Raw genomic sequence first — 136,848 nt, forward strand, 5'->3', positions numbered from 1 at the left:
CAAGCCCTCGCTGGGCATGATCTCGTTCCTCCTCCGGGATCCCGCACCCTGGAACACCACCAAGAGGCTGGGGCCAGCGTGGGTGAAGCAGCAGGGTAAGGGCAGAGCTGGAAACAGCCCAGGCTGTTGCCACCCACTTGGGCAGGCAGATGAGCGTCTGCTCTGGCGGAGGACAGGGGCCCTCAGTCAACGTGCTACACATAAGAGGCTGGCCCACGACAAGCCAAGGGCTCCTCAGCACCACGACAAAATCTACTGTGCGCCAGGCCCCGCTGGGCACTAGAACCCCAACTGAATCCGTTCAGGTCCTGCTCTGGAGCCCATGTCCAGCGCAGCCGGCTGTGGTCCGGGCTTGACAAAGCACACGGGAGGTCCTCCAGGAGCACGGATTGGGGAGTGGCTGGAAGTGGCTGGAACCGCAGGGGTGGGCGACCTGAGCAGGTGTCTCCCACCGCAGGTGATCTTTGAGGGATGAGTCAGAAGGGAATTCCAAGCAGAGGGAGCGGCAGGTAAAGGCGAGGATCTGTGCAGGGAGAGCTGCCTGATGGGAGGCCAAAGCAGGGCATGGGGCTTAGCGGGAAAGGGCAGGGCTTGGAAGTCAGCAGACGTTTTCAAGCTAGGAAACGAGCTGTTTAGATAGATCCTTCCCTTTGGGCAGTGGAGCAGAGGGCTTGTGGCCAGAGGAGGGAACGCCAGGTAGGAGGCAGGGCCGGTCCGGGTTAAAGGCCTCGAGATGGTGACTGAAAGTGGGAGAATGGGAGCTGAAAGGTGTGTGTGTGTGTGTGTGTCTGTGTGTGTGCGCGCGCGCGCGCGTGTGTGTGTGTATGTGTGTGTGTGTGTGTGTGTGTCTGTGTGTGTGTGTGTGGACCGGGGCAGCCATGGCCTGCAGCCAGGGCGGGATGGGGACAGGCGGACCCTGAGGGGCCAAGGGGCTGCCCGCCACCCCCCACTGGCTGAGGAGAGCTCGTGGCGCCAGGGCTGACCCCCCTCCCGCCCTCCCCTTCGCTGCTCGCCAGCCACAGCGCCCAGTGCTGTTTCACGGGCTCCTTCTTCCCCCTAGAGGCTCATGGAAGCACAGCCACTTTGAGTGAGTGGGTTTGTGGCTTGAAGGTCTCCTTGGTCCCCAGAGTTGGGAGGTCAAGCCCTTGGTCCTCCTCGGGCAGGCATGTAAGCCCTTTTAGGAGCTGTGGGAAAAAAACAAAACAAAACCCCTAACCAAGACTCATGAAAGGCAGTGTTAGGGACCGTGCTGTCCTGCTTGGAAGGTGGGGAGAGGCTCTCTCACCAAAGTGCACCATCTACAGAGTCAGACCCACTGTGGTCCTCGTCTGGCTCCCCCCTCACGAGCTGTGACCTTGAGCAAGTGGTTTCATCTTGCTAAGCCTTAAGCTCCTCGTCAGTAAAACAGAAATAAGACCACCCATCTCAGAGGTGTTCAAACTGTGATAATGAGCCTGATCATATAATTTATTGTCAAAGTCAAGCTTGCTGTTTACCCGGGCAAGCCAGAAAATATGTATGGTCACCTGAGTAAAGATGGATAGAGAAGTGATTTAAGTACTGTTAAGCCCTGTGCCTATATGTGCAGAGTTATTGCTGTTAGTACAGATGCCAAGAAGAGGTGTTCAAACTCTGACTTGACCTGCCCTTATTTCCTGGGCAGCGGTCTACCCTCCAGCCAACATCAGAGAGACCCTGTCCTGTCCGTTTCCCTGATTGACTGTTTCACTCACCTCGGACCCTGCCAACCCAAGATGCTCACTCCAGAGAAGTGGGAGGATGTGGACCTGGAGCTCAGCTGAGGGCCGGCTCCCCAATTGGAGGGTATCTGCAGGGGCAGGGGCTGTCCCTAGCCGCGGGCTGGGGGTTGACCCAACACTTCCTCTGCACCAAGATCATGACTCTGGGCAAACTGTGTTTACCAGAACAGCAAAGGGCCTATTTATAGCCTCAGCTGCTCCTTCCTCTGGGTCATGGGTTGGGGGCAGGGTGGCTCCTCAGAGCACGGGTGGCAGTCGGGCCGAGGGAACCTGCTCTGCCCAGCTGCCACTGCCCAGACCCCTGGATCCCTCCCCATGGCAAGGGAGACCTTCCCCTTCACTTCCTCCACCCTGCGCTCTCTCCGCCTGCAGCGGGAGTGGCTGCAATGGGAGGACCGGCGGCGGGCTGCAGCCCAGCAGTGCCAGAGCCAAAGGTGCCCCCCAAGTTCCCGGGCCCAACTCACTAGGCCGCGCCGCTCCTGCCGGGACCCAGCTGTGCACAATGCCCTGTTCTCCGGTGACCTGCAACAGATCCAAGCCCTGTTCCAAGATGAAGACGCTGCCAACATGATTGTGGAGACAGTGAGCAACCAGCTGGCCTGGTCAGCTGAACAGGGTAGGGAGCACCCGGTGGGGGCAGAAGAGGAGGGAGAGGGAGGAGGGGAGGGTGGGGAGGGAGCCTGGGCCCCATCGCCCCCCTCCAGACCATAGACTAGACCATCCCTTCCCACTGCCGATTCTAGCTCCCTCCTAAACAGAGATGAGGCATACTTAGTGGTTTGTATGTCTTTTCAGAATTAAAGTTATAGTAACATGTTATATGACTTACACAGGAACACAGTTGTTGTCGAATGCAGTTGTTTCTCTGGATGTATATCCACACGTGACTATTTTTTCTTTCATAGAATGAAATTATACTCCAGATGCTATTTATAGCCTGTTTTTTTCATGTAACATCTTTCTATGTCAATAACCATAAGTCCACATAATTTTTTTGGCCATGTCGCACGGCTTGCGGGATCTTAGTTCCCCAACCAAGGACTGAACCTGGGCCCTTGGCACTGGATGCTCAGGGTCCTAACCACTGAACCGCCAGGGAATTCTCCACGTAATAATTTAAATAGGTGCATAAATTCTATTGTATGGGTGTGCCATGATTTATATAACTAGCCCCCAAATAGATTGGTTAGATTAGGCTTCTTTTTTGTTTTATTTATTTATTGTAAAAACTATTTATATATTTATTATTTATCTATTAAGCCTGCACCGGGTCTTAGTTTCAGCATACAGACTTCTTAGCTGAGGCATCCGAACTCTTAGTTGCGGCATGCATGCAGGATCTAGTTCCCCATCGAGGGATCGAACCTAGGCCCCCTGCATTGGGAGCGTGGAGTCTTACCCCCTGGACCACCAGGGAAATCCCTAGGTTTCTTTTTTTAAAAAAAAACTCTTTTAAATAACAGTATGACCAACATCTTTGTGTACTTGTTGGATGATCTTCCTTAGGATCTATTCTGACCAGAAGGTTTGTCCATGTAAACCAAATGATTGCCCTGTTCTTAGGCAGGAGAAAAGAAACCACCCCCGCAAAAAAAAAAAAAAGATTGACAGGAGATTGCCTCAAACCCCACCCATGGATATGGGGGTTCACAATCCTTGGAGAGCTTATGCTCTCACGGTCACCACCAGGCCAAATTCCTTCAACTGTTAGAGATGTGACCCCACCCAGGGCACCCTGGTCTCCTCTTCCAGCATGTCCACCATCTCCATCTCCCAAATGGAACTTGGCCTTAATTTCAATCCTAATAAAAAACAAAACATGCTTTACCCAAGATTTAGGAAACCCGGGGATTTACTTAGCTACCATGCAAACAACTGACAGCAGGATGTTAGCCATCTGTGTCCTTCGAACAAGACCTTGGCTATTTCTACAATTCGGATTCAACACCAGTCCCATGATCGACCCCTCTTCCCACTCTTCTTTTCTCTACCTCCCTCTCTTATCCCCCCTCTCCGCCCTTCCCCCCACTTCCATGCCACCCTCCCCACCCCAGGAGCATCCTAGGACTTCTTCAGCTCTGCTCTGGCCACTCCCTGAGTCAGTTCCAGGCCCTCCTGTGTGTAACTCCCTCCCCTCCCCAACACCAGAGCGCCCAAGTTAACAAAAAGAGCCAAGGGCTGCATCAGCAGCTCAAAGACCCGGAGGTTTCCCTAACAGGATTCACTCTCCTTAGCTGCCCTTGTGGTTTTAAAGAGCAATTAAGGGAATTCCCTGGCAGTCCAGTGGCTAGGACTCGGCGCTCTCACTGCCGGGGCCAGCGTTCGGTCCCTGGTCGAGGAGCTAAGATCCCACAAGCCTCTCAGTGTGGCCAAAAAAAAAGAGCAATTAAATGTTTTTCCTATGACTCACGTATTACGTTTTGTTATAGACTGACAAGCTGTTCTAAAAGGCTGTTCCAATTTACACTCTCAGTTGGGGGCTTGAGCAAGCCCCTCTCCACAGGTACAGACGAGCACAGGGTTTGTGCTCAGCCAGGCGTACAGAGGGCAGGGCAGCGTCCGTTGTACGTGACAGCCTGCCCTGCCTGCCAGCCTCATACCCACCCCCCTTAACGCTGCCTGCTCCCCCCAGGGTTCTGGGTGCTGACCCCCAAAGCCAAGCATACGGCACCGCTCACCATCGCTGCTGCCCGAGGCTACACCGACTGCGCCCGCTACCTGATCCGGCAGGGAGCTGAGCTGGACGCCCGGGTTGGGGGCCGGGCCGCCTTGCACGAGGCCTGTGCCCGGGCCCAGTCCGACTGTGTGCAGTTGCTGCTGACCTTCGGCGCCAAGGTCAATGTGTTGTCTGAGGAAGGCACGACCCCCTTGCACCTCTGCACAACCCCTGAGTCCTTACAGTAGGTGCCCAGGGGCTGAGATGGTTTGGGGAAGGGGTGTGTGTGTGTGTGTGTGTGTTTCCAGCTCACATGCCAGAAACACATGTCCTCACAACATCATGGGAGACAGGTCTCATTCTTTTTTTTTTTCTTTGAATTTTATTTTAGTTATTTTTTTATACAGCAGGTTCTTATTAGTTATCTATTTTATACATATTAGTGTACACATGTCAATCCCAATCTCCCAATTCATCCCACCACCCCCCCCCCAGCCACTTTCCCCCCTTGGTATCCATACGTTTGTTCTCTACATCTGTGTCTCTATTTCTGCCCTGCAGACCGGTTCATCTGTACCATTTTTCTAGGTTCCACATATATGCGTTAATATACGATATTTGTTCTTCTCTTTCTGACTTACTTCACTCTGTATGACAGTCTCTAGATCCATCCACGTCTCTACAAATGACCCAATTTCGTTCCTTTTTATGGCTGAGTAATATTCCATCGTATATATGTACCACATCTTTATCCATTCGTCTTTCAATGGGCATTTAGGTTGCTTCCATGACCTGGCTATTGTATATAGAGCTGCAGTGAATGTTGGGGTGCATGTGTCTTTCTTTTTTTTTTGCATGTGTCTTTTTGAATTATGGTTTTCTCAGGGTATATGCCGAGTAGTGGTATTGCTGGGTCACATGGTTATTCTATTTTTAGTTATTTAAGTAACCTCCATACTGTTTTCCATAGTGGCTGTATCAATTTACATTCCCACCAACAGTGCAAGAGGGTTCGCTTTTCTCCACACCCTCTCCAGCATTTGTAGATTTTCTGATGATGCCCATTCTAACTGGTGTGAGGTGATACCTCATTGTAGTTTTGATTTGCGTTTCTCTAATAATTAGTGATGTTGAGCAGCTTTTCATGTGCTTCTTGGCCATCTGTATATCTTCTTTGGAGAAATGTCTATTTAGGTCTTCTGCCCATTTTTGGATTGGGTTGTTTGTTTTTTTAATATTGAGCTGCATGAGCTGTTTATATATTTTGGAGATTAATCCTTTGTGCATTGATTTGTTTGCAAATATTTTCTCCCATTCTGAGGGTTGTCTTTTTGTCTTGTAGTTTCCTTTGCTTTGCAAAAGCTTTTAAGTTTCATTAGGTCCCATTTGTTTATTTTTGTTTTTATTTCCATTACTCTAGGAGGTGGATTAAAAAAGATCTTGCTGTGATTTATGTCAAAGAGTGTTCTTCCTATGTTTTCCTCAAAGAGTTTTATAGTGTCCGGTCTTACATTTAGGTCTCTAATCCATTTTGAGTTTATTTTTGTGTATGGTGTTAGGGAGTGTTCTAATTTCATTCTTTTACATGTAGCTGTCCAGTTTTCCCAGCGCCACTTATTGAAGAGACTGTCTTTTCTCCATTGTATACCCTTGCCTCCTTTGTCATAGATAAGTTGACCACAGGTACATGGGTTTATCTCTGGGCTTTCTATCCTGAGACAGGTCTCATTCTATGGTGATAAAACTGAGACTCAGAAAGGTTTCGTGACTTGTCCAAGGTCACATCAGCTAAGCACAGTAGGCAGAAGCCCTGTTGCTTTTTGGAAAAACCCTGTCCCAACTGCAGTCTCCTATTCCCTGGGAACCCTGTGCAGCCACATTCCTAGCTATTTTGAGGTAGGCATCAAGAAAGATCTAGCCCAGTGTTTCCCAATCTTAGTGTGAAGCACACGTCCTCTTCCCACCTTTTTAAGGTCAACAGTTTCTTGGCCACCCCCTACATGAAGGTATTTGCACTTTGACAAGTCAGGTCCACAGACAAGGCTGGCGGGGGCAAGGAATCAAGGGCTCCTGAAAGGCATTCCAGAGCCCACGTGCTGGGAACATCTGCCCGTGTAGATCTAGATCAGTGATGGACCCAGAAATGATCCAAAATTTCCAGTCCTTTCTTGAGGTCTTATGGGCATGTGGTGCACCTTCCAGCACACTTGATCCTTTTAAGTGAACTGAGAATGGTTTCACTTACTGGAACCCTACTGAGCGAGCTTCTTGGAGTTATTTAAATTTAGTATATAGAAACAGAAATTAGCCTATGATTAGAACTTACCAAGGTAATAAATTAAGTAGTTTGTGGCTGGCTGGCTGCTACTCAAAGCTTGGCCACTGAGCAAAGTGCCTACCGGACATGCGCACTGAAGGGAGCTGGAATGCTGGCCATTTTGGGGAAGGATATTTTTTCATCAGGGTTTCGATGGGGTTGATGGATCTGCTCCTGAGTTTCCAGTGGCTACTGTTCTGGCTTTTTTTTTTTTTTTTTTTTTTTTGCGGTACGTGGGCCTCTCACTGCTGTGGCCTCTCCCGTCGTGCAGCACAGGCTCCGGACGCGCAGGCCCAGCGGCCACGGCTCACAGGCCCAGCCTCTCCGTGGCACGTGGGATCTTCCCAGACCGGGGCACAAACCCGTGTCCCCTGCATCACCAGGCGGACTCTCAACCACTGCGCCACCAGGGAAGCCCTTCTGGCTTTTTAAATTACTGTTAGTTTAGTGCCATCATTAATTTAGTTTGCAGCGTGTTTGGTTTACCCCGAGGTGGTTAATGATGCATATTTGCCTCAACAGTGTTCTGACCTATGAAACACCTGTGAAACACATGCTCCCTAAAATCTGGTTTTTGTTGTTTGGTTTTGTTTGTTTTCTCCAGGGGAAAGTGAAGTAAGCGGGACCCAAGTGCTTTCCTTTGCTGGAGTGGGTGTGGCTGGCTGAGAAATGTGGTCTTCATGTTTGGAGACAGGAAGAAAATACTAATTACGACTGTTTTTTGTTTGTTTGTTTGTTTTTACTAATTAGGACTTCTATTTCTGTTTTCTTTGGGGGTCATACTCCTTAATTTTATTTGCTTCACAGTGTACACATTAGTGGGTTTTCAAAACTTTTTGTGCTATCAAAATGTTAGGAGACCACTGACAAGTGATTCAGAACAAGGCCTTGGGGTCCCTATCTGATGGGGGAGTCAGGTTCGACTCTGGGAGGACGGTCTGAGGCAGTGAGTATTAATTCCTCCGCAGTCACTAACTTGCTGTATGTCCTGGGCTGCACCACAACCTTTCTGGGCTGAAAACTGCAGTGCTCCCAGTGACTTGGATGGGCCTTCCAGCTCTGCTGTCTGTCATGGGGCTTCTGTGAGTCTGGCGGTGGGCGCCAGGCTCGCTTGAGCCAAGAGAGGTGGGAAGAAGGGGTCAGGGATGACAGCAGGCTGAGGGGTTTCCAGGCCAGGCCTGGTCCCTCAGGATTTGCCTCAGGGGCCTTGTACCCTGCCTCCAGGTGCGCCAAGCAGCTGCTGGAGGCGGGAGCAACCGTGAACTTGGCGGTGCAGGACAGCGAGGTGACGCCCCTGCACGTGGCGGCGGCACGAGGCCTGGAGCAGCACGTGGCTCTCTACCTGGAGCACGGCGCCGATGTGAACCTGCGCACCAGCCAGGGCGAGACGGCCCTGAACGCCGCGTGCGCGGGGGCCGAGGGCCCGGGCAGCAGTCGGAAGCACCAGGCCGCCGCGCGCCGGCTCCTGAAAGCCGGGGCAGATGCCCGGGCAGCAGGGCGCAAGCGCCACACGCCGCTGCACAACGCCTGTGCCAACGGCTGCGGGGGCCTGGCCGAGCTGCTGCTGCACCACGGGGCCTGCGCTGCAGTTCCCAACGGGGCGGGCCACACGCCCATGGACTGCGCGCTGCAGGCCGTGCAGGACGCCCCCAACTGGGAGCCCGAGATCCTCTTTGCTGCGCTGCTGGACTATGGGGCCCAGCCTGTGCGCCCTGAGGTGCGTAGGGAGGGCCTGTGAGAGAAGACTCCTGACGGGCGGGGGATGCCTGGAGCTGGAATTGCCCAGCCTCCACGAATAGAGGCTAAGAGACAGAGAGCCCGCTCTCTGGGCCAGAGATCTGTCCCCGTCTTGGGAAGGACCAGTGAGGGCTATGGGAGAGGGTGTCTAAGGGAGAAAAACAGCCCCCAGGAAACTGGCTGGGGCCAGGAGGTTGGAGCACACTTGAAGGTGGGGTAAACTGAGGCTAGAAAAGGATGAGGAGGGACTCAGATCTTGGCCTCTCAAATTTGGATGTGGGACTTCCCTGGGAGTCTAGTGGTTAAGCCACTGCGCTTCCACTGCAGGGGTCACGGATTCGATTCCTGGTCGGGGAACTAAGATCCCGCATGGCACGTGGGTGGGCAAAAAAAAAAAACAGATTTGGATGTGAGTGGGGCTTTGGCCCAGGCTGGTTGGTAGAGGCATGGTACCCCTGAGACCCTCTTTTGTTTTCTAGTCTGAGACTCTCTCTTTTTTTCTTTTTTTTTTTTTGTGGTAGGCGGGCCTCTTACTGTTGTGGCCTCTCCCGTTGCGGAGCACAGGCTCCGGATGCGCAGGCTCAGTGGCCATGGCTCACGGGCCCAGCCACTCCGCGGCATGTGGGATCTTCCCGGACCGGGGCACGAACCCGTGTCCCCTGCATGGGCAGGTGGACTCTCAACCGCTTGGGCCACCAGGGAAGCCCTGAGACTCTCTTTTGATTTCTAGATGCTGAGACACTGTGCCAACTTCCCTCGAGCCTTGGAAGTCCTGCTTAATGCCTACCCTTGTGTTCCATCCTGTGATACCTGGGTTGAGGCAGTGCTTCCAGAGCTGTGGCAGGTAAGTCCGCCCCATGAGCACAGCTCCTTCCTGGGCTGTGGGGGAGATAGAGAGGAAGGATGAGCCCCAGGCCTGTCCCTCCAGGGTGGGCTTCCTGGAGGCAGGAGCAAGAGGGACCCTGGGCTGGAGGAGGACGGGCAGAGTGAAACCTCTGGGTTCCAGGGTGCCCCTGCCCCCGGAAGCTCAGAACAACCTTTAATTGCACACAACTCTCTAGCCTCTCTCTTACCTGCATCAGTATAGACATTTATCAGGCATCTCTGACTGAGTGGGCACTGTGCCAGTATCTTTGGAGTCAGGGTGGGTGCAGACATGGCTGAGACCCTGCTCTGCAGTGTGGTCCCAGCTCCCATGACCCCTGCAGGGCCTTTGCTTCTGAATCTGAGTCCTTCAAGATGAGCCAAACGCCCAGGTGGGTGCAGGTTGCAAAATCCCAGGGCCCCACCACTAGGTCACCCCCAGATGGAAGGGCAAAGTCAGGGCGTTGGGCCATCTGACCCTGTTCCACTCCCAATCTAGGAGCACGAAGCCTTCTACAGCTCGGCCCTGTGCATGGTGAATCAGCCGAGGCGGCTGCAGCACCTGGCCCGGCTGGCCGTCCGTGCTCAGCTGGGTAGCCGCTGCCGACAGGCTGCCGCCCGCCTCCCCCTGCCCCCGCTCCTCAGGGACTACCTGCTGCTGCGTGTGGACGGGTGTATCCAGTGAGCCCCGTGCCCAGCTGCTCCCAGAGCTTGTCCTGCCCCCTCCATCAGTTGTCCCCCGCAACCCTGGAGGACCAGTCCCTGGCTTCTTATCCACACTCTGCATGTCCTCTGGGGCCAGCTCATCCCTCTACTGGCTTCTTGAGCCACCTGCTGACCTCCAGCTCGACCTGAACTTCAGCTCCTCTCTCCCATGGGAAGGTCTGCAGACTCCGCCTTTGCCCGCATCCTCCTCCTGTGCCTAAGTGGATGATGGCCCCTCCATCCAGGCAGGCCCCAAGCCAGGAGGAAGTGATCCTTGTTGTCCCCTCTCCCCTGCTACCCATGTACCTGTTCAGACTCCTAAAGAGTGACAGACTCTGCCTCTAGCTGCATTGCCAGTGCCCGTCCTGCTTTTGTCACTTCAAGGGAGGATTTCACTGACTAGTCTTGAAATCCACGCCCTGCAAGGATGTTGGAACGATCTTTGGGAATCAGAACTCTGATGATGCCCATCAGTGGCTCCATGCCACCTTCAGGCTAAAATAAAAACTTAACAAGGCAGACACACCTTCTAGCCCCTGCCTGCGCCAAGCTCTCTGGCATCCGGATCCTCCTCCTCCCTTCTGAGATGCCTGTAACTCAGCCTTAGCAAACTAGTTACCCATCGCTGGATATGACCTGCTCCCCTTTGCTTCCAGGCATCTGCATGTGCCGTTCCCTCTGCTTGGTCTACCCTTCCCACATTTTTTTGCCCTGGTTGAAGCTGATTTGATCCTCAAGACTTGGCCTAATAGCCCTCTCTCTGCAGAGCCTTCTCTGCACTGGCTGGTTGTTCCTCACCCCTCAGTGATGCACACTATCTTAAACTGTGGTCACCGCACTCATGGTCTTTGAGGGTCTGTGACAGGAGGACCAGCCACCAGCTTTCCCTTCTTTCCCTCTCACTTCCTCCTCTGGTCCCAGAGTCAAAAGTACCACCGTTCACCTTTAAGAGGAAGCTTTTTAGGCCAAGCCAGTTTTTATGAACGCAAATAAATGATTTGTGCACAGAACCAAAGTGTGACTCTTAGGTTGAAATGTGGCTGAGATACCTATCGCTCCATGTTTATTCCTCCTCTTTGTACTCTTTGGTGGTTCCCAGGTTTTCTGCACTGAGCAGTTGTCACTCTTGTGATAGGAGAAAGAGTATAAGAACAACACAGGAACTCTCCCAGACCCTGAGCTTGTAGTACCCCCTGGAGGAGATGGCTCCCAGCAGCCTGTTTTCCTGTCCCTTTGCTGAGGTGAGGGACCCTGGGCTCTCCACTGTAATTACCACTTGGAGTCACATGGTAGAGATGTATCAGCAGTCCTGGGTCGGCCTCCTGCAGTTGTTGCCCAGCCTCCCCTCCTCTGTGGAAAGTTGTCTCTGTGGGTATTTCCTTTCACCATGAAGACAGTCTTTTACCTCGTTATGCAGAGCAGCACCATCTCCTTTCTAGGTGAAATTTTTGCTTTAATTTCACAGATCCAAAAAGCCCGAGAGAAGAGAAGGAAATCCTCTCTAGTCCTGGGGCCAAGCCAGGAGCCTCACTCTCAGGGGAGGATGTCGAGCTGTCTCCCCCTTTACAGCAGGCAGACCCTAGCGAGCATGGCCTTTTCTGTTATATTTACAATGATAAATATCTGCTTAAAGAAAACCCAAAAGATGCATGTGATTATGTATCTGATTTTGGGATAAGAGAAGATTTTCCAGGATAAAAGCATAAAAGAAAAGACTCATCGGTGTGGATACAGAAAACATTTAAATTTGGTTATAAAAGCACCGAATCAAAAACACAAGTAAAAGGCAAAATGTTGAAAAAGTATCTGCCACTAAAAGATTTCACTTCTTTGATTTGTAAGGGCAGGCATGACATCTGTTTTATTCACCATTGCTGACTTGGTGCTGGTACAATGCCTTGCAGAGAGTGGACACTCAAATACCTGTCAAAGCAATGCATGGTCATGCTCAACCTCACCAGTAATTAGGGAAATGCAAATTAAAACAACAGTAAGATATAATTCTCCTACTAGATTGAGGGACATTTTGGTGGCTTGCAGGATCTTAGTTCCCTGACCAGGGATTGAACCCGGGCCACCGCAGTGAAAGCACCAAGTCCTAACCACTGGACTGCCAGGGAATTCCCGGGGGACATTTTAAAGAGTGATAATATGCAGTGCCTGTGAAGATATGGAGACATAAGTTCTTGCTCATCCTGTGGGTCATAAAGGAAATTGCCTCTTCAGTGGGCAATAGCAGTCCCCTTAAATTGCTCCCCAGTTACACAAAAGGCTGGCACACACAGGAATATTCATCCCCGCCTTGCTAGCAACAACTCAACATGTGGGAAATGTCAAACAAATTCACACTATGGAATACAATTCAGTCCTTACAAAGGGTAGTACCCACAGCAGGAGAAAACTGGGGAGGGATTCCAAGTGACCAGCATATGTACTGCCTTGGAAAGATGACCAAGACTGTTACCAAGGTTGGAATACAACATGTACAGCAAACAAAACCAAGCCCCATGATTAGAGATGAATAGAAAAAGGCCTGGAAGGCAGGTTCCCAAATATTCCCCTCTGGGGAGGGGAAAGGGACTGTGCCAGTGGGGGCTTTTTATGGTCTGCATTTAATTTTTTTACTAAGAGGTGTCCCCGTGGATCCTTGTGAAATTAAAAAAAAAAAAAAATTGAAGGGAAGAAAAGGCATGAGGCCTAAACTATTAATTTACAAGGTGGTTGATGGAACATGACAGATGTGCAAAAACTCACTAGTAATCCAATGAATGCAAATTAAAGGAACAAACACCTTTTTGCCTAGCAAATAGGCAAACATGAAACAAATAGCATCTAGCGGTTAGGGAAAGAGCACTTTTTGATTTTTTACAGGACGGATTTACTATAAACATTTAGTTAAGGCAACATCCAGGATTTACAGATACATTCACCACTCTATAGCCATCATAATTGCGCATAAAGGTATAAAAATACCCAAGTTCAATAGTTTAGGAAAAATAAACAGATAGGGAGCTAAGATCCCTTAAAATCCTCTGTTAATTTTAAATTATTATTATATGTAAGAGACCAGCTTTGGGCAGTGATATAGTCCCAGCTGCAGGCTTCTTTCTTCCCTCTCTTTTCCTCTCATAATTCCTCCACCCTCAAAAACCTAACCCTGAAGGCCCCTCTTTCAAAACACTTTTAACTCGACTGCATCCTGTCCTTTGCTGTACATACTCACAAAACGCATCCTTGTCAGACTCAACCTCCACTTTTTCCACCCCTTCATCCCAGCTGCTGAGCATTCCAAGGATATTCCAAGCATATCCGCATCCCCAGCCAATTCTTCCTTCTTCCCTTCTATCCATTTTCCTCACTGCCATGGCTATCTTAAGACTTCACCTCTGGTGAGCTAACTAAACTTAAAAGCTTTTGCACAGAAAAGGAAACCATTGACAAAACGAAAAGACAAGCTACTGAATGGGAGAAAATATTTGCAAATGATTATGACTGATAAGGAGTTAATATCCAAAATATATAAACAGCTCATACAACTCAACATCAAAAAAAAAGAAACAACCTGATTAAAAAATGGGCAGAAGACCTGAATAGACATTTTTCCAAAGAAGACATACAGACTGCCAACAGGCACATGAAAAGATGCTCAACATCATTAATAATCAGAGAAATGTGAATCAGAACTACAGTGAGGTATCATCTCACACCTGTCAGAATGGCCATCATCAAAAAGATCAAAATAATAAATGTTGCTGAGGGTGTGGAGAAAAGGGAACCCTTGTGCACTGTTGGTGGGAATGTAAATTGGTGCTGCAGCTGTGGGAAACAGTATGGAGGGTCCTCAAAATTAAATATAGAACTGCCATATGATCCAGCAATTACACTCCTGGGTATATATCCAAAGAAAAGGAAAACACTAATTCAAGAGGATACATGCACCCCAGTGTTCACAGCAACATTATTTACAATAGCCGAGATAGGGAAGCAACCTGTGTCCATCAATAGATGAATGGATAAAGAAAATGTGATATATATATATATATATATATATATATATATATATATATATATGGTATCAATTGTGTATATATATATTCAATCGTATATATACACAATTGAATATTCAATTGTGCAGATATATATATTCAATTGTACATGTATACAATTGAATACTATTCAGCTGTAAAAAAGAATGAAATTTTGTCATTTGCAATAACATGGATGGACTTGGAGGGTATTATGCTTAGTGAAATAAGTCAGACAGAAAAAGACAAATACTGTACGATATCATTTATATGTGGAATCTAAAAAATAAAACACACTAGTGAATATAGCAAAAAAGAAACAGACTCACAGATATAGAGAACAAACTAGTGGTCACCAGTGGGAAGGGGGGGAGGGGGGAGATAGGTGCAGGGGATTAAGAGGTACAAACTTCTGGGTATAAAATTAAAAAGCTACAAGGATATATTGTACAGCACAGGGATATAGCAAATATTTTATAGTAACTATAAATGGAATATAACCTTTAAAAATTGTGAAATGGGGCTTCCCTGCTGGCGCAGTTTTTAAGAATCCGCCTGCCAATGCAGGGGACATGGGTTCGAACCCTGGTCTGGGAAGATCCCACATGCTGTGGAGCAACTAAGCCCGTGCGCCACAGCTACTTAGCCTGTGCTCTAGAGCCCCTGTGAGCCACAACTACTGAGCCCACATGCCACAACTACCGAGCCTGCGTGCTGCAACTACTGAAGCCTGCACGCCTAGAGCTCGTGCTCCGCAACAAGAGTTGCGCAGAGTTGCTCCGCAACACTGCACTGAGAAGTCTGTGCACTGCAACAAAGTGTAGCCCCCGCTCACTGCAACTAGACAAAGCCCACGCAGCAATGAAGACCTAAAGCAGCCAAAAATTTAAAAAAATAATAAAATAAAAATTGTGAGTCACTATGTTGTACACCTGAAACATATAATAAATCAGCTATATCTCAATTAAAAAAAAAAAAGACTTCACCTCTGGCCAGAAGACAACTCTCTCAAATTCCCTATCTCTTCCCCCAACTTCTCTGAATGCATCTATCATTCATTTAATAAATTTTTATCAAGTACTCGCTGCATGCAGGCATTGGATAGACTTTGGGAATACTGGAATAAAAACAAACAAAACACAGTTCCTGCCTTCAAAGAATTTGGTAAGACAGAAAAATGAAAAATGACATGTAATATGGTAAATGTTATGGTAGAAGTCAATCCATGCAGCCTTGGGAACACAGAGTGTATGTTCCTAACCCCAGATGGATGGATCGGTACCTGGGGCAGGGGGCAAGCCAGATTTCCCACATCCTCTGCAGGGCAAGCCCAGCCCTCCCTGGCTCCAGAGGCCACTGCTCAGTCATTTTCCCTTCTCAGATTGCATTTATCTTCACTTCTCCCCTTCTCCTCTCCTCTTTCCTCTTGGCTTATAAACATCTTCAGGAGTCTCACATCTCTCAAGCTGCAGCCCCCCCCCCAAATATTCCCTGTTCCTCTCTAGCCTCTACCCTGTTTTGGGGGAAGAGAACAGTAAGGGGTGCTCTTCACGCTGCTGATGGGAATGAAAATAGGTACAACGTTCTAGAGGACAATGTGGCACCGTGTATCAAAAATCTTAAAAATGTGAACATCCTTTGACCCAGTAATTCCAGTTTCTGGAATTTACCCTAGGGGGAAAAAGAATCATGGATGTGTACAAATAACTGTCATAAAGATGTTTATTAAAATGCGGTTTAAGAACAAAGTACTGAAAACGATCTAAATGTCTATCCAAGTGAGATGATTAATTTAAAAAAGTATAGTGCAACGTGAAAGGTAATACTGTTGAGCAGCTATTTAAAACTGTGCTCTGATGCTACAAAAATATTCACCAACATGTGAAATGCTTTATGGTAATAGCTAAGTGAAAATAGTAAGGGACCAAATATTGACAATAAGATTATATTTTATATATATATATATAATACATAGAGAGGAGGAGAGAGAGAGAGGGAGGGAGGACTGGATAACTTTAGCTATACCACTAACTGCATAATTTGGACAATTATTTAGTCTCTCTGAGCCTCAGTTTCCAAATCTGTAAAGTGGATACAATATGAGGTACTTGGTAGGGCTCCATGAGATAATGTATGTGAGGTGCTTAGCACAGTACCTGGCATATAATAAACTCTCAAAAGCATTAACAGTGGTTCAACTCAGTGCTTTTTCATTCCCTCTAATATTTATTGAGAGCCCTTGAGCCTGCTGTTCTCTCTATTTGGAACTTCACTTGGTAAATCTGTACTCTTTCTTCAAAACTTTCTTTAACTGTACTATGATGCCCTGCCTTCTCCTGTGTTCATCACAATAAAAACACTAAACTTTAAATCCAAAACATACATTTATGCAGAAATTGAAACAGTACCTTTTATCTCACAAACATAATGTTGATCAAAAGAAGTCAGACAAAAGAATTGAAAGCAGGGACTCAAACAGATACTTGTGCATCAGTGCTCACAGCAACATTATTTATAATACCCCAAAGGTGGAAACAACACAAATGTCCACTGATAGATAAATGGATAAAGAAAATGTGGTATATACATACAATGGAATATTACTCAGCCTTAAAAAGGAATGAAATGATATGGTCTATAACGTGGATGATCCTTGAAAACATGCTAAGTGAAATAAACCAGACAAAAAAGGACAAATATTGTATGATCCCACTTACATGAGGTACCTAGAATAGGCAAATTCATAGAGACAGAAAGTAGAAATAAAGGGGGGAGGAGGGAAAGGAAATGGGATAAATAAAGGAAATGGATAGTGGTGATGGGTGCACAACATAGTGAATTAACGCCACTGAGTTAGCCACTTAAAAATGGTTAAAGTGGTAAATTTCATGTATATTTTACCACAATAAGAAAAGACTGAAAAAGAAAAAAAGAAGCTGGACACCAAAGAGTACATACTGTTTGATTCCACTTATACAAAATACAAAAACAGAAAACTATGGTGACAGAAATCATAGTAGTGACTACTCTTTGGAAGTTAGTGGCGAAGAGGACTGAAGGGCAGTTCTGGGGTCATTTTCTATTTCTTCCTTTATTTATTTTTGGCTGCGTTGGGTCTTTGTTGCTGTGCGTGGGCTTTCTCTAGTTGTGGCGAGCGGGGGCTACTCTTTGTTGTGGTGCGTGGGCTTCTCATTGCAGTGATTTCTCTTGTTGGGGAGCACGGGCTCTAGGCGCATGGGCTTCTGTAGTTGTGGCACGCGGGCTCAGGAGTTGTGGCACGTGGGCTCTAGAGCACAGGCTCAGTGGTTGTGGCGCACGGGCTTAGTTGCTCCGCGGCAAGAGGCATCTTCCTGGACCAGGGCTCGAATCCGTGTCGCCTGCATTGGCAGGCGAATTCTTAACCACTGTGCCACCAGGGAAGCCCCCATTTTCTATTTCTTGATGTGAGTCCTGTTTCCACCGATGTGTTCAGTTGGTGAAAACTAACGAGCTCTTCGCTTCTGAGTTTTCCCGTCAGCATTATTTACACTTCAATCAATAGTTCACTGGGAAACAACAGCAAAACCCCCAGAACGTCTTTAGAACAATTTTTAATTTCAAAAATCCGGATAAATTCTTGTAAGCTGAACCTTTTTTCCCTGTCTTTCTTGGGGGTCCTGCTTTCCCTGTGTCCTAAGCCTGCAATGAATCTGTGCCTTTTTTTTTTTTTTTTTTTTTTTTGCAGTACGCGGGCCTCTCACTGTTGTGGCCTCTCCCGTTGCGGAGCACAGGCTCCGGACGCGCAGGCTCAGCGGCCATGGCTCACGGGCCCAGCCGCATCCGTGGCACGTGGGATCTTCCCGGACCGGGCCACGAACCCGTGTCCCCTGCATCGGCAGGCGGACTCTCAACCACTGCGCCACCAGGGAAGCCCTGTGTTTTCTTTTGAATTGCTTTCTTGCCTTATTTACCAAGGTTCCACACCACCTGGGGCCGCATTCTCGGAGCACCGGCTGGTGACTAAATTGTCTCCTTGTCTGTCATCTCGACTAGCCCTGAGTTGAACTCTTTGAGATCAGAAAGACCAGTCCCGGCTGATTCCGCTAACCCGGAGCTCAGTGCGCGTTGCAGAGCAGTAATAAATCCAATCAGCCAGGAAGGCTGGGAGCAAGGCCGGAAGAAAAAGGCTGCGAAGAGGAAAGCGCCGCTCTGGTCTGCCCAGCGGTGCCAGCCCGCTCGGACATCCAGACGCGAAGTCACACCCCTTGCCCAAGCACCTCCCCTAACTCCCTCCTGGCCCCGCCCCTCACCCATGGGCTCCTTAGGCTCCGCCCACCAGGCGTGGCCCTGCCCCGGGAGGGCCAGGATCCCGCCAACAATAACTCCGCCCCTCCTTCCGCTGAGAAACCTGTCCCTTTTATTTAAAGAATACGTTTACGTCAGCCCGCTTTACGTAGCTTGTCTTCATCAGTGCAAGGCGCGGAGGTGGAACTTCCTGTCTCTGGTTCTAACAGCTTCCGGTTGAAGCCGGAAGAGACCGGACCCTGGACAGAATCAGGGCTAGCCAGCCCCTCCCCCGGCCCCTACAGAAAGGTGAGTCCACGGGCCGTCTTGGCGAAGTCAAAACATTTAGTCTGGCCGTTTCAGGTGAGGATCTCCTTCCTTATCCAGGCACAGTACCGGTCCAGATCCCCTTTAATTTCCCATGTTCCCCCGCGTACTCAAGCCCCGCCCCCAGTCTCCCGGCCCCGCCCCGAAGTGTGAGGGGTGTGGATGGTTTGTGAACCCCTCACCTGAGTCTACCCGTCGCGGGCTGGGAGAAGCGGGTTCGGCCACGGCGGCCGGAACTAGGCAGCCTTTCGGCTTGGGTGGACCCACGGACTCCTCTCCAGCGCCGCGGGAATAGGACCGCCCAAACGCGGAGCCTTCGCGTCAGAAAAGGCAGGATCGGGGACCCGTCCTCACCGCGCCGTCAGGGTCGCTCACAGGTTGAGGAGCGAGCAAAGGCCTCTGAGAAGGGAGACCTGGGGTCCTGCCCAGTCCCTCCCCCCGAAAGTTCCCTGTGCCTGTGCCAATCGTTTTTGCCTCTGTTCGCCGCAGTTTCCTTTTCTTTAAATCAGGGTTAATGACGTTAACCTTACCATTAGGGGTTTAGCTGTGGGAGTGATAAGTAACTGCTGCTGTTTGTTTACTGAACAGTTGCAATGTGCCAGGCACTGTGCTAAGTATTTTGCTTCGATGATTTCCCGTCATCTTCAAAACAACCTTATGAGGTAGGTACTATTTTTAACCCCATTTTACTGATGAGAAAGCTGAGTCTCTGAGAAAATTGTTTGAGGTTACTGAGCTAGTAAGAGGCAAAGGGGGTTATAGTTAGTTTTGGGTTTTTTTGTTTTTTGTTTTCCTGATTCCAGGGCCCATGTACTAAATAAGGATGTGAAAAGTATTCAAATGTTGATATGTTCCGCAGTATCCTTGGAGCAGCTACTGTGGGGTTATGCTGGGCACTACGGTGCATAGAGAAATACACGTGAACCTTATCTTCCAGGAGTCTAGTAGAGAGATGGACTGGTAGATAAGTATAATGAAGTTTTATAGGTGCTGTGAGAATAGTCTGGTAATGATAATCATCAGACTGGATTTGCCCAGGGACAGCTTTGCAAGCAGCAGATTCTCCAAGGGAAAGGGTAGGTACTCCAAGGAGCAAGCAGATATCCTTCCTACCTTTCTAAGAAACTGCCGAGGGAGAACACAGGACAAGAGGGGAGACGGCGATGTGGATTGTGAGAGCCATTTTGGAATCTTGTCCGAATCAGTTCCATGGAGGTAGTGGTTTTGCATTTGTGAGCCTACAGTGACCCAGGAGGGTGGTGCTTCTGGTGTCTGTTCTGCTTTGCTGCCAGAAGAATTCCGGAGGAGGCAGACACAATGTCCGCTGCATAGTGTCTGTTGATGGCCCCTACTGAGCTGTCCCTTTGGGGTGGTCTGACTTTGCTTTTGATGAATCAATTTTCTTTGGCTCTTGACATCTGGACCTAGATCCATGACCACGAAAGAGACTGAGTTCAAATGACACAATCTGGCAAGAGTGGCTGCCCTGTGCCTCCAAAGGGCCCCAAATAAAATATTCCGGGCTTTTTTGGTTTCTCTGAAGCCACCTTAGAGGCATCTCAGGGGGGACATAGTTGCTTTACCGATAGATAAAAATCCTAGAGAAACTCAGGGCTCACAGAAGCAAATGTTTTCCCCACCTGCCAAAAAAGCAACGAACAGTAGCAGCAGCGGCAGCAACAAAGCTGTAAGGTTTTCCTGCTGATCCATGCTTACGGGGGGGGGGGGGGCTGGAATGTGAGAGAGGAAGGGCGTGGAGCCTGAAAGCCAGCGTTTCAGGTTAGAGGCAAGGGCTAAGTCCTTAGCTGTACATCGGGGGTCCAGAGTTCGGAAGGTTTGTGTCTCTACAGGACACTGAACTCCATTTTCTTTCAGGGCTGGGCCGGTTAGAGCCTAAACAAACAGGACACCTGGTTGCCACCCCTCATGCCCTGCTGATGCTATCCCCCTTTGTTCCTGCAGTGTGGACCCAGTCAGCAGCCAGGCCATGGAGCTCTCTGATGTCACCCTTATTGAGGGTGTGGGTAATGAGGTGACTGTGGTGGCAGGTGTGGCGGTGCTGATTCTAGCCTTGGTCCTAGCTTGGCTCTCTACCTACGTAGCCGACAGCGGTAGCAGCCAGCTCCTGGGCACTATTGTGTCAGCTGGCGACACATCCGTCCTCCACCTGGGGCACGTGGACCATCTGGTGGCGGGCCAAGGCACCCCAGAGCCAACCGAACTCCCGCATCCATCAGAGGGTAATGATGAGAAGGCTGAAGAGGCTGGCGAAGGTGGGGGAGACTCCACAGGGGAACCCGGAGCTGGGGGTGGTATTGAGCCCAGCCTTGAGCATCTGCTTGACATCCAAGGCCTGCCCAAAAGACAAGCGGGCCCGGGGAGCAGCGGTCCAGAGGTGCCCCAGACATCTGAGGATAGCACCTGCCTCATCAGTGTGCGGCTCAAATTCCTCAATGACACCGAGGAGCTGGCTGTGGCCAGGCCAGAGGATACTGTGGGTGCTCTGAAGAGGTAAGTGGGTGGTTGCTTGTACCCCATGCCCCCAGCCCTAGGTCTTCTCGGAGGAGGCCGATACAGACGTGGGAGCAGCAGGGAAGCGTCAGGTGCGGCCCTTACAGGGCGGGTGGGGGAACACTTCCTTAGAAAGCCACCCTGCAGTTTCCCCCCCAGTGCCTTGCTTTGTCGGTCCAGGCCTTTCGGCCTCCTCATACCTTGCCCTCTTGTCTTTCCTTCTGTCTCTCTCATCCTTACAGTAAATACTTCCCTGGACAAGAAAGCCAGATGAAACTGATCTACCAGGGCCGCCTGCTCCAGGACCCAGGCCGCACACTGCGTTCCCTGAACATTACCGACAACTGTGTGATTCACTGTCACCACTCACCCCCTGGGTCAGCTGTTCCAGGCCCCTCGGCCTCCCTGGCCCCCTCTTCAGCCAGTGAGCCGCCCAGCCTCGGCGTCCGTGTGGGCAGCCTCGTGGTGCCTGTGTTTGTGGTGCTTTTGGGTGTGGTCTGGTACTTCCGTATCAATTACCGCCAGTTCTTCACAGCACCTGCCACCGTCTCCCTAGTGGGGGTCACTGTCTTCTTCAGCTTCCTAGTATTTGGGATGTATGGACGATAAGGACCATAGGGAGAAAATGAAAGGCGTGGTCTGCCTCCTTTATGGCCTCCCCCCTTTCCTGGCCAGAGCTGGGCCCAAGGGCCTGGGAGGGAAGGGTGGAAAGGATGTGGTGGGTCCCCCTCCAGAGGACCCAGGAGGCAGGCACGGGGCCTCCCCTTCACGTCCACGAGGGTACAGACATCCCCTCTGTGCAAGCACAACTCAGGTAGAAATGAGAATGTCATCTTCCTTCACTTTTAAGGTCCTGAAGTTCAGAGCTGAGCTGGTGTTCCAGCTCAGTGGGGAGCCTGGGCTCTGAGGACTCCCTCCCAGCTGTGGCCCTAGCTCTTTGCATTACCCTGCATGTCTGCTCCTCAGCCCCCAGGGCTGCCTGTCAGGGCAGCTCAGCATGGCCCCAGCATACGTCTATAGGGAGCCTGGAGTATCTTTCGGTTCCCTAGCGGAATATCCATCTTTTGAGACTGAAATCACGTGGGCAGGAGTGACGTTTGTGTCAGCCTTCCCTGTAGGCACCTGGCCACCTCTACCTTCTCCCTCCACCCCGTAGCAGGAATAGGGTGTTCTCTGTGTTCTGGATGGTTTCCAGTGTTCTTTTTTTCAAAGCACTTTGCTTATATTCTTTAAAAAAAAAAGAAATAGTCCCTTATAGAGCTCAGTCAGGAAGGGGATTGGGGCACAAAGCCAAGCCCCCAGCATTGGGAGAGGCCGGGCCACAGCTGCTGCTACCCTAGGCCTAAGGCTGTAAGCAAGAGGCAGCTCTGGCCCTCAGCCAGCGTCCTACTCTGCCCAGCTCCAAGGACGAGCTCTGGGTATGGAGCACTGGGCCCCAGGCCCTTGCCTCTGGGGCTCTTGGATGGAGGGCCAGTATCTGTGACTGAATAAAGTTCCATTTTGTGGCCGTGGCGTCTCCTGTGACATTAAGAGAATGCCGCAGCTCTGCCCCCAGCAACATGGGAATGAGGGTGGGTAGGCCGGGCTACCAACGGGAGATGCAGTTTATTTACACCAGCAGCCATGGGGGCAGGGGGATACACAGCGTTTACAAAGTTAGCTACCTGTACAGGATGGATTACATATGCAAAAATAAAAATCTCAAGACCACAGGACAGCGTGAGCCCCACCCCCCTCCCCCAATGACCCCAGCATGCGGTAATGCCAGGCGGGTGGCCCCTGGGCATGCGGGGGGGAGTGATGCATGGAAGGAAAAGCCACCGGCCATGGAAATTAGTACAGAACCCCCCCACACACACTCAGACACATGATAGAATACAGGGTGGACGACACCTAGCCGGGGTGGGAAGGATGGGAGTTGAAACCCACACAGCCTGCTGTTAGAGGGAAGGGAGTGGGGAGCTCCTAGCCCCTGTTCAACTACATGGTAGGGGGGGCACGCTCTCCCCGGAAGGAAAGGGGTTTGCTCCCTCAGGGTCTCTGCTGGACCAAGCCCATCTCTTACCCAGCCTGGGCAGGGGGCTCTGCCCTGAGGGCGGGCCAGGGAACAATGGGGAAGTGGATGTGGACGAACCAGTTCCCAAACTACTTCCCACTTCTCCCTCCTCCAACCAGAAGGGGGAAAGGGAGAGGCCAGAGGTGCAAGGGTGCGTTTCTTAGGGCCTGAGCTGCAGCTGCCTCTCAGGAGGAAGAGTGGCCGGCGGCCTTCCTCCCTTCACCTTCAACCTACTCCCAAGTCTTCGTTCGGGAGCAGGCTGGAGGCTGGCTGAGATCCTCCTTTCCCTCTGGCTTCCCTTGGAGGGAGAAGGCTGTGGAAGAGCGAGAACAGAGGAGCCCAGGCCCCAGGATTTATTCTAACTCCTGCCAAAATTTGGCTTTTTAAAAAATAATCAACAATTCTTGGGTTAAAAACCAGTTTGTAACCAGGCGTCAGCCACAATCAGAGCCACCCCAGGGGGAGATTGGGGTTCCAGACAGGGTACTACGGCCCTATCTCTTGTTCCCTTAACCCTCTAGGGTCCCTAACCCAAATCAGTCCAACCAGTCCTGGGTACTAGCTACCCAAATGTGGGATGGCTCCTCCTGGGAGGAGGACAGGGGACACGTCCTGCAAGTGCCAGAGAACATGGCTCAGGGTCAACTCCATCCCTGTGTCAGTCAGCTCGGCTCCCTGCCCAGACTGCAGTCCCCCAGCTCGGCTCCTGAGAGCGATGGTGCCCGCGTGGAGGTGGGACGATACATCTCTTCAGGATGTAGACCAGGCAGGTGGGCACACTGGCACCACAGTCCCACAGAGGGGCACTGTCTAGGCATGGCACCCCTTCCCCCTCCGCTGACAGCCCAGAGCACAGAGACCACCCTCTCTTCCTGCCCCACTCCTAGCAAGGGGCGAGAAGTAAAAGATCAGGATTTTCCTCAGAGCCCCAAACCACAAGTACAGAATAAATAACTTAAAAGCGGCTAAGGAAGGGGAAACAGGGCAGGCTTCGGAGGCAGGAGCATCGAGAGAGGAACTGGAGCTGGTCAAGGTGAAAGAGGGGGTGGCAAGCAGCAGTTGGGAACTTGGGCTGCCCTGGTAGGGCAGTGGGGCAGGGTAGGCAGGAGGAACATGGGGCCACCCCAGGAGGGTGAGGCTGGGCCCCTTCCTGGGGCAGGGAATGAGGTAAGAAAACATTTCAAATAAAGCAGCACCGTTCCCTCTCACCTTGGGGCCCCACTCCTCGCCAGCCCTGGGTCAGGGAGGAGAGGTAGGGGGGGAGTCATTTTGATACACAGCTCCCTCTTCCTACCCTCCCCCTGCCCTTGAAGCTGCAGAGGCTGGAGGCCCTTTCCTGGCACCCAACAACAAAAGGACAGCTCCTGCTGCCAAGGAGGCCCATGGGGACTGAGGGGAAAGGGCTGCCCCTGTGAGGGGCAGGGAAGGCGGCGGCAGTTCTGGACGCCTACCTCAGCAGACAGCTCGCTGTGCCTGCCTCCCCCTGGGATGGGGGCGTTTGATAGGCTTCTTCTGCACACACACAGGACACGCCCAGCCCTGCTCCTCAGCTGCAAGCACCGGACCCATTCACATTGCTGAGGGCAGCTGGGGGAGGCCCCCTCCAGGCTCAGCTTCCAACCCACCGCCTCCCGGGTAGCCACGATGCTCCTCGGCAGGGCTTAGTCCAGTTCCTGGGGTGGGGGGGGGCGGCAGTGCCCTGGCACAGTGCCCAGGTCAGGCCCCTGGCCTAGCTGGACATCCAGTAACTCACAGAATAAATAGGAAAACCACCTCCCCACCGAACTTATGTCCAAGGCATAATATGTCCAGGTCTGAGTCCTGCACACCGAGGGCTCGTGCTCCATCGCAGAAGACCCTGACACCCCCCAGGGGTGCATAATTGGATCCTCTGCCTGCCTGGCCCACCAAACTTCCCAAGCCCAAACCCCCAGCAGCCGTCCATTTGCCAGGCTATGCCACCTGGGTGGGGGTCGGGAGGGAGGGCTCTGCTCAGCCAAAGGCTATCCCTTGCACCCAAGTCAGTTGATGTCATCGTAGATGCTGGGCGTCGGGGGTGCCGGAGGCTTTGGCTTTTTCTTCTTGTTGGAGCCCAGGCCAGAGGCAGTCCCTACCAGGCTCAGATGGGATTTCTTTTTCTTGGTTTTCCGTGACTCGGAGCTGTTGGTACCTGAAGAGAAAGAGGCACGAGGGTTGAGGGGAGGGTCGTGGCAGGGGAACGCAACGTTCCCCGTTGAGGGTCGGCTTCGGGCAGAGAGCCCCCGGGGCCCAGCTGTATCACCTACCTAGACCCCATCCCTGATTCTCACTCGTCTTGGAGGAACCTGAATCAGAGGGTGAGAGATCAGAGGAGCCATCCCACTGAAGCCGGCTGATCAGGGCCTGGCTGTCAGTCATGTCAAAGCTGTCATTATCCAGGGAACTCTCGACCTCTGGAAGGACGCTGGAAAGGGAAGAGGTCAGAGAAGGGTTTCAAGGATACCAATCATCATCCTTATCCTCCACAACCCACCACCTTTCCTGGAGGGTCACTCACGCTGAGGGTCCAAGGAAATAAATCCGCACGGCTCGCCGCTGCTCATCCGTGTGCTGGGGGCAGCGCAGGGACCTGGTGGGGAGAGAATTATCAGACCCTGACAAGGCAGGAAGGGTCTGAGGAATGCAGGTGAAGCCCCTCCCCTCAGCAGAGGTGGGAGGGATGGACACAGGCAGGGAAGGGATGAACGGAGAGCCCCCAGATTGTGGCCTAAGGCCTGACCATTAGAAGAGGGGAGGGGAAGGGGGGGAGTCCCGCTGCTCAAGTCCAGGGGTACTCCCGACCCGTGCCCAGGGTGAGTGTGCAGGAGGGCCCCCTGGCCCTGCTCCTAGGTTCTGAGCTCACCTTGTGCACATCTTCTTGGTGTGTTCAGAAATCACCCCACATTGCTGGAAGAGGAATATAAGCTGAAAGGAGGGATGGAGGAAAGCCTACTCTAGACACTAGACATTCTCTTCCGTACAAACACTAGACTGTGAGCAGAAATGGCCCCAGGGTGTCCACAGCAGATGGCCCCAGACCACCAATGGCCAGGAAACCTAATTCCAGAGAGAGACCTAGGTGCCCTCACTGCTACGTCAGCAGCCTCTTTCAGGGCCTCAACCACTGCCCGTGGCTCAGCTCGCTCCCGAGGGCCTCCCCTTCCCTGGTCCCTCACCGTGGTGAGCAGGCTACGCAGCTCCTCCGGCCCCAGGGTCTCGTAGCTGATCCCAGTTGAGTTGTTATACTGGGCAAGAACCAGAGGTACAGGTTAGAGAAGGGGCAGCCAAAGGGAGGTTGGGGGGGTGGGGTGGGGGCAGAATCAGTCCCTCTCATCCCCTCCTAAGTGAGACGGCCTTAAGACTGCCCAGCGGTTTTCCAACAATCCCTTCCATCCCACCTGCACAGGGGTAAGGGGTTGGGACCTACAAAGAACATACGTATGCAAGACCTAAACGCCCCATCTAGTGCTTCTGGCTGCCAGCATTCTGATCCCCACTTGTCCAATCCCACCCAACTCACGACAAGGACAATGAGAGGGAACCTACAAGGGGCAGCCCCTACTCACCTTAAAAGGATCCGAATTGCTAAGTTCCCCTGAAGAAGAAAAAAGAAGGGGAAGGGTGTTTGATGCAGAGGTACAGACAGAGAACCCTGAAAATAACCAGAGAGGAAGTGGGGGTGATAGAAGGATCACAGGCCCTCCCTCGATACCCCGGCCCGCCCCCCGCGCCCCCCTCTGCCCTCCAGCAATGAGTCCCAGAAGACACAGCTAGAGTCACTCCCGTTGTTCCAGCCCCACTTACCATTTTTGTGTTTTAAAGACTTGGATCTTCGAGGGGAATTGGGGTTCTGGAATGGGAGATACCATAGCTTTGGGGAAAGGGTAACGATAAGGGGGAGCCGAGAACCCAGGGAAGGAAAAAAGATTTGACAAAGAAACATCCTCAAATTCCTACTCTTCCCCATCAGTAAGAGGCCCGTCTACCCATATTCCCTCCTCCCACCTTCCCCCAAGGCCTCTGCTGCCCTCCTGCCCACCAGACACCCTCATCCCAGAACCCAGAGAGGTACCCAACGACCTCAGACTTGAGTCAAGACACCCGAGGACTCCCTACCCAAAGGGGAGGGTATGTGTCCTTCGCCCAAATCTCCCTCATGCTTGTCCCGGCTCTCACCTTGTCTGATTTCCTCTTCTTGGCTGTGTAGGACAGAAGGATAAAAGGTAGGGTCACTTTAAGTTCCCAAGCTAAGGGCACCTAAAGGAAAGTACAAAGCTACACTCTCCCCCCTCATCCAGGATAACAACTCGTGACCGTTCCATACCCAACTCCTGCGTGCCCGCCTCACCCCAATGGCCCCCAAGTTCCCCAGATCCCCAAACACCTTTCTTCTCTGAGCCATAGGACCAGTCGTTGTCATTGATGTCATCGTTATCCTCTTGGTCACTCTCAGACTTGTTCATGTTGTTGCTATTGGCAATCCTGCCAAGGGTAGGGAAGAGGAAGGGTCAAGGCTGCCACCTCTCTGCCCCCGACTTCACAGGTATAGTGGAGCATCTGGGGCCAAGCATGACCCACCCTCTGTGCCCTACAAATGCCCCTGGGGGGCTACACCATGGGACGGGCTGCGAAAGATGAGCCGCTCTGGTTCTAGCAGGGGGAGAAGCCCTCACCGGCGGTTGGCGATTCGACTGCTGTTCCGACCCATTCCCAGGCACTTCTCCAGATGGGGAGCAAAACGGGAGGCGGCAATGCTGCGGCTGCAATTGGGGCAAACGCACTCCTTGCTCTTCCACTGGTTGAAAACCTGTCCAAAGATGTCCAACCCCGGCTGGTCCACGATCTCTGGGGACAGGAGAGGCGTGTCCATCAGGGCAGGCAGGGGGCCCTCACCTCTCGTTCCCACCCATGGCCCCATGGCCGCTTCAAAGCCCCTGCCTAAGCTCACAGGAGCTCCACGTTCTACATGTGGTGCGGCTGCCAGAGAAGGACCCTCCAAGCACTCCCAGGACAGGGCTAGACTGCTCTCCTTCAACCCTGAAGCTCACCAAAATCCTTCATGCTATCAGGGTCCGTGTCGTCCAGGAAGAAATAGCCACACTTGACAGCCCGGTGTACCTCAAAGCAGAATCCCAAACAAGAATCCTCGACCAGGTCCGCGTATATCTCCTGAGCGATGGCCTGGGCCCAGGGGAGAACATCCAGGGTCACAAGAGCCATAGTCCCATGGACTGAGAGCAACTCTCACCAACCAAATCTCCTGCCAATTCGCCCTGGTCAAAAACAATGCTTTCCTTGCCATTTTCCCCATCTTGACTTCGAGTTCCTTCTTCTTCTGGATCCTCGGGCCTTCTTAGCTGGCTATTCCCTTTAAGGAACAAGGCTGACTACCCAAATTCCTCTCTGGTACGGATGCCAGAGAAAGTGACGAAGAAACATCAAGGGAAAGAACTGGAGGCACACGTGGGGGAGCCCTCACCTCTAGTTTGCTGTTATCCAGGCCAGACAAAGACATTTCCTCCATTTTCATTTGTAAACTCTTGTGGAGACGGCGCTCTGACTGCTCATAGCACAGCGGGCGGCAACACGGCTGCACACATGGGGGTGGGGGTGTTGGTGTGAGTCCAAGGCACCTCTGATGACTGCCACCTCCCCTCCGCACCTCGCTGCCCAGAGCTCAGTGGTGGCATCAGGATCTACCTCTCCCTAAAGCCTAGGCTCACTAAGTCTGGATGGTCCTTCGGGGCCTGAAACCCAAGGGCGGCCTAGTCCTTTCCAAGCCTGAACTCGGGCCCTGGACTCTACTGCCAATCAGAGTCTGGGTCTACGGGAGGCGGCAGCTCCCCCCAGGTCCCCAAAACTCAAACCCCTCTTCGATACCCATGGTGCAATGCAGCAGGGGGAGGAGAAGGAACTCTAAGGCCTCAAAGCAAACCCACAGGGTGTGGCAAAGAACTGCACAGACTCCTGAATACACTCCCCTCCCTTCGCTAGGCTCTCCTCAGAGCCACCTCTGCTTTCAGCCAGGATGTCCACTTGGGGGGGTACTGCTACCAGAAGTAGGAATGGCCCTAGGACCCTACAACCTTCACCCCACTCTATCTTCCCTTGAAATGAGCCTGCCACTACAGAAGGGGAGCAGGGCCCACAGAAATCTAGAGCTAAAGGGTCATTGCTAGCCACCATGAGCAAGAGGAGGTACAGTCCGGTGGGATGGCAGGCCAAGAGTGGGCACTGCCCTTACCTGTTCTTCTTTTACATACCCACCCTCCCTCCCTCAGGACCAGCCCGGAAGTCTCTCCAAGAGCCCCAAAGTCCAGGAATCCCCACCAAAGGATTCAGAAACAGCGCCCACAGTCCGGGGCCCCTCTGAACGGTGGGTACGAGTTTAAGGAGCTGCCGGCCTAGAGTGGGGTGGGGACTGACAAATGAGCCGGGGGCACTGGGGAGGGTAGGAGGCCGGGCCTCGGCTCTTCCCCCGTCCCTGCGGCACTGCTGCTGCATCATACCAACTGGGGGGAGGAGAGCCGAGCCGCCGGAGGCCGGCGCCGGTCCGGGACAGACCGACCCCTAGAGAGTGGGCAGAGTGGGACGCGTCCCGGCCCCTCTTCTTCCCCGCCCGCCGACAGCCCCGGCCGGCCGGGGAGAGGAGTCCGGGAGGGTGTCTCTATTGTCCCGGGGGCTGGGGCCTGGCTCCCTAACAAAGGCCCCGCGCCCCCTCCCCGGCCGGCCCTGCCCCGCCCAGGGGGGACCCAGACAGGGGGAGAGCGGGGGGCCCCGGCCGGGCCGGGAAGCCGGGGGAAGCCGGGCGTTTCCGCGTCGGCCCGGGGGGAGGGGAAGGGGCGCTGACCCAGACCTGGGGGGAGGGGGCCCAAGCCCCGCCTCGGGCCCCGCCCCCCGCCCCCCGCAGGCCCCTCCCCCGTCCCCGTCTCCGTCCCGTACTCACCCCGCCCGGGGGGCCGCGCCGGGGCCCGGCGGCCTCTCAGGGCCGCGTCCTCCGGCGGCGGCGGCGGCGGCGGCTGCTCCGGAGCCCCATGTCCGTCGGTCCGTCCTCGCCTCTCCCCGGGGCCCAGGGCCCGGGGCCGGGGGGTCGGGCCGCCCCCCCGCCTCGCCGCCTCACCGGGCGGCCATGGCCCCTTCCCCTCCCTTCTCGTCCCGTCGCCGCCTCCTCCTCCTCACCTCACCCCGCCCGCGCGCAGTCCGCGCGCCGTCCGCGCGCCCCTCCCCCCGCCCCCCACTCCAGCCCGCCTCTCCCGGGCGGGGGGTGCGGCGCGAGCCCGGAGCGCGCGCGCGTGCCGCGACCGGAGGATGGATGGATGGAGCGAGCGAGAACGCGAGCGTGCGCGCGCGCGCCCCTCTCCCCCCTCCCTTCGCGCGGGCGCGAGGCCAAGCGCGAGCGCGCTCCAACCTCCTCCTCTTCCTCCTCCCGCCCCTCCTCAACACCCCGCCCCCGCCCTCCCTTCCTCTTCCTTCTTTCGCTTTCGCGCGCCCAGCGACTGCTCGCGCCTGCTAGAAGGGCCCGAGCGCGTGCATCTGCCCCGCGGCCGCAGCTCGGCAGCATTTGCTCCAGGGGGCGGGGACCGGGCGGGGAGGAGGGGCGCCACGCCGCCGTCCAAAGTACCGGCGGACGGGGACGGGGGCGGGGAGATGGGCGGGGCCTTCGGGAGCCACCTCGGCCAATTGCCGTCTCGCCTCGGCCCGGCCGGCCCAATAGGATGGCGGTGGGTGGAGCGGCGTTCAAGGTGAGGTGCGCGGTGCGCCGGGGGCGGAGACGTTGTGCCGTCCCGGCCGGCTCCGGGGCGGGGGCAGCGGGTGGCGTCGAAAGAGAGCGCCGGCTCCCAGCCGAGCCTGGGACGCCTTCCGGCCCAGGCTCCCCCGCCCTTCCCTCCGGGCTCCCGGCTCTTTTTCCCCCCAGCGCCCCCACCCCGGAGTTCACCCCGAAGCGTGCAGCCGCTTCTGTGAAGAGGCCAGAGTTGAAGTGGGACTCAGCAACTCAGGCCAGAAAACCTCAAGGGGGCTCGTCCGAGCCTCGGTTCCCCGTGTTCCTGGGCGGGTCCCAGCCCACTCCAGGCCTGAGGACCAACAGACGCCCGAGATGAGGGTCCTCCGCTGAGGGCGGAGGCCGAGCTGTGCCAGTCTGAGCGGAGCGCCCTCCCCGCCCTCATCCTAATTTAGATCCCACACCTGCTCGCCTTTCCTGCTTCCGGAACCCACGCTGGACCCCCCCCCCACACACACACATACACACACCTCTCTCCACAGCTTGCCAGTCAGTGGCCAGACCCTTACTCCGACCCAGTTCTGCTCCCCGGTGTGTGCCCATATCCGCGCGCTCTCACAGTTCCTCTTCTGGAGCAAAGGGCCTTTCCCAGCCGCAGTAGATGCTTAGACTGGCGCTTCCATCTCAGTTACTCTCTGTGTCTGGAGTCCTGGAACGGGTATATGACAGCCCTCTTCCTTCAGAAGATGAGATTAAATGAGGGAAGTCTTAAATCATGTACTTTGGGATCATCACTGATTCTTTAGTCTTCAGCAAGCATTTATAGAGGCAGTAGTCCCAAGTGGTTAAGACCAGGAATCATCTGAAGTTAAATCTGTGGACTTGACAAACGAACTTGAGCAAACGAGCTCTCTGTTGCCCCAGTTTACACTGTTGTCACCGGCTATAATGATAGTACCTATCTCCTTAGGGGATTGACAAGTCAGTGCCTGAGAAAGCTCAGTGTGTTTGATAAATCTTAGCCGTTACTCTTACGGTGCTCTGTAAGAATTCTTATGGTGCATCCGTGCTGGGATGCAAAAATAAAATAAGACGGTTATACTTCCTCAAGAAGTTCACAATTTGTGGGGTAAACAGACCTGGAGGAAAATAATTGCCAGTGTAATAAGAATAAGAGAGCTAGGGACTTCCCTGGCGGTCCAGTGGTTAAGGCTCTGCGCTTCCACTGCAGGGGCACGGGTTCCACCCGTGGTTGGAGCTAACCATAGGGGACAGAGGTGGCCAGGCGAAGGAATCAAATGATGTAAAAGGGTTGGTCAGGAAAGGCTGCTTTTAGTGGGAGAGGAGCCAGGTCAAGGCAGGCCAGGAAGGCACTAGATATCTCACACAGAAGCTTCAGAAGTGAAGTGCCCAGGGACTTCCCTGGTGGCACAGTGGTTAAGAATCCGCCTGCCAATACAGGGGACACAGGTTCGAGCCCTGGTCCGGGAAGATTTCACATGCTGCGGAGCAACTAAGCCCGCGAGCCACAACTACTGAAGCCCGCCCGCCTAGAGCCCGTGCTCCGCAACAAGAGAGAAGCCCGCGCACCACAATGAAGAGTAGCCCCCGCTCGCTGCAACTAGAGAAAGCCTGCGTGCAGCAACGAAGACCCAACGCATCCAAAAATAAATAAATAAACAAATTTATTTAAAAAAAAAAAAAAAGTGAAGTGCCCAGAAGTCTGGACACTGGCTGGAACATAGGAATGGATGGGGAAATAGCAGGAAGTAAGCAGGGCAGACCATGCAGGACTAAGGGTGTGCTGAGCAGTCTGCGGGCTTTAACCCTACAGGCTGTGAGGAGTCCACAAGGGGAAATGTTTGACTTGCATTTTAAGTAGATCACTCTGGAATGTGGAGTCTGGATAGCTTAGAAGTAGTAGGTTTTTGTTATAGCTTGAGATGTGTGGGGTAAAGGAGAGAGAGACCCTGAATACATCATTAACCAAGATGGGGAACTCTGAGGAGGAGATGTGAGGATACAGGACAATGACAAGTTCAGCTTGAGATATGCTGGAGTTACTGTGGAATCAGCTGGTGGAGACTCTCAGAAGGTGTTTGAACTTGAGTCTAGAGCAAATTAGTGAGGCCAGGACTTCAGGTGTCTCCACAGTGTGAATCAGGAATTCTCCACTCTGATGACCGTGATCTGTTTCTTAGTCTCGGAATATGTGCAATACGTCCTGCCCTAAGGAATTTACATATGCCCAGGAAGCCTCCCTATCTCCTCCCTGTTTACCTAAATCCTTCCTCACTTCTCCACCCCTGGCCACCCTCACAAGAAACTCCTTTAAAACTGGATTGTACTATTCATTTGGCACTTGGCCTGAGCAGTCTGTGGTGGTGACCTCTTTGGGCACGTGCCCGGTCTCCACAGTTAGCACCAGTCAATAAACACTAAGGACTACACTGGTCCAGGCTCTGGGCGAAGTGCAGTGAGCCAGAGAGACACACAGACCTTGTCCTAGTGGGGCTTACAGCCCAGCAAAGCCTGATGTGGAAGAAAGATTGAATGTGAAGGCATCCAGGCTGCCGAAGAAACAAATGCATAGAGATCTTTTAGTCAGGGGGTCAGGGGAGGCTCCCTGGAGGAAGTGGTCTTTTAAGTGGAGCCCTGAATTAACTAGGAAGAGAGGTGAAGAGGAGCATTCTAGGCAGAGGGAACGGTTATGTGTACAGGCAGATTGTGTAGAGGCCTGGGAAGAGAGTATGGTGTGTTTGAATCTTGGATGGCTTGTGTAGCTGGAGTTGGGCAGAGAGGCCAGCAAGGGCACCAGATCCCCCAGGGCATTGTGGGCCCTATTTATTCCCTCATTCAACAAATATTTCCTTTTTTTTTTTTTTTTCTTTTGGCTGCATTGCACAGCATGTGAGATCTTAGTTCCCTGACCAGAGATCGAACCTGCGTCCCCTGCAGTGCAAGCACAGAATCTTAACCACTGGACCGCCAGGGAAGTCCCTCAACAAATAATTCTTGACTGTAAAATGTATGCCAGGCACTTTTAGGTGCTGGGATTACTGTAATGAATGAACAGATACGTTGCCTTCTACTTGGAGAGATAGACAATGAACAAGTAAACAGATACAGAAACAAGGAGATGTAGAAGAAGGCCTCTCTAGAGAGGGTGGTCAGGGAAGGCCTGTGAGGTGACATTTGAGCTTAAGTCTGAAGGATGGGAAAAACAAGCTATCTGTAGTGTTGGGGGAATTGCATTTTGGGCAGAGAAAACAAGTGCAAAGGTCCTGTGGTAGGCATATTTGAGGAACAAAAGACAGATCCCTTGGCTCGATCCTTGTGAGTGATTAGGAAGAGTGGAGTGAGAGAAGGGAGAGGGGAAACAAGGGGTAGGCCTTTTAGGGTCATTGTAAGACAAGGAGTCGTAAGTGTAAGGTCATCAGGTTTGTTTTAAAAAGATAGTTTTGGTTGCTGTGTGCAGAATGGACTGTAGGGGGCAAGAGAGCAAGCAGGAAGGCCAGTTTTAGGTCTTTGCAGAAGTTGAGCAATGGTGATGGCCTGAAGAGGATGGGGATGGGGATGGAAGCAGGTAGGCAGATTTGAGAGAGATACAGGAAATGGAATGGACAGGTCTAGGTGAGCGAATTTCACCTCCTTTCACTAAGAGATGAAATAGGGAGCGAGGACTTAAGGATGATACGCTGATTTCTAGATTGAATGACCAGATAGTTAGTGATCATCTGGCGTCTTGAGGTATGAGGTGCCTGCAAGATATCCCAAAGGATACATTGAAGTCTGTACAGGTCTGCAGCTTGGAAAAGCAGTCTCTATAGAGACCACCTTTTGGAATGGTTACTATGGGTGATAACTGGGGGTTCATAGAGTGACTTGAACACCTAGGATAGAATGAGTAGGAGGTGGGACTTCCCCTGGTGGCACAGTGGATAAGACTCCATGCTCCCAATGCAGGGGGCCTGGGTTCGATCCCTGGTTAGGGAACTAGATCCCACATGCATGCTGCAACTAAGCGTTCACATGCCTCAACTAAGGAGCCCATGTGTCACAACTAAGGAGCCCATGTGCTGCAACTAAGGAGCCCATGTGCTGCAACTAAGGAGCCCACGTGCCTCAACTAAGCAGCCCATGAGCGGCAACTAAGGAGCCCACCTGCCGCAGCTAAGACCCCACACAACCAAATAAGTAAATAAAATAAATATTAAAAAAAGAAATAAAATCAATCCCTTATTTATTAAAAAAAAAATGAGGAGGAGGAGCAGATGTCAGCAGAGTAGACCAAGAAGTCAAGAGACAGACAAGTGGGACTTCCCTGGTGGTCCAGTGGTTAAGACTCCACACTCCCAATGCACGGGGCCCAGGTTCAATCCCTGGTCAGGGAACTAGATCCCACATGCCGCAACTAAGAATCCACGTGCCACAACTAAAAGATCCCTTGTGCCGCACCTAAGACCCAGAGCAGCCAAATTAATTTTAAAAAAAGAGAGACAGACAAGTGTCCACTGGGTGTAACTGATGAACATGTTGGTGACCTCAGCGAGTCACCTCAGGGGAATAGTGGGTGGGAGGTGAGGAAATGGGAGACCACAAGGGGCAAGGAGCTTTTCAGAAGTTTGGCCAAGAGTGAGAGGGGTGTGGGGTGAAGGGAGAGGTCTTAGATGGCCCTGGGTCGTTAGCCCTTGGTGGTTGCAGGAACCCAGCCAAGGCTTGTGGAGGGAAGGCTCTCTTCCTTAACATCAGCGAGCAAGTCACCTCAGCCCAGCCCACTTCCCATCAGAGGTCTGGGTCATTAGGAAAGTCATTCCTAACCCTGGTGAGGCTGAGGGCTCAAGGTGGGAGGGTTACCCCAACTCCCAAAGATAAGCCCTTGCATGACCATGGTGAACACCCCTGACCCTAATGGTTCATTCATCACCTCCGTTTTTCAAGGCAGTGCATTCCGGGAGAAAATAATGTATCTGTTTCCCAAATTCTCAGGCCTTAGTGGTCTGACAACCCGAGGTGAACAAACTGAATTGAGAAAGTGCAAGAACAGTAGCACGAAACAATGTGAAGGCAGGTTGCCTACGGAATCGTCAGGAATGAGGAAGATGGTTCTAGAAAGAAGGGGCAAACAAGCTGGCTTCAAGGGTCTTTCCACATTGAGACCGTCCGGTCACCCCTGTCATTGAGTCCAGTGATCAGACAGCAGTCAAACCTTTGTTTTTTACTTTATTGTACAAAAAAAAGGGGAAACAAAACTTCCACAGTTGGCCTTCAGCTTAGGCAGACACCTCTAAGCCATTCCCTCCCACCTCCCATGATGCAAATTCAAGTTGTAGTTGTTGAAACCTACAAAAACACTTCTTAAATATTAGAAAAAAAAACGGGGAGGGGAGTGAGGGTCCTCCCCCCCCAGCCGTCCAATCCCAGTGCCAAAATGCACCGAGTCACCTCTCACAGCACTAACTCCCCCACCACCACAGCCCTGTTCGTACTGTAAGAATTTTTCAATTTTTAAAACAGGAAAAAAAAAAAGTGCCCCACTCAAAGTTGTTTTTAAATGAAAACACATTCCGCTAAAACACAACAGAGCAGGGGCACTCAGGGTAATGGGGTTCTTTGCAGGGGCTCTTGGGAAGAAATAGAACCTACGGACCCCAGTACCTAATTCCAGGATCAGGACAAAGGGGAGTAGGAGTGGGGAGTGTCCCTCCCTAGCCGCAACCCCCCTCCCCAGCACCATGGCTAAGGCAAAGCAGATGGTCTGCCTTCCTCTGGGAAGGGGACCTACCTTTCCTATCCCACCTCCTAGGTAGAGTTCCCATTCTTCCCCAACCCTTGGCTTTCATTCAGAGGGGAAGGTGGAAATGCACAAAGCCCCAATTAAATAGGTCACTGACGTGATTGTTTTTTTTTTTTAAAAGAGAGAAGCCAAAATTTAATAAAAAACAAACCAACAAAAATTAAACCCAGAGAGGCAAGGTGGCTTGGCTTATGAAGAATCTAGGAATCAGGGTACCAAAATGAGGGGGATGGCTGGGAAGGTTTAGGAGGACAGCTTGCAAAAGCCGCTTTTGCAGACCTCTTCCCCAGCTGTGGATTTGGGGAGGTGGAGTGGGGAAGGGAGCACACCTGAGAAATCAAAGGAAACAGGCGTGGGGTACCTGGAGGATATGCGGGGGGAAAGACAGGAGGGATGTGTAAGTTAAGAGCTTCCAACACATTTCTTGAAGGCCAGGTTCAGAGCCCAGGGTGGCTGGTGACCCCTCAGATGAGTTGCAAGGGCCTTTCCCACCAAATCAAAGCTTTAAGCTTCACCTGGTCTGTTCCCCCTCCCCACAGTCCTGCTGGATATTGGAGACTAGCAGTAGCTCCAATGACCCTGACAGAGGGAAACCAGTATAGGAAACATCAGAGTGGCTTCAGTACACCCCCCAAATTGAATTAGAGACGAAGCAAAGCAGAAGATATGGAGAAAGGGGCCACCCCGGCCTATCCCCACCAGGATCAATGTCTCCCTGGCCCTCACCAACCCTTTTACCAGCTTCACAGACTGAGGTGGGCGCCCCCTTCTCTCTTACACGCACAAGTGCACGTGCCTTTGCACACATCCACAGGTGCACCCATGCTATGTATAGGCCACACACGCGCACACACACACACACACGTGCGCACATACACTTTTCCATACGCATCAAGACCGTTTTAAAAAAGTCCCAAACCTACCCTCTAAACCCTCCCTCTCCCAGAAATGACAACAGAGACGGCAGCCGAGGTCGGTAGGAAACGTCTCGTTGACAGCTCAGAGCTTAAAAAAAAAAAATATATACACATATATAAAAAAGACATCTGCCCCTTCCCCCCGCAAGTGGGTCCAGGCAGCTCCTTCCCGCAGGGGGCAGGAGAGGGCCATGGGGCAGTGCCTATGTTCCCATAGGCGCCCCCCCTCCTCTCCCATGTTCCCTGCCTCCAGTTCCAACGTAGGGGTCCAGGTTGCAAGCCCCTCTGGAAAGAAAGGGGTCTTCCCCAAGCTTCCACCCTCCCTTGGGTCGGGCTGCAGGTGTAGGGGGCCTCACTGAACTCTTTGGGTCCCCCACCCCATCCCACTCCCAGGTCCATTGTCCATGCCGGAACCGCAAGTGCAGAGGGGGGTGGGCTGGGCCGGTCCAGTGGTGGCTCAGTCTGAAGGTTGTGCTCCCTGGAGGGTCCCCCAGGGCTGATGTCTCTGAGGCCGAAGAGTTCTGGCCTGGGCGCCTCCAGTGCCTCCCCCCCACCGTATTTTGTTTAAAAAAAAAAAAAAAAAAAGAAGAAAAAAAAAAGGATAGAAAGAAAGTGGGGGAGGCCAAGGGGCAGGGGACAGAACATGGGGGAGAAACAAAGGTGGTGAGTTGGGGAGGGGAGCCCCGGGTGGGGCTGAGCCTCAGTTGGAGTCAGAGTCCGAGGAGTCCCCCGAGGAGGAGGAGCTGGAGCTGCTGCCCTCGGACTCGTTGTCCTCGTCCTCGTCATCGTCCTCGTCGTCGTCCTCGTCGTCGTCATCCTCCTCATTCTGCGAGGCAAGGAATGTGCCGTCACTGGGTGGCCGTCCTGGCAGGGCCCCGCGCGCCCCTCCCACCAGGCGCCATCCATCCCACCTCATCCCCATCCTCGCTCTCATCCTCGCTGCTGGATTCGGAGGAGTCCCCGCCGTCCTCAGAGGAGTCCCCGTTCTCATCATCTTCCTCCTCCTCATCCTCGTCATCCTCATCTTCATCCTCTTCATCGTCATCCTCAGACTCCTGGGAGGGATGGAAGCACATGAGTGGTCCCTGCCACACCACTCCAGGCACCTCGGACCCCCGCTCCCGGTCCCCCTTCTGAGAGGGGCTCCTTACCGACTTAGACTGCAGGGTAGTCCGGCTGGACTTGGGGTTCGGGCCTCGCAGCTTTGTCATGCTCTTACGTTTCTGTAGGAGAGGAAGGGGACGTGGGCAAAGGGAGCAGCCATGAGTTCCAAACATCCCCCCCACCCCAAGTTCCCTCCTTATCCCAACACCAGCCCGCTCCCAGACTCACATTAGAGATGTACTCTTTATATGCTGCACGGTCCTGGGGAGACAGACTCTGGGGGAGACAGAGAAGGAGGTGAGGGTTGGAACAAGACCCAAACTACTGCTGACTGAGCATGCTGGCCAAGTGCCAGGCAGTGGGCTGAGGGATGACCGCCATCCCACCTTTGCCCGTCCCAGTCTCCCCATACCTTGGGTCTCTGCAGAGAACCCCAGGGACCTGAGAACACAGCTCAGTGTTTCTGCTTAAGATGCCCTGAAGCCTTTTCTAAGCTACCCTGTCCTAAGACTGTTGGTTTTCATGTCTGTCCTGTTGCTCTACCCAAATGGAGGCTCCAGATTCAGGGCGTTCCTCAACTCAGAGAAGCCCCACACGATGACTTCCATAGCCTGGCTGCATCACTCCTCCCCGGAAGCCAAGTCCAGAGCCACTGCCAACGCAGTGGGGCTCACCAAACTTCTGAAACACTTAAACCCTGCTAATTCCCTGGGTCCTTGGCCAACCTGCCTGGGTGGCTGGGGAGGACATCAGTGACTCTCCCCGCTTTACAGATCTGACTGCTCAAGCAAGGCACAGAAAGGAAGCTCAGAGGCTAGGGGCTGAGCCAGAGTCTAGGAGAGGTCCCCTGGTCCCAACTGGAGGGAGGAAAAGGCAGTCTCATTTGGATTTTCCCACTCACTAGCTGTGTGACCTTGGCTAAGTTACTTAACCCCTCTGAGCCTTGGTTTCCTTATCTTTGATAGTAATCATCACCCTGAAGGGCTGCTGGGACACTGAATGAAATCATGAATGCAGACCAGCCACCACGATGCTTCTGTCGTCCTTCCTAGGGTCCCCCGGCCCTCTCACCTTGACCCAGAGGTCCAGGTGCACTTTGTACTGCTTCTGCTGCTCCTCGGCCTGCTTTTTGTAGTGCTCCTTCTGGCTCTGGGAGATGCGCTGCCAGCGGCTGCCAATCTCCACCATGCGCTCCTTCAGTGGCAGGTGGTTCAGCTGTCCGTTGGACAGAAGCTCCTGGGAGAACTTCTGGTAACCGTTCCTGGGAGGCGGGGGTGTTGCAGGGAAGGTCAGGAGACCAACCAAGCAGCCGTCCTGCCCTGACCCTCCCCATCCCTAGGGTGAACTCCAGCCCCCAGACTCACATGGGAGGCTTCTTGGGTTCTCCCTGGAACTTCATCTTCTTGGATGAGTTTGCAGCAGCCGGGGGTGCCCGCCTCTCACTCAGCTCTCTCTATGGGGACACCCGGAAAGGTCACACTCATCCTCCCGCCTGCCCCATGCCGTCAGTCCTTAGCTGACTCTCCTTTTATGTACCAGGAAGGAGGAAGACACTGAGGCACAGCCAGGGAGCAACTTCCTAACAACTCACACCTGTGTCAGACAGGCACTGCCGTCTGAAAGTGCTCTCACACGACTAGTAACATCGCCCTCGTTTCAGTGATGCATCACTGAGGCTCGCAGAAGGAAGTTAAGAGACTTACTTAGGGTCACACAACCCAAGCTGGGACTTCTGGCTCCAAGTCCCACGCAGAGGAAAGCTGCCCACCCAGGAGGGTGCTCCTGAGTTTTAAGTGGAGAGAGGTGGCCCCAGCTCCATCCTGCCCCACCGTGCTAACCAGAAGCCCTTTTCTACCTCATATCGCTTTTGGTCTTCGGCCGCCTTCTTAATCCACATTAGTTTCTCCTTCTTTTCCATGTTGTTCCAAGTCATCTCCATGGCTTTCAAGGCCTTCTCCCGGTCGTTCTGGGGACAGACAGGGGTGTCAGCTGTGGGAAGGGTCACCTGGGGCTGGAGCGGGTCTGCATGGGCGGTGGCAGAACCACCCCTTTCCTATGAAATTAATAATAAAGCAACTACTTATCGAGAAAAAGAAGAGAAAGAAAAAGGAAACGGAAAAATAAAGCAGAAAAACAACAACCACACACACACACACACACACACACACAAACCAAAAGAAAGAAAAAGAAAAAAAAAAAAACCCAAACAACCCCTTTCCCACTGCCTGCCACCTTGAAGCGGGCCAGGTAGTCGCCGATGACACTCTGTTGCCAGATCTCCTCGGCTCTTTTGGGCGACTCTGGCAGCTTGCCTGGCTTCCTCTCGGACTGGGCCTTCAGTGCGGCCTCCCGGGCCTTGTACTTGGCCTGCAGAGGGGCGGCAGAGGCGTCAGCCTTCCGGCCACCCCCAGGGGGCGCACGTGGCTCGTCCAGCAGTTGAAGGCTCTCCCCGCCACCGGCAAGGGTGGGATGAGCAGCGGCGTGGGCCGGTGCAGATGTCTCCGGCCAGGGGCTCAAGCTGCCCAGCGGCCCTGCTCCCCAGGGAGCCCACAGCCCACAGCTGACAGCTTCCCGCCTTCCGGCTCGCTGGGTTCCCAGCCCCACCATCTGCGCCCAGGCACCCTTGCGGCTCACACCCCACACACACCTGGGGCAGGGTGAGGAAGTACAGCTAGCCCCCAGGGGAGAAGCAGCCCAGACCCTGCCCGGCAGCCCCTCCGGTCTGGCAGGCCTGACCTTTTTCTTCTCTGACAGGTCATTCCACATGCGGGCCAGCAGGCGGGTCAGCTCGCTCTCTGAAAGCTCAGGCCGCTCTTCCTGCAGCTGCCGCCGCTTTTCTTCCGAGAAGATGAACATGGCTGACACGGGCCTCTTGGGCTTCTCCGAGCCACCCTTGTAGATGTGCAAAGAGGGTCGGGGTCCACGGGGTGCTCACGGGGAGGAGCCCCGCCTCCCCCCGCCCCCAGGACCTGCCTGGTCGTGCCCCCTGCCCACCTTGCCCCCTTCCTGGGAGGGCTTCTTGGAGGCTGGGCTGGTGGCTTGCTTCTTGTTGATGTTCAACATCTTCTCCTCGCCCAGGACCCGCTGCTGCTCCTCCTCAGGCAGGCTCTGGTTGGGGAGAAGGGCCAGCACAGGGCTGAAGGTCTGGTCCCCAGGCTGCTTCCTGGTTGTCTTAAGGGCGTTGCTCACCAATGCCCCGGCCTCTCTCTGCCCTCTGCCCTCCCGAAAGGAACACTCACCTCTAGAAAACGGAGCAGTTCTACCTCATAATCTTTCTTTTTCTGGGAAAGGAAGCGGAGTCAGGGTCAGCATGGGGGCAGCCTCACTGGAGACCCTCCCGTGCTCGGGGGACAAACAGTAGCCCTCAGCAGACCTTCCAGAGCCTGGACAGGGCCTAGTCTCCCTCCACAGATGGTAAGCGCGAGGCCCGAGAATCTGCCTGCATCAGCCCAGATGCTAAACCTAGTACAACACCGTGTCTGAAGCAGGTGCCCAGGGGTCAGACCTCATGCTTCAAAACCCCAAGGCTCTCCAGGAGTCCTCCCTCTCCAGGGCTGGCTCCTGACGCGGCTCACCTGGTCGCACTTCTTGTGGTAGGCATCCTTCTCCTTCTGGGAGAGCAGCTTCCACTGCTGGCTGCACAGCACCATGCGCTCTGTGCTGGGCACGTCCTTCATGTTGGCCATCAGCTCTGCGCAGTACAGCGAGTAGCTGTTCCTGTCACAACCGGCAGCAAGGGAGGAGCGGCCCTGTGAGCGACCTGGGAGGCCCAGGGCGGCAGCCCCCTCACTTCCAGAGCCTGGGCTGAGGCCCTTCCCCAGCCCGGCTCCCTAGCTGCCCGCTCGCCCACCCGCCCCAGGGCAGCGCTCACGGAGGTGGCTTGGTGGGTCGCCCGTCAAACTTGTCCTTGAGCTGGCGTTCGGCCTTGGTGAGGGTGGACTTGGTGATGCCCTCCTCACTGATGTTGAGCTCGGGGTGCTTCTGGATATAGTCACGCATAATCTCCTGCAGAGTGAGGCGGGGGGGATGGAGGGCAACGGGGTGTGGGGTTAGCCGGGGCCGGGGGGGTGGGGGAGAGCCGCTGGGAAGGGGAGGCAGGGAGCAAAGCTGGGGGGTGGCCGTGTGTCTGCTGTGTCACACGAGACGTGGTGCCCTGCCCTGCCCTAGCCTGAGATCTCATGGGGGGGGCGGGGCGGGGAAGGTAGGGGCAGAGGTGAGGGGCCCAGAAGGCCCCTCCCTCAGCGGTAGGACGGGGAGAGACTGCCTGCCGCAGAGTGCGGAGGCCGCAGAGTCAGAGGGCAGAGGCTCGTGAAGAGCCGGGCGGGGAGGAGCGCAGCGGAAGCCTAACCTCGTACTCCTTCCGCTGCTCCAGGGCCTTATGAATCCATTTCAGCCTCTTTTTGTCCGAGAGCTGAGACCACTGCTTCCCCAGGGAGTCCTTCACCTCCTTCGTAGTGGCCTGCAAACCAAAAGCCGTCAGACACACGCAGGCAGCCAGGGGCAGGGGGGGAGGGGAAGGGGAGGGGGACACAGAGGCCCCCGCCCCCTCAGGCCACAGGAGGTCACGAGAGTGTCCCCCACAGGCCAGGAGGGGAAGGCAGAGAGGCGGCGGGGGGGCGGGGGGCGGGGCCCGCCTGGGTGCAAGGGGACAGGCTCACACACGCACACACGCACACACTCGCACGCCAGCTGGCCCAGGCCCTGTCCATGCAGCCCACCCCTGGGGAGGGGCCTCCTCTCCTGCACCCCTGCACCGTGCCCGGCCGACCTGGCGCGGCTCCCCCTTGCCACTACCGTGCGCCCTCCCTGCCACCCCTTGGCCGGACACTCACGTCTGGCCGCACTTTGAGGTACACCTTCTTCTCGTGGGTGTACCACAGCTGCTGGGGGGTTTTGGGCTTCTCAGGGATGTCCGACTTCTTGGCATTCTGGATTAGGTCTGGGTGATCCTCCCTAGCCAGGGCACGGGGAGCAACAGTCAATGGGGGGAGGGGACCCTGCCAGGGCAGACCCAAGCTAGCTGCCCCACCCACCAAGGCTCCTTGGCCTATCAGCTGGGGCCTAGTGGGACAGCGGTTGCCTGCCGGTCCCTCCCCTTGAGCCTAAGCCACTAGGGTCTACAGGTGACCCATCCATCTTCCGTGCCTCAAGTGCCAGGCTCTGGTCATTGCTACCCTCTCCTGCCGCACCCAGCGCCCTGTGGCCCTCCTCTGGGCTCCACTGCCTTACCTGAATCGGGCGAGGTTTCGCTCAAACTCCTGTTTCTCCCTCTGGAAGTCCTGAATATACTTCATCTGGGGGGAGGAGGTGACGGGGTCATCCACAACCCAAGGCCTGAGCTACAAAACCCACCAAGCCCTCCTTGCTAGCTCTTTTGCCTCCCAGTTGGTGCTGTATACAGAGGATGTCGTGAGCAGGAAAGGGACTGCGGTCTGCCTTCCAGTGGGCTGGGGGTGGGGGACTCCACCGTAGCCCAGACAGTGGGAGCTACAGGGGTCTCCCAGAACACATCCTGCATCCTATCCCCTCCCTTTAAGAAAGGGAGAGAGTCCCAGGAAGGGGACATGGCATTATCCAGTCACGCAGTAAGCAGCGACAGGGCTGGGACTCCCCGCAACACTACCCCTCTGCCTCTCCCCAACGCCACGACACTCCCAGTGAGAGTCAGGAGAAGATGTAGGCCTTGCTCCTGTCGTGCTCTCCTCCTGTGTCTGTGGCAGCTAATACTAATCTGCCCCCTCAGAGGTGGCCCACAGGGCAAGTGGCAGGCTGAGTCCTGCTTCCAAAGGGAGATTGCATTGGAGGGAACCCAGAGTGAATTCTTGTATCTGGATTTTTTCCCCCCATCTGCTACCTTTGGGTCCCCGGCTGTCCTTGGCGATCCTGACACCACCCCCACCCCCACCCCCTTCCTCAGCCATTGCCACCCTCCCTGCCTCTGATCCCTTCTTCCAGGCTCTTGGCTCTTTGGCTCCTTGAGCCCTCCCTCCCCCAGCCCCGTCATTCTCCTTTGCTGTTTGGCTTCCCTTCCTTCGACTGCACCGGCTTCTACCAGCCTGTTCCTCCCTTCCCACCATCCCACCATCCCACCTCCATCCCGGTATCCTTCCGGCCTCTCCACACCCCTCACTCTGACTTCCCTTCCAGCCTGTCTCTTTCCCTTCCTCATCTACATCCTGTCCTGGCTCCCACTCAATGTCCGTCTTTCCTTTATCCCTCTTCTTCCCAGATTCACAAATGAGTTAGCACTGGAGGAGGCCAGAGGCTCAAGCTGACTGAGCCCAACCCCTGCCTCTCATCAGGCGCAAGAAGCGAGGCAGCTCCACTTCCCTCCGAGGTTCCCGCAGAAAACCGGGAGCAGAACCCAGCCTGCTCAGCCCCAGTCGCAGCCCTCCTCACACAAAACAGCAGCTTTTAGAGCCGGAAGGCACCACCCAGATCAGGCTCACCCTCCACACCTCAGATCAAGACCAGGCCCGAAGGACTGAAGGAACTTACCGAAGGGCACATACACAGTGATTCAGTGGTAGCCAGAACAGGCCCAAGGCCTGTGTCCCCTAGGCCGGCACTCTGTCCACTCTACCACGGAGTTTCTTCTATCCCTCCCTGAACCTGAGACCCTTTGCCTCTCCCTCCCACCCTGTGGAAATGTCTCGGTGTTATGTGTACAGTCAGTTCTGTGACGGCCCCATCGTAGGGGTCAAGAATAGCTCCAGCGATTCATACTCCGGCTTGGCTCAAGCAGTAGTTGTAGACAGCCGGATCTACCCAGCCAAGCTAGCTCCTTTTCTGGGTACAGAACCAGGCCACGTGAGCCCAAGGCCAGGGTGTGCAGACCAGGAAGAGGGCTACCCCCGGTGCTGGTGCCCTCCCGAGAGCTGGCTGCCTGCAACTCTGTGTCCTCTCCCAGCAAATAAATGTGCCCCCTTGTCTCTCCTGCCGCCCCCTGCCAACATCTGTCCCTGGCTCCATCTCACCATGTAGCATCTCCTGTGTGTGTGTGTGTGTCTCTCTCCCCACCCCACTTCACTCGTGTCCCAGCTGCAGTGCTTTGCTGTCTATCTCTGCAAGGTACCGCATGATCTCACTGGGCTGTGTCCACCCCTGCCCGGGAGGCTGGGCAGCCCCTGCCCAAGGTTAACGGGCTTGAGGGTCTGGGAGAGCATAAGGCCACAAGGGACAATGTGTGCAAGGGGAAGCCCACCCATGTAACCTGTGGACGTGGCAGTGAGAAAAGCACTAGGCAGGGAGCCTGAGCCCTAAACCGGAGTCCTGGGACACGATACCCTCCTGCACCCCAGTTCGTTGCCCACAAAATCAGGATAACCCAGTCTCCCGGGGTTACCTCTACGAGCATCAAACGAGACCATGTGGGGAAATATCAGAAGTGAACAGCTCTGCAGGCCTAACAGTGAGGACGCGTGTGTGAAAGAACACTACGGGTTTTGCCTGCCTCAGTCAGGGTTACACCTGCAGCGGTGCCCACGCCGGACAGTGTGTGGGCCTGGCAGAGGGTGATCAGGTGTGGCTGCCCAAGGCCCTCCTCGGCTCAGCTGACCCACCCACGCCCGATGCCAGGTCCCTTGGTCTAAGCCCTCACCACCCCCGACAGATGACCTACACCACACCAGCTGCTCCCGGCCTTTTCCCTCCCCGCACCTTAGTCCCCCTCCCCCCACCTTCTTCTTCTCCGGCAGCTCTTTGTATTTCTTGGACAGGATCTTGGTCAGGTCCAGGTTGCTCATCTCGGGGTGGAGTTTTGCGTACTTGGCCCGCTTCTCCATGAAAAAGCGGAAATAAGGGGTCAGGGGCTTCTTTGGGAAGTCCGGGTGTTTCTGGAAGGAGGAACAAGGACATGGTCAAGGTGAGACACTGTCCATTCTTTGGACCTTGCCTCTCCAAACCTTTGTGCTCCTCCTCCTGGCAACTCACCTTGAGTTTTTTGCCTTTGTAAGGATTTTTAACATGTTCCTGAGCATCGAGGATCAGTTCTGTCAACGTACGGAACTTCCTCACCTGGAGGAGGAAGGGAGGTGAGTGGAAGGGGAAGTTCCGAAAAGGGGGACACCACCCAGGCACGAAGCCTTGCTTCCCAATGGGCCTTCTCTACTTTCCACTAGACTGAAGTTATCGAAGGAGGAGGGCAGGGGCCAACAGTGACACAACTCAGGCAGCCCTGACACCCAGGCAGACACCCAGGCACTGGTCTGTGCTTACTGCAGAGGCCCAGGCAGTCAGTACACAGCACAGGACAGCAACACGGTGACCACCTGACCTCGAAATGGTTGTCCATGTCAGCACCTCATTCAATCCCCAGAACAGCTCAGGCAACAGACGTTCTAAGACGGTAAGTATTCAAGGCCACACAGCTAGAAAGTGGCAGAACTGAGAAGTCTTGGCCAGTGCTGTCAACCGTGCCACCTCCCAAAATGCACAAGGGCGACCACAAGAGCACCTTGCCTAGTCTCTTTCCTTCCTGTTTATAGACTTCTGTTCCATCTCCTCCACCAGGAAGGTTGAGGCAAGGGTAAGTGTAGATGTGTGTTTGAATGTGTCAGGAAGCGGGTGGGGGGATCCGTTACCTCGTTAGAAATCTCCACCCATTTGAGCTTGCACATGTCTCCAGAAAAGTCTTTAAATGCTACTTTTTCCCAGTCCATATGTGACTCGGTGGTTTTGAACTTGGAGCTGTCATTGGATGGAAGGTTGTTCTTCATGCATTCCAGCAAAGTCAGCATGTCTTCCTGGGACCAGCGGTCTGGGGAAGGGTAAGAAAAGCCATCATGCCTGGCTCATGCCAGCCCCCATCTGCTCCCCAGTCCTTAAGCACTCAACCCTTCCTTCCCAGAGCATCCCAGACCCTGATTATTTCCCATCTGAAGGCAGCCTGACATGGATTACAATTTACTGTAGCCAAGTGGGGGGAAAGGAAGCTATAGTGATTTGGGACACTGCTGGAGAACAGCTAGCTTATCGGAGAAGGAAGGAGGCAACACATCTACACGTGAAGCTAAATTCAATCCAAGTTCTAGGTGGCTACCCTAAATGTGCAGACTGAGGAAGGGGTGTGGGCAGGAAGGAGAACCCATGCTGATGTCTCTCTCCAGCACAGCTAGAAACTAACATTAGAGGCATGAGTATTCCACCATCCTACCCCTCCTCTCAAAGAGGACCAAAGGAGAATTTGGGGTAAGTAAAACAATGGTAGAGCCATATAGGGCAGCTGTGAGGCAAGGCAGGCAGGTGGGCAAACACTCCCAGGGCCCTGCTCCAGGGAGACACCCACCCCCTCCCCTAGAATTCTGAGTTGTCTTCTCAGCCCAACTCCCCATGCAGGCAAAAAACGGAGTCTGGACCAGCTATTTCCAGCCACTGAAAGGTAGCTCCAGTGAGGCCTCTCTGGAGGGTGGCTTCCCTGGAAAGTGAGCTGGGAGGACAGCTATCCAAGGCTAGGAGTCAAAAGGGCTCTTGTATTTACATCTGGTAACCTGGGCCAGGGTTTCCACAGATGGGTCACATGAACCCATAATCCTCTCTCCTCTCAATGTCCCACAGGCATTGCCAGATGCTCAGATTCATCCTACCCCCTGCCACCCTACACACTGGATCCCCACTGGGTGGGGTAGGGTGTAGTTATTTATCTTTGAGGCCTCAAGCCATCAAAACACCCTTTCTCTCCAACCTGCCTCACCAAAAACTGTCCTCTTAATAACAATAAAGAACCTGAAAAGCCTCCCCAATCCCTCTCATCTCCCCCTTCCTCCACATTCCTCATCTTCCCTCCTGTTCCAGGACACTGTTGGGGACACACTAGAGCTGACTGGGAACCCCAGAAGGAAGACTTGCATACGCCTCCTACTCCCCCTCTGACGTGGGGGTAATGGAGTGTGAAAAATACAGTTGATAGGTTCAAGGCCAAATAATTTGGGTTTAGCCAAACCCCCAGTGTAAGGGATGTCTGACACTCAAGCCGCTCCCTCCCATATCATTTCAGAGAATGCAGACTGCAGAAAACCTTTAGAAGGGGAGTGGGCCTTGCAGACCTACGTGAGAAAAGAGGATTTAAGTTAAAGAGGCCTGAGGGTCGGGGCTCCTACCTTGGCCTTTGGGGGCGGCCATTTCCAGGTCTGTGGGGCAGTCGGCTTCTCCGTTCATTCTCCAGCCGTCCAGCCACCTCCTCGGTCGTGCTGGCCAGGCAAGCCGGGGTCAAAGCCACCTCACCCTTTAGAAGAGACACCAGTCCCCACTCAGGAGGGCTGAGAGGTGGGGGACTGTCTATCCCTCCCTCCCCCAAAGGGGAGGGGGACACAAGCCCACACTCTCAGAGAGACCCAGCCAAGACTCTAGGAGGCTTAATGAGTTGGTGGGGGTGGGAGTGCGCTCTTCCTCTACCTCCTAACCACACACACCCCCGCCCCCCAGCCCCTACAGCCCCGCTCCTCGGCGTGCGCCCTCCCCTGCCCACGCGAGAGACTGCTCCCTGCTCCCGCGTGCAGCTATAACACCCGCCCTCCGCCCTCCTTCCCCCACCCCGGCCAAAAACAAAAAAAAAAAACAAAACTCCTCCTCTTCTGTACGCCCCGCCCCGGGGAGGCCCCAGGCTGGAGGGCGGGGGAGGAGGAAGGGCGGGTAAAGGGCGCGCGCGGCCGCGGAAGCGGGTACGCGCTGCAGTCTCCTCCTCCCGCTCCCCCCCGGCCGGTTCCCCCCGCCTCCGCAACCCGGCGGGGACCCGGACGCAGCGCAGCCGCCGCCGGCCCCGGAGCGCAGCGGCCGCATCGCCCCCGGGGACCGGATCCGGATTCCCGCCGCCCTCCCCCTCGGGCTCCCGACGCCGTCCCCGCCCGCCTGGGCGGGCGAGCAGCCGGAGAGAAGCGGCCTGGCCTGCCCCCCGCCCCCGAGCCACCCACCCCGGCCAGAGGCGCCGCCACCGCCCAGCCACCCCGACGCGCACGGAGGAGCCCGGCGCAGAGGCGCGACCACGGCGGGAACCGCCGCCTCCTCCCCCGAGCCTGCGGCCCAGCCCCGCCGGCGCCCCCGCCCCGGCCTCCGGGGAGCCGAGCCAAGGAGAGGGCGGGAGGACGGCGGCCGGGAGGCGGGGGAGCAGCGCTCACCGGCCCCGCCGCCCCCTCCGGCGGCCGGAGAGAACTGCGCCTGCCGGCTCGGAGAAGCGCGGGCTCCTCCGCCTGCGGCCGGGGCTCGGCTCGGGCCTCGCTTCCTGCCCTCCCCTCCCCCGGTTCTCGGCGTCCTCTCCAGTGCCCTGGTCCTCTCTCGCCCAGTCCCCTGCCCGGAGGTCGCCCCGGGTCTCCTCCGGGTGTCCACCGCACCCACGGCTCGCTCCCCGCCGCCCGGCCCCGACCCCGGCGCGCGTCCTCAGCCGCCTCGGTTACCCGGCGCAGCGCGGCCTCCGGGCTTCCCGCTCCGGCGGCTCCCTCCCCGGCTCTGAGCGGCGGCGCCCTCCCCCGCTCGGCCGGGCACAGCCGCAGCTCCCTCCCGCGGCGGCAGCGGCTCCTCCTCCGGGCGCGGCGGCGGCGGCGGCGGCGGCTGTGGGGCGGCGGCTGCTGCTGCTGCTGTGGCGGCGGCGGCTGTGGCTGCTGCCTGCTGCTCCTCGCGGCGAAAAGCACAAAGCACAGCGCCCTCCGCCTGCAGGCAGCCCGCCCGCCGCCCGCCCGCCGGCCCCGGCCTCAGCTCGCACACCCCCCGTCGCCGCCGCAGCCTCCGCCGCCGGAGCGGGGAGGAGGAGGGAGAAAGGAGGAGGAGCGGGAGGGGGGGCGGGAGAAGCGGGGCAGCGAGCGCGTCCTTCCCCGTAGAGCGCACACCGACCCCCGGGGAGCGAGCGCCAGCCCGCCCGCCTCGCCGGCTCCGCTCCCTCCCACAGCCTGCCCGGGCGGGCTCCGCGGGGGGCAGCTGGGAGGAGGGGCGGGAGCTGGGGGGACCCGGGCGGCCGAGGCGGAGGGAAGGAAGGAGGGGAGGGGGGTGGTGGTGGTGGTGGTGGTGGTGGTAGTGGTGGTGGCGGCGGCGGTGGCTGCCGCCGGGGAGGGGGGGGGGGCCGGGGCAGGGAGACACGCAGCCGCCCGTATGGCGGCGGGGCTCGGAGCCGAGGCAGGCGGGCGGGCGGGCGCCGAGAGCGACCTCGCCAGACCCGTGGGGGAACTAGCAGGCTCGGCCGGCGCGGGAGGGAGGGCGCGAGGTGCGGCCGCAGAGAGGGTGCCCGGAGGGCCCCCAGGCGGCTGTGGAGGCTCAGGGGTCGGCTGCAGCCCTGCTCCGGAGCTCTCTCCCCAGCTCAGATTCGGGCTTCCACTCCAGCCCTCATACGCTCCCCTCGCCCGCCTCGCTGAGCGGGCGGTCCGCGCCCACCCTTATCCCCGGAGCGTAGCCACCGGCTCGGGGCGCACGCACGCCGATCGCGGCGCCAGGCTTCGGCGCCTGCCTCGCGGTCGCCTAGCTGCCTCGCAGCACACACACGAAACTTTCAAAAAAAATTATCCCTACAAAATATCCTTCTTGCAAATTTAAAAAAAAAAGTCTCCTTTGCTTCTTAAACCCCGCATACGGCGAGGGGGCGACGGGCTCCGGCGGAGGAGCCTCTCTGGGAGCTGGTTCAATCCAGCCCGGCATGGCTCCCCAGGCCTGCCCGGGCGCATGGAGATCGGCGCCGCCGCCACTCTCAGCAACCCCTCTCCCCCGAAATCGGCGGCGCCGGGGCTCACTTACCGAGCGTGTGAATGGGAGCGCGGGCCAGGGGCACCTTAGGGGTGCGGCGGGCCGAAGAGCCGAGCTGCAGCTCCGCCGCAGCCGACGCCGGGGCAGCAAGTCGCCAGACAAAGCCCGAGATGGCGAAGCGGAGCGACGGCTAATGGCGAGCCCCACGCGCCGCGCTCCGCCCGCCCCGCTCCGCCCGCCCGCCCGCCCGCCTCGGCGCAGCGCAGCGCCGCTCCGAGCGCTCGCCCGTCAGAGCCGCCTCGGCGCCGCCGCGCCTCCCGGGCCACCCGGGCCTCGCCTGGCCCCTCCGCCTCCTCCGGGCGGCTTAGCCTCACCCCTTCCCTCCCACCGCGCTGGGGGCTGCACGAAAATTAAAAAAAAAGAAAAAGAAAAATGCTTTTTTTTTTTTCCTTTGGTAGGGCGGGCGTGTTGAGACTTTCGGATCTTTTTGCCCCCAGCTCGCACTCACCTGCGGAACCGCCGGGAGGGCTGGGGGTGGGGGCGCGCGGGGCTGGAGCCGGCAAGCGCGGGTTGAAAGCTAGCCAAGCTCTGCAGCGCCCGACCCGGGCGTATACGCCGCCGCCAGTCCCCGCAGAGAAATCGTCCTCCTTCCCCCGCCTCCATCGCTCTGCGTTTCTCTTCCAATCAGCCGATCGCTTGGCGGCTCCTCCATTCTCCGGCCAAGCCCGCTGCCTAGAGCGAGCTCCACTCCTCCATCTGCTCGCCCGGCTCCTCGCTCTCCTGCCGCGGCCGGCGAGACGACGTGGGGACGGAGGGGGATTTGCGAGGGAACCTGCGGCTTCCCGGTCCCATTGCTCCCTCCCCGCTGCCTCCTGCCTCCTGCTTCTCTCCTGCGTCTTTCCAACTCTCCCCTGTCGCCACTGGTGTGTGTCTGTGTGTGCGCGCTTTTTTTTTTTTTTTTTATTGCTCTTTGCTTTTGCAACCCTGGAGCCAAGTGGGGGGGGGATAGAAAGGGGGGGGGGTGTTACCAAAAAGAGAAAGCAAGCAAGAAGCTCTTCGGTTTGTAACACATTGGAAAACCGGGGGAGTACCCCGCCTCGTCCGATCTCGGTGCCCCGCGAGGGCCTTCCGGGTTTTAGAGCGAGCCTCACGCTATTCTCAATGCCCCTCACCTCCTTCGGGTTTAGGGTCCGAGGAGTCCAAGCAAATAATTCTCCCCCTGGGCCGTAGCAAGGGGGTGTCAGGGTGAGAGTTGGGGGCATTTCTCAAGAAGCAAAACCATCCCTCCCACCCCGGCTTCGGTAGCTGGGCCGGAGTCCGGGTTGAGAGCAAAAATCCCGGTTGGTTTAGGCGAAGAGGATTCCGGGGCAAAGTCGGAGCCGCGAGACCGCGCTTCGAGCATCTCCCCTTCGGTCTCTGCTTCCTGTCCCCTGCCTGCTCCCCGTTTAATTTTTTTTTTTCCCCCTCTCCTTTAATCTAATTTCTTCCAACTCCACCTTTGTTGTTAACCGGCGTCACGCCCGGACTAGCCAATCCCCGCCACGCAATCAGCTTGTCAAAAAGGCTCGGCCAGCCCTGGGAAAACAGGCCGCGGGCACTGCCCCCCCAACCCTACCCCCCGCCCCCTGCACGGCGGCGGCGGCGGGGAGCCTTGCACCCGGGCCTCGTCGCCCGAGCCGCAGCGGGAAAGCCTCCTCCTAGGTTTCCGCTCTCCACCATCCTGAGGGCCAGGGATTTTAGGGCCTGGGCGGGGATCGAAAGGCCTGGGCGGGACCACCATCTACCCTCCCACTGCCGTCGGCTGTGGTTGTCTGTCTCTGCCTCCCCTCCTCCGAGGAAGGTTCATCTGGACGCAGGAAACCAGAAGACAGTCTGAAGAACGCCTGCTTCCAATAGGCGAGCCTACGGTTTGGGCCATCGCTCCGGGGGCAGAGCCATTGCTCCCGGGTCTCGGAATGCCAGTCTACCACACCAACACTGCTACGGCCCACATCTCGACCAGCTGGGTCACCGGCCCCTTTGGACTCTCCCCTGGCACACAGCCTTCTCCATCCTCACACAGCAGCCTCGCTGCTGCTGTAATTCCTCTTGTCTCCTGGGAGAAATGAGATTCCTTTTCCAGGACTTCCATAGCCCACATCTGCCACGTTTCACAAACAAGGAGGAAAATCCTGTCAAGATCTGGTGTGTCCGGATTTTTCAGTGGGTAGGGCATGTAGGAGGGGCCGATTTACCTTGATGCTAATGAAGCTTAAGCTTCAGGGCTCCTCATCGCAGGGCCTGTTCAAGGCCCTGTCCTTAATTTTGATTCATCATTTGGTATTATTTTTGAGTCTCTCCCTCCCCTCCAATTGTACAAGTTTCAGCCCCACAAACCCAGCTCTACCCTTGGAACCTACAGAGGGCATTTTGTGTAGGACCAAGACATCTCACACTGCACTTGGAGCCTGCAGGGACTGACTTTCTTGTTTTGACTGGGAAACAGCAAAGGGTTTGGAGTCAGAAGTCCCAGCTTCCGAGCTTCTCGGCTTCCCAACCTTCTTAACTGTGAGTTTGATTGAATCTCTTAACTTCATCTGATCCTGGTTTCCTTGTCTATAAAATTAAAATAGCAATCCTATGTTCTCTGCTTTCCTCGCCAGGGGCTGGAGGGTCGAGTGAGATGATGTATGTAAAACTGTAAAATACTCCACAATGTCACTTGCGATGTTTACAATGAGACTTAGACCCCAAGAAAGTTCCAAGTCTTCCACACACAGATCTGGAGTCCAGGTGTCCTGGCTCCTGGCCCTGAACCTCTTGGCTGGGCCAAGGGGCCTTTCGGTAAAGGGCTTTGGAATAAAACAGGATGAACATGAATCATAAGAATGATAATAATGATTATTTTTTTTAATTAATTAATTTTTTTATTTTGGCTGCATTGGGTGTTCGTTGCTGTGTGTGGGGCTTTCTCTAGTTGCGGTGAGCGGGGGCTACTCTTCGTTGCGTTGAGCGGGCTTCTCATTGCAGTGGCTTCTCTTGTTGCGTGCAGAGCACAGGCTCTAGGCACGCGGGCTTCAGTAGTTGTGGCACGTGGGCTCAGTAGTTGTGGCTCGCGGGCTCTAGAGCACAGTCTCAGTAGTTGTGGCCCATGGGCTTAGTTGCTCCGAGGTATGTGGGATCTTCCCGGACCAGGGCTCGAACCCGTGTCCCCTGCATTGGCAGGCGGATTCTTAACCACTGCACCACCAGGGAAGCCCAAGAATGATAATTATTGATTTTTCATTTCTTGGGCAGCAAAAATCATAGCTGGCACATTTCCCACTTGGAAACCAATTGGCTTGTTTTACATCTATTGTGTCTCTGGTGAGGTCAGGAGTCTAAGACTTGGGCTATGGGCCAGAGCATGAGGGAAGCTACCCTTGGTCTTTTTTCTATGCCGCCTCTCCCAATTCACTCCCCCCTCCCTCCCAGTTTTCTGCCCTGTGCCTTGAAACGGAGCCTCAGCATTCCACAACCTCAGCCAGGCTGGTGACAAGGCATAATCCTAGTTACTCATTCTCCACTTGGCCCCAGCCTTTCCTTGGGTTGCCAGTATCCCAGCAGTAGCTCATATAAAACCCCTACTGTGCCTGGAATGCATTAACCAAAGTGTGGCACTTAAATGCCTAGTGTACATGGAGTAATTTTAGATAGTGTACAGATGAATATATTGTTTTCAAAGTTATGTATTATAATGTGTATTTGGAAATGCTTTTTTTTTTTTTAATTTAAGATAGTGACATAAACCTGCTTCTTTTTTGGGGGGGAGCTACTGTCCCTCATTTATTTTTTTCTTTTTTATTGAAGATAAAAGATATTTCTTTTTTATTTTCTTTTTTATTTTTCTTTTATATTATTCATTACAGATAATGAAGTGTACACATCTTAAGAGTACAGCTTGATGCATTTTTACCTATGTATACATAGTATACATGTTACATATATGTATGTATATATATATACATACATACATATACATATATATATATAATGTAACTACCACCCTGATCAAGATATTGAATATTTCTAGCATTGAGCAAGCTCACTCAAAGTCAATATTCCCCTCCAAATGTTACCAGTATTCTGAGCTATTGCCATAAGATAAGTTTAGCCTGTTTTTGGAGTTCGTATGCATGGAATCATTCAGTATGTATTGTTTTACATCTAACCTCTTTCACTCAACATTATGTCTAAGATTAATTTATGATGTTGCACATAATACTGGTTCATGCCTTTTCATTGCTATGTAGTATTCCACTGTATAAATATACCACAATTTATTCTTTCTACTTCTAATGGGCATATGGGTTGTTTCCAGTTTTTGACTACTATGAATAAAACAGCTTCAGACCTTCTTGTGCCTATATTTTGGTGGATATATGCATTCATTCCTCCTGGGTGTATTTCAAGGAGTGGATTCCTATATCATAGGATATAAATATATTGGACATTATTTGATACTGCCAAATAGTGTTGTCAGTATTTTTGGATTTTGGTCATTCTAATAAGTGTGTAGTGATATCTCATTGTTTTAATTTGCAATTCCTTAATGGCATATGATGTTGGATATCTTCTCATATGCTTAGTTGCCATCTGTATATCTTTTTTGGTGAGATGTCTGTTCAGATCTTTTGCCCAGTTTTTCAATCAAGTTGCTTTCTTTTTTTTTGGCTTGCCATGCAGCATGTGGGACCTTAGTTCCCCGACCAGGGATTGAACTGCCAGGGAAGTCCTGAGTTTGTTTGTTTTCTTATTGTTGGGTTTTAAGAGTTCTTTGTATATTTTGGCTAACAGTCCTTTATCAGAGGTGTCTTTTGCAAATATTTTCTCCCAGTTTGTGGCTTGTCTTCTCATCCTCTTGACATTGTCTTTCTCAGAGCAGAAGTTTTTTATTTTAATAAATTCCAGTTTATCAGTGATGTCTTTCATGCCTTTGGTGTTGTATCTGAAAAGCCACCACCATACCCAAGGTCACCTAGGTTTTTTTCCTGTGTTATCTTCTGGGAGTTTTATAGTTTTGTGATTTAGATTTAGGTATATGATCCATTTGGGGTTAATTTTTTGTGAAGGATATAAGATCTATATCTAGATTGATTTTTAAATTTTTTGCATGCGGATGTCCAGTTGTTCCAGCAACTTTTTTTTTTTTTTTTTGGTTGTGCCACGCAGCTTGTGGGACCTTAGTTCCCCCAACCAGGCATTGAACCTGGGCCCACGGCAGAGAAGGTGCCCAGTCTTAACCACTGGACCACTAGGGAATTCCCCAGCACCATTTGTTGAAAAGACTGTCTTTGCCATATTGTATTGCCTTTGCTCCTGTGTCGAAGATCAGTTGATTATATGTATGTGGATCTATTTCTGGGCTCTCTATTATATTCCATTGATCTATTTGTCTATTCTGTCACCCATACCACACTGTCTTGATTACTGTAGCTTTATACACATCTTGAAGTTGAGTAGTGTCTTTCCTTGAACTTTGTTCTTCTCCTTCAATATTGTATTGCCTATTCTGTATCTTTTGCCTCTCCACGTAAACTTTAGAATCAGTTTGTTGATATCTACAAAATAACTTGATGGAATTTTGATTGGGATTGCTTTGAATCTGTAGATCAAAATGACAAGAACTGATGTCTTTTTTTTTTTTTTTTTTTTTTGGCTTCGTCGGGTCTCCATTGCTACACGCGGGCTTTCTCTAGTTGCGGCGAGTGGTGCACAGCCTTCTCGTTGCAGTGGCTTCTCTTGTTGCGGAGCATGGGCTCTAGGCATGCGGGCTTCGGTAGTTGTGGCATGCGAGCTCAGTTGCTCCTTGGCATGTGGGATCTTCCTGGCCCAGGGATCGAACCCGTGTCCCCTGCATTGGCAGGCGGATTCTTAACCACTGCGCCACCAGGGAAGTCCAGAACTAATGCCCTGAAAATATTAAGTTTTCCTATTCATGAACATGGACATTTCTCCTTTTATTTAGTTCTTTGATATTTTTCATCAGAGTTTTGTAATGTTCCTCATATAGTTCTTATACATATTTTGTTAGGTTTATACTTAAGTATTTCTTTTTTTTTTGAGTGCTAATATAAATAACACTGTGTTTTTTATTTCAAATTCCTCTTGTTCATTGCTGATATATAGGAAAGCAATTGACCTTTGTACATTAACCTTGTGACCTCTAACCTTGCTATAATCATTTATTAATTCCAGGAGTGTTTTTTGGTTGATTCTTTCAGATTCTCTACATAGATGATTGCGTCATCTGCAAAAAAAGACAGCCTTATTTCTTTCCTCCTAATCTGTGTTTCTTTCTTCCTAATCTTTCCTTTTCTTTTCCTTTCTTTTCTCCTTATTGTATTAGCTAGGATTTCCAGTACGAGGTTGAAAAGCAGTGGTGAGAGAGAACATACCTACCATGTTCCTGATCTTAGTGGGAAAGCGTCAAGATACTCACCATTAAGTATGTTAGCTGTACCTTGTTTGTTGATGTTCTTTATCAAATTGAGGAGCATACTCTATTCCTAGTATGCTGAGAGTTTTTATGATGAATGGGTATTGAATTTCGTCAAATGCTTTTTCTGCCTCGATTGATATGATCATGTGATTTTTCTTCTTTAGCCAGTTGATGTGATGGTTTACGTTAATTGATTTTCAAATATTGAACCAGCTTTGCATATCTGGAATAAATCCTACTTGGTTGTGGTGTAGAGTTCTTTTTATACGTTGTTGAATTTGATTAGCTAATATTTTGTTGAGAATTTTTGCATCTATATTCATGAGAGATATTGATCTGTAGTTTTTTTTTTCTTGTAATGTCTTTGGTTTTGGTATTAGGGTAATGCTGGCCTCATAAAATTAGTTAGGAAGTACAGTTATCCCTTGGTAACCACAGGGGCTTGGTTCCAAGACCCCTGCAGATACCAAAATCCACAGATACTCAAGTCCCTTATATAAAATGGCTTAGTATTTGCATATATCCTATGTACATCCTCCCATATACTTTAAATCACCTCTAGATTACTTATAATACCTAATACAATGTAGCCGCTATGTAAATAGTTGAAAATACAATGTAAATGCTACATAAATATTTGCCAGCACACAGCAAATTCAAGTTTTGGTTTTGGGAGCTTTCTGGAGAAAAATTTTTTGGAATATTTTCGATCCACAGTTAGTTGAATCTGCAGATGTGGAACCTGAGGATACAAAGAGTTGACTGCTTCTATCTTCTGGAAGAGATTGTAGAGAATTGTTATAATTTCTTTCTTAAATGTTTGATAGAAATCACCAGTGACCCATCTGGGCCTGGTGCTTCTTGTTTTGGGAGGTTACTAATTATTGATTCAATTTCTTTAATAGATAAAGACCCATACAGATTTCTTCTTGTGTGGATTTAGGCAGATTGTATTTTTTAAGGAATTGGTCCATTTCATCTAGGTTATCAAATTTGTGGGCATAGAGCTGTTTATAATATTTCTGTATTATCCTTTTAATGTATATGAGAGCTATAGTGATGTTCCCTCTTTTATTTCTGATATTAGCAATTTGTGTCTTCTCTCTTTTTCTTAGTTACCCTGGCTAGAAGCTTATCAATTTTGTTGATCTTTTCAAATAGCCCGCTTTTGGTTTTGTTGATTTTCTCTATTGATTTCCTGTTTTCAACTTCATTGATTTCAGCTCTGATTTTTATTATTTCTTTTCTTCTGTTTAATTTGCGTTTAATTTGCTCTTTTTGTTCTCGTTTCCTAAAGTGGAAGTTTAGATTATTGATTTAGATCTTTCTTCTTTCTGATACTATATGCACGTGGTGATATAAATTTCCCTGCAAGCAATGTTTCTGCTACATCTTACAAATTTTGATAAGTAGTATTTTTGTTTTCATTTATTTCAAAATATTTTTAAATTTCTCTTGACGTTTCTTCTTTGACCCATGTGTTATTTAGAAGTGTGCTGCTTTATTTCCAAGTATTTTGGGATTTTCAAGCTATCTTTCTGTTGTTGACTTTTACTTTAACTCCATTGTGTTCTGAGTGTAGACATTGTATGATTTCATTTTTTTATTATAAATTTATTTATTTATTTGTTTGTTTATTTTTGGCTGCATTGGGTCTTCGTTGCTGTGTGAGGGCTTTTTCTAGTTGTGGTGAATGGGGGCTACTCTTTGTTGTGGTGCACGGGCTTCTCATTGTGGTGGCTTCTCTTGTTGCGGAGCACGGGCTCTAGGCATGCAGGCTTCAGTAGTTGTGGCACGTGGGCTCAGTAGTTGTGGCTCAAGGGCTCTAGAGCGCAGGCTCGGTAGTTGTGGCGCATGAGCTTAGTTCCTCCGCGGCATGTGGGATCTTCCCGGACCAGGGCTCGAACCCGTATCCCTTGCATTGGCAGGTGGATTCTTAACCACTGAGCCACCACGGAAGCCCCATTGTATGATTTCTAATCCTCTAAATTTGTTAAAGTGTGCTTTATGGCCCAGAATGTGGTATATCTTGGTAACTGTTCCACATGAGTTTGAGAAGAATGTGTTGTTGGATGAGTAGTCTATAGATGTCAATCATTTACAGTTTATTCACAGTGCTGTCGAGTTCAACCATGTTCTCACTGATTTTCTGCCTGCTGGATCTGTCCATTTCTGAGAGAGAGGTGTTGAAGTCTCCACTGTATGGAACTTCCCTGATGGAGCAGTGGTTAAGATTCCGCGCTCCCAGTGCAGGGGGCCTGGGTTCGATCCCTGGTCAGAGAATTAGATCCCACATGCATGCCACAACTAAGAGTTTGCATGCCACAACTAAGGAGGCTGCATGCTGCAACTAAGGAGCTCTCGAGCCTCAACTAAGGAGCCCATGTGCAGCAACTAAGCAGCCAGCGAGCCACAATAAGACCCGGCACAGGGGCTTCCCTGGTGGCACAGTGGTTGAGAATCTGCCTGCCGGTGCAGGGGACACGGGTTCGAGCCCTGGTCTGGGAAGATCCCACATGCCACGGAGCGACTGGGCCCGTGAGCCACAACTACTGAGCCTGCGTGTCTGGAGCCCGTGCTCTGCAGCAGGAGAGGCCGCGACGGTGAAAGGTCCGTGCAGCGCGATGAAGAGTGGCCCCCGCTCACCGCAACTAGAGAAAGCCCTCGCACAGAAACGAAGACACAACGCAGCCAAATAAATAAATTAAATAAATTTATAAAAAAAAAAAAAAAAAGACCCGGCACAACCAAAAAAAAAAAAAAAGCCTCCAACTGTAATAGTGGAATCATCTATTTCTCCCTGCAGATCTATCAGTTTTTGCCTCATGTACTCTGACACTCTGTTGCTAGGCCCATACACATTAAGGATTGTTATGTCTTCTTGGAGTATTGACCTCTTTACCATTAAATAATGCCCTTTTTATCCCTGATTACTTTTCTTGCTCTGAAGTTGCCTTTGTCTGAAATTAATATATCTATCCCCACTTTTCTGGGGGGGCGCCGTACTGTGTAGCTTGTGGAATCTCAGTTCCCTGACCAGGGATTGAACCCAGGCCACAGCAGTGAAAGCACTGAATCCTAACCACTAGACCTCCAGGGAACTGCCCCCACTTTCTTTTTTTTTTTTTTTTTTTTTTTTTTGCGGTACGCGGGTCTCTCACTGTTGTCGCCTCTCCCATTGCAGAGCACAGGCTCCGGACGCACAGGCTCAGCGGCCATGGCTCACGGGCCCAGCAGCTCCGCGGCATGTGGGATCTTCCCGGACCGGGGCATGAACCCGCGTCCCCTGCATCGGCAGGCGGACTCTCAACCACTGTGCCACCAGGGAAGCCCCATCTTAACTATTTTTAAGTGTACACTTCAGTGATATTAAGTACGTTCATAATATTGTGCTGCCGTCACTACCATCCATCTTTATAACTCTTTTCACTGTGTAAAACTGAAACTCTCTACCCATTAAACAGTAACTCCTTGTTCCTCCTCCCTCCAGCTTCTGGCAACCACCATTCCACTTTCAGTCTCCATGATTTTTTTTTTGAAGTATAGTTGATTTACAATGTTCTGTTAATTTCAGGTGTACAGTAAAATGATCCAATTAGTCTTTATGTTTTTTGACTACTCTAAATACCTCATATATTTGTCTTTTTTGTGATCAGCTTATTTCACTCAGCATAATGTCCTCAAGGTTCATTCATTTTGTAGCATACGTCAGAATTTCCTTCCTTTTTTTTTAAGATTTTTTTTGATGTGGACCATTTTTTTTTGGAAGTGGACCATTTTAAAAGTCTTTATTGAATTTGTTACAATATTGCTTCTGTTTTGTGTTTTGGTTTTTTGGCTGCGAGGCGTGTGGGACCTTAGCTCCCTGACCACAGATCAAACCCGCACCCCCTGCGTCGGAAGGTGACATCTTAACCACTGGACCACCAGTGAAATCCCAGAATTTCCTTCTTTTTTAAGGCTAAATAATATTCTGTTGTGAATGTGCATATATATATAGTCACATACCACATTTTGCTTATCAATCTACCCCATTGATGGACACTTGAGTTGCTTCCATGTTTTTAACATGAATAATGCTGCTATAAACATGGGTGTATAAATATCTCTTCACGATGTGGCTTTCAATTCTTTTGGGTATATATCCAGAAATGGAATTGCTAGATCATAAGGTAATTCTATTTTTCATTTTTTGAGGAACCACCATACTGTTTTCCATAGCATCAGTACCATTTTACGTTCCTACCAACAGTGCAAAAGGTCTAATTTTTCCACATCCTTACTAACACTTACTGTTTTCTGGGGTTTTTTTTTAAATAAATTTATTTATTTATTTTTGGCTGCATTGGGTCTTTGTTGCTGCGTGCAGGCTTTCTCTAGTTGGAGCAAGTGGGGGCTACTCTTCCTTGCAGTGCAGAGGCTTCTCATTGCAGTGGCTTCTCTTGTTGTGGAGCACAGGTTCTAGGCGCGTGGGCTTCAGTAGTTGTGGCGCATGTGTTTAGTTGTTCTGCAGCAGGTGGGATCAGGGCTCAAACCTGTGTCCCCTGCATTGGCAGGCAGATTCTTAACCACTGCGCCACCAAGGAAGTCCCTTTTTTTTTTAATATCTATACAAGATGATGGATGCTCACTAAATTTATTGTGGTAATCATTTCATGATGGGGCTTCCCTGGTGGCGCAGTGGTTGAGAGTCCGCCTGCCGATGCAGGGGACACGGGTTCGTGCCCCGGTCCGGGAAGATCCCACATGCCGCGGAGCGGCTGGGCCCGTGAGCCATGGCCGCTGAGCCTGCGTGTCCGGAGCCTGTGCTCCAAAATGGGAGAGGCCACAACAGTGAGAGGCCCGCGTACTGCAAAAAAAAAAAAAAAAAAAATCATTTCATGATGCATGTAAGTCAAATCATACTGTACACTTCATCTTTGATATACGAGTTATTTAATTCTGTTACGGACATAAGTTATACTCTGTATGATTTCAGTTTTTTTACATTTGTTAAGGTTTTTTTATGGCCTAGAATATGATCTGTTTTGGTGAGTTATCCATGTGCAGTTGAAGAGAATGTGTATTTTGCTATTGTTGCTTGGAATGTTCTACAAGTGTAAACTAGGTCAAGTAAGTTGATGGTGCTCTTCAGGGGTTCTGTATCCTTGATAATTTTCTCTCTACCTGTTCTGTGGATTATTGAGAGAGTAGTTGTAGTTTCCTACTGTAACTGAGGATTTATCTGTTTCTCCTTTCAGTCCCATCAGTTTTTGCTTCATGTATTTGAAGCTCTGTTAAAAAATTATATATGCTCTATTAAAAAAATTGTATATGTGGAAACGAGTGTTCACATATAAATATATCTGGAGGAAAATACTCTAAATTATTAACAATGGTTACTGGGGTGGGGGGGGTATTGGAGGCTTTTATTCACTCTGTTAAATAGTTCTGTAATTTTAAGTGTTTTATAGTATACATGTATTATTTTTGAAATTTGAAAATATACAGACATGTTTTAAGGGAAAGAGAAAGGTGATTGCATACCTTCAAATGTGTCCCCCTAGCCTGGGCTATCTTGGAAAAAAGTCAGCTGGGTGCTCTCTGTCCCATTCCTGCCAAGCTCCCAGACCATGGCTTCTACCTCCTGCTTCTGCTTGCTTACCAGCCCTTCCTTCTCACTTCCTGTCATCTGGCTTTGGGCCCAGGTGCCTGGGAAAGAAACAATTTTTTGAGGTCACCATGTGGCCTGCCAACCCAGCAGGCTTTCCACCATGTGACTTGACTTTGCTGAGCAAATTTCACCCACTTTATCTTCAGATTATTTCTCAATGTTTTCCATTTTCCAGACTCTTATTCTCTCAAGATATTCCCCCTTTCTCATCACTGGGCCAGCTCTTACTTTTCCCTCAGGAATCAGAGTAAATGTCTCCAGGAATCCTTGCCAAACCTCAGCCGGCCTCTGCTCCCAGCATTCCCTGCGGAATACGCATCACTCTCGTTGAACGCCTGGCTCCCACGCAGACTGGAAGTCCTATGAGAATTGGGGCTATGTCCACCTGCCTCTGCTATTGACTCACCTACATAGAAAGATTCCCAAATTGCCTCTTTGCAGCCAACCTCTCCTGTATATAGCTCCCAAGTGAATCACTTTAATCATGTCATCCCCAGTTCTAGAACCTGCAGTGACTTGCTGGTGCCTATGGAATCAAATCCAAACTCTTCCTCCTGTGTATATTTAATTACATCAACTTTAAAGATTTCTGTTCAGTGAGGTGGACAAAGTTAAGAGAGAGATGACAAAATGGGAGAATATTTTTGCAAGGTCCAAAACCAACATAGATTCTTCCAGATCTCTTGCAAATCAACCTCCAAAAAAGCAACAATAGAAATATGATCCAATGATATAAAAAGACTTTATATAAGAGGAAACGTTAAAGACTAATCACCAAGTGCAGTGATGCTCAAACTCTTTGATGATCAGACAAATGCAAATAAAACAACAGTGAGATAATACCTCAGTCGGGGTAGGAAAAATCAGACAGCTGGATAATATCAATCATATGGGAATATAGGAACCTCCTGCTCTGCGTGTGGGAGTGTGGCCTGGTGCAGACATTGTGGAGAAAAATATGGCTGTACTTAGTCAAATGAAGACAGATATATTTATACCCTATGACCTAGCAAGTCCACTCCTGGCTTCTACATTTATAACCCAGAGAGATTCTCACTAGATCCATAAGAGGACAAGGCTGAGGATGTGCGTTGCAGCATTGCTTACTGGAGGGGAGTTGGGTGCAGTCGGATGTCCCTCCCTGGGAGAGTGGAGAGGCCAAAGGTGGGGGATGCCCCCATGGAGCACCCCACAGCAATTAAAGCAACTCAGTGTTCACAGGGCAACCTGGCTGGATCTTAAAGCCACAGTGCTGAGTGCAAAGAGGACGAACAGAGCAAGGCCTGGAACATAGTGCTGCTAATGTATAGAAATACACACACACTGTATGGTCAGGCCATTCAAGATGGCTGTTCGCTTGCTCTGTGTACATCCCCTGCCCGACCAGTGCCTGCTTCACCTATACCCTACGCACATGACTGACCTTCCTATGTACTTGCCCCAGGCCCAGCTAGTGATAGCTTATCAAAGGGGTGGTGAGGGGCATGCCTCTCTGCTGCTTTCCTTGGTAACTAATGAGCCAACCTGATGTCAGTTCCCCCTATATGTGGCAGTCTCCCGTTCCCTTAGGGAGTGAAGACTGCCACCATGTCCTGTCTGCCGTATGTGGTGAGGCGTCACTCCAGGACCTTGCTTCACACATGTAAGCTCCCCCATCCATTAAACCATTGATGTGTCTCTTGCTGACTCTGGGCTCTTTCTTCGGTCTCGAAGCTGGGCAAGCACAGGGCTTGTAGGCCTGTGGGGTACAGCCCAACACACACATACCCCCTGAAACCAACCAAAAAGAGACATTCTGAGAAAGTTGGTTATGGATTGAATGTTAGGTATTTTTTTTTGCTAATTTTGTTGGGTGTGACAAGGGCACTGCCGTTGGGTTCAAAAATGATCAGTGCTGGGGGGGACGCATAGCTGAAAAGTATAAGGGTGAAATGGCATGACGTATGAAATTTACTTTCAAGTATTTAGTTCAGCAGAGGGGAAAAAAGAGAAATGTATTTTAGGCAAAGATTTAAGCAAGATTTTAAGGCAAAAATCTTGGTAAGTTCCGCGTCTGGGAGATGAGTGTATGGTGGTTTGATGTACTATTGTCTACTTTTGTGTATGTATTAAAATTCATAATAAAAGTTAAAACAATATCAGTGATACATATTTTCAAGACTATGTTCACACAGAAAGATACACATTAAACATGTGAGAGTGACCGCCTGTGGAGGGGAAAGAAAATAGGAGGGAATAGAAAATGAGGCCAAAGGGGAAGGAAGGAAATAAGAAGTCAACGAAAATCCACTCTGAACTCAGGAGGATGATTAACTTAACCCTTTGCACCTAAAGTCCAAAAGAAGGAGGAAAGAAATTGATATCCCCTATACCTCTACCACCGTGGCCTTTTAATTTTTTCCATCTAAGCCTCTAACCTTCATTCCTGTGCCCACCGTACTTTTCCACAAGGCTGTTACCATGACAGTCACATCACTGCATGCTTCCCTTAGGAATAGGAATGCACTTTTTCTTTTTTAATTAATTAATTAATTTACTTATTTTTAAATTTTGGGGGGGGGCTGTGTTGGGTCTCGTTGCCGCGCAAGGGCTTTCTTTTTCTAGTTGAGGCAAGCAGGGGCTACTCTTCACTGTGGTGCCCAGGCTTCTCATTGCGGTGGCTTCTCTTGCTGCGAAGCACGGGCTCTAGGCGCGCAGGCTTCAGTAGTTGTGGCGCACGGGCTTAGTTGCTCTGCGGCACGTGGGATCTTCCCGGACCAGGGATCAAACCCTTGTCCCCTGCATTGGCAGGTGGATTCTTAACCACTGCGCCACTAGGGAAATCCTAGGAATGCACTTTTGCTTACTCAGTGCCAGCACTGGGCTAGGACCCACTGGTGTGTGATCTCAATTCATCCTCTCAGTAACGTTATGAGGTAAGTACTGTGTCCTGATCTCCATTTTACAGATGCAGAAAACTGAGCTCAGGAATGTGGTTCTTAGCTGGAATTTCAAATATCTCGGCCTCAGATGCCCAGGATCAGGTGATTGCACCAAGCTGATCCAATCACTTCTTCATCATCATCATCATTATTTTTAGGGCCTGCCTAATGGTCCATTATGTTGGTGTTGGGTAATTCACTGTAATTACTAACTGCTCTCCTATTGCTGAGTATTTGGACTCTTTCTAGCTTTTTGCTTTCATAGACAGTCCTGCAAAGAATAGTTTCAGGTATAGAGATTCTTGATTCTGTTGAATTATTCCCTTACCAGGAGTGGGTTAGGGTTAGGTTGCTTTGTGTTCACACAAAAGGGTGTACCTCATTATGGCAGTGAATTCACGTTGAGGTAGTTTTCCTGACAGGAAATGTGGACGTGGGGGGCAGGGCATCTGCGAGGAGACAGGTCAGGAAATGTCGGGAGAGTAAGGTCTCGGGCCAGGCAGGAAGCTGGATCCTGATTGATTTTTGTGGTCTTCACATTTCCTTAACGCCTTCCCTGCTGGCTTAGGGTGTCCCTCTGTCAAGTCCTGGGGACTGGGACAGCTCTGTGGGACATGAAGCTGCTGTGTGGGAGGTGAGTGGCTGAGACTACTATCCTGGGGCCACAGTAGCTCTCTGGCCCTTTGGCGGCCGCCCTGGCCAGCCTGGGAGGGGTCAGCTGGGGATAGGCAGCATGTAAATATAGATGCAGGGAAGGAAGCCAGGCGGCCCAACCCTGCACTGACCTCTCTTTGGAAGGTTGGGGTGGTGAGGGATGATGTCCTGACACCTTCCTCACCAGGGTGGGTGACACCTGGCCCAGCAGTCCCCTAGAGTTGCTGGAAGTGGCTGGGGGTGGGAGTGGGGGGCAGGGCCTCCAAGGGCGTCACAGTGGGGGCTGGTGGAAAGCTGGTCAAGAGATGCTGTTCCCGTGTGACCGATGGCAAATCGCATTTTCTCTCTGACAATTTCTGTTAGCGGTGCTGCCCAGCCTGATGTGTCCAGGCTAAGGGGCTAACTGGTCCTAAGGGATGTGGGGTTCACTGTGCAAGGGGTAGGGGGCGCCCCTCTCCCCACCTCCATGGGTCTTGCTTATTTTGGAGAGGAGGGATGTCCGGGGCATAAACTTGTCTTCCCTTGCTCTCCCACCCCCTCACGGGGTGCTGGCCCGCTCCACCCTAGGGCTCTGGGCCACCAGCCCTGCCTCTCCCCCAACTCTAGTGCCACTCCCCTCCCCCAGCCTGACCCTTCCTGACCCTTAGGGCCGCAGCCCTGCACCAGCTCCACACCATACATTTCTTCTCCACCTGGTCCAGCCCAGACCCCTTGGACCCGCGACCCTGGGAAGGGAATTCCAGCCTGGTACTCACTCCACCACAGATGCATTTATTAGTAAAACCTATTCCCAAGCATCAAGGGGAAGGGTGCTAGCAGGGTGAGTGACTTTTTCCACTTGGCAGTGTTCACGGAGCAGAGGGTAGGAATGGGCAGGGGCATCCCAGTCAGAATAACGATACCAGCAGCTAACTTTATTGAACTCTTCTGAAGGGGTCTGAGGCCAGGCGCTGTGCTAAGCAATCACTTTATAGGCAATGTCTCCTTTAATCCTTATAACAAACCTACGAAGTAGGTACCATTATCGTCCCCATTTTACAGATGAGGAAACTGAGGCATAGAACAGTGAAGTGGTGGGAAGCAGCTGTGAGCCTTCAGGAGGTACCCGAGAACCCTCTCTCTGCCTCCTTTTTTTCTGTCACACCCTGATTCTCAGTTTCAACCATCTCTCACCACTTCCAGTTCTTTCAACTCTTTTTATATTTTTCTTTTGTAAAAAAAATAGATTTTGCCCATATTCTGCAGCTCCCACTGTCTCCTACCCCAACTGGTCGAATCTGGGTTCTCCCCAAGATTTGGTTCAAGTGGAGTTGAGGACAGTGTGTCTCTAATTGGGGCTCGCATGCGCGAGTGTGCCTGCGTGTAGCTGAAGTACAATGAAAGCTCTGAGGATACACAAGGTATAAATTACAAACTTCTCTCCCTCCCCCTCCCCATCTCCTCCCTATCTTCCCACCCTCCCCTACCCCCCATCCAAATCAAGAACAGACTGTACACTGCCCCCCACTCCCAACCCCAAGGCAAGGTCTTGTCTCAGTCACCTCTGTGTCCACGGGGTCCAGGGCCTTAGATAAATGTTTGTGGAATGAATGGATGAGTGAATGAATGAGAGCATGGGGGAGGGAGCAGCACTTAGGAGGCCTGAGTCCCAGCCCTGATTTTGTCCTCACCTGCACCTTGCCCTCACCAGGACACCTTCCTCCGCCCCAGAGAAGAGGGTCCCCAGTGGGAGCAGAGAGGGGGAAGAGAGGGGCCAGCAGGGACATCTCTAAGCATGGAAAGGTGGGTGACTGAAGTAGACTCTGGCCTCAGAGGTCAAATCCCAGCTGTATGGCTCAGGAGCTATGTGACTTTGGGCAGGCTTGAAGAACGATGATTACTGTATAATAGTCCTTTTAGATTTTACGAAGCCCTTTTTTCACATTTATCTTTGGTCCTCAGAAACCATCCTGTAATGTGGGTGTGATTATCAATACACCCATTTTACAGACGAGGAAGCAGAGGCTGGAGAGATCCAGGGACTTGCCCAAGGTCACACAGAAAGCAGGAATTTGAATCCCCCCCCACCCAACTCCCATCCTCTTTACTTCCCCTGTCTGTGTCATGAGCAGGTAGGGCTTGAATCTAAGTCTTCCAGGGTGGGACCCCCAGGTGGCAGTGTGGCCACAGGAGGGACTGCACAGCGAATCCCCTACTGTGGGCCCCACTGGCCTTTTCCATCCAGAAAAGCCAGTCTACCCTTCATACAAGGTTTCCTAGACGCCTTTTCCTTCCCCCACCCGTGGCCCCAGGGCCTCGACTGCTGCCCCAGGAGGGACCTGGGAGTCCATAGGGTGCCCATGAACTTCTGCTTTTCCTGGGAGAGTGGGGAAGTAGAATGATGGAGGGGGCTCTGGGGCCTGGGCCCTCCCCTCACACAGGCATGGCCACCTCATCATATTCATCCTGACCATTCTCTTCATCGAAGTTCGGCTTGGAATTGTCAGCATCCAGCTGGTGGGGGTGGGGGCAGGAAGGACACAGGGTGAGTGGCTGAGGGCCCAGGTGAGCCCTCCCCGCAGCGCTGAGGCACCTCCGGGGTCAGGAGAGCCTGTCTCTCTTTGAAGCTTGGACAAGTCTTGTCCTGTCCCTGCATCTCCTAGGGTTGGTCTCGATGAGAGGTTTCCTCAGGGTGGGGAGCCTGCAGGAATCTGGTGCCCTGGTAGGAGAGGGCCTCCCGAGGGCAGGCAGGAGACCCCTTCACCGGGGCAGCGCCACAGTGACCTGTGTCACATCGTGGAAGAATTCTACTGGAAGAGCCACTCTCCGGATGGTTTATAAGACCACAGGACTAGCCGCTCAGGGGTGGGGACCACCCACATGGAACACACCTCGTGAGCCTCTCAGTCCTCTCACCAGCCCTGTCATTATTCCTCTCTTTACAGGTGAGGAAAGCTGAGGCACAGAGAAAGGAGGCCGCCAGCTCCAGGGCACACACTGGGGTGTGGCAGGGCCGGGATTTGGACGCAGGCCCCAACCTAGACCTTCATCACCAGGCTCTTCTGCCCTCCTTCGTTCCCAGACACACCTCTCACATTCTCTGAGCCCCACTGGTGACCCCTCGCTGCCCTCTGCTCGGGAGTTGTGCCCTCTGGCCATAGGAAATGGGGGGGGTGGCGCGGGCTGGGCGGTGGGAGAAGCAACTCACACACTGGAGCTCCAGGTTCTGGAAGACGAATGGCAGCAGCAAGTGGCGTAGGGGCACCGTGAGGATGAGGACGAACGGCAGGGTCAGCGAGATGGTTTTGATGCTCCTCACCACCCACAGCACTACCAGGCAGATGATCTGAGTGCCCGTGAACAAGTGCATGCGCCAGGTTCTCACCTGCGGGCGGAGGCTGGGGTCATGGCCTGCCCTGCCCAGGCACCCAGCGACCCCCCCCGCCCCTGACCTGGGCAGCCGGGAGGGCCCCGTACCCGCTTGGCGTAGGGCACATCCGGGTGGTACTTGCGCGGCTTGAACAGAAGCAAGATGCGGTCAAAAAGCTGGATGCCACTGAGGGATGTGACCCCCATGTAGAGGAAGATGCCAAACAGCACAGCCAAGGGGATGTGGGACAGGATGGGCCCCATGAGGATGGACAGGCCTGTGGGGAGAAGCACGCCGTCTTAGCCCCAGCTGCCCCAGAGAATTGGCACAAGAAGAGGCTGGGGAATGAAGTCACAGGGACTATATGGAACCCTTTTTGTGGATCCTCTTTTTTTTTTTTTTTTTTTTCTGGCCGCGCCAGGAACCTTCTGGGATCTTATTTCCCCAACCAGGGATGGAGCCCGGGCCCACAGCAGTGCAAGCACCCAGTCTTAACCACTGGACCACCAGGGAATTCCCTGGATCCTCTTAGTAGATATTACCCCCATTTTGCAGATGAGGAAGCAGACTCAAGAGAGGTGAAGCAACTAACGTAAGGCCACACAGCTAGTAAGTGGGAGAGCAGGGAGTCAGACTCTTGCCGGCCTGACTTCAAAGCCTGCTCCTCTAACCTAGGGAGTCACGGAGGGCAGAGAAGCCCACTTTTCCTCTTACCCCGGACCAGAATGCCTCCATCACCCTCCACCTACCCAAATCCCAGCCCTCCTCCAGCTAGCATCAGCTTCGCCTCCTTTAGGAACCTTCCCTGGCCTCTCCATCAGCGACCATGGCACTGCCCTCACCAAGCCCAACTGGACTCTCAGCTGCTCTGGAACTCAGATGAGTCTTCACCTCACACCCCCACCTAGGAGCACTGCCCTTTGTACGAGTCACAGAGCAGCTGAGCTAGAGAGAGCTCAGGCATCTAATGAACCCTCTAATGGTGCAGAGAGGGAAACTTGAGGTCCAGAGGCAAGGTGGGATACCTAGTCAGCAGCGGGGCAGGGCTGGAACCCACAGCTCACTGAACTGTTGGGGAAGCTCAGAGTACAGGGTCTTGTCTAGAGAAGCTTCCAGGAATGGAGTGCCCCCCCATCCCCCTCAGATCCCATTTCAGTGCCTTGGGTATTTCCTCCAGAATTCCTTCATGTGAATAACTGACACTGGGGAGATGTGGGCAGTGGGTGTTTGGGGAGCCCTGGCTGCAGGGTGGGCAGGGCTGGAGGGGCACTGGATCCTGAGGGGCAGGGGCTGAGGGTGCTGGAAAGTGTGGCCAATCCTCACTCACCCACGAGCACAGAGACCAGGAGCCCGCTGATCCGCTGTTCCTTGACTTCCTGAATCTGGGCTGCAGCCCCTGGGGTGCTGGCCTTGCTCATGACCGTAAGGGCATTGGCGTGGGTGACAGAACGCACAGTGGTGGCACTGAGCCAGGGCAGCCCAAAGAGGGTGGCCAGCCCGCCCATGCCCATGACCAGCAGCAGGTCCAGGTGGAAGCCAGAGCCCTTGACCACCTTGCGCTCCGGTTTGCTGATGATCAGCCTGGGGGTGTGGAAGGTCAGGAGTAACCAGGGCTCTCCTTCACCCCAACCCCCTTTACCCTCTCTTTCCTCCCCTAGACTTGGTCCCTCTGTACTTTAGTTTATCCTTCTTTGCCCATCTCCCTTAGAGTTCCTTTCTCCCCTCCCTCCTGCACCATCTTGAGAATCGAGACTCTAAGAGCAGAAGTGTCTTCATCATCACCTAGAACACCCACCGGCAGATCTACACTGAAGCTAAAGAAGCATAAGCTTCAGGGAACCTCACGGGTACAGGCCCTTTCCAAGATCTAGCACCTAATTTTATAGTTCTCATTTTATATTCTTTTTATTAAAAAGGGCTCCCCAAATAGTACCATGTCATGTCCCACAAAACCTGGACCTCCTGCCTGTCCATCATTCCTACTAGCACTCAGTCCCTGGTGTCCTGCCTGCCTGGAGCCTGTCCCTTTCTCTGCCTCGGACCCTCCCAGGCCCAGTCCCACCCTGGCTCTTACGTGGTGATCTGGGACTCAAGGAAAATGAGGATGAAGACCAGCAGGGCAGGCAGGACGGAGGCAAACATCATCCAGATGGGAAATGGCTTATATAAGCCCAGCGGGTGGATGAGCCAGCCTCGGGCCGAGGTGTTGGATACGGTGAGGCCTGTAGGTACACTGAGTTTCTGTGGGAGAGGGATGCTGGTGAGAACACCTGGGGGCAGGGGGATGGGGAAAGGTGGGGACAGGGAGAACCAGGGTCCTGGGCACTTGGGAACTTACTTATATTGAGCATCTACTTTGTACTCAGTCACTGCACTGAGCCCTTTACATACATTTTCTCATTCCCTACTTTATAGATGAGGAAACAGGATCAGGGAAGTTACGTAGCTGGCTCTGCATTGCACGGCTATTTGGTAGCAAAACTGAGATTCATACTCAGATCAACCCGGCTTCAAAGCGGATTCTTTCCTACTGCCCTGGATTAAGGAGTAAAAGGGGGCAAACTGACCCAGGCCCTTTCTTCAGCCAGAGGGGTCCTGAAGGGCTGTGGGAAGAACATGGGGCTGCTTGGAGAGACAGGACTGGGGAAGGGGTAGTTCTAGCTGGTTTCAGGTTTGGGAAGGCAGTTTGGGGGAGGGTGCACGCTGGGGGGAATGAAATAAGGGTTGGGGGAGAGGGTTACCTGGGTGTAGGTGTCCTGGATGAGGGCATCCACCATGACCATGATCAGGATAGAGATGGGAACCCCAAAGTCCCCAATGACTCGTCTCAGCTGAGGGCAGGTGAAGGGACCAATGGTCAGTGCCCAGTTGCTTCCCGCCTCTCACCTGCCATTTGCCCCCACTCCTGCCCCAACTTCACCAGGGGGTCCCACTCTCCCCAGGGGGAACATCTAATGCCCTGTCCTGCTTCTCAACATACCTGCCTCCTTTCTTGTTCACCTGGCCCAGCCCCACCCCCAGCCCCACAGCTTCTCCACTCCCTTCCAAGAACTGTCCTTGGTTCCCCACTGGGTTCTCAGCCTGGACGTGCCGAGAAAGGGAGATGCGCTTGTCTCAAGAGTAAAATCCTGCATGATGAGGGGGGAGGGAGGCTTGGAATGGGAAATGGGAATCTAGGGTAAGAAGGGGAACTAATGGCACTGGGAAAGCTGAGGGGAGTGCTGGAGACTGGGATAGGGCAGTGTAGGCAAGGACAGGTGGGGGGGACGTGCTGACCTTGCCAGGGAAGTAGGAGCTGTTCTTGAACTTGCGCAGCATCATGGCGAACAAGAAGGTGCCAGCCATGAGCACAAGAGAGAGGAGGGCTGTGTTGGGCAGGGGGGCCTGAGGTTTGGGTATTCTTGTCACATTGTGGTCATAGTTCTCCAGCAGTGGGTGGTCCTGGAAGATCTGCAGCAGAAAACCAAGGCATCCTCTTCCCTCCCATCCATCCATCCTCCAGCCATCATGATACATGCATCCTGTATCATCTACCTATGCATCGTCCACCCATCCATTATCCATCTCTCTATTCAGCATCTCTCTCTCTATTCATCATCCATTCATCCATCCATTAGCCATCCATTCATCCATCCATCTGTCTATGCATCATCCATGCATCATGCATCTACCTATCTTCTTCCTCAGCTGACATAGTAACAGAGAGGCAATGGGATTCCACAGCTTGGTTTTCAGGACTGGGGACCAGGCTAGGCTTGGGCGGGGCAGGCCATGGAGGAAATGAGTGTGTGTGTGTGTGTGTGTGTGTGCACGCGCACACGAGCTTCCAGGGCCTGGGAGCCATGAGAAGGCTGGAGGGCAGGAAACAAATGGTTTAGGTTCCTAAAAAGACTTAGGCTCCAGAGACTTGGAAAACAGAGAAGGACCCACTGACCAACAGAATCAGGGGTGATGTACAGTATCCGCCCTTCCTCCGTATAAAATGCAGACACAGAGGTAGGCATAGTTCAAGGTGACGGAGCTGAGGAGGCAGGGCTTGCCCGCTGCAGGCCCTGCAGTTCCCAAGGGCAACTGCAGGAGAAGGAGTGGGGGACTCCAGAGTCTCCAGGACCCCTGCTACCCCGCCATGCCTGCAGTTTCCCACATTCAGTCTCACACGTGCCCACTGGGTACTGCATGTGGTTATACACACGGGCCTGTGCGGGCAGAGGGGAGCTCTCATGCACCGTCACCCCGCACAGCCATGGTGAGAATACCGGCCCACAGACAGCCGGCATCAACATGTATGTGGTCACAGTCCCGTACCGTGAAAACACGGCCACATCAATGCTGTACAGACACATGTGCAATGACACCCACAGTCACACAGCTTGTGTACAGTCACACACACACACATGCACGCACACGTGCCTCTTAACACTGCCACGGCCCTCACCTTGATCAGCTTGGAGAAGGTCTCATAGATGAAGATGAGGGAGATGAGGAAGGAGAAGATCTCCTGGGTGTAGCGGGAGATGAAGCGGACCAGGAAGCTGCCCTCGAAGGCCACCACCAATACCACCAGCAGGATGAGCCAGAAGCCAATCCACACGCGGCCCACGATGTACTCCAGGCCGTTGCTCTTGCAGAACTGGAGGGTGGTCAGAGGGAGCTGGGGTCAGAGAAACGGTCCCAGGCCCCGTGCATTGAGCAGGTTGGGCCAGGGGCCCGTGACGGGGCGACAGTGGGGCCAGAACAGAGCTACCGAGAAGAAGGCTTCCTCAAACACGAGCAGGGGTCCTGAGAAGCCCACCACGAGCAGGGGCTGAGCCCCCAGCAGGGAGAAGAGGATGCCCTGTACTGCGGTGGAGATAAGCAGTTCCGACACACCCATCAGGTTATGGGTCTTTTCTCCTGTGGATGGAAGTGACAGTGCGATCAAGGTCAAGATCATCTCCAGAGGCCGATAAAGCATTTCATGGAAAAGGTGATGTAGGGGTCCAGAGTGTCAGATCGGGGCAAAGTCAGGGCTAATACAGAGGCCAGAGGGTCAGAGGTGAGGGTTAGTGGGACACACAGAGGCACTGACCCAGGAGGCCACCGAAGGTGATGGCGGGTGACAGGGCGGCAAAGTAGATGAAGATGATGGCAGACAGGACCTGGGGGTTCAATGCGTCTGTGATGTCACTCAAGTAGCGGGGGTAGCGGCGCCGGAGGTCACGTACCACTCCCCCAAAGAGCCTGCCTGTCCGCTGCAGAGGGTCATCCTGGGTGTCCTCTAGACCCCCATTCAAATCTGTAGTGAAGGACAGGACCACCGTCACGGGGGGTGGAAGGGGGAAGTGTGGGGAAAAGGGAATCAAGAAGGGAATTGTCTGATGGGAATGGGGTGGTCCAGGAGGCTGGGAGGCATGAGGACAGGGAGAGGGGACATGGGAGATTTAATGGGAAGAGGGGAGGTAGGGGCTCACAGGGCTGTGCTGGGCTGTCTGAAGGTCTGGGGGCTCAGCAAGCCTAGGGCTGGGCAGGGCAGGGCAAGTACCTAGGCCCTTGAGGAAGCTGGGCTCTGGCTTGGCAGAGCTGGGCAGGTAGCGTCTTTTCAGCAGCTCTTTCTGCACGGGCACCAGACTGAGCAGGGCATCCTCAGAGGGCGTGTCCATGGGAGGCAACACCAGACTGCAGTCTAGGAAGCCCTCTAGGGAATGCACCAGCATCTCCTTGTTCTGGGCCAAGTATGCATCAGTGCGGAACACCTGGGAGCAGGAAGGAAGGTGAGAGCCACAAGGACCTGCTCAACAAAAGGATCCAAGAGGCCACAGCCAGGGCCTCTGGGGCCCCTCTCCCCCAGCTCCTGCTTGCTGGGAACTGCTTTTCCTTCCCCCCTGACCTTCCACCTTCTACTCTGAAAGGGCTTTGGGGAGGCAGACAGGGCCCTGAGTCGGGAAAGCAGAAAGAACTAAAGTGAACCAGGTGGCTTATAGCAGGCCAGACGGAACGAGAGCAGATCAGGCCAGACCAGGCCAACCCTAACCAGACAGAACCAGAGCAGAGTGGGCCAGACTAGACCAGGCCTGATCAGGCAGTGCTCGGCCAGACTACACGGGCCTGGACTCCCCCTGGCCAGACAGGATGGAAGCAGCTAGATCAGACTGAATGGGCCAAACTAGTGAAGTTAAAGTAACCGGGGCCGGGGATGAGGCCTCAGCTGCCACCCAGCCCCCTGGGCTCCCCCAGCCCTCGCCGGCCCCTCCTCACCCTCTCTGACATGAGGGTAGCAGCAGCCCGGCCCAGCTGGTTGTAGTCGATGTTGGGGGCCTCAGGTCCCAGCAACACAATGAGGAAGCGCACAGGGACTGCCGGCCCCTCTGGCTCCTGTGGCTTCTGCTCTGTCTCCATAGGCTCCTTTAGTCGCACAAAGCCCAGCACTGGCCGCTCCAGGAACCTGGCACAGCCTGTTGGGGACAGATGAAGTGAAGTGGTCGGGCCAGGCCAAGGGGGGCGCGCTGCTGGGGTCCAGGGCTAGGGAGAGGCAGGCTGGGCCAGGGCAGGAGGCAGGAGCAGGGGACGTGCAGGGGTGAGGGATGGACGCTCTGCCCACTTACCCACCAGCACCAGGGTGGCCTCCCGGTCCTGGGGACTCTTTCCCAGCATTCCAGATGACGAGTGCCCTTCCGCGCTCCCCTCTCCCTGTTGGAAGGAGGGTGGTGAGGGGAGTCCTCCAGCCACTCTGGACCCTGGACACTGGAGCAGCCCACCCCGTCTGCCCTACCCGTTCTCATTTCGAACCACGTTCAGGCTGGGAGCTTTCCGGGTCTCCTCACACACCCCTGGTCCAGCCTCACCTGTTCCCAGAAGAGCTCTGTCTCCAGCGAGGGATGCTGTGGGAGCAGAGGCTGTGAAGGGTCCCCAGAATGTGTCAGGACTGCAGGCTTCACACTCCCCAGGGCCTCCACATCTCTGGCGTGGCTGCAGGGTGACACACAGGGGACATGGTCTGAGTAGGCTGCTCAGCCTGGGCTGTCAGCAGAGTGGAGACCGGTGGTGGGAGGGACATGGGACTTGCCAGTGACCAGACTAGAGAGGCCCAGGGCAGAAGGAGAATCAGCCTCCTCTGAAGGACACTGTGGATGGAAGCGGGTGGCCTCTGTCTGGAATGACTAGGTGGAGCCAGAAGAATGGATGGAGAGAGGGACCTTGAGAGTCCGCCCTCCTGGGGACCAGCGGCCCCCAACCCTGAGCGTGGAGACATGGTTACCGCTCGAGAGGTGCTGGAAGCACGAGACATGGTGGAAGAAAAGTGGGACCCAGCCTGGTAGGGAGGGGCCCTTTGGACCCCCAGGGAGAGCTTGGGGCAGGCGGGCCGGGGAGATGGGCCCTGTGGGTGTGGAATCCAGTGCCTGGCAGGGAGGGGCACCTGTGTTTGAGCAGCAGGACCCGGAACAGATTTTCTCGGTCCTCAGGCTGGATCTGCCACTCAAAGATAAACCTGTCCAGCAGCTGGCTGACCACCCCGGCCAGGGATTTCTCTGGCAGGTCCAGGAGGACAGTACCTGCAGGCAGGGGAGGGGTGAATGGGCTGGCTGGCCCTGGCCCTCCTCCTCCCTAGCAGCTTCACATGCAGGGGTCACACGCAGAGGGGCACAGAGGGGCTCACTCACCCTTGGCAAAGGCTTTCTGCAGCTCCAAGAGGCTCCAGAAGGTGAGGTAAGACAGGTGTGGGCGGCCCCAGGTGCCGTCCTTCCCCAGGTTCTCCTCTAGCCGCACCCAGCGTGCTGTCTCCATCCATTGTAGCTCCTGGTTCTTTTCATCCATCACCAGTTCCCGCAGCTCCACGAGGACCTGCAGTCCCACAGGCCTGAATTAGTCCCTCGGGCCCCGGGCAGGGCTATGCGGAGGCTGGAAGCCCAGGGCACGGTGGGCACTTAGCAGGCTCTGAGAGATGTCTGTCCGAGGGCCAGGGGTCCTGGAGCACTCAGGGCAGAGCCTGAGCTCGGAAGGCACCGTCAGGAGCTACATCCTCAGGGTGTAGAGTGAGGTGTGACATGTGAGGAGATGATTGGGGGTCCCCCACCTCTGGCTCTGTTCCCCAACCTCCTGACCAGGCCCGTCACCCCATTTCAGAGGCATCTGAAGAAACTCTGGGCCAAAAGGGCTGCTAGAGTGGGCAGGAAAGGAAAGGAGAGGGAAGCCTTCGGGGTCACTGGGTCAGCCTCCTGCCTCCAAGATTGTCGTGTGGGCTCAGCATGCCCTTGGGGTCCCTTGGGGCCAGATGGCCAGTCCCAGGGGTCTAGCTGAGGGCAGACCCGATTTTCTAACCAGCTAGACCATCTGGAGTCCAGCAAGGACGTGGGGGGCCTTGGGGGACCGGGCTGAGGAGAGCACGTATTTAATTCTGTGCTTCCCCAGGGAGTAACGGACAGCCCAGCCAGGGCCAGCGGACCGGGTGGCTCAGACCTCCAGCTGTCAATTTATCTCTGTCCAGGGAGCTCCCCCATCAGTGGAAGGGGGCCCCGGGTCTCCCCCCTCAGTGGGAGCTGTCCTTTCCCTATTTCCCAGGATGCCCATTCCTTCTCTCCCTGTCTGCGGGGTCTCCCCACCCTGAAACTGTAGCTTCCCCTCTGCTGCTCTCCTCCCCTGGTAGAATGATGGATCCCAAGGGCAGCACAGGTAAGAGAATCGGGGGAGGCTGGGGTGCTCACCTCGAGGACGTCTGGGGGGCGGTGCGACGCGGTGTGGTAGTCTGTGGCTGTCGGCTCGGTGAGTTGAGCTGAAAATCAAGAGGCCGGTTTAGCACTGGCCCCAGAAAATTCCCGCAAGACTTTCCTCCACCACCCAGCATGAGCCTCGGACACCACACGGGATGATGCCGCTCTCCCTCTCCTTGCCCCTGGCTGGGACCCTGCCCCTGCTGCTCAGTGGGCTGTGGGCCCCCACGCTTGTTCTTGGCCGCCCAGCCTGGCACTGTCACTCCCCATCTGAACGCTGTGGAGGACCCCTCAGAGGTGACGAGGAGGGTCATCTCCAAAGGGATTGGGGGGTCCTGAATGGCAATTCTCTTTGCTCTCCTGCTACCTTCTGGGACCAGATTCCCTTCTTTCTTCCCACCTGCCTCAACAATCCCACCAGCCAGTAGCTTCTTGCTGCCTCCAAGTGGAGCTTGGGTGCCCCGTGGGGTCTGCCCTTATATTATTGGCCCCTACACCCCCAGCCCTCATTTCCCAGAGGGGCCTCTTATCTCCAATACCAATTGCCGGCACTTAAGTCCTGTTGACAGTAAACAGGTCCCTTCCCCGGGCTCCCCAACCGAGACCTTGGGCAGGCCCAGGAAGGTTTCCTGATGTTTCTCCGCCCTGAGGGTCCCCACGGCCCCCCCATTTCTCAGGACTTCTGGACCCCCAAACAGAATGATGTTCCCAGAACAGGCCTAGTGCCTGGCCTGGAAGCTGGCATTGGATGGGCACGGGTGGCATGCGGGCTCATGCCCTCGTCCCCGACAGGCCTGGCTGCCCTCTTACAAATCTAAGGGGCACAGTGTTGGGTGACTGGTCCTGCCTCCAGCCCCCACCCCCAGTCCCCTCCTGTGATCATTTCAAACAAAACTCTGTTTATCCTTCAATCAGCCAGGATTGTGGGAGAACTGGCCCTGGGGCTGGGCCGGTGGGGAGCGGGGAGAAGGGGAGGACAAGTTCCCCACCTGTGTCTGATGGGGCTCAGCAGCTCATCCCAGCAGGACAGAGGGAGATGGGGCTCACCTTCTGCTTCCTCCACCTGGAGCGTGGGGAATCCAAGGTCTTCATATTCCTTCTGCTCTAGAAACTCCTCCAGCTTATCTTCATTCTCCTGTGAGAAGTTGCCATCAGGGCTGGGCTGTGGAGGGGGCTCCACAAACCTCCGTGAAGGTAGGAGTCCAGGGTTAGGAGCCCTATGCCACCCAAGACTCACCTGTGAATCCCCCATGGCGCTGTCCTGATTGTTCAATTGTCTGCAGTGATCTGAGCCCCCAGCATAACCCACACTGCAGGTCCCTGCAGGGGAAAGGCACAGGGCAGCCTGGGGTCTCCCATTCGTCCCCACAGGGGGCTGTATTTGAGCGAAGGGGGATCCCAGGTGTTGGGAGACAACGGGGTCAGAGGAAAGAAGTGTGAGTGGGGGGTTGGATTTGTAGGTCTGAGGGCAGGTGTGCAGGGGCCAGAGAGACAGGGCAGAGCAGGGAAGATGAAACTTAGCTGGCACCAGTTTGGGAGGATGGGAGGGGGAGAGTTCTTCCAATCCGGCTCCTTCCTCCATCCACCAGTCCTCACCTGGCTTCCTTTTCTGCCCATCCCCAGGAATCACCAACTCCAGGAGCGTGAACTGTCCCTCCTTCAGGGAGCTTAGCTGAGAGTCTCCACAGAATACCCTCTTCTCCCAGAAATGGCTGCCTCCTCCTGGGCATGGGGCTGCAGTATCCTTAGGAGTGGCTCACAGGTCCTGGATGATATGGCCTTGCTTCTCTCCCCTTGAACTCCATCTTGAACTCCCTCTCTCTTGCTCTCTCACCACCTATTCCATTGGCCTCCTTACCAAGCCCTTTCCTGCCCCAGGGCCTTTGCACATGTCGTTGGCCACATCCTGGATGCCCCTACTCCCACACTTCAGCCCTTCCCACATCTCAGCTCATATGCTACCTCTTCAGAGTCCCTTCTTGACCACCCTAACAGTCACTAACCCAATCTGTCATTTTCTGGTTTCTTAATTCATTTGTGGATATATGGTCTGAGGATGCCTCTAGAAAGGAAGCCACACGAGGGCTAAGATCCTGTGCGTCTCAATCCTCACTGGATCTCCCACTCCTAGCAGAGTGGTTGCCACATAGTAGGCGCTCAATGAGTATGTGTTGAAAGAATGTAAGAATGGCTCCCCCTTGCAGGCTTGGGGCTCTGGGGCTGGGGAGCCAGGATGACTAGGAGCCAGCCAGGAGGCAGTGGAGCCCTGCGCCTCCGTTTTCTCAGTTGTGTCTCTAGTGGAGAGGAAGGATGCCCACCGCAGGAATGTGAGGACCAGCCCAAGGAGAGCACAGGGGTGCCCTGGCGTGGCTCCAGGCTGGGTGTGGAGGGACATCCTTCTCCGCCTTACCCACAGCAGCAGAGCGCATTGTAGCAACAAGGCTTTGGGTCAGGTTGACAAACGTGCCCACTCTGTGCCTGGCATGGAGCCTGGGAAACTTAGATGAACAAGAGACGGTTCTACTCTCCAGAAGCTCGCAACCTTGACTGGGGAGACAAGCTGGGAACACGTGACAGGCTAAGGCGTTCAGGAGAAAACACATGCCCCAGACAAACACAAGCAGTGAGCAGACCGTGCTGGGTGCTGAGGATGCCTGTGGCAGGGGGAAGCAGCACTCGCGGTGGGGCCACAGGCGGAGTGTTTCTGGTGGAGGGGACACTGGTGCTGGTTCCAGAAGCACCGGTGGGATGTGAAGGGCTGAGAGGTGGGGAGGGCTAGCCCGGGTGCCAGGAATGGTGGGCAAGATGCAGAGAGAGGGCCATGCAGGACAGGGCTGGGCGCTGTGGGAGGGAACCGGGCAGGGAGCATATACGGAAAGAGCCATTCTGAGGAATGGATGGCCCAGAAGCCCTTAGAGATAGAGAGAGGGGCATGAGTGAGCCCCTGACCTACACTGAGAAAGGCAGGGCTCCCTGCTTTGGGGGGTTGTAGGGCAAGTGATGGCCGTGGGGGGGGGGCGGTTTCCAAAGCCTGAGGATGGGGTGTCCCTCCTGCAGGGGACTTGCCCTTTGAAGAGTCTGGTCATGCACCCTTTTTCTCTCCCTCTTCTGTCTCTCCGTGTCCCCGTCTTCCCAGGTTCCCCTGCCTTCCTCTTCTCCCATTTTTATTCTCTTTCTCCCTTCTCTGGCCTTGTTGCCTGAGGTGCTAAACATATGCCATGCCCCCCACCACGCCCTATGGGCTGGGACTGTGGTCTTAGTTTCCCATTTGAGAGGGGAGAGGGTCAGAAGGTCCCTTCGGAGCCCGAGAACCCGGACATCCAGGCTGCCTCTCTGCCACTGACTGGCAGCTCCCCGCCTCTCTCTAGGGCTCAGTCACCCCGTCTGTACAATGGGACGCCTTCCTACTGGGGTTCTGAGACATCAGTGAGAGAGGAGAGGGGAGAACAGAGGTGTCTCGAGCTCCGCTGGGGCCTCAGAGGGTGCACCCATGACCCAGATTGTAGCTGCCACCAGGCCCAGCCGCCCCCTCAGCTGCAGGCCTTGCTCTGCTGGCGCTGATAAGAGGCTGGACCCTGATGGCACCGAACACCTGGAAGCGCACCAAACGGCTGGCCAGCCCGCCAGCCAGGGCCAGGCAGATAAGGGGGAGCAGGGCATCTGGGGCCCAGGAAGTGGAGCACAGCTGGAAGAGGCTGGTGGGGGGGGCGTGGACCAGAAGGCAGGGAGGGGCTCCCTGGTGGCATAGCACCAACTTTGTGTAATCGTCCCGACACCATACATGGCTGTGCCGTTTTATCTCTCCCCAAACCACTCTGTGAGGCGGGCGATGTCATTAGCCTCGCTTTACAGATGAGAAAGCTGAGGTTCAGAGAGGTTTACGGCTTCGGTGCCCTGGCAGGTAGGTAGCAGAGGCAGGATTAAACCCTGCCCTGTCTGACTCCAGCTACACCTCTAACCATTGCCCTGAGTTGTCTCCCAGAAGAGAAAATAGCTATTAGCTGGTTTAGTATCAGTGACTAAGAGCATGGACCCTGCAATCCGGCTGCCTGGCTTCAAATCCCAGCCCTGCCACTTACTGTGTGACCTTAGGCAAGTGACTCAACCTCTCTGTGCCTCAGTTTTCTCATCTGTAACATGGGGGTAATCATAATGACATCTACCTCATAGACCTGTCGTAGCGTTAAGTAAGTTCACGTATGTAAAGCACTTAGACTAATGCCTGGCACAAAAGAGCTCTATGTAAAAGTCTGCTATCGTTATCACTGCTACTGGGTATCAAGTACAGACTTGCTATCTTCATCCCCCTCTGATTTTCTTTCAATTCCCATGGAATTAACCTAAGTGTTTTTGAGATCCTCAGGTGGTGGGGGACTCCTCCTTTCCCTCCAAACACCCCCTAGGATGGGGACAGTGCCAGGTCTCCCTGGTTAGATTCCCTGGAAGTGTTTCAAAATGAGAAGCAGTGCCAGCCGACAATTCTTCTCTTAGGAGGGAGACGGAGTGGCCTGGGGATCCCCATATGCAGAGGAAAGAGGAGGCTGGGGGGTGAGACCCAAGCCTGTTCGATTCAGGGGCTGGTAAATAGGAGCCTGACAAGGACCCGCACCTGGAGGGGAATCAGATTTGCCCCTCCACACACGCTCACCCGGCCAGCTCACCCACGTCTGCTGCCACGTGCCAGCCTTTCCTTCCTAATACCTGCCGCCCCACTCTTCCCAGCTGCAGGGGCCAGTGGGCCTGTGCCCTTAGGGGCAACAACACACATTGTAACGCTCTCATCCCACCCGCCAGCACCCCTCTCACAGGTCCAGCACCCATGCCCATGGGCACAGATTCAGGTTGGGCACCTGCAGAAACCCTCAGGACAGGCACCTCAGGATCACCCCAGCCCCTCCCCGCCCTGCTCACCTGCTCACGAGCCTTCAGGTCCCTCGGCGAACTCCTGCAGCCGCTGGTGGCCTCTACGACCAGCTGAGCTCACACCCGCTCTAACCGCACTCGGTCCTCGCTCCCGCGCCCCTGGGGCAGCTCCCAAACCCCTGACTCATGCCCCCGCCTCCTAATCTGCCCGCCCCATGGGTCCTGGGAGCCCCTTCCACCCCCCTGCCCCGCTCCCGCTGGATGCCCAGTAAACAGAGTTATCTCTCACCCACATCTGGACAGCTGTGAGTCTGGCCCACCCCACCCAACCCCGGATGGCCAGCCTCCAAGGCCTCCCAAGGCCCTCCTGTCCCCTACGAGTCTCCTGGGGCTTCCTTCGTGGACTAACATTCGATGGCTGGGTTCCTGGAGCTCCCAGCCTCCCAGCGGGTCTGTCCCAACATCTGGATGCTCCTGTCCTGCCTCTGTCCATCCTATTCTGGCCAGGCCCCTCTGCTCAGGTCCCAAGATGCACGGGCGCTTGCTTTCTCCTGGTGCCGTCCCTCGGGACTCGCTCACTCTTCCTCTGTAGCCTTGCCCTCGGGGACCGGTGTTCATGGAGTGGGGGCACCCAGGCAGCCACTGCCCTTTCTTGCCCCAGACTAGGGCACCCCCTCCATCCTCTCCTCAAGACCCCAACCAGCTCCAAAGAACTGGCACCTGGGCGCTAAGACGCGGCCCTCCAGTCAACCTGAAACAATCTCAGGTCAACAAAAACAACGTCCCCACACGGAGCTCTGAGCTCACAAAGTCCCAATGTCTGGGCACACTGGCTTTTCTGTCGGCAGCCCGACCCAGGCCCCGGGGCCAGAGCAGCCGGCATTCTCAGCTCCCATCGCCACCCCCCAGCAGGGCAGTCTCTGCTCTTGGCGGGCACTGGGGCTGGTCACCGGTTCCTGGGCTCTGGTTGCTAAAGAGGCAGAGACTGAAAGAGGAGTTCAGATGGGCACGAGTGAACAGAGGTTGGAAAGCGGACAGAAAGGGGCTTTTGTGGACACTGCATGGAGGAAGGAAGCCATCCCGGCCCAGCTCCGACCCTGCCTGGCTGCGGGACGCAGGGCAAGCGCTTGCCCCTCTCCGGGCTTCCATGACCTCATCTGTAAAGGGAGAGTGTAGGTTCTGTGGCCGCCAGCTTGGGGATTTCCTGCTTCAGACTCAAACAATACAAACACAGAGACAAGGACAGAGAGGTGGCATATCCAGTCATTCCACAGCCATTTCCCGGGGCTCACCACAAGCCCGCACGTGCCGAGCCCCGGCAGAGAGAGAAAGGGCATCCATCCACTCAGACCCGGAGCTGGAATCCTCCAGTTTGCGGAGGGTCTGTTCCAGGCACTGCGCTGGGGCTTCACCTGATGGTCACACTTAATCCTTATAGCCTCCCCATTTTACAGAGGAGGAAACTATCACGACAGAGAGGTAAAGTGGCTTCCCAGTAAAAAGAATAACCAATGAATGGGCACCGGCTCTGTGCCGGGAGCCGTGCCTGGCGCCGTGCCTGGCACTTCACATGCATCATCTCTCTGAGCTCTGCAAGCCCCTCTGAGGAAGGCGCTGTTTACTATTGCTCTTCCCCTCTTACAGATGAGAAAGCTGAGGGTGGAGAGGTAGGTGACTCCCCTCAGCTGGTGTCCTGCCTGAGGCCAAGCCCTGGGCTCCCTCCTGCCACCCTTGGCCTCCGTGTCAGTCAGGAGCGGAGCAGCCGTGGCGAAGGGGGATGGGGACGCCTCCTGTGCTCCACGTTGGTGCTCAGTCTCCCAGCTGGTGGCGTCTGTTCCAGGCCCTGGTCCAGACTGGGCTGTTTTCTGCAGCTTGCGGCAGCGAATGCCAGATGCAGGCCCTGCCTTCCCACCACAGCCCCGAGGTCCCAGGCACCTTGCCCTCTGCCTGTCCCAGTGGCCGAGAGGCAGCTGAGTGCAGGAGACTGCCACACAGCACCTCTCCCAGGGCCCAGAAAGGACTGGCAGCCAGCTAGGTGAGAGGCGGGGAGAAGGGGGGATGACAAAGGAACATCTGGCTTAGAAGGAGAATCTACCCAGCTGTTCGGCTGTTCTGCAGGGACCAGCCCCTGCCAGCCCACCAGTCACCCAAGCAGCAGCAGAGCGGATCGGCCTCTGGTCCTTCTGCTCACACCACGTGCTCTTGGTCATTCTTGTCACCTTGACTGGGTGTGGCTGTTTCCCCAAATCCACCCAATGTCGCACTTGGCTTGTTTATGATTCTCCAGGAAGAAGTGATGGCTCCTTTCACTCGTTTGATTCCAATTTGGACTCGGGTCAGTTCAATTTATTTGAAGGCTCCAGTGCCTCGCACTGCACAGGGCTCTGGGGAAATCAGACAAGAGAGGCCTGCCTCCCCTTAGCCATGCCCCTGGACTGGATGGAGGTGGTCAGAAAGCCTGGGCTTTGGGGGAATTGAGCAGGGCCCCAGGATGCCCTGAGAGGGTATCCTGATTGGTCCTCCAGGGCCATACTCCCCAGCCCCCCCCACCCCCTCATCCTCTTCACTTAGAGCCACTCTTGCCATCCAGACCCCGCCATTTCCTAGAGCACTAGGGAGGCGCCTACCTGGTCCCCTCTCCAAGGTCCACGGATGCCCCTGTCCAAGTTCATGCTTGTAGAAGTTCGGGTGCCAAGTTCAAATGTCGGCAGGAACAAGGTGAGCCGAGGGTGGAGACCCAAGCTGGGCCTGCGGAAGCCCACCCTGAACTGGGATTTGGTTGCACCCCCATCTGATGTTATTCCAGACCACACAGCCCAGATCATGGGTTGGGACTGGTTGTCCCCAAGGGAGACCCTGTGGGCTAGGTGTGAAGTTCTCCTGAAGGGAGGAAATTTTTGTATTTTCAGTCAGCCTGGGACACGGTCAGTCCTCAATGAGAAGTGAGGATTTGGCAGTAGACCTTGAAAGGGAAGGCTGCCTTCTTTTGGCCTGAGGGAGCTGAGGGAGGTGGGGTCATGGTGAGTTGCCCCTTGCAATGGGCTTGACAGTGAAGTGTTAGGTGGGCCGGTGACCACTGAAGGTAGACCCATCTGGTAGTCTCACACCTACTCTTTGGTGCCCAGTGGGTGATCCTCTTCTGCTCTTCCCAGACCCTTAGCAAAGCCTTGCTGGACAGTTCCCTTGTGGGAACGGAAGGGAGGGTCTGGGCCCAAGTTCAGTGCAAAGTGGTCCACAGTGTGCAGTGGCAGCTAAGGTGAGTGGAGGTCCAGATAGCATGGGATGACCCATCAAAGGGAGCCAGGAGCCTGGCAGAGGGGACCAGGTCTGGCCAGGTGATCTGGAGAGACCCATGGGTATTCCTTGTGAAGATGTGACTTCCTGTGCCCTCCTGGATTGGGGACTCAAACCACTGGGATTTTGCACTAAAGGCACGTGCGCCACAGCTGGGGCATTTAGGTTCAGTGTGAACTGCTGGGGCAGGTGGCTCTCCCCTTCGCTAGGTGATCTTGAGCTGGCCACATCCTCTCTCCGGTGTTGATTTTCCTCTCTGGGCCAATGTACGCACCAAATGGGATGACAGATGGAAAGGAGCTTGAGAAGATAATCTGCTCTGGACGCAGGTAAGGGACTGAGTCGTGAATGGGGAAATAGACCATGGAGACTGAAGGTCACCTGTGTCTCAGGTGACCAGGGCCACACAGCATCCATCCTCAAGGAATTCGTGTCCAATGGAGATAGCAGGTGTCAGCAAATAACAACCAGAGTGTGAGGACAGCAAGGGGTGTGAACAAAGAATGGGGAGCCCGAGGGACGAGTAATTTGGGAAGTGAAGATGTCTCCAGGGAGTCCTCTGAGCCAAGTCTTAGAAAAGTCCATCAGGAAAAGTAGGAGCAGGGCCTCCCAGGTGGAGGGACCAGAGGTGTAAAGGTGCAGCACGGGCTGGGGACAGAGCAGAGTGGGGGTGAATGGAATTGGGGCAGTAATTCCTCTACGTTGTGAATGGACCAGTCTTCCTTATAGCAGGGGTGAGGGGTGAGGGGGTGGGAGAGCAGGGAAGCAGGGGGAGGGACTGGAACTGGAAAGGCATTCAAGGATGAGCCCGTCCAGCCCTCCTCTCCTGGAATCCTGTACCCCTTGACTCGCATCCCTGCACCTTTGGCTGGTCCTGGGGGGCATCCTGAGAGCAAGGAGGCTTCTGCCTCTCTGGGGGAAGCAAGGTCAGATCTTGCAAAGATAAGTCACTCCGAGATACAAACCGGGAGTCGGCAGGATCCCCTGAGAACTGGGTGCTCACAGAAGAGGGAGAGGATGGTTCCAGGGGTTTCTCCAGGAGGGGAGGAGGGAGGTCAAACGGCAGCCTTGGAGAGCTGTGAGGGCAGCCTGGCTCTCCAGAGGGCGCAGGGAGGTGGGGTGTCCTGGTAGGTAGGATCTGCTCAAGGGGCCTCAAGGCAAGGCTGAGAGCTCTCCCAGAGGGTTGTTTTTTTTTTAAATTAATTAATTAATTTATTTATTTTTGGCTGCGTTGGGTCTTCGTTGCTGCGCGCTGTGCTCAGGCTTTCTCTAGTTTTGGGGAGCAGGGGCCACTCTTCGTTGTGGTGCACCGGCTTCTCATTGCAGTGGCTTCTCTTGTTGCAGAGCACAGGCTCTAGGCATGTGGGCCTCAGTAGTTGTGGCAGGTGGGCTCAGCAGTTTTGCCTCGTGGGCTCTAGAGCGCAGGCTCAGTAGTTGTGGCACATGGGCTTTGTTGCTCCGTGGCACGTGGGACCTTCCCCGACCAGGGCTCGAACCCGTGTTCCCTGCATTGGCAGGCAGATTTCCCAACCACTGCGCCACCAGGGAAGCCCTTTTTTTTTTTTTTTTTAATATTTATTTGTTTGGCTGAGCGGGGTCTTTGTTGCTGCTCGTGGGATCTTTAATTGTGGCTCTAGTTACCTGATCAGGGATAGAACCCGGGCCCCCTGCATTGGGAGCATATGGAGTCTTAACCACTGGACCACCAGGAAGTCCCTCTCAGAGTTTTGACACTTGCTCTTCTCTGAAGGTTCTGTGTTCTCTGGGCTTCTGGGTTTTTTTTGTTTTTTTTTTTTTTTTTTTGGCTGCGCTGTCCTACTTGCAGGATCTCAGTTCCCTGACCAGGGCTTGAACCCAGACCATGGCAGTGAAAGCCCGGAACCCTAACCACTAGGCAACCAGGGAACTCCCTGGGCTTCTGGGTTTTTAGACATGCTGTTCCCTTGTCCTGAGACACCCTTCCTTTCTATATCTGCTGAACTGAAGCTTCAGGGTTCAGCTCTTGCATCCCCAACTCTGTGAAGCCTTCCTCCCCTCGTGCTCCCCCACCCCTGGAGGACTGAAACGGCTCAGCCCAAGCCCACCTGTGTCATCGCCCGTCTGTGCTCTACTGGGATGGTCCATGGCCCTTTCTCCTCCACAGACCATGAACCTCAAGGACAGGGACCATTGTTCAGTCCCTTAAACCTGGCCCAGAGCTCTGTCCATAGTTGATAGTTCATACATGTTTGTTGACTCTGAATGCAGTCAATGCAAAAATCGGTTCCCTAGCCCACTGCTGAAAGCATGCATGAGGCAATTACTATTTGAGAAAGGCAATACGGGTGACACAGGTTAACAGTCTTGTTTAATTCTGACCTTTCCCCCTAAACATAAATAAGCAAAGAAACAAACTCTGGGCCTCCTCCAGTCTTCACCCACTTGGTTCCTCATGCCCCGAATCGAATGGCTGCCTTGATTGTTCTCTTTCCCTAGCTCCACATCCAGCCACGGCTCATTCTATCGTCTCCGTCTCCACTTTTCCATCCTCGTCTCTCCCTCTCTACTCTTTCTCCCCAGGCCCACCGTCCTGCTCCTCCATTACCCCAGGAGCCTCCCACCTGGCCTCCTGACTTCACAATACAGGGGCCACCCAGCACTCAGACTCACCTTCTTTTTTTTTTTTTTTTTTGCGGTACGCGGGCCTCTCACTGTCGTGGCCTCTCCCGTTGTGGAGCACAGGCTCTGGACGCGCAGGTTCAGCGGCCATGGCTCACGGGCCCAGCCGCTCCGCGGCATGTGGGATCTTCCCAGACCGGGTCACGAACCCGTGTCCCCTGCATCGGCAGGCAGACTCTCAACCACTGCGCCACCAGGGAAGCCCTCAGACTCACCTTTGAGAAACAGAAAACAGAAGACATTACTCCCCTGTGTAAAATCCTTCATGACTTCTCCACACCCATTCCCTACTCTGGGCTACTCCTGCCCTCTGCTCACCCCCCTTTCTCTGCTCTGCCAAGGCGCTAGCGCCATTCCTGCCTGTGTCTCCCCACCCTGCCTGGATGCTCCTCCCCAATCTCCCCCTGGCTGGCTCTTTTTCACCATTCAGGTTTCAGATCAGATGTTACCCCTGCATCGTTTTTATTTTTTTATTTTTTTTGCAGTACGCGGGCCTCTCACCGCTGTGGCCTCTCCCGTTGCGGAGCACAGGCTCCGGACGTGCAGGCTCAGCGGCCATGGCTCACGGGCCCAGCCGCTCCGCGGCACATGGGATCCTCCCGGACCGGGGCACGAACCCGTGTCCCCTGCATCGGCAGGCAGACTCTCAACCACTGTGCCACCAGGGAAGCCCTACCCCTGCATCTTTGATCACCCATTTACAGATAACCCCACCGACTCTATCATCATGTCAAGGAAAATCAGGGTGGGCTGTGTATGAGAGAAACCCCGAATCGTATTGGCTTAAGCAAGACAGAAGTTTATTTCTCTTTGATGTGAAAGTCTGGAGGTAGGAGGTCTCAGGCTGGTCCTCTATGGTGTCAGGGGCCTCACCCACATACCTTCTTTTTTTAAAAATTAATTAATTATTTTATTTATTTATTTATTTATTTATTTTGGGCTGAGTTGGGTCTTTGTTGCTGCGCATGGGCTTTCCCTAGTTGCAGCGAGTGGGGCTACTCTTCATCGTGGTGCGCGGGCTTCTCACTGCGGTGGCTTCCCTTGTTGCGGAGCATGGGGTCTAGGCACGCGGGCTCAGTAGTTGTGGCGCACAGGCTTAGTTGCTCCGCGGCATGTGGGATCTTCCTGGACCAGGGCTCGAACACGTGTCCCCTGTGTTGGCAGGTGGATTCTTAACCACTGCGTCACCAGGGAAGCCCCCACATACCTTCTATCTGTGGCATCTTCAGCGGGTGCTTTCTCCTCTTGGTCAAATATGGCTGCTTGAGCTTCAGCCATCACCTCTGCATTCCAGCAGGTAGGAAAGAGGAAGGGGTAAAGAAAGATGTGCCCCTTGCTTTAAGGACATTTCCCAGAGGTGGCTTCTGCTTATATCCCTTTAGTCAGGACTTAATCACATGGCTACACTAAGCTTCAAGGGAGCCTGGGAAGCCATGTGTCCAGAGTTACACAAGAAGAAGAGGAGGGGAATTCCCAGATGGTCCAGTGGTTAGGACTCCGCACTTTCACTGCCAAGGGCCCAGGTTCAATCCCTGGTCAGAGAACTAAGATCCTACAGCCAAAAATAAAAAAAAAAAAAAAGAGAATGAAAATGAGAGGACACCCAGTAATCTCAGCCAGGATCACATCACCTGCTTTTTCCTATCAGCTGATAATTTCCCATTTTATTTATTGTTTATTGTTATCTCTCTCCACTAGACCATAAACTCCATGAAGACAAGTTCTTTTTATTTTTATATTAAAAAAATTTTTTTAATTGAGGTATAATTAACTTACAGTAAGATATAAGTTTCAGGTGTACAACATATTGATTCATAATTTTTAAAGATTATACTCCATTTATAGTTATTATAAAATATTGGCTATATCCTCTGTGCTTGTGGCCTATTTATTTTATACATAGTAGTTTGTTGAAGACCAGTTCTTCACTAGGCTTGTCCATCACTGTGCCTGGCACAGGGTAGGCTCTGAATTTTTTTTCTTTTTTTTCGGTATGCGGGCCTCTCACTGCTGTGGCTTCTCCCGTTGCGGAGCACAGGCTCCGGACGCACAGGCTCAGCGGCCATGGCTCACGGGCCCAGCCGCTCCGCGGCACGCGGGATCCTCCCAGACCGGGGCACAAACCCGTGTCCCCTGCATCGGCAGGCGGACTCTCAACCACTGCGCCACCAGGGAAGCCCAGGCTCTGAATTTTTACTGAATGAATGATTGAATGATTCTCCACAATAACTGTATGAGAGATGCATTCTTATTCCCATTTTACTGATGGTGAAAATGAGTCTCAGAGAGACTAAGTAACCCACCTAAGGTCGCACAGTAGGCAATAGGGCCAAGATTTGAACCTTGCTCTCTGTGGCTCCAGTGTTCTTTCAATTTTCACCTCAGCTGGCTTCTCTGATCTCTCAGCTCCACCCTGGATTAGTTAGAAGCCAGGACACAATCACCTGGATTCTGTAAATGCCATTTCCCTGTGAAATTCTCAAGTTCTCACTTATATTGCCTTTGGGCTCTAATGGGATTAACATCAGAAATGGTTGGGACAAGTTTCTGTAACCTTTCTGTTACTCACTAGGTGAGGATGTTACTAGAATCCATGAGATAAATTCCTCCTGGAAGTAAGCACATTTCATCCTTCCCTCCCAGGGCTGTTAGGAGGATTAAATGAGCTAATACATGGGAAAGCTCTTTTTAAAAAAATATTTATTTATTTATTTCGTTGTGTTGGGTCTTATTTGCAGCAGGTGGGCTCCTTAGTTGCGTCTTACGGGCTCCTTAGTTGTGGTTTGCGAACTCTTGGTTGCGGCATGCAACTGGTTCCCGTACCAGGGATCGAACCTGGGCCCCCTACATTGGAAGCGTGGAGTCTTAACCACTGCGCACCACCAGGGAAGTCCTGGGAAAGCTCTTTAAAAAAGACTCGGTGATGAATAAATGGTGGACCCCTATCACATGCAGTAACAGGGAACACTTAGTTCACCAAGGCTAAGCTGCAGCTTCTCAGGCCCCAGGAATTCTCCAGTAAGAGAATGAAGTGGTCAGAGAAGACTTCAAGGAGGAGGGAGGAGGCATCTTTTTGGGGGGGCTGTGCTGCGCAGCTTGTGGGATCTCAGTTCCCCGACCAGGGATCGAACCTGGGCCCTCATCATTGAAAGCGTGGAGTCTTAACCACTGGACCACCAGGGAATTCCCAAGGAAGAGGCACCTTGAAAGACGGAGGTGGGGCGGTGGGGTGGGGGCGTTGGGGAATCCTCTGGTGTAGAACATTTGACAGTATTATCTCTGTCCCCTGCTGTGTTGATCCTCGAGGTCCCTGCCATTTTCCAACCTGGTCTGCACTAGCCTGCATCTTCCCACCCTTTCCGGTACTATCTCATCCATCACTAATCCCACCATCTAGCCTCCGTCCTCAGGGTGTAAAAGCACAGCCCACAGGTGGAGACAGCATGGCTCACAAGTCCCCAGAGACCCCAGGGCTTCAAAATGAGGAATAGTCTTGGAGCAAGCCTCAGCCCACAGTGGGATGCTGACATCCAGGCCCCTCCACCTCACCTCTTCCGCATTAAGTAGCAACCCCTGACCCTCTGCTTCCTCATCCAGACAAACAGACTTGATCACGTGGCACAAAGACCACCCTCCATAAGGTAAGCTGTCTTTACTCACAGCCTGTTCTCCGTTAATCCTCACAATACTTGAAGAAAGGGGGGCACAGAAAGGTGGTGTAACTTCCCAGGGGTCACCCAGCTCATAGGCAGCCAGCTGGAGCAGGGTGTGCTCAGAGACAGCCAGGGTCTAAAGCTTGGGATGGGGACAGGGAGAGAAAACCCTCAAGGAAATGGCTCTTCTGGGTCAGTGAGAGTTCAAGGTCACACCGACCAGGCCCAGGGAGCAGCGCTGGGGCGGGGCTGCAGCAGACCGGAAACCGCTGCCCACTAGACCGACTCAGGCCTGGAGGGCGGGCTGGCCAGTGGGGGACAGTCACTCGGTTCCTGTCCTGGATCCACTCTGCGGGAGAGGCTCAAGACCCCTGCTCTGCCCACTTAGGGCCCAGGCGGCCTGGACGCAGGCTTGCTTGGGGAGCTTTACACCTGAAGGACCTGCAGGGAGCAGCAGAGAACCTGAGGGTGGGGGAGAACCTGCGGCGGGGGGGGGGCGGGGGGGGCGGGGGGGGAGGGGACTGTGCGGGAAGAGGACCCATCCCTGGGGGCCTCTGTGCGTGGGAGGAGGGATCCAGGCCTGAGGAGCCCTGAGCGGGCGCAGAACCCGTGGAAAGCGGTTCCCTCTTCCTTCCCAAAGCGGGTGGGGCACGTAGGGGGTCCGCATGTTCTCCAGGGGCCCACTGATCCCGCCCACCTCACCCGCTCCTGCCCTTCTAACCACTCCTGCTGCCAGCTGCTCCTGGCGCCCGAGGATAAAATCCAAATTCTTCCTTCTGACCCGATTTTTGCTGACCTCCCAGCCTGGCCTTCCTGTCTGTGAACTTGCTCTTGATCCCAGGTCCTGCCCTACTGGTCCTAGCTTCCGTGCTCTCCTCTGAACTGGTTAAGTGTTCAAATTGAGCTCAGTCCCTTCTCCAGTCCAGCCACACCCGCCTCTGTTGACTGGCTACCCAGCACGCATGACCACTGGTCCTCCTGCCGGGACCTCCTCCCTTTCCTGAGGGGGCCCTTGCGATTGTCATCCTCTGCTTTCAGGGCAGGCCTGCACCCAAGAGGGAGCTCAGAACTAGGTGTGTCAGGGGCTGACCATGGAACCCACTGGGAAGCTGCCTCTGTCCTACCTCCCTTCCTGACCCTTTGAAATACTCAGAACTGTGGAGCAGCCGCTTTGCTGGGGGGCGGGTGGTATTTGTGCCTGCCATGTCGGTGTTCACTGGTGAGTTCTGTGTGGCAAGACAGCTGTTGGTGGACCCGAGGGGTGGGGGAAATCCCCTTCCACCCTCCCTCTGTCTTGTCCCTGGCTTGTCTCTCACTGCATCCCCTGGGATCTCTCTCCGTGGCTGACCCACCCCTCCCCGGGGTAGGTGGGTCTCTCTGTGAGTCTGGCCCTCCCCTGCCTCTCAGCCCAAGAGAGCCTCTTCTCTCTCCATCCCTGCTGGAGGAGGGGTCAGATGGCTCCTCCAGAAAAGAGCCCAGCCTGACCTGAGGGACGGCCCCTCCCTCGGGGAGCAGCTCCATCCCTTCTTGGTCCTCCCTATCTGCTGAGCCAGATGTGTGGGGCCTCTGCCTGACAGCTGATGGCAGAGTCTGTCTCAGGGCCTGGGCCTATGGGTGTGTCCCCCACTGTGTATGTGTGGGGGGGGTGCGGGGGGGGGAGTGGGCGGGAGGAGCTGTGGTTAAACCAGTGGCTTTGGAGTCAAACCAACTGGCTCTGGCCTCTTACTAGCTGTGTGACCTTGAGTAAGTTTCCAGATGTCTTCAAAGTCTCAGATTCTTCACCCATAACATCCAGCCTCCCAGAGAGGTTGTGCATGTAGAATGAGATACTGTCCAGGAAGCCCTTAGCACAGCTTCAGGCACGTAGTAAAGTTTGATAAATAGTCGGTTTTGCCATGGTTAGGAGAAAACCCCAGTCAGCCCGAGGGTCCCTCCATACGTTGGACCCTGAGGTCTGATCATCCTGGCAGGGGAGGGTACATACCCAAAGACCTGGCTGATGGGGAAGGGGAAAAGCAAGGCCTCTGGGTCCCAAAACCCCTGACCCTAGCTTCTCCTCCTTCGTGAACTATCCCTATCAGGAGACATTGAGATGCACACCCCGACTCCCAGCAGGAAGGTTGAGCTCTGGGAAGACCTCCTGAGGGAAACCTCAGAAACCTCTATTCCTCTCAGGAGCCTCTGTCTTCCTCGGGGTGGGGGAAGCCAACCAGGCTCCAGAAGACTCAGCTTAATAACTGTCTCTCCAGGAGCCTGGAGGAGGGCAGGGAGCCCCGAAGTCCAAACGGCTTCTTGTTTCTTTTTTTTTCTAGTAGCACGTTTTTATTTTATTTCAATTTAATTTATTTTTGACCACACCGCAGGGCATGTGGGATCTTAGCTCCCCCACCAGGGATCAAACCTGCCCCCCCTGCATTGGAGGCAAGGAGTCTTAACCACTGAACTGCCAGGGAAGTCCCTTTAGTTTTTATTTTTATTTTATATTAGGGTATCGTTGATTTACGATGTTGTGTTAATTTCAGGTGTACAGCAAAGTGATTCAGTTATACATATACATATATCCATTCTTTTTCAGATTCTTTTCCCATATAGGTTATTACAGAATATTGAGTAGAGTTCCCTGTGCTCTACAGTAGGTCCTTACTGATTACCTATTTTATATATAGTAGTGTGCATATGTTAATCCGAAACTCCTAGTTTATCCGCCCCTCCTTGTTCCTTTTTGAATAGACCTGGAGCAGCCAATCAGGACCCAGAGCATCAGCTCTACCCTTACACTGGTTAATTTCAAATGGGGCTTGACCAGTGGTGCTAAAGGGGATTGGGTGGGACAGGGTGGGGAGTAGAAAGCTGTGTCTCAGCACCCAGGCCCCTATCTCAGGATCCAGCGCTGTCAGCTGGGAGATTTGGGAGGCCACTACATTAACCCATCTTGTCTGGGAGAAAAAAATACTGAGTCTCATACCCGAGGGGAGAGGAGGATGGGGGAAGGGTTTCCAGTCTGTCCTTCAGTTTACCTTCGGATACCTGGAGGAAATGGGATTTTCTAAGCCTCAACTTTGAGAAGATGGGGAAGTTAGTTCATTTATTCACCCAAGAATAGGTCCACAACATTTATTTTGCCTCTATTAATGTGTCAGGCACCCTGCTAGGTGCTTGGGGATGCAGAAACCCAGGCAGACGGGCCTGGGAGCCTCAGAGTCTGAGGGAAAGCAAACACTGCAGTCCTGGGACTGTGCAGAGAGAGGTGGCAGCTCAGAACCAATGGGAGCCTCCTGTACACCAAGCTACACATCAGTTTGGCCGGTAAACCCCAGGAGGGAGCAGAGAGGTCAACAGATGCGCTCAAAGCAGTGTAGCAAGTGTGTCCGTGAAGGAATGAGCCAAGAGCTTGGTGGATCTGCCATCTCTTCTCCATCTCAGATGGGAAGCCTTGGAAGGCAGACGCTAAGACGGACTGCCAGGGCTTCCCTGGTGGCGCAGTGGTTAAGAATCCGCCTGCCAATGCAAGGGACACGGGTTCGAGCCCTGGCCTGGGAAAATCCCACATGCCATGGAGCAACTAAGCCCGTGCACCACAACTACTGAGCCTGAGCTCTAGAGCCCGCGAGCCACAACTACTGAGCCCACGTGCCACAACTCCTGAAGCCCGCACACCTAGAGCCCGTGCTCCGCAACAAGAGAAGCCACGGCAATGAGAAGCCCGCGCACCGCAACGAAGAGTAGCCCCCACTCGCCGCATCTAGAGAAAGACTGTGCACAGCAATGAAGACCCAACGCAGCCAAAAATAAATAAATAAAATAATTAAAGAAATTTATTAAAAAAAAAAGAGAGACGGACTGCCAGTATCTGCAATGTATAGACACCCTCATCCTTCTGCATCATCTGCCCAGCAGATCCGAAACCTTGCCTGACCAGGGGGTGTCCTCTCACACCCCGGACTCTGCTGCTGGAGGACATTGCTCAAACCAAACATGGCCTGACTCCCATATTTACCTCTCGAATCAGTTCTTCTACCAAAGGAAATACAATTCCCAGGATGATAGTGGCTTCCGTATCCTGGGGTAGCAAGAAAACTTTCAAGGATGTCAAGGGGCCGTGCTGAGGAGTCCTTCTGTCGGGCAGGGACAGTGCGAGCGTCAGAAGGAGAAGGATAGTCAGGCTAACCTGAAATAAGCCAGATGTGAAACGCAGCAAGGCACTGCAGACAGGATGTCCCGACGGTCAAAACATGCTCTGACAGTGGACAGGCCAGTGCAGGAGAAGTGGCCCTCCATGTGCCCAAGGGGGCAGAAAATGAAGGCAAAAAATGAGTAAGGACATAAGAGATGCCTCTGCCTGCTGGCTTTAAGTTCCCTCTCCTCATTTTGTACTTTTTTTGCGGTACACAGGCCTCTCACTGTTGTGGCCTCTCCTGTTGCGAAGCACAGGCTCCGGATGCGCAGGCTCAGCGGCCATGGCTCACGGGCCCAGCCGCTCTGCGGCATGTGGGATCTTCCCGGACCGGGGCACGAACCTGTGTCGCCGGCATCGGCAGGCGGACTCTCAACCACTGCGCCACCAGGGAAGCCCTCCTCATTTTGTACTTTAAAACCAGAGTTTAAAGGACTTCCCTGGCGGTCCAGTGGTTAAGACTGCGCTCCCACTGCAGGGGATGCAGGTTCCATCCCTGGTTGGGGAAGTAAGATCCCACAAGCTGCACCGCGCGGTCAAAGAAAAACACAAAAGACAGAGTTTAGACCGTTGGGAAATGACCATTGCAAACAGAAGCCTCAATTCGCCTGATAGCCAGACATAATACTTTTGGAAATAATCATATTTGTGTGTGTTTTGACAATTGTTTAAGTGTTCAGAAAAATCAGCCATGTTTTCATTACAGTGTGTAATTGTAGTAGAGTCTCCATGGCCCAGGTGACTGAGTACAAATCCCAAGTGTGACACTTACCAGCTGTGTGACCTTAGGCAAGTTACTTCACGTCTCTGGGCTTCAGCCACCTCAGCTGCAAAATGGGAACCAGGTGATAAACATAGCACCTTCCTTGAAGGGTTGTTGTTAGTATTAATGAAGTAATACATGTAAGGCACTTCAAACAGTGCTTGGAGCATATAGTAAAGGCTAATATTAAGTGTTATCAATTTTTATTGCCATTCATGTTTAAAATGTTAGGAGACATTTAATTTGTCAGATTCCTAAGTGTTAATTTGTGCTCGCATGATTATCAGAGAGATGTTGATTGTTTATTTTTATTTATTTTATTTTTATCTATTTATTTGGCCGCGCTGTGTGGCTTGCGGGACATTAGTTCCCTGACCAGGGATTTAACCCTGGGGCCACGGCAGTCAAGGTGCCAAGTCCTAACCACTGGACCGCCAGAGAATTTCCTTTTTTATTTTACTTATTTTATTTTATTTATTTAATTTCTTTGATTATTTAAAGTAATGTCAATTATTCAGTAGATTCAGAAGGTTAATAAACTAGACATGAGGGGAGGGGGAAGGGTAAGCTGGGACGAAGTGAGAGAGAGGCATGGACATATATACACTACCAAATGTAAAATAGATAGCTAGTGAGAAGCAGCCGCATAGCACAGGGAGATCAGTTCGGTGCTTTGTGACCACCTAGAGGGGTGGGATAGGGAGGGTGGGAGGGAGACGCAAGAGGGAGGGAATATGGGGATATATGTATATGTATAGCTGATTCACTTTGTTATACAGCAGAAACTAACACACACCATTGAAAAGCAATTATACTCCAATAACGATGTTGAAAATAAAAAAAATAAATAAACTGGACATGAAACCAAGTTCAGGTAGTAGTGAGGATTTCCCTCCGTCAGTAAAGACCCTTGAAGGCTGAAGAATTTAATAAATAACCTCTCCTCCCGCAACTCCGGTAAACTTGTCTGTAGTGTTAGCACCCGTCCTCTAGGGGGCTCAGGTTGTTCCATGGGACACCCTACCTCTCTGGAGCACTCCACCCCACCCTGAGGCACAGGCCACTCTGGACTTCCTCCCTCCGTTCTCCCCACTCTCCCTCTCTCTCTCCGCTCGCTCCTTCCCCACAGCCCTAAAGAGCTCAAGTCTATCCATTGAAATAACCAGACGAGCTTCTCTTGACGCTACAGAGGTTGCCCTGCTGTTCTCCTCCCCTTCACAATGCCTAACACCCTCTCTCTCTCACCTCTCATTCCCTCCTCTGCCCGACAGCTCAGCTTCTCCTCTATCTCCCCTTTCCACTAATAACCTATAAGTTGCCAAGTCTAATGAACACTACCCAGCTCCCCAGGTGGATTTCTCCGTAGCATTTGACATGTGCAGCCCCTCCCTTCTTGGAGGTATCTGCTCTCAGTTCCCCTCCTATCTATTTGATGGTTTCTCCTCTATCTTCTTGGCTGGCTCATCTTCCTCCTATCATCTCACCCCCATGTTGATGCTCCCCCGAGTTCATCTTTCCTGAGCTATCTTACCTCCACGGTGCACACTCTTGTGACTTGGCCCTCATTCAAGGTGCCCTATCTCAGCCAATGACACCCCAGTCTACCCAATGCTCAAGCCAGAAACCTGGAAGTGACTGCAAAACTTCCACCTTATTTGGCCAATCATCAAGGAACCATCCACTGACTTTCCTATAACTGATGACCTTGCTAAAGCCCAAATTGGAGCTTGTCACTCCTTGGTAATGTTCAAATTCTGATGTTCAGAACTTATGGTTGGCGGGGTGGAGGTGGGGGAAGGGATAGTTAGGGAGTTTGGGATTGACATGTACACACTGCTGTATTTAAAATGGATAACCAGGGACTTCCCTGGTGGTCCAGTGGTAAAGAATCTGCCTTCCAATGCAGGGGACGAGCGTTCAATCCCTGGTTGGGGAACTAAGATCCCACATGCTGCGGGGCAACTAAAACCTGTGTGCCGCAACTACTGAGCCCGAGTGTTGCAAACTACAGAGCCCACGTGCTCTGGACCCCGCGTGCCACAACTAGAAAGAGAAAGCCCGCACGCCACAACTAGAGAGAAGCCCGCGCCGCAACGAAAGATCCTGCACACTTCAGCGAAGACCCCGCGTGCCACAACTAAGACCCGAGGCAGCCAGAAAATAAATAAATAAATAAATAAATAAATAAATTTTAAAAATAAAATAAAATGGATAACCAGCAAGGACTTACTGTATAGCACAGGGAACTCTGCTCAATATTATGTAACAACCTAAATGGGAAAAGAATTTGAAAGAGAATAGATACATGTATATGTATAACTGAATCACTTTGCTGTACACCTGAAACTATCACAACACCGTTAATTAACTATACTCCAATATAAAATAAAAAGTTAAAAAAATGTTAATGTTCAAATCCTGTAGCTCTGTCTAACCTTGAGTTTCATTCTTCCTCTTCATTCTCTCCCCTTATATACTAAACTACATGCAGATCCTATATGATTAGCACAGGGCAAGGCAAACAGTAGGTGCTCAATAAATGTTTGTTGAACATGCATGCTGAAAGGTAAAGGTAAGAAGATGGGAAATGTATATACCATGCAGTTTCCAGTGGCCAAAGCTAGAACAATTTGAACAACAAAATAAAGAAGTATTGGACTACAACCCAAAGTATAAAACAAATATCCATGAGTCCATATTGATATGTTTAAGTAATTGAATAGATTAATAAATGGAGCAGAAGAGATACTAGCTCAGCCAACGAGCAGGGTCAACATCATCAATCACACACTATGCTGATAGTACATACACTTGAGATGATGGGATGAAGATGGGACTCTGTGATCTTCCTCCCCAAAACTCATTACCTGAGTCTCATCATGAGAGAAGCATCAGACAGACAGTGGTGTGTTCCACGTGTCAACTTGGCTAGTCCACAGTACCCAGTTACTCAATCAAACACTAATCTAGGTGTCGCTGTGAAGGTATTTTGTACATGGGATTAATATCTACAATCTGTTGACTTTAAGTAAAGGATATTCTGGACGGTCCTCATCCAATCAGTTGAAAGGCCTTAAGAGCAAAATTAAGGGTTCCCTGAGGAAGAAGAAATTCTACCTGTGAACTACAGTGTCAGCGCCTGCCCTACAGATTTCAGATTTGTCTAACCAACCCTCACAATTGACTAAGCCAATTCTTTGGCAATAAAACAGTAAATCAATTTCTCTCTCTCTGTAAATATTTATCTATAAATATATCTAGAAATACACAAATATATTTATATCTGCATATAAATATCTATATTTATATATGTATGTCTATAAATATATAGAGAGATGTTTATATATCTGTACCTATAGGTCTCTACATATTTGTCCTATTGGTTTTCATGGGTTAAAGGAGAAACCATAATGGAAGTTATAAAATGTTTTGAATTGAATGAAAAAAATATTTGTGGGATATGGCTAAAGCAATACTCATAGAAAAATTTACAGCCTTAAATGTGTATATTGGAAAATAAGCTTATAATGAACAATCTAAGTTACTCATTTCTTTTTTTAAATATTTATTTGGGATTATCCCTTTGGAGGAACCAGATGCCAGCGTACTCTTTCTTGTATCCTCAGGCTTTGCGGGATCTTAGTTCTCTGACCAGGGTTCGAACCTATGCCCCTGGCAATGGGGGGTGCAGAGTCCTAACCACTGGCCAGCCAGGGAATTCCCTAAGTTACCCATTTCTTAGTAGAAGAACAAAATGAGTCCCTTAAAAGAAGAAAGAAGAAAAAAAATAATAAAAATACATAAAATACAAAATAAAACATCAATAAAGGGAATCAATAAAGACAAAGGTAGTTCTTTAAGAAGATTAATAAAAGTTAAAAATCTCTAGTGAGATTTATCATTGGAAAAAAAAGATCGCATACTGCAAATATCACAAATGAAAAGGTGAGTTTCACTACCAAATTTAAGGACATTTAAAAAAATGAGAGGATATTACAGATACATTTATTTTATGCCAAAGAATTTAAAATTTTCAATAAAATAGACCATGTCCTAGAAAATTATGACACCACAAACCAACTCAAGAAGAAATAAGAGAATTCTATCTCATCATGATGGAGTTATAGGGACTGGAATTGCTGTCTAGCTGTAAACAACAAGAAAACTAGATAAAATATATGAAACAATTGTTTTAATCATTGGATAGGCAGTGCAGGTCTGTGATCTTTAGGAGAAAGGGAACCAAGTGAGCCCTGTGATTACCCCAGCTTCTGCCCGGAGGCACTCTCTAGACCACAGTGCCAGGAAGGGGTCCCAAAGCAGTGGATTTGCTGGGTTGGGATGAGAAATCAGAGTTTCAGGAGGCTGTAACGCTTGGAATTTACAAAGTGGAATACTAAAGAAAAGGGAGCTGTGTAGAGAGAGAGCTCCAGCAATATGCATCAGAGTGTACTTGAGAGAGTCTTTGAATACTAAGCCACACATGTAAGGGTGAAACGCCACACATCTGAGAGATCAGATGTGCTGTGAGCTACAGAATTCCCAGAGCTTACAGAAGGCTAGGATATAGTCAAGTTCTGACCACCCAGAGTGGAGAACGCTTGTTAAAAAAACCAGGGCATTCAGTAGAGACCCCAGAAAGGTAACACTTTAGTAGTTAATGAGGGCTGTTTTAGCCTTAGGCAAATTTAGACCTTCCCTAATACCTTAAAAATAAACTTCAAATGAATTAAGTTAATCATGAATAAGTTTGTGAATTGCCTGTTAGAACAAAGTCCAGCGTTTTGGAAAACAACAAAATCCAGCACCTTGATCCTTAGAGAGAGTGTCACAGACTGGGCAAAAATGTTTGCAATACATTTATCTGACAAAAGCCTTGTATCTAGAATATATAAAGAATTCCTGCAACTCAATTATGAAAACAAACAATTCAATTAAAATTTTGATGAGAGACTTGGACACTTTGCAAAAGAAAATACACAATGAACTAATAAGCTCATGAAAAAAATTATCATCAGTCATCAGAGATGTGCAAATTAAGTCCACAATGAGATACCACTACATACCCACCCAATGACTAAAATGCAAAAAGACTGGGATTTCCCTAGAGGTGCAGTGGTTAGAACTCAGTGCTTTTATTGCCGTGGACCCAGGTTCAATCCCTGGTCGGGGAACTAAGATACCACAAGCCTCGTGGCATGGCCAAAAAAAAGAGAGAGAGAGATTGAGAGCACCAAGTGTTAGAAAGGAGATGGAGCACTGGCAACCTTACATTTTTGTACATTGTACAAGGGGTAAAACCATTTTGGAAAAGAGTTTGGCAGTAAAAGTTAATTATACACTTATCCTATGATTCATTCATGTGCTCCTAGATATTTATCTAAGAGAAATGAAATATATGTCGACTAAAACCTTCAATGAGAATGTTCATGTAGTTTTCTTCATAGTAGCCCAAACTGGAAACAGCTCAAATGTCTATCAACAGGTTAATGAATAGACATCTGTGGTATATTTCTCATCAATAAAAATAAGCAAATTACTTTTACATGGCTACAACATTAATGAATCTCAAAAACATTACACTGAAGGAAAAAAGCCAGTGCCAAAGAATATTTATTGTATGATTCTATTTGTAGAAAGTTCTAGAATAGGGAAAACAGATCTATGGTTCAGATCAGTGGTTGTTTTGGTGGTGGTGGGGATTGACTGAGAAGAGGCAGAGGAGAACTTCCTGGGGGTGATGGAAATGTTCTCTGTCCTAATAGGTGTGTAGGATACATGAGTGCATGTATCTATTAAATTATTGAATGGCTGTGCTTATAACAAAACATTTTGCTCTATGTATGTAAATTACACCTCAATAATGAAGAACCACACTGAGGTACTGGAATGACTACAATTAAAAAGAATAATAGAATGGATCAACAGCAAGGTCCTACTGTATAGCACAGGGAACTATATTCAATATCCTGTGATAAACCATAATGGAAAAGAATATGAAAAAGAATGTATATATGTATAACTGAATCATTTTGTTGTACAGCAGAAATTAACATAACATTGTAAATCAACTATACTTCAATAAACTAAATTTTAAAAAAGGAATAAAGATGCTGAATATTGGTGATTATGTGCAGCAACTAGACCTCTCATACATTGATGATGAGGATGTAAAATGGTACAACCACTTTGCAAGTTTGGAGGTTTCTTACAAACGTAAACACATACTTCTCATATGATCCAGAAATTCTACTGGTAGGTATTTACCCACCAGGAATGGAAACGCTTCATTACAGAAAAATTTATACAATACCATTTTTAGCAGCTTTAGTCATACTAGTGAAAAGAACTGAAAAAATCCTAAATGCCATCAACAAGTGAGTGGACAAATAAATTGTCCATTTATACACTGGGCTATTACACAGCACTAATAAGTAATGAATTAACAACACTTGCAACAACAGGAATGAGTTTCCAAAATGTTATGCTGAGTATGAGAAGCCAGACACAATGTAGTGAATCTTATATGATTCCATTTAGGTGAAATTCTAAAAACGACTAGTTCACAGTGACAGCAAGTAGATAAATGGTTGCCTGGGGTTGGGGCAGAGGATTGAGTGGGAAGAGGCACGAAAGAACTTTTCCAGTGATGGCAATATCCTCTATCTTGATTGTGGGTGTATATGTTTGTCAAAACTCATTGACTGGTGCAATTAACATGGGTGCATTTCTTGTGTGTAAATTATACTTCAGTAATGTTGATTTTTTTAAACGGAGAAATTAATTGATGAAATAAAAATAAAAACCTTCTAGGAATAAAAAAAGAATACAATATCTACATAGTCTACAATCATAAAATAAATTGAATTAGCAGTCAAAAATATTCCCACAAAGCAAGTTCCATGACCAGAGAGTTTCATCATTAAATTCAATCACATAATCAAGAAGCAAATACTTCCAAAGAGTCACAAATTATTCCAGATTATAGAAAAAGAGGGGGCACTTGTTCACTCATTTAGTAGCATTATCTTAATACCAAAACCTGGCATGGATAGTACAAGGAAGAAAACTAACATGTCAATCTTGCTCATGAACATAAATTCAAAAGTCCTAAATAAATAAAACATTAGCAAACTGAAACCGGTAATAAAAGAAAAAAGTAATACATCATGACCAAACTGGGCTATCCCAGACATCGAGTTTAGTAACATTAGAAAAATCAATTAAATGTAATCCTCCACATGAACATGAAAAGAATGAAAAACATATATTCATCTCAGAAACGAAAAAAGCATTTGATAAAATTTGCCACTCATTAATGATTAACACTTTGAGCAAATTAAGAATAGACGTGAACTTCTATAACCTGATAAGGGATATCTATAAAAAACACCTATAGAAAACACCACGCCTAATATTGAAATCTTTCCTCCTGATGTCAGAAACAGGACAAGGATGCTTGTTACTTGGCGAGGAAGAAAAAAACCTGTTATTTGCAAATAATTTAATTGTGTAGCAAGAAAATTGCTACAGTAAATTATTTCAATTTATAGAAGTGTTTAATAAATTAAAAGAATCAACTTAAAAATTAATTGCACAAAGACAAACAACCCAATTAAAAAATGGTCAAAGGAGGGAAGGGATGGGGGAACAGATGTATATGTATGACTGATTCACTTTGTTATAAAGCAGAAACTAATAAAAAAAAATGGTCAAAGGACTTGAATTGACATTTCTCCAAAGAAGGTATACAAATGGCCAATAAACATATGAAAAAATACTCAACATCATTAGGCATTAGGGAAATGGAAATCAGAACCACAATGAGATACCACTTCACAACTACTAGGAGACCTATTATGAAAAGTGAAAGACAGTAAGCACTGGTGAGGCTGTGGAGAAATTGGAACCCTCGTACGTTAAGGTGGGGATGTAGAATGGTTCATCCACTGTGGAAACGGTTTGGCTGCTCCTCAAAATGTTAAACATAGAATTACCATATGACACAGCAATTCAGAAGAATTGAAAACAGGGACTCAAACACATACTGTACCCAAATGTTCATAACTGTATGATGAAGGGTGATGGAAATATTTTGGAAATAGATACTGGCAATGGTTACACAACATTGTGAGTGTAATTAATGCTACTGAATTGTACACTGAAAAATGATTAAAGTAGAAAATTTCATGTTATATATATTTTAACACAATAAAAAGTCAGTTGCTTATCTACACCAGCAACAATTAGAAAATAAAATTTTAACAAGGTACTTTTAAAATACATAACACTTATAAATAACCTTGGATAAACCTAACAAGGTATGTATAAGACTTCTTTGAAGAAAATGTGAAAATTTTATTAACAAATTTTTAAGACAAGCTAAATAAAAATATACTGTATCCAATGATCGGAAGACTCAGAATTGTAAAGATGTCAGCTTTGTAGAAATTAAGCTATAGATTCAATACAATCACAATTCCAATATAAATCCTAAGGTCAGTTTTTTTATATGTAATTTTTTATTTGTCAATCATACCTCAATAAAGTTCATTTTTGTTGCACATGTCAAGCTAATTCTAAAATTATTTTGGAAACACAAGGGTCCAAGAAAAGAAACAAGACGCTCTTAAAGAAGAATAAATAAGATAGTAGGACTTGCCCTACCATTCATCCAGACTTATTATAAAGTTTTAATAAGTAAGGCATTATGATTTGGTGCAAGGACAGACAAAGAGACAACTAAAGCGGAACACAGAGCTGAGAAACAGACCCACACATGTACGGACACTTGATTTGAGACAGAAAAGCAGTGGGGAAAGTACTTTAAAAAAATAATGAGGGACTTTCCTTGTGGTCCAGTGTTTAAGACTCCATACTTCCAATGCAGGGGTTGCCGGTTTCATCCTTGGTTGGGGAACTAAGATCCCATATGCTGCGCAGCATGGACACCCCGCCCCCACCACCACCAAAAAAAGAGAGAGAGAGAGAGAAAATAACTAATGGAGCTGGATCAAACTGAAATTGGACCCCCACCTCACACCATACACAAAATTTATTCCAGGTGAATTATAGACTTCAAAGTAAAATAACACTATAAAACTTTTGTAAGGTAATGTAAGAAAAAACATCATAACCTCAAGATAGGGAAGATTTCTTAAGAGACAAAAAACACCTGTCATAAAGAAAAAATGATCTATTTGGTTATATTACAATTAAGAATTTTTGTTCATGAAAATATACCATAAAGAGGACTAAAGGACAAGCCACAGAATATGAGAAGATATTTGTAGTACATACAAGTGACCAAAGATTCATATTTAGAGTATATAAAGAACTACTACAAAGCAGTGAAAAAATAATCCAAGAGAAATTGAGCAAAATACTTGGAACAGGAGCTTCAGAGTAGAGAAAACCCAGATGACCAATAAGCATGTGAAAAAGTGCTTGAACTCATTAACAATCCTGGAAATAAATGCCAACTAAAATAAAATGTATAACAATATTCAAAGTCAGGGAGAGAGGCAATGGAAGTATACTTTTATAAGTTTCTAATCCCCTTTCCTTCACCAAATTAATAGGCATATACTAACTATCAGGGACTATGTTGATATGCTCTAGGATAATCTGTCAGATCATCTGGCACAGCAGCTAAATTGGGGCTACCACTTGGTTATGTTCTCATCATCTACAATTATTCACCTGGTTTTTGCAAGGGCCAGATTGATGTGTTAAATGGAGATGTAACAGGGACCACCACTCCTGCATCCTTTGTGGGTGACTATAATCACTGTCATTTCACCTGGGATGAGGTATTTCTTCTGATTTAATATCTTGGCAGGGATAGGGGGCAGTTCCCACTTGGTCTTTCCTACTCTGTTGGCTATTGTTTCAGGAAACCAATGTGAGAGTTCTGCTATCTGCTAAGTACATCTATTTCAATTATGTATTTAGGGACCAGGGAAATAACCACCAGGTGGGTCTGTGGACCTATTGGACCCACTGTGGGATGGACTTGGCCAGGTCTCCTTTTATCACTTGGCCTCTGTATGCCCCACTCTAACACATGTCCATGGTGGCATTTTGATCCCTTAATATCTGTCAGCTCAGATCCTGTACCCAAAAGCCTTGAAAGATCTGAGTATTCCCCTTTCCTTAGTTGCTCTGAGAAATGACTTTGGAGGAGTGAGATAATTATTATGATGTAAGTTTCCTGTGGCACTGCAAGATTCTTCCTGAAGGGCATCGGCCTCTGCTTTAATCAGTGGGTTCTATAGCTGAAAAATGGTTGGGGTCTGGAAATTGGGTGATGAATCATGATTTTCCTTTGCAGTGGCCGACATCAGCCTTCTACTCTCACATTCTTGCTTGTTTTTGGTTATATAAGTCAAGAAATACTCTCATTGGCTGTCCACCTACCTAGGAAGACCATGTTCTTCCATGTTGAAGACCACTGGCGATCACAGTAGATCCCAGCTTGCCATTTTGGTCTTTCTGCCCATTATGGTAATTACGTCCACCTTAACACTGATGACTAAGTGCCATCACCTGGCCTCTGTTCTGGGTTCGTGTCATACCCACTGACTTTACAAAGCCCAGTTCCATAGATATGTCCACTACCATCAACTTTGGCCTGCAGAGAATAACCCCTACTGAACTGCAAATGATGCCAGTGCCTCTCCGACAACTAGCCCATTTCTTATCACTATTTAAGCAAGTGTCTCTGGGTCCTCATGAGGAACACAGGAAGCTGGAGTGTTCTCTGGTCTTATACAATAATAATAGGTCTTATACAATAATAATTTCATTCTGGTGAGCTCATCTCCCTAAGCCTTTTGACCCTTCCCTAGCACTCAGCCAAGGAAATTCTAGCATCTCCACCTCATTTGCTGTAACATACGGTTTCCTCCAAACTTTGAAGCTCTATCCTAGTAGCATATTGAAACTGGTTCCAGATGTCCTTGCTAAGGCTTTAAAATGTTAAATCCTTAGTCATGGTAGAGTATCCCAGATCAATATAGACTCTCCACTATCCAGCCTTATATTCTACTCCCTGACCCCAGTCCGGCACCCTCAATATCTGTTCTCAAGCATGTTCTCCCAGTTTCTGCTGCTACGTTAGCCAGATCCTGCAGCATTTTTGGTGAACAATCCCTTTCTTCCTATAGCTGGCATAGTACTTCCTCACTTGTTCCAGGATGAGACTTGCCCATGGTCTAGAATCGTGGAGTGGGGTCAGGGTCAGATCTTGAAGAGAGCAAGTATCATCTTGTGAGGCATCTGCCTCAGGTGAGGACTTTGCATGTTATCCAGGCAAGGAGAAACTGCTCTCTTCTACCAAGCGGGAGAGGCCACTTCTCCTTGCCCAGTGGGTTCAGGATAACATGGGGATTCCAGAACAGATGTTTTCATACCAGGTCTCAGTGTCCTCCTCCTTCCTTATCAGGGCCCTGACTTGGTGGGGCTTTGAATAAATAATCCTGCTATTCTTACAGCATTATGGGATTGATTTTCAGCCCAGTCAGCCCTACACAGGCTGCAGATAAGAGTTTCCTTGAGTGCTGCCCTAAAGGACTTCTGGGTTTTACACTGTACCCTGAGTTGATAACTGATGTGAGTCTGTCATTTTTTTCTTTTAGCAATTTGAAGGCATTTACCAACAACTGACCAACTCCACAATCTTTATAATTCCCATTTCCCTCCCATATCACAAATACTAGAGATACTCACAGGCAGTGCATCCCTGGATTCACCAGGGTGAGAGTTTTAGTAAACTTGCTGGTGCTCTGGGTATCAGCACCCGCACTTACCCCGGCAATGGAATCCTTGTTCCCATTTGGATGGTGAGTCATCCAATTCCAGAATCCCGTTTGGGGGATCTGCTTCCTAGGACCACTCCAGATACCAACTGTGTTTTTTGGGGGGAGGGGCGGTCCCCCTAGGAATAAAATCTCAGTTGAGGATTTGAAGGATTTGATATTTGAGGGGTTTTTTTTTGGTTTTTTGGGGGGGGTGTTTAGTTTGTTTGTTTGGCCACGCCATGCAGCTTGTGGGATCTTTGTTCCCCAACCAGGATGGAACCCATGCCCCCTGCAGTGGAAGCTCGGAGTCCTAACCACTGGACTGCCAGGGAATTCCCCATATCTGAAAAATGATGCTAGGAACTACCTGCAAGTGAATGGGAAGGTGACACAGAGAAGGGAAGGAGGCCAATAAAGGCTGTGCTATCAACCCAATTAAGAGTGTGGACAAGTGGAACTGAGTCCTGCTGGGGACTCAGGGAGCCAGTAATAATGTGAGCCTCAGGACTATCCCACCTGACGGCTGAGAGAACTGGGGTATTTTTCCACCAATCCTCATCAGTTATTGCCTGAGGTTTGTTGAGGGTGGGAGTGCCCAGCGTCTGAGTAGTGCAGGCTCCAGTGGCCAGAGAGAGCCCTCAGGTAGAGTTGCAGTTTTTCTGGCAGTGGGACGTTTGTTCAGTGTACCCAAGCGCTTAGGGAATGAGGGAGGGATACTGACAGCACCTGCTACCCCAAGGGAGGAATCCGTTCACTAGATACAACAATGTTTCCACTGAACTGGTAGCAATCCAATTCTGAGGATTTAGATTCTTCAAGAATGAAGTGGTCACCTGACATGGTTTAAAAACCAACAATAGGGCTTCTCTGGTGGCGCAGTGGTTGAGAGTCCGCCCGCGGACGCAGGGGACACGGGTTCATGCCCCGGTCTGGGAGGATCCCACATGCCACGGAGCGGCTGGGCCCGTGAGTCATGGCTGCTGAGCCTGTGCGTCCGGAGCCTGTGCTCCGCAACGGGAGAGGCCACAGCAGTAGTGAGAGGCCCGCGTACTACAAAAAAACAAAAAACAAAAAACAATAGCCAACTGGGGTGCTGGCTAAGGGCAAAGTGAAAATGAAATGAGTGTTGGAAGAGGAGATTATAAATGTCAACTTTGACCAGTTACAAAAATAAGAATTGTAGATGCTATGGGTATTTGCTTGCTTGCTTGCTTGCTTTATATTATATACTCTGTATAGTATTATTTCCCCCTAACTTCCTTTGCCTTATTATCTTATAGAAGGATTGTTGTTGGTAGTGAGCTTTATTATTTAGTCTTTAGGTTCCTCTAGAGGAAATGAGGCTGAACTCAGAAAGGTATGAACATCACCCAGAGACGAATAGTTACTGCAGAGACTTTGCAACTCAACGTTGCAGGGGAGGGCGCTATAGCACCTTCACTTGTACCAAAGACAACTGCATCTTAATAGGCAAAGGCAGGAAGTTGTTATTGTTCAAATATGTATAGAAAAGATGTGTATAGATGCTGAGCAGCAAAAGTTCCCCACTTTTTCTGTGCCTGTTACTTATTTCTGGTTTTTCTGCTCCAGATCCATTCTTCATGTCTCTACAAACTTGTTTCCCAGACTCCACTACTAACTGGCCTTCTGTTAGGTTCTACTAATAGAAAGCACTAGAGGGAGATGGAAGTCAGGGAAAGGAGAAGGGACGATATTCTCTTTGGGGTTTTTGTTTAGGGTCACCCCATCTTTGGCAGTTGGCTCTAGCCTTCAGCTTTTTTCTGCCTTCTAAGAACCAGCTTTGTAGATGGCACCAGTGGCAGCCCACTGGTGGCTCTGGCTGAGTCTGAGCCCCACCCGTGGGCTCCCACCTCTTCCCTTGAGTTCCCTTAGCCCTTGCTACTTTATTTAGTTACAAGTTTCACTACTTTCACGTTGTCTCTATGTTCTCTTTCTCTTTTTGCTCTTTTGGTCTTCCCACTCCTGTGTAACCAAATCCCCTCTATTTCAAATACATCGTGTGGTTTCTATTTTTCTATCTAGGCCTTATCTGGTGCACAAAATACCCTCAATGGTAGAACAGATAAATTGTGATAGAGACATACATTGGAATAGTATACTGCGAAAATGAATCTCCCTAACATGATATTGAAAGAAGCAAATTGCAACTGAATTCAAATAGTATGACTCCATTTCTACAAAGTTTAAACACCATTAAACTATATGTTTTATTGATGGATGTGTAAGTGGTAAAACTATAAAGAAAAGCAAGAAAATGATGATCGCAAGAGTCTGGATAGTGGTTATCTCTTGCGGGGATGGATGAAGATGAGATCTGGGAGAAGCATACGGCAGGTCCTGGGGTGTTGATAATATCCTATTTCTTGATCATTGAGGTTATGACATAGGTGTTTGCTTTGCAAATATTCTTCAAGTTGCACATATGTGTTTTAGGTGCTGTTTTGTGCATCCGATATATCTTGCAATTGAAAAACAAAAGAACGGGGCTTCCCTGGTGGCGCAGTGGTTGAGAGTCCGCCTGCCGATGCAGGGGACACGGGTTCGTGCTCCGGCCTGGGAAGATCTCACGTGCCGCGGAGCGGCTGGGCCCGTGAGCCATGGCCGCTGAGCCTGCGCGTCCAGAGCCTGTGCTCCGCAACGGGAGAGGCCACAACAGTGAGAGGCCCGCGTACCGCAAAAAAAAAAAAAAAAAAAACAGCCAAAAAACAAAAGAACGAACATCACAATCACCCCTGGCAATGGGTCTGGAGGCAGGAGGACAATAAGAAGGGCTTCTTAGAGGTGAGGCAAGGGGGAAAAGTCAGAGAGAAGGGACTGAAAAGACTAAGTCTGAGGTCCCAAAAGCCAAGAATTGAGGCTGACGCTGAGTGAGCAGATCTGTGCTGGGAGTCAGGACCTTCTTCCCAGCCCCCAGAGGGGCACACCAAGGTTGGAAATTTCTCCAGGTCTCTCATCTCCTGCTCCTCTGTTTGTGCTAATGGAGGGTCCCTGCCTGCTGGTCATATTCAGATGTGGGTGCACATCTGAATCAATGTGTAGACATTGACCTGCCACTAGCGAGCAGAGTAAACCCAGTGAGTGGGCAGAGTTGGTGAATGGACATTCTTGAGGCCAGATGGAGAAAATGTGTGGCCCCCTTGTAACTGACACAGAAAAGCTTTCTGTGGGAGCTGGGGATTTCAGTGGTTGAAAGAGAACAGGCTAAACAGAGGGATGGAGCAGGTGGGAGCAGTGCTGTGAGGGAGCAAAGGGTGGCAGGGAAGCCGGACTATGCCTCCATTTCCCCACCTTTCCCTAAGAGATGCGACCAGCACTGTAAATCGACTATGCTTAAAAAAAAAAAAAAAAAAAAAAAAAAGATGCAACCAGCTTTTCTGGCCTTGCAGAGAGGGTTGATGGCACCCTGCAGCAATTCTGGCAGCCAAGGGGTTAACCTCTCATGTCAGCTGCCTCTGGGGTGGTGTGAGGAGGTAAGACTCAGAGAAGAAGCAGTTGCACCACTGTGGGCATCAGCTCTACTGCTGGGAACCTCCACAGAGCCCAGGCCCTTAGCTGCCAGTCTACTCTCCACTCATCGTCCCGAGTGGTCCCAGGCGCTGGGTTCCTACGGCTTATTCTGGTTTCCCCTCCCCCACCCTAGTATCCGTGGACTCCACCGGCTGGTGCACACAAGTCAAGCCAGGGCGCAGACAGACAGATATGCAGTCTCTGACTGCTCCTTGGTCTCCCGGCTCGGCAGCGTAGGGCCACCTGCGCTCTCTGGACGCAGACCTGGCCTGGCCTCGCTGGGAATGCCGAGACTGAATGGGTGGGGGGCCGGGGCCGGGATGAGGGTACAGGAGGTGAGGAGAAAGGAGAAATCTGAGATAGACACCACTGATCACAAGTCAGAAACAAGGGAGAAGAGGCGTCGGAGCTCAGAGGCGCTTGGCGTGGGTCCCGGGCTCTGAGCATGGGGGTGGAGAACAAGCCAGAAGCCCCCTTTCTTCCTTCCAATCGCTGCCTCTCCCTGGGACCCTCTCCGCCCTCCCTGCGGCCCCGGCCCTCTCCCCTCCCCCCAAAATCCTGCGTCCTCTGCGGATTGGTCCCCGGCATTCGGGGCGGGGCCCGAGGACCCTGACGTCACCTGACAAGGGGGGCGGGCGGCTAGGGAAGGGGGGTGACGGGCCCCGGCTCAGCACCTCGGAGAGCTCCCTCCCCTGCCTTGTTTTGCTCTGGAATCGCCGCCGGGGGAGGGAGCCAGGGGGCCCGGCAACAGGCGCAGCGGCTGGAGGATGGCCGTGGAGGGGTCGAGGGGCCCCGGCGGGCAGAGGGCCCAGCCGTGATCCGGCGGGGGGGCCGGGGCGCCGGGCGGGTGCGGGGGGCAGCTAGAGGCGGCAGCAGTGGCTACACATCTGGATGGAAGCGAGCTTTGTCCAGACCACCATGGCTCTGGGGTTGCCCTCCAAGAAAGCGTCTTCCCGCAATGTGGCTGTGGAGCGTAGGAACTTGATCACCGTGTGCAGGTGGGCACCGCTGGCGGGTGGGGGTGGGGTGCTCAGGAAGAGGCGGCGGGGCGGGTTGCGGAGAGCTGGACTGAGCGTGCCCGCGGGAGGATGCACAGCAGCCGCGGAGAAAAGGGAGAGAGCACAGGGTTAGGAGGGGCGCGTCCGCTATCCTCAGGCTCAGGCCTGGAGGGGGCTTGGAGGTCTGGTCCCTACCCTTCTAGGCCAAGCCAGGCCTATGCCCAGCCTGGGGCCTGGGGGTGAGGGGTGTTTAATTGGCACTGCAGCTTCCTGTGAGAACCAGGAAGTGACATTGTGTGTGAGGGGGAGGGGTGGGGATGGCTGACTCCCTTGCTGGGGACGGGAGCGGGGTGGGCAGAGGAGAACTGATGGGATAGGGGATGAACGCCCTCCAAGCGTACCCTCACTCCCACTCCTGTCAGCCTGGCCTCTCTGGGGTGGGGCTTTTCTGGGAGATTTTCCAGTGCTCAAATCCTGGATCAGGGATGGTGCCCTCCTCCATCTCTGGGCAGTTGCAGCCTATGGCAGGGTCAACTGGCATGTAGGCAAAGTCCCTGAATCCGTCCAGTGAAGGCACGGCACTGCCCCTGCCGTGGGAAGGACTGAGGGCCTGACCGCAGAAGCCTGGGTCTCCTAGGTTCAAGGGGAGGAGATTGGGAGGGCAGAGCCATTGGTTCCTGAGGGTGGGGCTGTTGCAGTGTTGGGAAGACCTGCCCACTTTCCTGGGGCCAGGAAGTGAAGCTTCCCACTTCCCAGCCCTGCAGTGATTCACGCCCCCTGCCCTGCCGTGAAGCCAGGAATGGCCAGTCTCTCAGCCCCACCTGCACTCATCTCCCCGCCTAGGATCCCCCTGCCAGCTTCCTTCTCCACCTGCAACCTCCCCTCTCCCCCACGCCACCTCTGAGGGCAGGGCGCTCCCAGTGCAGGGCTCAGCTGTCTTCCCTTGCCAGCCCCACGTGCCTGCACACTGGCCTTGGTCCCGCCCCTTCCCCCAGGAATCAGTGCCCACCTGATGCCCTGGCTTCCGTATCCTACAGCTCCTTCCAGGTTCCTGGGCACACACCCAACTGTACTGCGTCTGTCTCACACCATTATATCCCTAGTGCCTAGCACGGTTCTGTGCACATCTGACCTCTGTAAAAATGCCTGGAATGTTATAGAAGGAATGAATGCAGCAATGGCCCAACCCAAAGGCGGTCCCCTGCCTCCACGCTCACCCCCCAAACCCTGCCAGTGTGGTGTAAAACACAGGTGGTCCTAGGTTCAAGCTCTTACTTCATCAGTTATGAGCTGTACAACCTTGAGGAAGTCTCCTAACCACTCTGGGCCCTGGGTGCCTCATCATCCCCACTGTAGATGTAACAGCCACACCAAGGAGTGTGCCTAGCCCTGTGCCTGGCACACGAAAATCGCCCCATCCCGATGTCATCCTTCCAGTCCCTCTCCTCTCGCTTGATCTCCTAGGTTCCTCTTCCTTCTCTTGCCTGCCAGGACAGCTGGGCCTGTTGAGTGTGTGGGAAAGGGGGGAACTCCCCTTGGCCTAGGCTGCAGAAGCAGAGGTTCTGGTGGATTGGAAGTGCGCTTAGAGCTGGGGTGTGAGGGATAGAGTTTTGGGGACGATTGGGAGCATGACAAAGGCTCAGAAACCCCTCGGGCCCCTGCCGCCTCTTCATTGTCACATGGTTCGCCTCCAGCTCCCAGAACAGTTCCCTTTAGCAGGCCGAGGGCTCCCCTGGGCCCTGGCCGCCCTGTCTCCATGGTAACCTGCAGCAGCCTTGCACCTCTGAGCAGGGAACACACCATGGGGCTCCTGGGGGGGCAATGACCAGCTGCAGCACCCCTGAGGACAGATGGCAGATGGCTGCCATGCTGAAACCAGCCGCAGGCCCCCACTGAGGTCTGACCCAAATGACCAGAAGAAATCACGGGGGCGGGGCTGCATAACGAAGCCCAGATTAATGCCCTAAACACAGGCTCCTTCTGGCTGTCCCATTAATGGCTCAGCTCCTCACCGCCCCTGTCCCATGGCCTGCGCTCACCTTCTCTCAGTCTTTCCCGGGATCTGAACCAAAATTTGATGAGACAGGTACCATTGTTCCTGTTTGCACCTGGGGAAAATGGGCCTTGGAGAGATTAAATGACTTGTCCAAGGTCACCAGGTATCACATGGACACAAGATTTGGGTCCATCCAGGCTGCCTCTCCCTAGTGCAACTCCAGCACTGACCTGGCTCTGATCTCAGGCCAGACCAACTCTAAGCCCATAGGGAAGGGAGGAAGGTCCATGGACTTGGTTGTGCCATTGCCCTGAGAGCCTCAGGGGCCAAGGCTTGAGGGCTGGAGCACAGAGGGCAGAGGAGGCAGGGGTTGGTCGGGGCCTTGGTGATCCTGACATCCACCAGGAGGCCACAGATGTAGCAGAAAGAGCGAGGCCTTTGGAATCAGACATACCTGTTGACTTCTCACAAGCTGTGTGACTTTGAAAACATCAATCTCTTGGACCCTCAGTTACCTTATCTGTCAAATGGGGCTGACAGTGATAAGAAGAGGACCCCGGGCTGTTGTAAGGATGGATGGGATAACACACGCAGAGTATAGTGCTGGGCACATCACAGGGCTTGATGAGCTTAGGGTAAAAAGGACAGTTCCAAGCAGCCCCCATATCCCTGGATACCTCACCCCTGCTATGCCACCCATAGGGGGCCATGATGGGATGTTGGGAGCCGTGTCTTCCTCCCTGTCCCAGCCCACCGCAGTGATGGCCGGTGGCGACTGCAGGCATAGGGACTGCAGAGGGAGCTGAGTCTCCGGGCAGGACTGAAGGGAGGGACGGGGGCTGCTGTGCTCCAGCCTCTCAACCCCATTGGCTTCCCTTCGCTTCCTTCCTCTCTGAGAAGCCAGGTGTCCGGGCCCCCAAGCCCCCTTCCAGAGATCTGCTGCCAATGCCCCCTCCCACCCACTGAGTGTGTCAGACCCACACCCTGCACCTCCCCCGGCCCAGTTCTGCACCGCCTGGGTCTGGGCAGCTGGTGTGTGGGTGGCCAAGCTAGGAAGGAGAAGGGGGAAGGGGGGCATCCGTGTGCTGGGAGCCCACCTGGCCACCCATGCATGCCCACACTCCATGTGCTTGGTGCCAACTCACATGCCCTGGTACAGGTGACCCGCACCCCGCCCCAGAAGGGACTGGAGATTTTTCCAGCAATAGCAGAAGGCAGCTCGAGGATGGGGCACAAAGCAGCTCCTAACTCCTATCGGACCCCTACCCTTCTCTGACAGAGAGAATGCAACCCCAAAGGGTGGGCAAGGAGGAAGGGGCTCTGGGCTAGCCCGCTGGCTCTAGGTGCCTCATCTTTCTACCGATTGTTTCATCCCCTCTCATACCTTGTTCTTGAAGCTTTCTTTCTCTGCCTCTCCCGTCTCCTGTCACCCACTTTGTCAATCAGTCTCCCACCTGCCACCCTACTCTCGCATGTCACAGCCCCTCTATGGGTCACTACAGTCTCCCCTGTCTCCCGCCCTCTTTCCCTCCGCTCCCCAACCACTCCGTGCTCTTGGTGGCCTCTTCTCTGCCTTCCTTCTACCCCCATCACCTTGTCTTCTCACCTGACACCCTACTGCCCTTCTCCCTCCCCCTCGCCCAGGTTCTCTGTGAAAACGCTGCTGGAGAAGTACACGGCAGAGCCCATCGATGACTCATCTGAGGAGTTCGTGAATTTTGCAGCCATCTTAGAGCAGATCCTCAGCCACCGCTTCAAAGGTGGGCCCAGGTTCCTGTCCCCCCACTGCCCAGCCCTCCCAACTCCCAGCCTTTGGCTTCCAGCTACCCCCCACCCCCGCTCTGATCTACTCTGTGGCTTTCTGAACTCCATCATTCACCCTGGCCCCAATTCTGGACCATGCGCAGAAGCCCATGCACAGAGCTGGGAAGAGGGGAGGGGATCTTCTGCGCACAAGGCAGTGGGTGTCCATAAGCCCCAGCCATGGGCATGCAGTTATGTGCCCTGTATATACATGCATGTGTGTGCACGTGCGTTTGGGGTAGGCACTACGCACGCGCACGGCTGCTTATACTTACGCATGTGTGTGCCCCATTACATGGACCCTCTCCGAATTCCCTGGTCTTGCTGAGCCCCCTCCCTGCCCTGGCTCAGCCTGTGCCCCAGCAGGTCCGGTGAGCTGGTTCAGCTCAGACGGGCAGCGGGGCTTCTGGGACTACATCCGCCTGGCCTGCAGCAAAGTGCCCAACAACTGCGTAAGCAGCATCGAGAACATGGAAAACATCAGCACTGCCCGCGCCAAGGTAAGTGGCCTGCAGTGAGCAGGGCCAGGGCAGCTGCTCCCTGCTGTGGACACAGGAGGGCTGCCTGTTCCTTGGTCCTAGCCCCTGCCCACGGGCACTGGGGAGAAGGGCCACAGGAGATCCAGACCCAGTGGTGCACACTTGAGTCCCTTCGGGGCAGCAAGTAAAGGTGAGCGTGCTTTCCAGGGCCGGGCATGGATCCGGGTGGCACTGATGGAGAAGCGCATGTCGGAATACATCACCACAGCCCTACGGGACACCCGGACCACCAGGTCAGACCTCCTCAGTCATTGTGGACCACAAGTCCCAGTGTGTACATTCATTGCCTAAACACGCTTGATCCTTAAGTTCCTGATGTAACCTTCAGTACCTGGACTACAATTCCCAGTATGCACTGCTAGTTTCCATCTCCCAGACTGTCCACCAGTCAGCTGGGCCTGCAGTCCCAGAACACACCTTTAGCACCACCACCATCTCTTCCAGGTCAAATTCATTATCTCCCATGACCCCCAGCACCGGTCTCATGCACAGCTCTGCTCTTAGACACAGCTCTGGACAAGCCTCAACTGTGTATCATTTTACTTGTTGGCCTTCCATGGCCTACAACACAGAGCCCTACCTGCTCCCCAAACAATAGCAGCAGTCTGTACTTGCTACCCACGGACTCCAGAGCCCCAGGGTTCAGAGCTTCAATCCCTGCACTGTGGGGTTTTAACTGCATTGTATCTCTAGCCTGTCCTCACATTTCAGAGTTCACGTCAACATATTTGTGAGCATCTACTGTATGCCAAGCACTGTTTTAGGACTTGTTTCCTGATTTTTAAGGATCTGGGTGACCCCAGTACTTGGTGGGGAAGGGGGAGTTCTGAGGATGGAGGTCTAGTCTCAGGGCACACACGTTCTAATAGGTGGGAAACACGGGCGCTATCCCCAGTGGGCCCCAGTCTAAGGGGATGACAAGATCCACAGCTGAGGGGTGAGCAGGAAAAAGATACCTCCTTCCTCTAGGAAAGGTTGGTAATAAGCCAACAAGAGACGCTCTGAGGGGTGGGGCTCCCTGGGAGGATGCTACACCGGCAGTCCCTCACCCCTCCCCGCAGACGTTTCTATGACTCGGGAGCCATCATGCTGCGGGAGGAAGCCACGGTCCTCACCGGGATGCTGATCGGACTGAGCGCCATAGACTTCAGGTGGGACCTGGGTGGCCGTGGCCATGGTGGGGGGTTGAGGTTGTTTCTCTGCGAAGGTCCGCACTCCCATCCCCTCATACCCGCCCCCAACCCTGTGGCTGCTCTGCCCCCAGCTTCTGCCTAAAGGGCGAAGTGCTGGACGGGAAGACCCCCGTAGTCATCGATTACACGCCCTACCTAAAGTTCACCCAGAGGTGAGCAGCCCGATTGCGGCGGGGGGTGCTGGGTGCGGACAGACGACGGCCCTGAGGGGCGGGGATGGCGGGAGACGGGCGGGCTGGGCGGCATCCTGGTCCCCCTGCCCAAGGGGGTGTGGCTGGGGCCGCGCGGGCGGGCAGGGCCGGCCGGTGCCCACTGCGCCCTCCTTCCAAGCTACGACTACCTGACCGACGAGGAGGAGCGGCACAGCGCCGAGAGCAGCACGAGCGAGGACAACTCGCCCGAGCACCCGTACCTGCCGCTCGTCACCGACGAGGACAGCTGGTACAGCAAGTGGCACAAGATGGAACAGAAGTTCCGCATTGTCTACGCGCAGAAGGTGCGCGGTGCGCGGCGGGGGCGGGACGGGGCGGGGGGTGGGGGCTGAGAGCCCGGCAGAGGGCGGGCGGCCGCGGGGACCCCCTCCTCTCGCCGCCGGGGCTGAGCCGGCGCCCCCGCAGGGCTACCTGGAGGAGCTGGTGCGTCTGCGCGAGTCGCAGCTGAAGGACCTGGAGGCGGAGAACCGGCGGCTGCAGCTGCAGCTGGAGGAGGCGGCGGCGCAGAACCAGCGGGAGAAGCGGGAGCTGGAAGGCGTGATCCTGGAGCTGCAGGAGCAGCTGTGAGTGCCGCCGCGGCCCTGACCCCCGTCCTCGGCCACCCCGACCACATCACCCCAGGGAACCCCCGCCATCGCCCCCACTGAGTCTAACGCCACCTTTCCTGATACCAAGCACCAGCATCAAACCCCTGAGTCCGTCACCGGCACCCGGAGATCCAGCCCCCTCCCCGCCACCGCGACCGAACATCATTCTCGACATAAGGCCCCCCACCAACCGGCTCCCCACTTCACCCTCAACTACCCGACATAAGCTAGAATGGCCACTGAACAGTACTCCTGGGACCCCAAGATTACAATTAAGGACCTCTAATTAATGTGACTCAACGACCTTCAACATGACTGCATTATTCCCTCTGTTCACCACTCCTCTGATCTGCAGCGTAGGCCCACTGACCATCATCACCCACCGTGAACCCTGACCTCACCCCTACCCATCCCTCTAACCGTTCCCCTTGAAACATTTTCATCACCCTGCATGATTGCGGCACCCCATGACTCTTCATGATTCCCACACTATGCTGCACCCACCCGCCCATCACCCTGACTGACCCCTGCAACATCTCATTATTCCCCTAACCCCCAGCACGAGGGCACTAATTCCTGGCACCGCCGTGGCCCCCCCAGTACCCTCCACTGACTCCCAGGATCTGCCCCACGGGTCCTCAGCATTCATACCCGTTTCTGCTACCCAGGTTTCAATCCTAACCCCTCCCCCCACCTCTGGCTGAGCTCCTCTTCCCCACTTCTGCTCCCTCTTCCAGCCAGGCCTGACCCCCCCTCCCCATCCCAGGACAGGTCTGATCCCCGGTGACCATGCTCCCCTGGCCCAGTGTTCCAAGGACGTCACCACACGCCTGGTCAACCAATGGCCGTCACTGGGAACACTCAATGGGGCCGAGGGCGCCAACAACCCTAAGCTCTACCGGAGGTAAGCCCCAGGCAGACTTGGCTTGGCCTCAGTGCCACTCCCTCCTCTACCAGGGAAGAGGGGCACTGGGGCCATGGGCCTCTGCCCGCACACCAGCTCTCTGCTTTGCCACAGACACAGTTTCATGAGCACGGAGCCGCTGTCGGCTGAAGCCAGTCTGAGCTCGGACTCCCAGCGCCTGGGAGAGGGCAAGCGGGACGAGGAGCCCTGGGGCCCCATTGGTGAGCCCCCCAATCCAGCACCCATCCCGGAAGGGCTGAGGCCAGGCCTCGGGGCTTGTAGTCAGGCCCTGGCCACTTCCCTCATTCATTCAACTCTCCCCAAGAGCCTAGCACAGCAACTGAGAGCTTGGTTTGGGGCGTCAGGCAAATCCCAGCTGCGCCTCCTCTGGTTGCGCGAGCTTGGTCACTGATTCCACCTTGCTGAGTCCTTCTCATCTGTAAAATGGGGATGTTGTTTAAAATGATCACCAGTGTTGGCATATGGTGAGGGCTCCATGGCTTTTGGCATCATGACATCCTCAAGAGCCCTGCAAATCCTCAGGGAGTTCTTCGCCTACCTAATTTGCTCTTATCTCATGCGCTCTGTGAACCAGTCGCCTGATCATTGTTTCCCCCTTTTCTTTGGCTGCCAGGAAGCTCAGAGCCAAATTAGTGGCTCCCTTCAAGAGAATGTCCAGGACTTCAACGCATGCATTTTGTGTTGCCCTCCCCCTCTGGCTTCACCTTGGTTTCCCACCCTAGTTTTCCCGGTGCCTGGACTACCTGTCTTTTCTTTCTAAAAACCACACTGTACTGGATGACCCTAGATCTTCTTTGACACAAGGCAGGCTATGGACGTGGAACCCCGCCACACTGTTTGTGATTGTCCGTGTGTCTGTCTCCCCACCAGACTGTGAGCTCCGTGAGGGCAGGGACTGTGTCTCGTCCGTTCTCTGTATCCCCCGTGCTTGGAACGGAACAAGTGCTCACCGTGTGTTTAATAAATGGACAAAGAGAGAGGATGAACCCTCGGGGGGAGACAGAGACATAAACTGACGATTACAATGCAGTGCCCCCAGCTCTGTGCATGGAAACGGGCAGGTGCTTACCAGGGTTTAACTGAAAAAGGCAAGCGCTCCAGCAATGAGGAAGGTCTCGGGATGGGTGACCTGAGGGCTGTCCCTTCTCCGCCTGCACCTGTGCACACCCAACTCACATACGCAACTCGCACACGCAGACCGGTTGGCCCCACCTCACCCGCCCTCTCTCCCCAGGGAAGGACCCCACGCCCTCCATGCTGGGCCTCTGCGGCTCCCTGGCTTCCATCCCCAGCTGCAAGTCCCTGGCGAGCTTCAAATCCAACGAGTGCCTGGTGAGCGACAGTCCCGAGGGCAGCCCGGCACTGAGTCCCAGCTGAGGAGCGGCACGGACGGTGCCGGCCCCACCTGCCGCCTTTCCTCAGTCCCCCAATCCAGGCCACCCTCCAGAGAATGCTGCCCACTCAGCCAGGCGTCTCTCGGGAGACACCTTTTGCTTCTAGCGCGGTTCAGCTTCTTGCTCATGGAGGCAGGAGCTGCCAAGGGAGGCAGCTTGGGCCAAGAGGCAGGGGCACCGGGGCCACAGGGAGCCCTCAGGAAGCTTATTCTTCTGGCGACCCTGCTGCCTGGCTAGCTCCCTACCGGACTCTCCTTCGCTCATCTCCCCGCCCTCCTCAGGAGCTGGTGGCCCAGCCTGGCACCGCCGCCTCCCATGCCTCTCGTCTGTCCGTGTGTATGCCCCCAAGTCACTCCTTCCTCAGCCCCCAGGCTGGGGGGGGGCACGGGGGGCAGCTATGAGGGTAGCAGGCAAATAAAAACCAGAGGACTGAGAGCAGCCTTGTCTGTGGGGGGACTGGGACAGGGCCCTGTTCTGAGGTTGGCAGAATGCGGTGGGGCTAGTGCTGCGCCCATAACCAAGGTGATGCTAGACCAGATAAAATCAGGTGTGTCCCCTGGGAGCAGACTGGTCAGAATAATTCAAGGGGTGGGTGGCTTCTGTATTAAGTGTCCTAAATATTAGGTCAGCCCAGGGAAGGACCAAAACATGTAAGGACCCCTTCAACCTGATACTCTTTGGTAACTCATTTACCCCAGGCAAAGAAGATGCTGGACATCCTGGGTGGCAGGATGGAGAAGGCAAGGCATGGCAGGGCCCCGTTTCCCTTCCATCATCCTGAGCAATACAGCTTTGGCCTAGAGATCCAGACCCTTCCATTAGGCCAAAGCCTGGCAGTGAAGCCACCCTCCCTCCTGGGTTGTCACTTAAGTGTACCCTTGGGGAGAGGTCTCACCACCCTCTCAACTCTGGGTCCTTATCCCCACCTGCTCTCACTACACTGTGGGAGGGGTCCTCTACATGGGTGCCACCTGGGCAGCCAAAGCCAACATCAAGGTCCCTTCCAGCCCTCTTCTGTGCAAATCACTCACCAAATCCTGCTTCCCACCCGCCCCAGAGACCCCCACAATCAGAGGCAGTGGAAAGAAGTTTATCATCTTTAGACTCAAGGAGTTAACAAGGGTGGGTGCAGACTATGCCAGGCGTAAGGTTCTGCGGCTCCTGGGGGCAGGCCCAGCTACAGCAAACCCACAGGGAAAAGAAGGGGGGGAGAGGTTAGCAAATTTGGTCTTGAACTTGAGGGGAGGGCGTGATGATTCCTGGGGGTGGGGAATGGGGAGCAGCAGGAAGAAAGTGGTCTGAGAGAGGAGGGGTCGGCGTGGGCCCAGAGGGGCAGCCCCCTACCCCTGGGGCTCAGAGCGGGGAGGAAAGAGAAATGAGGCCCCTCCCTGCAATGCTGAGGAAAAGGCACCAGGCTCAGTCTCCTCCTGCCCCAGTCTCCTCCTGCCCAACTCCCACCACGGAAGAGGTCGGGTCCTTGTTCCCTCATTCCTTTCAAGGACCCAGAAACTGTTCCTGGTTGAGCCTCTGGAAGAAGTTTTTGCCGAACTCATAAGTACTGATCATGATGGCACAGGACGGGGCGGCCTTGATGATCCTTGGGAGGAAGCCTGCGGTGGGAGGGGGAGGCTGGGGTCAGAGGTCGGGTCCCCGGGAGCCCCACCTCCACTAGGGCGTGGACACACACACACAGCCGCTCACCTGCAAAGAGGCCCCTGGTGCCCGACTCGGCCCGGATTCTCCGCAGCAGCAGCCAAGTGGAGTCCACGTGCGGGGGCGTCACTGCAAACCAAGGCGAGACCCTGTAAGACCCCGCTGGGACCCCGCCTGCCCCGTCCCGCACCAGCCGGGGCACCTCACCTCTTACAGCCTCCACCGCTCCTAGCGCGACCTGGCGCTGAGTCTTCACCACGTCGAAGGGTAGAGTCAGGATGGCCGCCACCTGGTGGGGTGGGGAGAGGGCTGGTCTCCGTTCCCAGGACCCCCATCCCCTGCATGCGGCCAGGGTCTGCCAGCCCCAGCTAGAGCTTCAGAAGGGGAGGGGGAGCGCGCTCGACAGGCAAGCAAGGACTCTTTTCTGGAGCATCTGCAGCGGCCCTCAGGTCACCCCAAGGACACCTCTACTGGCCACACTCCCAGCCTGGTTAACTCACCGTCCCTGAGATGCCGCCAGCCACAAAGCTGATGCCCACGGAGGTCTGGTCCTTCGGCCTGAGCCCACGCAGCCAGCTCTTCACCAACTCATAGTTGAACCAGTACAGAGCTTGGGGGCACAGGAGTTCACTCATCAGAGATGGGAAGGGCACAAACCAACCCCCTTTCACAGACCTACATCACAACCACTCCCTCCCAGCTACGAAGCCTGCCTGCCACGTGCCAGTTCCCGTAACAGGCCCTCTGCGAGAAGTATCTTGTGAAAACTGGCTGAATATCCCGCCTGCTGGGGCCCACTTCACAGATGAGATGTTCTTGGCTCCGAGAGTTTACGTGACTTCAAGGTCAGTAGTAGCAAAGCTGGGACTTGGCGGTAGACCTCTTGGGCTCCCTTACGCCAATCCCCGCACTCCTGGTGCCTACCTGAGAAGGGCACATCCCGTAGGGCAGTGGGACCCCAGCCCAGCCACAGTGAGCGCCAGCCGCCTTGAGCCACAGCTGTTCGGACGCAGGTGCCAAGCTCCCGGTATGACAAATGCTGAGCCTGCAGCTTTGTCCGCACCAGCTCCAGGGGACTGATCACAGTCACAGTGCCCACTGCGGGGACCAGTGAGGAGGGGTCAGTTTACAGGTCCCAGGGGCAGCCTGCCCCGAGTCTGGGGGCCTTGAACGTCCCCCCCACCCCTAGGCTGGCAGAGGTTGGAGCTGGGAGTCCAGACTGGGCTCCGGCACGGGTGGGGTCAAGGGGAGGTGGAAAGCCCAGGGCTGTGCTCACGGCGGGCCAGTGCGCCAGCCACCATGGGTGCGTAGAGATCAGAGGTCAGGGCTCGACCACACAGGAAGGCCTTGAGTTGGTCGTAGGCGGTGAAGTAGATGGCAGTGGCCGGCACAGTCATCACCCTAGGGGTGTGAACAGGTTAGCCAAGACTCCCCGAAGTTCCCAAACCTCCCAAGCTTCCCCTGCCCACCCAGCCAGCCAACAGGGGAGTAAGGGGTCAGTGGGGTATCAGGGGAAAACAATACGCAGAACTGGGGTACTCACAGGGTGGCTGGGAGGCCGCTCCACAGGGTCCTCGTGCCCTCATGTCTCACAATCTTCACAAAGGCATCCTGGCCAAGCAGACACCAGCCCAGGAGGAGGGAGGGTGAACATGAACAAGGCTTGTGGTGGGGCTGGCCCACGCTGGGCCCTAGCCTGATGCCCTCGCTCCTACCCAGTAGCCCCTCAGGCCTCTACACGTGGAATTCCCTATTTGGCTCCAAACAGACTCCTATTCACCCTTCAAAATCTTGTGATGGCCCCACCTCCTCAGGAAAGCCCTTCCCAAACTGAACTGGCCACCCCTATGTGCTCTGCGCTACCCGGTCTTTCCTGGGTCTGCTGCCTGACCAATCTGAATCCCTCAGGAATGCCAACAAACCCAGCTAAGGGCACAGCTGCTCCTCACCACGGTGCCAGTGAAGCGACTGGGGTCCTGAAACCAGGTGGCACAGCGGGCACCATTTGGGCACAGATACAGGGGCTCTAGGACACCATTGCAGTACAGGAGGCATTTCCCTGTGGATTGGAGAGAGGAGGGCACTGGGGAAGGGGAGGGGCGTTAGCATGACAGAGCCCTGGAACCTCACAGGGAGGTGGTGAGCTCCCATCCCTAGAGGGCCAGCAGAGCCTGGGGTCCCTGGGTGGCCGTTCTTGTGTAGGACCGAGGACTACCTAATATGATCTAGAAGCGTGTGCTAGTCCGTGGCTGTGAGGCCCCCGTGTGCCCTGGGGAGACTGGGACATCCCTCTCCAGGACACTTATGGGTTCCCCGTGGTGTGGGGCACTCACATTTGGCGTAGGAGAGGCTCCAGGGTCTGGAGGAAGACATCAGCTCTAAAACACAAGGCACTACCTCAAGTCACAAATGTTCCCCACCTGCCCCAGGGACCTCATCTCTGGGGATCCCTGGCACCACTCCCTATTGGCTTCAGGGTCAGACACTCACCAGTGGCCCCCGAGGGGCGTTGAGACTGCAAGCGTACCTTCACCACGTCCAGGGGGGTCACTGGGGGAGGAGGGCAGGTCTGAAAGCTCCTTTCAGGACCCCGCCCCGACCCCTCATCCAGAGCCAAGTCATTTCTAATCTCTGGTCTGCCCCAGCTCCCGGCTGCCCCCACCCCACCATCCCAGGTCTTACTGAAGAGAGAGGTGACCACGGCCCCAGTGCCGGATGCCACCATTTGTTGGAGGGGACTAATGCCCCCAGGGTCCTGGTCAGCCATCTTGTAGCTTCAGTTCTGAAAAACAAAGGTCAGTCAATTGGAGCACAAAACCGGAGTCAGCGGGAGGGAGAGAACGGAGGCAGAGGCTCTTGGGGACACTAGCTGGACCCTCCCCCCACTCACTCACTATGAGTTTCGCAGAACCACTTTTTATAGCAGTTACTGTCAACTCCACCTTGCCAAAGGGGAAAGAGGCTCAGAGAGTGAGGTGACCTGCCCAAGGTCACCGTGGAAGTAGTTAGGAAGGAATCTGGGAGAATCATTCATCAGTTAATGGACGGTAATGACCCACCGCCATTCCTCACCCTCGCCACACGGGCTTACTGTGCACCTCTTCAGTGCAGGTGCCCCGGACGGCCTGGGGGCCCAAAGATCAAAACGCCTGAGCCCCCCCCCTACGCCCCCACTCCAGCACCCAGCCCCAAGGCGGGCCCACGCGAGCCTCGAGTCACCGGACGTGGAGAGGTGGAGCCCGGCAGGGAGGGAAAGGTAACAAACCTGAGGGCGGCGAAGGGTCCGTCCGTCCACTTTCTGGGACTGCAGGCGGGGGTGCCCGACCCTCCCCCGCACCCGTCCTCCCGAGGCCGGAGGGCCAAGCCCCGAGCCTGGATGGGAAGGACAATCTCTCTGCTCCCTCTCCCTCAAAATCTCTTTCTCGGGGGGGCCGGTCGAGAGTGCGAGAAGTAGGGATGGGGAGACAAGATCGCTCTTCGCCCCTCGGCGACACTCTCTGTTCTGGCCCCGCGCGCAAGGGGCGCTCGGTGGGGCCGACTAGGTCGGCCCGCGACTCCCGGCCCCCATCCAGGCCCGGCTCAGGCTCCCCGGGACCCCCAGAGACCCGACCCCCGCCTCCGCCCCCCGCCGGACCCTCAGCCCAAGTCCAGCCCCGCCCACCTGGCTCTAGGCCGGTGCTTGCGCGGCGCGGCGCCCGAGGCCGAGCGGGCCCATAGCGGCTCCGCGGCCGGGACCGGCTCCGCGCGCGCTCGCTAGGCACCAAGGCCGACTCGGAAACTGGACGAGCCCGTCCCGCCCCTGGACGGCGCCGCGAGGCCCCGCCCCCCCACGGGCCGACCGGCCGCCTGCCCGGAGTGAGGCCGGCCCGCCCACTCGCGGCCTCCTCTGGGTCCCGCGCTAACCCGGCCCCGCGCCGCGGGTTCCCCGCCGGGCCCGCGCACCAAGGTCGCGAGTCTCCACGCCGCGCTTGACCTGGCGGCAGCACCGTACTTGACAGCGTATTGTCGCCAACACCACCCCGCCAGCATCCCGGCCGAGCGCTGCTCCCGCAAACTTTCTAGACGAACGTGGGTAAAGCAGTCTCCCCATTTTCCTCATTTGTTTGGCGGCGGGGGTTTGAATCAGTTCTTCCAAGGCCACAGGGGGCGATGAAATAGTGCTGACAAACATTAACCCATCGGGCTCTTTGCTGAGATTTTACAACTTCATGGCGACTGTATCAAACAGGGTCGTCTCTATTTAACAATCCATCGAGACTGCAACTGCAAAACCACTTGACAAAACTGAGGGGTACCCTACAGGTGTGGGTAGTGAAGTTGACGAGTAAGTAACCCGGGCCAGGCAGGCTGGACAAAGAGGAAAGGCTGGCCCGGGAGCCGGGAGACGTGGGTTCAACCGGGTTTAACCTGGGCTTCGTCCCACCTCCCTGTGACCCTGGGCAAGTTACTACACCGCTCTGGGTCTCGGATTCCTCCTTCGCACAGGAATAGGATTGAGTAGGGGAGAAGGAGATCGATATTTCTGTGTTGGGTACTCTCACGAAACCTATTTCTTCTACGTCTCAGAACTTCTAGAAGTAGATCATTATTAACCCCGTTTTACAGAACACGAAACTGAGGCTTAAAGTTAAGAACTGGACAAGTACCTCCCCCGCACCCCATTGCCTCCCCGGGTGACAGGTGGGCGTTAATCCTGGACGTCTCTGATCCCTCTTCTCAGGAGCCGCATTTCTGTCCCGGGCCAGCCCCGCACCCGCGACCCCATCAGCTGCCTCGCTTTTAAAACTTTCGTGCGGCGAGAGTGTCCTAAGAGTAAAACGAACACCGGCTGCGAGCCTGCGCCTTTAAGAAGGGTAGGCCGTGACTTTGACGTCACCAGCTCTTCCGCCCCTCACCCCCAGAATGGTCGCGTCCAAGCCTGGAGTCGCCCAGCCAGCCGGTGCACGCCGGATTAGCACGTGGGTTCTAAGGGGCCAACCGTGTGCTTTCCCTGAGAAAAGACTTTGCGGCTCTCCACCGCTAGGAAGCCCGAAATGGGGGGCGGGGAGTGACCCGTGAAGTGCTGCTGATCAAAAGGGCCCTGAGAGAAGGCGCCCTTTACATGCCCTTCCCATACCAACTGAATTCTGAAATGACACAAAATAATTTTATAAACTGACAGGGCGAGAACCCAGCCCCTATTAGGGTCCTTTACTCCCTCAAAGTTATGACTTACACAGTTTCACAGCCATCAGCCAAGAGATAACTCCCACCCCCCCATTTTACAGAGGAGGAAACTGAGGTCCTTGTGTGTAATGACTCCTGGTGTGGAGTAGAATCCAGACTTCTCCTACGCACTCTCCCATATTTCACATAAGAAAATGGCGACCCCAGAGGTCAAGTTGCACCAAGATCACACAAATGAAAGAGCTAGAATTTAAACCCCCTCCTACCCGAGTCCAGAGGATCTCCCATCCCATCCCATTCTCAGCCAGGGCTCTCTGCTCCCTGCAAATGTTTACTCAGGCCTCAGGCCCCAAGAACTCTTAAGATACAGTGTGGTGGGGCTGCACTACTTACCTGCCTCCAGATCAGAGCACTGGGAGGGCGGGACATGGTTCCAATCTGGGCTGCCTGCTGCAGCAGCTGCGGGACCTCTAGCAAGTATCTGGAGTCCTTTAAGCCTTCATTCCACCCATTTATAAATGAGCTGATGGGGATCAAAATACCCCTGCCTCATGGGAATTTGAGGATGTAATGAGTTAATAGCTCTAACGTGCTTAGAGCCCTGTCTGGCACCTGGCAAGCAGGTGGTGACCATTACTATTATTACTGATTGCCCCCCGCCCCACTCCAGGACCTGTGGCACAGAAAGTTCTGGAAAGGGTCTTTAGAGCAACCAGGATTCTGGTCCCACCTCTGCCTCTAAATGCAGGCACAGATAGTGATAACTCCTTACACGCCTTCTTCCCCAGAGCAAAGTAGCACAGCCAGGAATCAGACATGGTGACCTCTGAGCCTCAGTTTCCTTCACAGTAGAATGAGGGGCTTGCACTCCATTTCTGGTTTTCTTTTTGCAGTAGGATGCCTTTGAGATTTGTCACTACACCTCAGTTTCCTCAACTGAAAATAAGGATGAGTTACCCATCCTGCTAATTTACAGACTCTTAGCTAAAGTCATGTCTGTGAAAAGCTGAGTCGACCAACAGTTCTGTAGTCCCACCCAGAGCTGAATAGATCGCACTCCCTGCCATCCCCTACATGTAAATGCTTGGAGGCTGAGAAAACCTTGGTATAACCAAAGGCCAGCATGCTGGCAACAGTCTGGGCAGAAGGCAGAAGTTATCCACCACTGGAGCTGGTGGAGGTGTCGTCCAAGGACGATCATAGCGACTGCAGGGTGGATCCAGAGCCTTGAGATGCCCATGAACCTGTGGGGCTCTGGCTAGACTGGCCTGACCTGAGAAGCAAGCCTAGAGGCCTGAGGAGGAGGTGGCCACTGTCCTGGCTGTCTCAGCCACGGTTCACGCTGACCACGCACCCAGTGGTCCTACTAGAGGCAGCATGTGGCTCCATGTGGCCATCACGGGCCTCCTTGTCAGATGGAAAAACAGAAACTCCTTTCAACTGTAAAAGGGGAGCAAATAGTACCAGCCCCAGGGATTATCTCAGGGACAGATGGACAAGTCCTTGCGTGGCAAGCGAGGTAAACAGAAGATAGTTTATTGTAAGGCTGAATTCTTCCAGGGCAAGCCCCAGCTTGCACCCCCAGGGCCTAGGAAGACATTTATGGGGCTGAAGTAGGGCTCAGGTCCCTCCCGTGGACTCTACCAGCACCTCTGAGTTCAGGGCCTGAACCGTTCCCACCCAGAGGTGCCTTCCTGTAGGCAAGGCCCCAGGCTGCAGGACCACTGAACCGGAGAAGAGAAATCCAAACTCTAGGCCTCAAGTTAAATGCCAAGTCAGATCTTTGATTGGGCCCTGTGGGCAGGGAGGGGTGGGGAAGTTATAGAGGACTTTATTGTGACAACTGGAGAAAACTGAATAAAGCCTGTATAGTTGATATTACTTCATTAACATTAAATTTCTTGAGTGTGATAACCATACAGTGGTTTTGTAGGAGAATGTCCTTGTTCTTAGGAAATGCACACTGAGTGTTTAGTGCAAATGTCTGCAACTGTCCCAAAGGGTTCAGCAAAAATAAAAAGATAAAGCCAATGTAGCAAAATGTGAACAACTGTAGATCAAAGTGAAGGGTATATGGTGCTCCTTGTACCATTCTTGCAATTTTTCTGAAGTTTTAAAAGGTTTTAAAATAAAAAGTTGGTGGGGAAAGGGATTTCTCCCTCTGAAATACATATATATTATGTATAGAATCAGAAAGCAACAAAGCTGGGGATTCCCTGGTGGTCCAGTGGTTAGGAATCGGGGCTTTCACTTCGGTGGCCTGGATTCAATCCCTGGTCAGGGAACTAAGATCCCACAAGCCATGCACTGAGAAAACAAAACAAAAACAAAAAACACAACAACAAAGCTATCTTTTTTTTTTTTTTAAGTATTTATTTATTTAGGCTGCACCCGGTCTTAGTTGCAGCAGGCACGTCTGCATGCGGGATCTAGTTCCCCGACCAAGGATCGAACCTGGGCCCACTGCATTGGGAGCACGGAGTCTTACCCACTGGACCACCAGGGAGGTCCCTGTATTTTTTTTTTTTTGAAGTTTAAAAGAAAGAAATAAATGTAATAGCTAGAAGCAGCCCACCCAGGGAAAGGCCTCTCTTGTCTCCCCCCAGCCCCTCCCTGGCTTGAGAAGATGAGCTGGGAAGTTTCTGGACACCCAAGTCTTCATTGGGAGCACCCTGGGTGTGGTCTGAGGAGGTGGCCTCCAGAGGTGAAGGGTCCTGGCAAAGGCTGCAGAACTGCCTTCCCCCCAACCCCCAGCCAGATGCCTAGAACTCTCTACTCTGCTGGGGAGTGTGGATTAATCTACCCCCGAGGAAGGCAGTTTTGGGCCATAGCTATCAAAATTCCAAATGCCCAACCCTGTGACTCAGCCAGGCCACTGGTAAGCATTCCTCCCTGATTGGCTTGTTCATGTGCGAAATGACTCACCCTTACCTTAGCCCTGTTTGTAACAGCAGAAAGCCATGCAAAGGGACTGCCTGACAATATCCCCATATAACAAATACCACCTTGAAAGGGATGCTGACCTCCACTTCCGAGTGTAAAACAACCTCAAAGATAAGTGTTAAATTAAACAGCGGGGCGATGGGGAATATGCCGGGGAGTTGTTCTCGATCTGAGCTCTACCGCCCCCTAGGGGAAATTTGGGGAATTTATGAGGCCATTTGTGATTGTCACAAGATCAGAGCCCCTGGCATTTGATAGAGGTCAGGGCAGGGATGCTCAATGTCCTATAAAGTGTAGGACAGTCTGACATTAACAGGGATTTATACTCGTACACCTCTAGGCTTTCCTCTGTCTTTCTGGACAACCACATACAGTCGTCCCTCGGTATTCATGGCGGATCGGTTCCAGGAGCCCCTGCAGATACCAAAATCCGGGGATGCTCAAGTCCCTTATATAAAATGGCCTAGTATGGGGAATACAGTCGGCCTCTCTGTATCCGCGGGTTCCACATCTGCGGATTTGAGAAACCTGTTCATATTTATCTGACCTCGAAGCCAGCTCTATTTCACCCATATCTTTTTTAATGGTTTTATATTGATAATCTATAGAACTTCCCAGGAATAAAACTACCATGCAGTCTTCAGGAAGATGTGGCTTTGTCTCCGTTAGAACTTTACCAAGGATCATTCAGAACATCTCATCCTGTTGGCCACCTGGCTGGTGTGAGCTGAGTTACTAGCAAAATACTCCAGCGCAGAGCCTCCATTTCCGGTTCTCCATCGCCAGTGATTCATGGGCATCTGCAAGCTTCTGTTCTCTCGTGGAGTCAAGCCTGAGCTTTCACACACAGAAATACATGTTATTTAATTCTAAATTACTTTCTATTATTTTTCCTCTCTATTACAGTTTGAATTTAATACAGATTTTTAAAAACGTGCATAGGTAATTACACTCTCTGTGAATTTCACTTCTGAAAATTTATTGAAGGAGAGTTACAAACTATATTACCAAAAGAAGACTTTGGATCTGATTCTGTTGAGAACCTCATGAGCTCACTAAGCACCAGGGGTCCCATGTAGTGTCATTGCCTTCTGGGGCTTCAGTTTCTGCTTCTCAGTGTGCCCGAGGCTGCCTGGAGCATGTCAGCCTCCAGAAAAGCGTGGCCATGCCAGGGCTGAGCCCGTGTCTCAGTGACCCAAACTGAGGAGGAGCCATCCCAGCTGGGCCTGGACCAAAGGCCTGACCTGTGTTCGTCTCCCTCTCTCTCTCTCTCTCTTTGATTTACTGAATGTTTCCCTCTCTTTTTCTCTTTTTAAAAATGTTTGAGTGTTGTATGCCAAATACCGTTGTAGGTACTGGGATATAGCAGGGAACAAGCTGCACTGGGTCCCTGCTCACACTTTTTAGTGCAGGAGACACACACAAACAAGTAAATAAACAAGACAATTGCAGACAGGAAGGACATCTGTGAAGGCACTAAAACAGGTCACGTGATGGAGAGGTCCTAAGATGGCCTAGAACAAGGGAGAAGTGGAGGGTCAGGAAACGCTGATGGAGATTAACCCATAGTGAAGGCCAAGGGAGGGCCGAGCAGGCTGGGATGAAGGAAGGTGCTCAGATGAGAGCTGGGCACTCACACTGAAAGAAAATCTGGCATTGAAAAGAACAACTATGATGGTTACGAACACAGGCTCTGGACCAGACCTGTGTTCAATTTCTGGCTTCACCCCTTTCCAACTACACAACCCCAGGAAAGTTGCTTAACCTCTGAGTCTTCCTTCTTTCATTGTAAGATGGGGATGATAACTGTACCTACCTCGCAAGCCTGTGTTAAAGATTAAAGGAGAGCTTAGTACAGAACCTGGCACAATGTGAGTCTCAATAAACATTAGCCAGACCTACTTTTTTTTTTTTTTTTTTTTGCGGTACGCGGGCCTCTCACTGTTGTGGCCTCTCCCATTGCGGAGCACAGGCTCCGGACACGCAGGCTCAGCGGCCATGGCTCACGGGCCCAGCCGCTCCGCGGCATGTGGGATCTTCCCGGACCGGGGCACGAACCCGTGTCCCTTGCATCAGCAGGTGGACTCTCAACCACTGCGCCACCAGGGAAGCCCCCAGACCTACTTTTTAAAAACATGGAAATCAAGTATACCAGCAACCATCCTAACGTAAGAAATTGAATTAAAGTCCCCTGATGTGCATTTGAGTACAGATTTCTCTGCTAACTTGTTGGGGGAATTTGTCTCCTTTCTGGGCCTTGTTTTTGTCATTTTTGAAATGGAAAGAATAACACTCTTGGCCCTACTTCCCTTCCGGGACTGCTGACAGGTTTAAGATGACACATGAGGCATGTGAAGGAGGTTTGTGACCCGGAAAGCGTGCCCCGGGCTGAGGGGGGGAAGTTCCCTCCTCCTGTCCCACCCTACATGTAGCTGCCTCCTCTCTCTGTTCCTCCTTGGGCTCCTGGAGATGACTCTGACCTGACCTCTCTGAATTTTCTGGGGAAGGCAGTTTCCTCGCCTAAGCCCTGGCCCAGTGCTTCAGAGACAGATCATCAGATTAACAAGAGGAACCTCTTTGATGTCCTAAAAAGAATTCCTCCCATTTTATGTGCCACTTTACAAGATCTCTTTACATCCATCATCCCATCTGAACCTCTCATGACTGTGTAAGAGGGCATTGGGGGTTATCATGGACCCATTTTACAGATGAGGAAACAATCTCAGAGGAGTTAAGTGACCTGTCCAAGCGATTTGAAGCGGGTGTCTCCTGACCCCTAGGGGGCCTGCCTGGAGAGGGGACAGGAGAGCTCAGGTGGGCTGGAAGGGTTAGGAGGGAGGACAGGCTGAGCTGACGTCATCATCCAGTGGAGCCTGGCAATGTGGGTAAAAGCTCCGAGGTCCGATCAACTTGGACTCAGATACTGACACCACTGCTTAGTAGCCAGATGACCCTGGACAAGACCCTTAGTGTCTCGTACATCTGCGAGGTGGAGCTAACACTCTGCAGTGTCGTTAGAAGGACTCGGTGACGTGGAACAGAGGCGGGCAAAACATGGTCCTGATTCTCCTTTCCACTCCCCGCCCTGCCCCCAAGTTCATTAACATTCCAGCCCTAACAGTCAACGAGTCAACAGTGCCCACAGCCCAAGCTCTCCTTCCATTTCCATGACCCAACCTGTCCACTTGCTGCCCTTGACGACGGCTAGGCTCCAACTCCTGGAGTCCACAGGCAATGCAGCAACCACAGAGGGGCACAGCTGCCCCCAGGGCATTCTCAAGTTCAGAAAAAGGCACAGGATGGGAAAAGTTTCTCCCTGTACCCACAGGGAGGTATGACACTGGCCAGACCACCATCGGGGCCCAGCCCCTCCCACTCCTTCCAGGGGAGGGACGGAGTGTCCTTAGACGCGGTGCAGGGCCAGCACCCTGAAGGAGCTTCAGAAGGGTTTGGAGGATCTGAGCCCCTGTCTTGGGTTTGGCTGGATGTTTTCTTTTTCATTTGAGTGGCGTCAGATTTTACATCATTGATTTTGTAAATTTTAATA

The 136,848-nt window shown here is 52.8% G+C and overlaps 7 protein-coding genes and 1 long non-coding RNA gene across 35 annotated transcripts; 4 read left to right on the forward strand and 4 right to left on the reverse strand.

Annotated features, from left to right (window-relative positions):
* Positions 1-2,075: 2,075 nt before the first annotated feature.
* Positions 2,076-10,049, forward strand: ASB16 (ankyrin repeat and SOCS box containing 16; the record flags this gene model as incomplete). The annotated part of the gene is made up of 5 exons (XM_082604580.1): positions 2,076-2,376; positions 4,393-4,660; positions 7,958-8,450; positions 9,201-9,314; positions 9,834-10,049. The coding sequence occupies 5 exons, from the start codon at positions 2,076-2,078 to the stop codon at positions 10,017-10,019; spliced, it is 1,362 nt and encodes a 453-aa protein (XP_082460706.1). The 3' UTR covers positions 10,020-10,049.
* An 8,490-nt stretch (positions 10,050-18,539) lies between these two features.
* TMUB2 (transmembrane and ubiquitin like domain containing 2) lies at positions 18,540-22,672 on the forward strand. 4 transcript variants are annotated; one of them, XM_082604687.1, is made up of 4 exons: positions 18,540-18,636; positions 19,243-19,316; positions 20,617-21,165; positions 21,408-22,672. In XM_082604687.1, exons 2-4 carry the CDS (start codon positions 19,282-19,284, stop codon positions 21,772-21,774), a joined length of 951 nt encoding a protein of 316 aa, XP_082460813.1. In that variant the 5' UTR covers positions 18,540-18,636; positions 19,243-19,281; the 3' UTR covers positions 21,775-22,672. The 4 variants fall into 4 exon arrangements, with proteins under 4 accessions (XP_082460813.1, XP_082460812.1, XP_082460811.1 ...); XM_082604685.1 differs by having other exon boundaries at positions 18,635-18,690; XM_082604686.1 differs by lacking the exon at positions 19,243-19,316 and having other exon boundaries at positions 18,548-18,636; positions 21,408-22,410.
* A 79-nt stretch (positions 22,673-22,751) lies between these two features.
* ATXN7L3 (ataxin 7 like 3) lies at positions 22,752-30,255 on the reverse strand. 5 transcript variants are annotated; one of them, XM_082604691.1, is made up of 13 exons: positions 30,186-30,255; positions 28,719-28,829; positions 28,288-28,420; positions 27,913-28,084; positions 27,624-27,721; positions 27,416-27,438; positions 27,044-27,089; positions 26,806-26,834; positions 26,416-26,484; positions 26,103-26,146; positions 25,758-25,829; positions 25,507-25,664; positions 22,752-25,391 (listed from the first exon to the last, which is right to left on the reverse strand). In XM_082604691.1, the coding sequence occupies exons 2-13, from the start codon at positions 28,767-28,769 to the stop codon at positions 25,243-25,245; spliced, it is 1,044 nt and encodes a 347-aa protein (XP_082460817.1). In that variant the 5' UTR covers positions 28,770-28,829; positions 30,186-30,255; the 3' UTR covers positions 22,752-25,242. The 5 variants fall into 5 exon arrangements, with proteins under 5 accessions (XP_082460817.1, XP_082460815.1, XP_082460816.1 ...); XM_082604689.1 differs by having other exon boundaries at positions 26,806-26,891; XM_082604690.1 differs by having other exon boundaries at positions 27,044-27,110.
* LOC309793886 lies at positions 28,837-32,818 on the forward strand. 2 transcript variants are annotated; one of them, XR_014291953.1, is made up of 3 exons: positions 28,837-29,437; positions 29,521-29,615; positions 32,421-32,818. It is a non-coding gene; the product is annotated as an uncharacterized lncRNA (long non-coding RNA). The 2 variants fall into 2 exon arrangements; XR_014291954.1 differs by lacking the exon at positions 32,421-32,818 and adding an exon at positions 31,502-32,403.
* A 3,351-nt stretch (positions 32,819-36,169) lies between these two features.
* On the reverse strand, positions 36,170-52,294 carry UBTF (upstream binding transcription factor). 5 transcript variants are annotated; one of them, XM_082602697.1, is made up of 21 exons: positions 51,946-52,294; positions 48,875-48,999; positions 47,360-47,535; positions 46,710-46,793; positions 46,457-46,612; positions 44,007-44,071; positions 43,610-43,730; positions 43,126-43,236; positions 42,649-42,782; positions 42,353-42,494; positions 42,017-42,058; positions 41,772-41,885; positions 41,514-41,669; positions 41,010-41,144; positions 40,633-40,743; positions 40,142-40,230; positions 39,849-40,038; positions 39,006-39,053; positions 38,825-38,896; positions 38,585-38,728; positions 36,170-38,499 (listed from the first exon to the last, which is right to left on the reverse strand). In XM_082602697.1, exons 2-21 carry the CDS (start codon positions 48,930-48,932, stop codon positions 38,374-38,376), a joined length of 2,274 nt encoding a protein of 757 aa, XP_082458823.1. In that variant the 5' UTR covers positions 48,933-48,999; positions 51,946-52,294; the 3' UTR covers positions 36,170-38,373. The 5 variants fall into 5 exon arrangements, with proteins under 5 accessions (XP_082458823.1, XP_082458821.1, XP_082458820.1 ...); XM_082602695.1 differs by lacking the exon at positions 51,946-52,294 and adding an exon at positions 51,489-51,824; XM_082602694.1 differs by lacking the exon at positions 51,946-52,294 and adding an exon at positions 50,165-50,578.
* Positions 52,295-69,220: 16,926 nt separating this feature from the next.
* Positions 69,221-84,159, reverse strand: SLC4A1 (solute carrier family 4 member 1 (Diego blood group)). 3 transcript variants are annotated; one of them, XM_082602693.1, is made up of 20 exons: positions 84,070-84,159; positions 80,396-80,478; positions 80,206-80,293; positions 79,153-79,220; positions 78,112-78,292; positions 77,868-78,003; positions 77,296-77,419; positions 77,056-77,140; positions 76,709-76,905; positions 75,996-76,206; positions 75,543-75,749; positions 75,219-75,367; positions 74,910-75,104; positions 73,751-73,924; positions 73,216-73,305; positions 72,549-72,715; positions 71,802-72,055; positions 70,582-70,751; positions 70,313-70,489; positions 69,221-69,618 (listed from the first exon to the last, which is right to left on the reverse strand). In XM_082602693.1, exons 2-20 carry the CDS (start codon positions 80,408-80,410, stop codon positions 69,538-69,540), a joined length of 2,769 nt encoding a protein of 922 aa, XP_082458819.1. In that variant the 5' UTR covers positions 80,411-80,478; positions 84,070-84,159; the 3' UTR covers positions 69,221-69,537. The 3 variants fall into 3 exon arrangements, with proteins under 3 accessions (XP_082458819.1, XP_082458817.1, XP_082458818.1); XM_082602691.1 differs by lacking the exon at positions 69,221-69,618 and having other exon boundaries at positions 70,180-70,489; XM_082602692.1 differs by lacking the exons at positions 69,221-69,618; positions 84,070-84,159 and having other exon boundaries at positions 70,180-70,489; positions 80,396-80,739.
* Positions 84,160-114,470: 30,311 nt separating this feature from the next.
* Positions 114,471-123,961, forward strand: RUNDC3A (RUN domain containing 3A). Of its 8 annotated transcripts, none has more exons than XM_082602707.1 (11): positions 114,477-114,890; positions 118,531-118,646; positions 119,041-119,189; positions 119,376-119,461; positions 120,290-120,379; positions 120,493-120,573; positions 120,752-120,917; positions 121,039-121,196; positions 121,987-122,124; positions 122,221-122,345; positions 122,759-123,371. In XM_082602707.1, exons 1-11 carry the CDS (start codon positions 114,784-114,786, stop codon positions 122,776-122,778), a joined length of 1,236 nt encoding a protein of 411 aa, XP_082458833.1. In that variant the 5' UTR covers positions 114,477-114,783; the 3' UTR covers positions 122,779-123,371. The 8 variants fall into 8 exon arrangements, with proteins under 8 accessions (XP_082458834.1, XP_082458833.1, XP_082458827.1 ...); XM_082602701.1 differs by lacking the exon at positions 122,759-123,371 and adding an exon at positions 123,380-123,961 and having other exon boundaries at positions 114,479-114,890; XM_082602702.1 differs by lacking the exon at positions 122,759-123,371 and adding an exon at positions 123,380-123,961 and having other exon boundaries at positions 114,479-114,890; positions 119,053-119,189.
* A 652-nt stretch (positions 123,962-124,613) lies between these two features.
* Positions 124,614-129,934, reverse strand: SLC25A39 (solute carrier family 25 member 39). Of its 7 annotated transcripts, none has more exons than XM_082602984.1 (13): positions 128,854-128,988; positions 128,458-128,564; positions 127,875-127,974; positions 127,683-127,742; positions 127,526-127,585; positions 127,142-127,251; positions 126,736-126,803; positions 126,469-126,593; positions 126,117-126,290; positions 125,693-125,802; positions 125,400-125,481; positions 125,241-125,321; positions 124,614-125,149 (listed from the first exon to the last, which is right to left on the reverse strand). In XM_082602984.1, the coding sequence occupies exons 3-13, from the start codon at positions 127,957-127,959 to the stop codon at positions 125,034-125,036; spliced, it is 1,071 nt and encodes a 356-aa protein (XP_082459110.1). In that variant the 5' UTR covers positions 127,960-127,974; positions 128,458-128,564; positions 128,854-128,988; the 3' UTR covers positions 124,614-125,033. The 7 variants fall into 7 exon arrangements, with proteins under 7 accessions (XP_082459110.1, XP_082459106.1, XP_082459111.1 ...); XM_082602980.1 differs by having other exon boundaries at positions 127,142-127,275; XM_082602985.1 differs by having other exon boundaries at positions 127,526-127,570; positions 128,854-128,987.
* Between the last annotated feature and the right edge of the window lie 6,914 nt (positions 129,935-136,848).

This window comes from Mesoplodon mirus, assembly GCF_964341445.2.
Source record: "Mesoplodon mirus genome assembly, chromosome: 18".
Classification (NCBI taxonomy): domain Eukaryota; kingdom Metazoa; phylum Chordata; class Mammalia; order Artiodactyla; family Ziphiidae; genus Mesoplodon; species Mesoplodon mirus.

Coding starts and splice junctions, on each gene's coding strand:
- TMUB2 (XM_082604684.1), top strand. CDS start 19,628: ATGAAGTTTTATAGGTGCTGTGAGAATAGTCTGGTAATGATAATCATC. Junction 19,870..20,616: donor TCCGAATCAGTTCCATGGAG/GTAGTGGTTTTG, acceptor TTGTTCCTGCAG/TGTGGACCCAGTCAGCAGCC. Junction 21,166..21,407: donor ACTGTGGGTGCTCTGAAGAG/GTAAGTGGGTGG, acceptor TCATCCTTACAG/TAAATACTTCCCTGGACAAG.
- ATXN7L3 (XM_082604688.1), bottom strand. CDS start 28,769: ATGAAAATGGAGGAAATGTCTTTGTCTGGCCTGGATAACAGCAAACTA. Junction 27,439..27,623: donor CTATGGCTCAGAGAAGAAAG/GTGTTTGGGGAT, acceptor TGTCCTACACAG/CCAAGAAGAGGAAATCAGAC. Junction 26,485..26,805: donor GCAATTCGGATCCTTTTAAG/GTGAGTAGGGGC, acceptor GTTCTTGCCCAG/TATAACAACTCAACTGGGAT.
- UBTF (XM_082602697.1), bottom strand. CDS start 48,932: ATGAACGGAGAAGCCGACTGCCCCACAGACCTGGAAATGGCCGCCCCC. Junction 42,059..42,352: donor ACCACAAGAAGTGCGACCAG/GTGAGCCGCGTC, acceptor TTCCTTTCCCAG/AAAAAGAAAGATTATGAGGT. Junction 40,231..40,632: donor AAGACCAAAAGCGATATGAG/GTAGAAAAGGGC, acceptor GTGTCCCCATAG/AGAGAGCTGAGTGAGAGGCG.
- SLC4A1 (XM_082602691.1), bottom strand. Junction 75,368..75,542: donor CACCTTCGGTGGCCTCCTGG/GTCAGTGCCTCT, acceptor TTCCATCCACAG/GAGAAAAGACCCATAACCTG. Junction 70,490..70,581: donor ATGTGCCCTACGCCAAGCGG/GTACGGGGCCCT, acceptor CTCCGCCCGCAG/GTGAGAACCTGGCGCATGCA.
- RUNDC3A (XM_082602701.1), top strand. CDS start 114,784: ATGGAAGCGAGCTTTGTCCAGACCACCATGGCTCTGGGGTTGCCCTCC. Junction 114,891..118,530: donor AACTTGATCACCGTGTGCAG/GTGGGCACCGCT, acceptor CCCCTCGCCCAG/GTTCTCTGTGAAAACGCTGC. Junction 120,574..120,751: donor TACCTAAAGTTCACCCAGAG/GTGAGCAGCCCG, acceptor CCTCCTTCCAAG/CTACGACTACCTGACCGACG.
- SLC25A39 (XM_082602982.1), bottom strand. CDS start 127,959: ATGGCTGACCAGGACCCTGGGGGCATTAGTCCCCTCCAACAAATGGTG. Junction 126,594..126,735: donor AGCGGCCTCCCAGCCACCCT/GTGAGTACCCCA, acceptor TCACACCCCTAG/GGTGATGACTGTGCCGGCCA. Junction 126,291..126,468: donor GGCTGGCGCACTGGCCCGCC/GTGAGCACAGCC, acceptor TGGTCCCCGCAG/TGGGCACTGTGACTGTGATC.